Source organism: Pygocentrus nattereri, chromosome 30 (assembly GCF_015220715.1).
Source record: "Pygocentrus nattereri isolate fPygNat1 chromosome 30, fPygNat1.pri, whole genome shotgun sequence".
NCBI classification, from domain to species: domain Eukaryota; kingdom Metazoa; phylum Chordata; class Actinopteri; order Characiformes; family Serrasalmidae; genus Pygocentrus; species Pygocentrus nattereri.
In genome coordinates, this window is record NC_051240.1 from 15838580 (window position 1) to 15978632 (window position 140053).

General features: G+C 43.6%; 6 protein-coding genes across 8 annotated transcripts; 5 read left to right on the plus strand and 1 right to left on the minus strand.

Moving 5' to 3' along the window:
• Window positions 1-20732: 20732 nt before the first annotated feature.
• rtn4a (reticulon 4a) lies at window positions 20733-44481 on the minus strand. Of its 3 annotated transcripts, none has more exons than XM_017725633.2 (7): window positions 44026-44481; window positions 33600-33807; window positions 31355-31493; window positions 23202-23271; window positions 22394-22440; window positions 22179-22237; window positions 20733-21909 (listed from the first exon to the last, which is right to left on the minus strand). In XM_017725633.2, the coding sequence occupies exons 1-7, from the start codon at window positions 44357-44359 to the stop codon at window positions 21867-21869; spliced, it is 900 nt and encodes a 299-aa protein (XP_017581122.1). In that variant the 5' UTR covers window positions 44360-44481; the 3' UTR covers window positions 20733-21866. The 3 variants fall into 3 exon arrangements, with proteins under 3 accessions (XP_017581122.1, XP_017581123.1, XP_017581124.1); XM_017725634.2 differs by lacking the exon at window positions 44026-44481 and adding an exon at window positions 37864-38008; XM_017725635.2 differs by lacking the exon at window positions 44026-44481 and adding an exon at window positions 35108-35263.
• A 4625-nt stretch (window positions 44482-49106) lies between these two features.
• LOC108416093 (glutamine synthetase-like) lies at window positions 49107-73562 on the plus strand. Its single transcript, XM_037536345.1, has 8 exons — window positions 49107-49148; window positions 53568-53752; window positions 58855-58992; window positions 60969-61115; window positions 61254-61381; window positions 63044-63243; window positions 63326-63645; window positions 73549-73562. The coding sequence occupies exons 2-8, from the start codon at window positions 53584-53586 to the stop codon at window positions 73560-73562; spliced, it is 1116 nt and encodes a 371-aa protein (XP_037392242.1). The 5' UTR covers window positions 49107-49148; window positions 53568-53583.
• Window positions 69189-93655, plus strand: LOC119262920 (glutamine synthetase-like). Its single transcript, XM_037536346.1, has 8 exons — window positions 69189-69230; window positions 73634-73818; window positions 78920-79057; window positions 81034-81180; window positions 81319-81446; window positions 83110-83309; window positions 83392-83699; window positions 93642-93655. Exons 2-8 carry the CDS (start codon window positions 73650-73652, stop codon window positions 93653-93655), a joined length of 1104 nt encoding a protein of 367 aa, XP_037392243.1. The 5' UTR covers window positions 69189-69230; window positions 73634-73649.
• On the plus strand, window positions 89266-106370 carry LOC119262921 (glutamine synthetase-like). The gene is made up of 8 exons (XM_037536347.1): window positions 89266-89307; window positions 93727-93911; window positions 99010-99147; window positions 101124-101270; window positions 101409-101536; window positions 103201-103400; window positions 103483-103802; window positions 106363-106370. The coding sequence occupies exons 2-8, from the start codon at window positions 93743-93745 to the stop codon at window positions 106368-106370; spliced, it is 1110 nt and encodes a 369-aa protein (XP_037392244.1). The 5' UTR covers window positions 89266-89307; window positions 93727-93742.
• Window positions 106371-109364: 2994 nt separating this feature from the next.
• On the plus strand, window positions 109365-121061 carry LOC108437670 (glutamine synthetase-like). Its single transcript, XM_037536393.1, has 7 exons — window positions 109365-109406; window positions 113711-113895; window positions 116120-116257; window positions 118224-118370; window positions 118509-118636; window positions 120301-120500; window positions 120583-121061. The coding sequence occupies exons 2-7, from the start codon at window positions 113727-113729 to the stop codon at window positions 120899-120901; spliced, it is 1101 nt and encodes a 366-aa protein (XP_037392290.1). The 5' UTR covers window positions 109365-109406; window positions 113711-113726; the 3' UTR covers window positions 120902-121061.
• An 11345-nt stretch (window positions 121062-132406) lies between these two features.
• si:ch73-389b16.1 (coiled-coil domain-containing protein 18) lies at window positions 132407-134391 on the plus strand. Its single transcript, XM_017714966.1, has 2 exons — window positions 132407-132739; window positions 133627-134391. Exons 1-2 carry the CDS (start codon window positions 132559-132561, stop codon window positions 133842-133844), a joined length of 399 nt encoding a protein of 132 aa, XP_017570455.1. The 5' UTR covers window positions 132407-132558; the 3' UTR covers window positions 133845-134391.
• Window positions 134392-140053: the final 5662 nt, after the last annotated feature.

The following is a 140053-nucleotide window of genomic DNA, read 5'->3' on the forward strand; positions in this document are numbered from 1 at the left end:
GTGAGTCCAGTCAGAGTGAGATGAGCAGCAGTGAGCAGTGCTTGTGTTTTAAGTGCTTTAAAATGACGTCAGACTCAGGAAAACGTCTTTCACACGTCCTTATTAAAGAAGGCCGAGAGGAAGACGTCGTGTTCTGAGACACATAAGATGGACGTCCGTCCCACCGCCGTCTTTTAAAGATCAGAGCTTGAACTTCGTCTCCTCTGCAGACCAGTTTCCGCTCCGCCGTGTTGAACGGTATAAACTCTAACTATAACGTGACGCACATGCAGAACGGACTGAAAATTTCCGATAGGGAATGTAATCGGATACAGGAGTTTACACGGATAGTATTCTTCTGTTTAATGGATTATTTACAGGATTACTCACCTCGATCAATTGGATAGAAATTGTATTCTGAATGGCCTCAATAGGACTAGACTATTCCGATTGAGGTGTTTACATGGACATATTGTTTCCCGATTGAGCTATTAGTCAGATTATTAGGCTACATGTAAACATGGCTACTGACTCTCTGACCACTCTGTACTGACTGCTCCGCACTGACTCTCTGACCACTCTATACTGACCACTCTGTCTGTTCTACACGGTCTGCTATTTTGTCCACTTTGACTGCTCTGAACTGACCGATTTGCTCTGATCTCTCTACACTGGGCATTCTGATTGCTCTGCATTGACTGCTCTGCTTTTCACTGTCCACTACTGTTTTGTCCACTTTGACTGCTTTGAACTGACCATTCTGCTCTGACCACCCTACTCTAACTGTTCTGCACTGTTTGCTCTACACTGTCCATTCCGATCACTCTGCGTTGACTGCTCTGTTTTTTTACTGTCTGCTTTGACCACTCTGTATTGTCCACTCTTACTGCTCTGCACTGGCCAATCTACTCTGCCCATTCCACGCTGCTCTGCCCTAGCCGTTTTGACCTTCTTACTCTGACCGCTTTACAACACACTTTTGACACTCCAACAAGTGCTCTGCTCTGACCATTCTGCACTGACTGCTCCGCACTGACCGCTCTGCTCTCTACACTGTCCACACTGACTGCTCTGCTCTGTCTGCACTGACTGCTTTACTTTGACCACTACACTCTGACCACCCTGCTGACCTTTTCACTCTGAATGCTCTGCCCTTACCACTCTACACTGACCGCAACCCTACAACCCCCCGACCTCTTTATCTCTCCATTTCCCTTTGCAGCTCAGATCTTGCTGTTTTCATCTCTCTCTCTGCCTCTGTTAGTGGTAGCCCTCCAACAGCAGCTTTACCTTTCTCTTTCTCCTTATCGTTACTTTGCTCTCTATCTTTATCTTTCTTTCTCACTTTTTGGCTCAGCACAATACAGAGCATGTGCAAAATAACAGAAACACCACTTGAACTATTCACACTCCTTGGCTAAACATATAGGGGCATCTTGTAGTTTGGCACTTATAAGCTGGAGCCCATCCTACACTGCACAGATGATCAGACCCCCTCTACCCTGTTAATCACTGGAAAGGGACCACCAAAGAACTATCTCTGACAAATCATTATTCGAGCGGTGGAGCGTTCTCAGCTCAGCAGTGACACCGGCCTGGTAGTGTGTGTCATGCTCGTGTGAGTGGCGCCGTGGAGTTGCCAGGGTTTTGTACACACATCAGTGTCACTGCTGGGTTGAGAATATTCTACCAGTAACTGTGCTCCTGTGGCCAGAGAGGATGACTGACACAAATTGTGTGTGAAAAAAAGATGAGCTACACTTTCTATACCTGCAAGGTGAACCAACAAAGTAGGTGTGTCAAATAAGGCAGCCAATAAGAGCACAGAGTGTAACACACAATGACAGGCCACTACCATGTCAGTGCCACTGCTGTGCTGAGAATAAACCACTACTCAAATACTGTCTGTTCAGTCTTGGTGGTCCCTTTTCACAGACAGACAGGGTACAATCACAGAAAGTTAAAGTAGTAAACTTTCATTGGGGTCAATCAGCCATAATATTAAAACTCCTCGTTTCTGCGCTCACTGTCCACTTTATCAGCTCCACTTACTGTATAGCTGCACTCTGTAGTTCTACAGTTACAGACTGTAGTCCAGCTGTTTCTCTGATACACTGTTACCCTGTTCTTCAGTGGTCAGGACCCCCATGGACCCTCACAGAGCAGGTACTGTTTGAGTGGTGGGTCATTCTCAGCACTGCAGTAACACTGACGTGGTGGTGGTGTGTTAGTGTGTGTTGTGCTGGTCTGAGTGGATCAGACACCGCAGTGCTGCTAGTGTTTAAACACTGTGTCCACTCACTGTCCACTCTATTAGACACTCCTACCTTGTCGGTCCACCTTGTAGATGTAAAGTCAGAGACGACAGCTCATCTGTTGCTGCACAGTTTGTGTTGGTCATCCTCTAGTCTTTCATCAGTGGTCACAGGGCGCTGCCCACAGGACGCTGTTGGCTGGATATTTTTGGTTATTGGACTATTCATAGCCCAGCTGTGATTCCAGCAGCACTGCTGTGTCTGATCCACTCAGACCAGCGCAACAAACAGTAACACACCACCTTGTCAGTGTCACTGCAGTGGTGAGAATGACTGAAGAACAGGGTAACAGAGTATCAGAGAAATTGATGGACTACAGTCTGTAACTGTAGAACTACAGAGTGCAGCTATACAGTAAGTGGAGCTGATAAAGTGGACAGTGAGCATATTTCTATATATATATATATCTTTCCCTTGGGAAGATGAATGTAATGCACCTTTACGGAACAGAATTGGGCCTTAAAGACCATGTTATACCTCACAGGGTACATTTAATATGGTTTGTCCATCGAGGCACAAGAATGAACCTGTACAGTACTTTTTTCTGACATCTTTTCTCTGACAATAGGCTTAATTAATCTGACAATAAGCGTACAACTATAAAACTACAAGTGCACCTATAGGGTAGATGTACTTGATGGCCAAGGAGTAGGAGTATTCCATAATGTATAGGTAGGTGTGGAGTAGATCATAGTGGTCTCAACAGGACATTCAGCACTAACCATTTTTAGTGCAACAGCACCACCGAGTGGTTTTTAGCTAAAAAAACCCAGAAAATTCATGAAACATGTCGCATGAACTCAACGTTTAGGTGCTATAGGTGAAGCTAGAACCCTAATGGTTAAATAGGTAAAGAACAATAACACTTTTTTAATCATCAAAAGACCAATGGTAGTGTTATTTTATTTTGCAATGCTGCAGGTTTACAATATATTTTGCAGACGTTTTATGTTTTCATGTTGAAATTGGTCCAAACATTTTAACACCTACAAACCACAGCAAAGATCAGAGCCCTTGAGAGAAGGTTCCTGTCTACCTTATGCAAATTCAGTGGGCCCATAGAATAATTAGTGCTTAAAGCTGCGCCTCGTGCTGACACGGCTGTTCACTTGCACATACATAACCTGTATAATATATCGCTGCTGTCAGAAGAAAACCTTCATCTCCAAAACGGTGACTTTACAGGAGAAGGAAAAAACTTACTTTACTTTTAATGTGAGTCAATGGAACCAGACGACTTTCCAAGTTATTTTGGGTCATTTCTTTTAATCCATTCATCATGAAATTCACAGACAATGTAAAGAACAACACGCATTTTCAAATTCTGTCGAAAGCTAAAAACGCCAAAAACAGAGTTATGAGGTTTTCACCCGACAGCAGCGATATACAGAAAAGGCTCTGCTAATATAATGGGACAGCAGCCGGACATGAGCCTGAGGTCCCCATGCCCGATGTCAAGTGTCAGTGAGGGAGCCATAAAGCCTCCCAGCGCTCTGGACAGATGGAGCCCATCCAGTACTTTTGGTGCTGGAGTTGGACTGTCATTTGTGATCCAACATCAGAACGAATCATCTCTAATCAACTAATCAAACTCTCACAGCAATGTTCCAACATCAAAGCCTTCTCAGAAGAGTAAAGGCTGTTACTGCAGCAGAGGGGGGCAATCTGCTTATTAATAACTGTGATATTAAAAGAAATGCTGGATGGTGTATAGTGTGCATGGATAAACAGTTATGGGAACGCTTCCTTTTACAGTTCGAGGTATTTACCAGATCGGAAACACCTCCAAGTACCGGGTGTGTGGCACAGTATGATATGGTGACCCCATGTATAGAAGATACAAACCCCTGAAAAAAATGGAATAGTAGGTCAAATGCAGGTAAAAACAACAAAAAAACCTGATTGGCAACTTCCCTTTGATCTATATTTAAATTAAAACAAGGTAAAGAGAAGATAATGCATGCCTTTACCTTTTGAGTTCACTCATTCTGAAACTGAGGCCTGGAACACTTTCCAAAAAAAACAGGAGCAGTTTAACACTAGAAACATTGTGAAATGTTCAAAAAAACGATTTAAACAGGTGATGCACTTGTGCTCATATACAAAAGGAGCAGCCAGGAGAGGCCAAGTCCTTTACGACTGAGGATGGCTTGAGAGTCACTGCTTTGCGAAAACATATGCCACCAATGTAAGAATAACATCACTCAATGAGCAACTGCAATGATTTCAGGTATTTCAGGTATTTCCCCCTCTACATTGCACAGATGGCACGGCATTAAAAACCATACTTTTGTAATGAATGTAATCGCATGGGCTCAGGAACACTTTGGAAAACCCTTGTCAACTCTTGCCACCACTCCGAGCGTACTCACTGCCCCCTAGTGTGTGTGTGTGTGTGCTCACTGGTATGTATGTGGTGTTTCACTTCACTGATGGGTTAAATACGAAGGTGAAATTTCCCCGCTGTGGGACTAATAAGGGTCACTTAACTTACAACATTCAGAAACACTGCTGACTTCTCTGGGCTGAAGCTCATCTGAGATGGACTGATGGAGCGGAAACGTGCTGTGGTCTTGTTTTTAGAAAGAACAGATGTTGTGTTCATAAAAAATTAAGCACATTCTGAAGCACAAAATATGACAATGGAGATCCCATAGACCCCACGATTTTTGGAATGGGGTTTGTAGTTTTCTGAAGAAGTGGTAAGAACTCAGTAAAGCCATGGTAAGAGTTTTTGGTAAGAAGTCTCCAACTAAAACTTAATCAATACCTGTTTTAGTCTTCAACTTCAACTTAATCAATACCTGTTTTAGTCTTCAACTTCAACTTAATCAATACCTGTTGTAGTTCAACTTTATTAGGTATACCTTGCTAGTTAAAGGTTGGACCCCCTTTTGCCTTCAGAACTGTCTTAATTCTTCGTGGCAGACTTTCAACAAGGTGTTGGAAACGTTCCTCAGAGATTCTGGTTGGTTATTTGAGCTCCTGCTGCCTTTCTATCATCTGGAACCAGTCTGCCCATTCTCCTCTGACCTCTCACATCAACAAGGCATTTTCGTCCACACAACTGACCGCTCACTGGATGTTTCCTCTTTTTCGGACCGTTCTCTGTAAACCCTAGAGATGGTTGTGTGTGAAAATCCCAGTAGATCAGCAGTTTCTGAAATACTCAGACCAGCCCGTCTGGCACCAACAACCACGCCACGTTCAAAGTCCCTTAAATCCCCTTTCTTCCCCGTTCTGATGCTCGGTCTGCACTTCAGCAAGTTGTCTTGACCACCTCTAAATGCATTGAGTGGCAGCCGTGTGATTGGCTGATTAGCTATTTGTGTTACCAAGCAACTGAACAGGTGTACCTAATAAAGTGGCCGGTGTGTGTAATATTGTATGTCAGTATTATAGGATTATAGTAAAAGGTGGTATTTCTAAGAAATTAAATGACTAATTTTACAGGACTGTGATTAATTTGCATTGGCAGCCCTGGCCAAATGGCATATATTGGTTATTTTTGAAGCTAAGAGAAGTAAACATTCAGTTGATACTCAGTCACTTTATATTTACTGATTATTGATATCATAACATAATGGTATTAAATTCTTCAACTCCTCGTGACCACCGGTGGGTCCAAACCGCACTTGATCATGTTCTTCATAACTTTCATATTTCATAAGCTCCATTCAGAAGCTGGGCGTCGTGTGAGGCTGTAGCTCTTCTCTCCAGTCTAATAGACGGTGATGTCATTTTAAACCCTTATAATAAAAGAAGCTGAACTCAGTTTGTTTTTCTATTGAAAGTCGACCCGTTTTTCCCCAAATCTGGGCTCTAAACTATAAACAGACGGCGTCTCTTCAGTGATCTGCTCTGGAAACATCACTTTTAGAAAATAACACAAAGAGCGTCGGATATTTCTGGCTTTCAGCAGTGAATTGTAAGCGTGTAGTGAAATGTGGAGATCATAAAACACGTGTTCTGTTCATTTGAGGAGCTTTTACCCCTCAAAAACAATAAATAATACAAATGTGCATTTATTTCTTGCATTTACTGAATAATTGGCCTTCTGATTTGGTCACGTAGATTCAGTTGGACCGACCAAAATATACCCTGGTGAATAAGAAGTTAAAGTGGCATTAAATTTAAATAAAGTTATGGCATCATGTGCAAAAGTTTGGACATCCAACTAAGTCAGTACTTAGTAACACCTCCTTACCCTCTCGACACACATCTTGCAAAAGCCAAGACTTTTCACCCCCTTGTCTTTGCACAACGCTTCCAGTCATGCTGCATTCCTAGGCTGCCTTGCTTGCACAGCGTGTTGAAGATCTACCCACAGATTATCAGTGATGTTCACTGGACCATGAGGGCCATTCTTGAAGTAGGTCATTGTGGACTTTGAGATGTTTTGTATCGTTGTTCAGAATTTGCTGATATTTAATGGATTCCATTTTTCCATCTATCTGAACAAAGTTTCTGGTAACACTGGCTGCCAAATAAAGCACAACAGATCCACTTCCATGCTTAACAGATGGCAAGGTGTGAAATTGCCTAAGTACAGACAACACATCATTTGTGACACAAGAGAAGGGAACATTTGGAACCATTGCTGCACCACTGTTAAAAATGCTTATCTTGCCATCATATGTGTGACAAACCGGTCACCACCACCGTGATGAGATGGACCGGTAAAGACACTGAATAGTTACAGAACTGCTCAGCATCCACAAACTGGTTTTTGGAAGAGGCGTCAGAGAGACAAGATTAACACATCTCAGTTTCTGCGAGGATAGCTGCATTTCAACCACAGCATGGGTGAAATTCAGCTATGGTAAACCATGGTTTTCAGCTGAAAGGGCTTAAAGTCGCAAAGAAAAAATCTCTGCAAAGCTGAAAAGCCTCATCACTGCTCATGACCCAACTTCAGTCTGGAAAGGCCTCTAAGACGTCGTCAACCACTCTTATCCTGAACTACTGATGGCTCACCAACAACCTGAATTAGTTCTGCTGAAGATCTGAATGTGCAAAGGACAGGCCCATCCCTTTCTGTCCCAGTCCCCTGCCCACCTCCGTCACCTCTGCTCCCACTTATCTCACCATCAATGAGTAGGATGCCAACACATTCTGCAGTAGACAAACGTTGAGAAGAGCTCCAGGGCCAGGCTTAGTGTCTCAATCCACTGTAAAGCACTGTTCTGATCAACTATCAATGTTTTCAAACATCCTCGACAAATCACTAAAATTTTGATCTGTTCCCACATGCTTCAAAACCACCATTCCAATCTACCCACCTACCCCCAAAAAACATTACTGGACTAAAAGACTACAGACCAGTAGCTCTGACCTCTGTAGGCCTTTGACGGGTTAGTCTAGTCCACCTGAAGGCCATTACAAACCCTCTGCTGGATCCCCTGCAGGTGGCATACAGAGCTAACAGGTCAATGTGGCCCTGCACTTCATGCTACATTCTCCAAACATTCAGATTGCAGTGTTTGTTTCCAAGATGCCTCCAGCTTATCCAGATGTTGTTTTGTATGCTTCATTTTGACTGTTGTGTTGAGATGCACTACCATTCCTGTTGTCAACTAAACCTTTCTAGACAGTATATGAACTATTCTATTTGGGCATTTTCTTGGTCTTTCAGATCTTGTCTTCTGTTCCACAATTCCCCTTAACTGCCATTTCAACAGCTGAATAGTGCGCAGAGGTCACCGACTTTCTGCAGAGTCAATCGCTACAGACCTCCAAACTTCATGTGGCCTTCAGATCAGCTCAAGAACAACGTAGAGAGCTTCATGGAATGGGTTTCCATGGCCGAGCAGCTGCATCCAAGCCTTTCATCACCAAGCGCAATGCAAAGCATGGAACGCAGTGGAGTAAAGCGCCGCCACTGGACTCTAGAGCAGTGGAGACGTGTTTTCTGGAGTGACCAGTCACGCTTCTCCGTCTGGAAATCCGATGGATGTGTCTGGATTTGGCGGTTGCCAGGAGAACGGTACTTGTCTGACTGCATTGTGCCGAGTGTAAAGTTTGGTGGAGGGGGGATCATGGTGTGGGGTTGTGTTTCAGGAGTTGGGCTCGGCCCCTTAGTTCCAGTGAAAGGAACTCTTAACGCTTCAGCACCAAGTTTGTTTTGGACAATTTCACACTCCCAACTTTGTGGGAACAGTTTGGGGATGGCCCCTTCCTGTTCCAACATGACTGCACACCAGTGCACAAAGCAGGTCCATAAAGACGTGGATGAGCCAGTTTGGTGTGGAAGAACTTGACTGGCCTGCACAGAGTCCTGACCTCAACCCCATAGAACACCTTTGGGATGAATTAGAGCGGAGACTGTGAGCCAGGCCTTCTCGTCCAACATCAGTGTCTGACCTCACAAATGCGCTTCTGGAAGAACGGTCAAAAATTCCCATAAACACTCCTAACCCTTGTGGAAAGCCTTCCCAGAAGAGTTGAAGCTGTTATAGCTGCAAAGGGTGGGCCGACATTATATTAAACCCTATTGATTAAGAACGGGATGTCACTCTAGTTCATATGTGTGTGAAGCCAGACGACCGAATACTTTTGGCAAAATAGTGTACGTTGTTTCTGTTTTACTTTTATCTATCTATTCTTTTTCCTCTTACAATACAAGTGGAGAGGTTAGGCTGTCTTGTCTTGGAGTGCATGAAGGCACTTTCATGTTTCATGTTTTCTGAACAGTAATGTAGGTTTTTGGCCTACAGCAGAAGTAGCTTGTGGTTCTGGGCACTTATCACTGAGCTCTGCTGTGTTTGTGTAGCTTTGTGAGGACTATGAAGGGGCCTTGGGGTCGTGTCTGCAGCCAACTGAAATGAGGTCTGTATAATCACAGACAAGGACTTTCTCAGGCGTACGGCACGCTTGCGTTGACACTTCATCAACAGATTTTTCATCATGTTCTGCATATACAGCACTGTACACAGATCAGAGAGACTCTTATTTCATTTTCAGACAAAAAGGCCAGTAACTATAAGTTATCTGTTTTGTGAGGAGATCAGATGCCAGATTATCCACTTGTATAAAGAAGGTGACCAAGTCAACAAATTTCCAAATGAAAAGAAAAAATGATGAGAAAGAGAAAATGGGAGACCTTACAACCATGCCAGACATGGTAGACACCAAAACTGTCCCCATCAAGCTCCACTCTTGCTTCAGATCTGAAAACATTCACAGGTGTTTCAGTCCATCCCTCCACTGTGAGAAGACGGCTCAATGCCATGGGTCTGAAAGGACGTGTAGCTGGTCAAGAAGAACCTCACTGAGAAAATGAAATACATGCAAACGAAGACACTCTCAGAACAATGGTCCAGAGTCCAGACCTCAACATGACTGACTGTGTTTGGGACTCTTTGGATTCGAGCAGTTGAATGGTGGTAGAGCACGCTCTACACACTTACATACAAATATGTCCAGATTGTAATAATGAGACAGCAAAAATATGAACTACTTACTGCCAAATGCCCAACGTCTGATTTTCTGTCTCTCACTGAACTCATTCAGACTGACAGATCAAGTGATACAGAAGCCTAAAGCCTGAACGCAGGTGTGTGTTAGTGTGTGATCACTCCACAGCTGTTCAGGTGAAAAGGATTATGATGTTTAATGCAGCCTGTTATTCCAGACTGAAACATCACACACACACACACACACACACACACACACACACACACACAGTAGACTGGAGGTCAGCAGAAAAGACTGCAGTTCATATTTTAAAATGAAACACACTGCTAGCATGCCGACCATGCAGAGTTTTTAATGTAGCACACACACACACGCGCATGCACACCACACACCACACACACCCACACAGTCCACAGTAATCTGATCAAAAGTGACCTTCAGGAAACTGTCATAAAGGACACACAAAGCAAATAATAGCACTCACTAAAACTCAACCAGGCCACATATCAAAAACATTAACATGCTGAAGAGAAGAGAAGAGAAGAGAAGAGAAGAGAAGAGAAGAGAAGAGAAGAGAGGAGGAGAGAAGAGAAGAGAAGAGAAGAGGAGAGAGAAGAGAAAAGAAGAGAAGAGAAGAGAGGAGGAGAGAAGAGAAGAGAAGAGAAGAGAAGAGAAGAGAAGAGGAGAGAAAAGAGGAGAAAGGAGAAGAGAAGAGAAGAGAGAACAGGAGAGAAGAGAAGAGAGGAGAAAGGAGAAGAGAGGAGAGGAGAACGGAGAAGAGAAGAGAAGAGAAGAGAGAAGAGGAGAGGAGAGAGAACAGAAGAGAAGAGAGGAGAGAAGAAGAGAAGAGAGGAGAAAGGAGAAGAGAGGAGAGGAGAAAGGTGCAGAGAAGAGAAGAGAGGAGAGGAGAAAGGTGAAGAGAAGAGAAGAGAGGAGAAAGGTGAAGAGAAGAGAAGAGAAGAGAAGAGGAGAAGAGAGGAGAGGAGAAAGGTGCAGAGAAGAGAAGAGAGGAGAGGAGAAAGGTGAAGAGAAGAGAAGCAAGAAGAGGAGAGGAGAAGAGAAGAGAGGAGGAAGGTGAAGAGAAGAGAAGAGAAGAGAGGAGGAGAGAAGAGAAGAGAAGAGAGGAGGAGAGAAGAGAAGAGAAGAGAAAAGAAGAGAAGAGAAGAGAAGAGAAGAGGAGAGAAAAGAGGAGAAAGGAGAAGAGAAGAGAAGAGAAGAGAGAACAGGAGAGAAGAGAAGAGAGGAGAAAGGAGAAGAGAGGAGAGGAGAACGGAGAAGAGAAGAGAAGAGAAGAGAAGAGGAGAGAAGAGAAGAGAGGAGAAAGGTGAAGAGAACAGAGGAGAGGAGGAGAGAAGAGAAGAGAAGAGAGGAGGAGAGAAGAGAAGAGAAGAGAAGAGAAAAGAAGAGAAGAGAAGAGAAGAGAGGAGGAGAGAAGAGAAGAGAAGAGAAGAGGAGAGAAAAGAGGAGAAAGGAGAAGAGAAGAGAAGAGAGAACAGGAGAGAAGAGAAGAGAGGAGAAAGGAGAAGAGAGGAGAGGAGAACGGAGAAGAGAAGAGAAGAGAAGAGAAGAGAAGAGAAGAGAAGAGAGGAGAAAGGTGAAGAGAAGAGAGGAGAGGAGAAAGGTGAAGAGAAGAGAAGAGAAGAGAAGAGAAGAGAAGAGAGAAGAGGAGAGGAGAGAGAACAGAAGAGAAGAGAGGAGAGAAGAAGAGAAGAGAGGAGAAAGGTGCAGAGAAGAGAAGAGAGGAGAGGAGAAAGGTGAAGAGAAGAGAAGCAAGGAGAGGAGAGGAGAAGAGAAGAGAGGAGGAAGGTGAAGAGAAGAGAAGAGGAGAGGAGAGGAGAGGAGAGGAGAAAGGTGAAGAGAAGAGGAGAGGAGAAGAGAGGAGAGGAGAAAGGTGAAGAGAAGAGGAGAGGAGAGGAGAGGAGAGGAGAGGAGAAAGGTGAAGAGAAGAGAAGCAAGGAGAGGAGAGGAGAAGAGAAGAGAGGAGGAAGGTGAAGAGAAGAGAAGAGGAGAGGAGAGGAGAGGAGAGGAGAGGAGAAAGGTGAAGAGAAGAGGAGAGGAGAAGAGAGGAGAGGAGAAAGGTGAAGAGAAGAGGAGAGGAGAGGAGAAAGTTGAAGAGAAGAGAAGAGAAGAGGAGAAGAGAGGAGAGGAGAAAGGTGCAGAGAAGAGAGGAGGGGAGAAAGGTGAAGAGAAGAGGAGAAGAGAGGAGAGGAGAAAGGTGAAGAGAAGAGGAGAGGAGAGGAGAGGAAAAAGGTGAAGAGAAGAGAGGAGAAAGGTGAAGAGAAGAGGAGAAGAGAGGAGAGGAGAAAGGTGAAGAGAAGAGAAGAGGAGAAGAGAGGAGAGGAGAAAGGTGCAGAGAAGAGAAGAGAGGAGAGGAGAAAGGTGAAGAGAAGAGAAGAGGAGAAGAGAGGAGAGGAGAAAGGTGAAGAGAAGAGGAGAGGAGAAGAGAGGAGAGGAAAAAGGTGAAGAGAAGAGAGGAGAAAGGTGAAGAGAAGAGGACAAGAGAGGAGAGGAGAAAGGTGAAGAGAAGAGAAGAGGAGAAGAGAGGAGAGGAGAAGAGAGGAGAGAAGAGAGGAGAAGAGAGGAGAAGAGAAGAGAAGAGAAGAGAAGAGGAGAAGAGAGGAGAGGAGAAAGGTGAAGAGAAGAGAAGAGGAGACGTCTAGAGGGAAGGGAAGCAAAAAGAAAAGAACGTTTGTCCGTAATTTTACATGCCCACTAATCGATAGATGACACGTGACCCACACTCGGAATCAAAGCCTCCCTCACTGACCTGCTGCTGCTGCGTCTCAGCCGAACCGCTTGATTCGTCCCCTTTTCCGACTCCTGCCTGAGAGAGTATGAAAGGAATGACCTTCCTTCTGGCGGTTCCTGAGACGAAGGGAAGGGACCGGATTTTGAGAGGAGTCATGGTGCTTTAATTTCAGGCTTCCAGGGGAAAGGATTTTGTTTTATGCGTTTTTCATAGAGGCCTGGACGTCTATTTTAGGGCTTTAAAGGTTTTAGTCCAGCTGACCTTTACCCCTCCGCTTCCACTGTGCTGTAATTCCAGCTGCAGTCTGTGAAGCAGTAAATGTAATTAGTATCGTATTTCAGAGAGAGGATAGAAGTTGGGGGGGGGGGAGAAAGAGGAAAAAGCAGCATCATTTGCTGCCATTCCTGTTGTCTGTCCACTCCTCTGAGGCTCCTTCTTCCAGATTTTATCTCTACTTTATCTAACGTCCATTTTTGTGTCCATTTACTAGCATTTACAGATATATACTACTTGAAAAAACGTGTCCAGGTTACAATTCATTTATATTTTAAAATAAAACAATAAGTTATTTTAACATTTCCACCTTCTTGAGCCTCAAATTAGCAATATTGGTTTTTAAATCAATCATATAGAATTCCAAGCACTACAGAAGAGCTCGTCCCCACAGTCGTGTGTGAAGGCTGAGGCCAAATTTTGAAGTATAAACACGTTTTTCTGCAATTTTAACTACAATAATCTCTACATGACTGTGGAACATATAAACTAAATGACATAAAGAAACAAAAGCCAAATAAATATTATAAAATCTATAATAAAAGTTCCCCAGGAGTCGTGTCACTGGTGTTACTGCGCCTCTTATTTTGAAATAAAAGTCACACCGATGACGTCACTCGACCTCCTCTGACCTGCTTTCTGAGGATCTATGGAGAAAAGCTCATGGTGAGTCCACTGTGTCTCTCAGTTCTCAGAGATCTTCTCATTCAGCTCATGATCTCATATGAAGCTTCTAGCTGACGTCACTGGTGTGACCGAGATTATTCTGAGGTCACTGTGAAAAAATAGAAACACAAATGGATTAAATTCCATATTTTAGTGGACGTACCCTGATGGACAGCGTGTGGTGTGATGTTCTGTAAAATTCATTGATCATTAAAAACGTCTCTGGTGTTTCCTTCATTCTGTGGAACACCAGTGAGGATCAGTGACACCAGTGACTCCTATGGAGAGACAGAGAAGTGGACGTTTCTGTAGAACGACCCGTTTCTATTTTTCCCTCTGTATTCATGCTGCTCTCACTGCAGTGTAACGTCCGATAGGAAAGGTGACCGGAGCTGTGAATTAATCAGTGATTAATCTGATTTTTCACTGATGAACAGGTGAACAAACACACAGACATACAAGCGCAGACTCACCTGATAGATGAGGAATCTCCTTTAGAAAGAGTTGCGACTGACCGCAGCTCTGAATCTCTCTGTCTGTCTCTCTCTCTGCACTCTCTCTCTCTCTCTGTCCATCTCTCTCTGCACTCTCTCTCTCTCTCTGTCTGTCTCTCTCTCTGCACTCTCTCTCTCTGTCTGTCTCTCTCTCTGCACTCTCTCTCTCTCTCTGTCCATCTCTCTCTGCACTCTCTCTCTCTGTCTGTCTCTCTCTCTGCACTCTATCTCTCTGTCTGTCTCTCTCTGCACTCTCTCTCTCTGTCTGTCTCTGCACTCTCTCTCTCTGTCTGTCTCTCTCTCTGCACTCTCTCTCTCTCTCTCTGTCTGTCTCTCTCTCTGCACTCTCTCTCTCTCTGTCTGTCTCTCTCTCTGCACTCTCTCTCTCTGTCTGTCTCTCTCTCTGCACTCTCTCTCTCTCTCTGTCCATCTCTCTCTGCACTCTCTCTCTCTGTCTGTCTCTCTCTCTGCACTCTATCTCTCTGTCTGTCTGTCTCTGCACTCTCTCTCTCTGTCTGTCTCTGCACTCTCTCTCTCTGTCTGTCTCTCTCTCTGCACTCTCTCTCTCTCTCTGTCTGTCTCTCTCTCTGCACTCTCTCTCTCTCTCTGTCTGTCTCTCTCTCTGCACTCTCTCTCTCTCTCTGTCTGTCTCTCTCTCTGCACGCTCTCTCTGTGTCTGTCTCTCTCTGCACTCTCTCTCTCTGTCTGTCTCTCTCTCTGCACTCTCTCTCTCTCTCTGTCTGTCTCTCTCTCTGCACTCTCTCTCTCTCTCTGTCCGTCTCTCTCTGCACTCTCTCTCTCTGTCTGTCTCTCTCTCTGCACTCTCTCTCTCTCTGTCCGTCTCTCTCTGCACTCTCTCTCTGTCTGTCTCTCTCTGCACTCTCTCTCTCTGTCCGTCTCTCTCTGCACTCTCTCTCTCTGTCCGTCTCTCTCTGCACTCTCTCTCTCTGTCTGTCTCTCTCTCTGCACTCTCTCTCTCTCTCTGTCTGTCTCTCTCTGCACTCTCTCTCTCTGTCTGTCTCTCTCTGCACTCTCTCTCTCTGTCTGTCTCTCTCTCTGCACTCTCTCTCTCTCTCTGTCCGTCTCTCTCTGCACTCTCTCTCTCTGTCTGTCTCTCACTCTGCACTCTCTCTCTCTCTGTCCGTCTCTCTCTGCACTCTCTCTCTCTGTCTGTCTCTCTCTCTGCACTCTCTCTCTCTGTCCGTCTCTCTCTGCACTCTCTCTCTCTGTCTGTCTCTCTCTCTGCACTCTCTCTCTCTGTCCGTCTCTCTCTGCACTCTCTCTCTCTCTGTCCGTCTCTCTCTGCACTCTCTCTCTCTGTCCATCTCTCTCTGCACTCTCTCTCTCTGTCTGTCTCTCTCTCTGCACTCTCTCTCTCTGTCCGTCTCTCTCTGCACTCTCTCTCTCTCTGTCCGTCTCTCTCTGCACTTTCTCTCTCTGTCTGTCTCTCTCTCTGCACTCTCTCTCTCTGTCCGTCTCTCTCTCTGCACTCTCTCTCTCTGTCCATCTCTCTCTGCACTCTCTCTCTCTGTCCATCTCTCTCTGCACTCTCTCTCTCTCTGTCCGTCTCTCTCTGCACTCTCTCTCTCTGTCTGTCTCTCTCTCTGCACTCTCTCTCTCTGTCTGTCTCTCTCTCTGCACTCTCTCTCTCTGTCCGTCTCTCTCTGCACTCTCTCTCTCTCTGTCTGTCTCTCTCTGCACTCTCTCTCTCTGTCCGTCTCTCTCTGCACTTTCTCTCTCTCTCTCTCAGCCCAAGTCACCACATGGGAGGCACCAGAGCTCTGGCTTTGTTGACTGAAAATGAAGTATTACTTTCACTAATTGAAATTTAGGGGTCAGTGTTTGAGGCCAGACGGAAAGGTGGAGCAGTGGCTAGCGCTGTCGCCTCACAGCAAGAAGGGCCTGGGTTTGATTCCTGGCTGGGCAGCCAGGGTCCTCCCCGTGTCTGTGTGAGTTTCCTCACACAGTCCAAAGACATGTGGTCAGGCCAATTAGACAAGCTAAATTGCCCCTAGGTGTCAATGTGAATGTCCGTCTGCCCCGGTGACCCTGAATACAGGGGACCACGGTAGAATTGTCCATTTATAGTGTTATCTTCATTAATGAGTCAAGAAACAGGTTTCAAACTATTTATCACAGCACAGCACTTGCCAACTCTGAAATTGAAATCGTGCAGACGGAAACCCACTCAGCTCATCTACCCTGCTTCTGCTGAGGAACTACTGCTTGCTCAGTCTCGAGGGTTCTGACCATTCATAGGGCTCCGTATAAATAGTGATACAAAGAAGACTGTCACCACTTATACGAGCAGGCTATTCCTTCACTTCTCAGAACCCCAGAGAACTTTTCCAGACCTGCTGTCCTCTTATTATTCTCCCATAACCCCAGGACTTCTGGTCAAGGTTGAGGGACAGCTTTGTCCGTTAACTCCGCTCTGACATTCCCCCCGTTTTTCCCGCTACATCAACTTCACGTCTCACATTGAAATATCTTGCTGAGACTTAATCCAAATCCAGTAAGCCCTACATCGCTGTGATCCATCGTCCCCCAGGCCCTCTCAGCAGTCTCATCAAAGACCTTCCTGAAGGTGGCCATCCTTTGATCCTGCTTGGCTACCTCAGTCTCCAGAATCCAGACCCCACCGTGACCTCAGTCACTCACAGTCACCACCAGCCACACAGGATGTCATCTTCAAAAGGAACTACATTCATCCTCACTGTAGCACCATTTCATTTTTCAGGTCATCTCTTTGTCGTTCTTTTTCACACTTGTCCTCAGCTCTTTTTCTACCTCTCCATCTCTTGACAGGTCTCTTTGGGAGGAACCTCAAAACAATTTCATCCAGCTTCTCTGTATCAGTGCTCTCATCTCATCTCTATCACTAATGTCTTTTTCAGAACCACAACTGGGCGCTGGTTCTGCCACCTTCTGCCCAGCACTGCTCACTTCTCTGGACGCACTCTGGCCTACATTTTCAGCCTGTTAAGATCTTTGTCTTCCAGTTCCCGACTCTCATGTTTAGACCCAGTAGGACAACGATATACAGAGCTCACAGAAACTGTAGGAAATTCAGCCCTCAGAGGGATCTGACCAGCATGAAAACTACATTTGTATTCTGAAATGTCCTATAAACAAAATGTCCTTAGCTTGGTAATGTTAGCTCCTTGTCTCTCTTTTCATTTCATTTTTATAATTTAATCTAATTCTTTGGGGGCAGTCGTGGGCTGGAGGTCAGGGAACCAGCCCTGTGATTGAAAGGTCACCGGTTCGATCCCCAGAGCCGACAGCACATGCCTGAGGTGTCCTTGAGCTGTCCTTGAGGTGTCACCTGACCCCCAACTGCTCCCCGGGCACTGCCGATTGGGCTGCCCACCACTCTGGGCAAGTGTGCTCACTGTCCCCTAGTATGTGTGTGTGTGTGTGTGTGCGCTGTTTCACTTCACTGATGGGTTAAACCCGTTATGGGTCTAATAAGGGTCTCTTAATCTTACAGATAATTGGATTCATTCAATTTAGAGATTAAATCTTCATTGATGTCTTCAGCTGCTGTAGGTTATTTGACATGCTTGGCGTACATGATTCATATTAATTACATAATAAAGACGTTACTTTATTAACAGCTCAGTTTGCTAGTTTGTTTGGTAAAATCATTGAAACAGTGCTGTGAAAAAAGTGTTTGCCCCACCGAATTTGTTACATTTAACTGTTTCAGATCACCCAATTAATTTTAATAAAAGACAACATGAGTAAACCCAAAATGCTTTAAATCCTTTAAAATGATCATTTTATTTATTGAAAAATGAAGATTTATCTATCTCAAATTGGAGATAGAAAATAAGGACACACCCAGTCAATTTCCTTTCCCTAAATGGACACCTGCCTCAGATTAGATCTGCTCGTTAGTCTGCAGTTAAAAACACCTGCAGTCATGACACCTTGGAGGGCTGCTGGACGAAGTGGAGTGGCAAGAACCATGGCTCCAACAAGAGAAATGTCTCTTGAAACAAAAGAGAGGATTGTGAAACTTCTTGAAGAAGGCAACTCTTCACGCATGGTTGCTAAAGATGTGGGCTGTTCACAGTCAGCTGTATCCAAGATATGGACCAAATACAAACATCATGGAATGGTTGTTAAAGCCAAGCATACTGGTAGACCAAGAAAGACCTCAAAGCGTCAAGACAAAGAACTTAAGGCCATTTGTCTTGAAAACCGAAAAAGTACAACTAAACAGATGAAGCATAAATGGGAGGAAGCTGGAGCCAATGTATGTGACCGAACCGTAAGAAATCGCCTAAAGGAAATGGGATTTCAATACAGGAAAGCTTAAAGAAAACCACCATTGACACCTAAACAGAAAAGAACAAGACTGCAATGGGCTAAGGAGAGGCAATCATGGACTGTGGATGACTGGATGAAAGTTATCTTCAGTGATGAGTCAAGAATCTGCATTGGACAAGGTGATGATGCTGGAACTTTTGTTTGGTGCCGTTCCAGTGAGATTTATGAAGAGGACTGCCTGAAGAAAACAACCAAATTTCCACAGTCCTTGATGATATGGGGCTGTATGTCAGGCAAAGGCACTGGGGAGATGACTGTGGTTAATTCTTCTATCAATGCACAAGTTTACATTGACATTTTGGACAGTTTTCTCATCCCTTCAATTGAACAGATGTTTGGAGATGATGAAATAATTTTCCAAGATGACAATGCATTGAAAAACAGTGAAGGCATTCCTTGGAGAACGACACATTCAGTCGATGTCATGGCCTGCAAATAGTCCAGATCTCAACCCAATTGGAAAAAAATGGTCCACAAGAAGGCTCCGACCTGCAAAGCTGATCTGGCAACTGCTATCAAAGAGAGTTGGCACCAAATTGATGAAGAATACTGTTTGTCACTCATCAAGTCCAGGCCTCAGAGACTGCAAGCCGTTCTAAAAGCCAAAGGTGGTGCAACTAAATACTAGTGATGTATTTTAAATGTTCTTTTGTTTATCTGTTTTTCATGATTCCATATTTTTTTCCTCAGAATTGAGTGATTCCATATTTTTTTCCCCATGCTTGCTCAATAAAAGTAACATTTACTTTGTTTCCACAATGTTTTTTTTTATTTCTTTTAGTGTTTCTGAAAGCCAACAAGTTGCACTTTGGAATGACCTTATTATTGCATCATGTTTTTGATCTGAGTTTGTGCTACAGAATAAAATGTCTGAATGAGTGCTCATCCCAGACTGGTGATTCCATACTTTTTGCCAGGGGTTGTACCACCCCAATGTTTCACTGCTGGTATGATGTTCTCATGGTGGAATGCGGTGTTAGCTTCATGCCAGATGTAACGGGACCCATGTCTTCCAAAAAGTTCCATCTTTGACTCCTCAGTCCAAAGAATATTATCCCAAAAGTCTTGGGGGTCACCTAGACGTTTTATGGCAAATGCAAGACGAAACATTGCGCTCTTATTGGTCAGCAGTGCCTTGCAACTCGTCCACGGATGCCATTTTTGCCCAGTGTCTTTATTATTGTGGATTCCTGTACATTGACCTTAACTGAGGCCTGCAGCAGTTTAGATGTTCACCTGGGTTCTTTTGTGATCTCCTAGTCGTCAAAGTTCTCTTGGTGGAATTCTGGTAGGCCGTCCACTCCTGGGAAGTTTCGCTTCCGTTTCAGGTTTTTTCCCCTTTGTGGATAGTGGCTCTGACTATGGTTCGCTGGAGTTCCAGAGCCTCAGCAATGGCTTTATAGCCCTTTATAACCTGGCATAACCTTTATAACGTGGCATCATGTGCTGCTTTTTGAGACCTTCAAGCTGCTTCACCTAATTAGACTGCATGTAAACGTTTCATCTGTGTACAGAGCCCCAAAGACTTTGTGTAAATAGAGCTCAATATAGAAATATGTCCACATATGCAGTCGAGACTGACGCGGCTTTTTTCTGAATTTCTACAAACACCATTTCATTTTATAGTAAATGAGTTTGGGCTGGTTTATGTTTATGAACAGACGCCTACAGATCAACATAGTAAAGGAGCTCATCTGTGATCCTGAGTTTAAAGCCAGTTTTTATTCAACTTAAACTTGGAACTAAGTTGTAAATAAATCTGAAACTGAAACTTTGCTTGTGTGTAAAAAGTGATTTCAGAGCCACTCGGTTCTCCCTGATGGAAACTGTTTACCTTCAGTGTTTTGTGCTTCTGATCATTTTAATAGACGTCAGCGTCACTAATTAATGACGTTCTATTAAAAAACTGGTTTACCAAGAGAGACGCTGGAGGACTTTCACCTGAAATGAGTTCATGAAGCCAGTCTGGTTATAAAAATGATAACAGGACATCAGAGCCAGAATTACTCTTTTAGTACTTTTACTTTATACTTAAGTACATTTGAAGGTAAATACTTTAGTACTTCTACTCAAGTGGAGGTCTAAAGGGAGGAACTTCTACTTTTACTGGAGGAATATTTTACTTTGGGGGTCTCGACTTTAACTCGAGGACATGGTTTGTGTACTTCGTCCACTGCTGATTAATACCAGATTTGATTGTGGGAATTCTATTTTACAAACCCCTCTGATTTTTTGAGGGGGGCTTTCAGTAAAATCTCTCATGTAATTGTTACGTTTATTATTGTTCAGTCTGTCACCAAAACTCCTCCCAGTGTAATCTCTGACTTCATGATCACTAATCTGGAAGAGGTGCAGTTACAGAATTTCACCAGGTGATGGCAGCACATTCAAAACAGTATTTATGTCCTCAAAGGTAGAATTTATGATTTATTTTTTATCGTCAACTATCAGCCCTGAAAAATACCTTTTTAACCAGCAGTACAAAAACCATAAGAGTTCAGCTTCTTAGTTTGTCTACAGCTTTATTCGTAATGGTTTAAGTTTCACAATGCATTCAGCATTTCAGCAAAGAATTTTTCATGAAGTATCATTTTGAATGACCTGCATAACAAACAGTGCTTGAATTTGGTTGAAATTTACGCTAAGAGCTTTGTACCGTTTCAGATATTCGGTCCACAATGGAGACAGCATGGTGCGTAAATGATTGCATTGATACTAAAGGCAGCTCTAAAGTAATGAAGTGACAAAATAACAGCAATTTCTTTATTTTTTTATCTCCAGATTTTCGCTTTTTTCTGTTCCCTACTCATTCCACTTGACTAAAATGGTAAAATGGTTGGCGTCATGATGTAACAGAGCCCTTTCCATAAAGCACAGAGAAATAAAATAAAAAATTAAGCACATGACCTACAGTGGAAAACAGACGCTGGTCACTCAATTTCTCACTCAAAATTCACACCTCTATATCAGCACCAGCAGTTCTATGAATACGAAAAAAACAAAAAAAAACAAAAAAAAAACGGCTAAAACTGAGGCTGATTAAACTCCGAACGCCCTTTTTACTCCTTCGGAAAGGAGGAAAACTGGAAAACAATCAGCTGACCTCATTTAAAGGCTTCAGCGGACAGGAAAATCCCATGAGCTTCATCTCTACTGACCTTCTGGCCTTAAATTATCTTCACTAAAGCTGTTAATTTCAAAATAACTAAAGTACTGGAACTATTGTGAAAGAGCAGTTTAGCCAGTGACAATGGTGAGTAAAAGTGTGTGTGTGTGTGTGTGTGTGTGTGTGTGTGTGTGTGTGTGTGTGTGTGTGTGTGTGTGTGTGTTTTTACATTGCAATGTCTAAGGCCTTGTTCTGAAATCGCACTGCTTAAACTGCCCCTCTAAACCAGTGGTTCTCCTCCAGGTTCTGGAGCTCTACCCCCTGCATGTTGTAGAATTCTCCCTGTTCTCCTCAGGCTTGTTAATTAGATCATTAGTAGTATCAGGTACGTCGGGAACAGTGGAAACTCTCAAATGAAGGAGGCAGCGGTGCTCCAGGACCAGGACCGAGAACCACCGCTCTAAACCATCGCTCAAATTCCTCCTCAGCACACTCCTCTCACTCCCTCACAGTCGCCCTCCTCCGGCTCTTCATTCACTTTTGGGTTTCGCTCCGGGGATCTTAGCCTTGATCCTAAAACACAAAGTGAGAACTTTTTTTTTTTTTTTTTTTTTTTTAAGTTTCACACTAAAGCACAAAACACAAAAGGACAGAGAGAACAAATAAGGTGCAAAGGGGACCTTCGAACCTGAGCTGCTTTACCGAACAATGCAGACATTCAACTGGGGAAATGGGGTGGATATAACTAATGAAAACAAACACAGCTCTCTCACACACACACACACACACACACACACACACACACACACACACACACACACACACACATTCGGACAGCTTACTTTGCTATCACATCTTTGACTTGGTTGTTCACCAGTCCGTAGTAATGGTCAATCTGCACCTGTGAAAAAGAGATCAGAGGACATTCACAATCATCTCAGACATGGATGATTACTTGTACTTTGAGATGTTTGCAAACAACGAATAAAATCACCACAATTCATTCAGCATATGCACTTTCAGTTATCTGTACATTTCCTGATGTAAAAAGACTCACCTGGTGTTTCTCATAGACTACTGGCCAGGTAAAAACTGCAACATGAGCTAAAATGGAAAAAAGTCATTGAATTAGAAATGTGACGAGTTTAATTAAAATGCACTACTAAAGCAAAGACGAGCTGTATAATAAACAGGGTGACTCAAAGAGAGTCATCCGATTCAAAGTGCCATATTTTTTACCAAACTGACAGGCGTCGGAATGTTTCTGAAGCCAATTCATAAACAGCACAACTTCTCAAGCTAAATCTGGGGTTTATTAAGAAATATTTAAATTAGGACAATTAAATCGTGTAATAAAAGGTAGGCCAATGTACTGTTAGGAGTCTTGCCCAAGGACTCTTATCCTGGTGAGGAACCAAAGCTCAGACTGTCACACACTAGAGACCATGACATGAAGGCTACGTTACAAGCCTCGTTGCTCAGATCCGATCTCTGACTCGATGGTTCACACTCGTTTAGGTCAGTGACTCAAATCTGTCGTTAATGTGATGAACCGGCCTGAAATGACCCTCATGAGCTCCTCCTGCTCAGTGACGTCACGTGACTGAATCACTGCGTCATCAGCACAAACTAACGAGCAGAACGAGCTTCGCTGAGAAGCTTCATTATTAGAGCCAGACGGAGGAGAAAAAGGTAATAATCATCAGCTTTAATTTTGCTTGGCTTGGTTTTCTTCAAACCACAGTAGAGACTTATTATTCTTTTAGACCTTAAATATGGATGAGTATAAAAATGCACAGTAAAGCTTTTTACCAGCTCATTTTCTGGGGGAAACTATGTAAGCTATATGAATTTTCACTACTTACCAATAATGATGAGTGTCAGGCCGTTGAATAAAGCACCAATGTACGTAAGGATCCACATCAGTACCGCAAACTGCAGATAAGAAAAAGAAAAAAACATCAAAATGTTTATTTTGTATGTATTATTTTCACCGTAGTGCGTATATATTTTATGAAACATCCAATTTGCTGATTATCACAGATTAAAAAATGTTAACTATATAAATGATCTCTATTTATTCCTTTATGTATGACAGTGAGATTTTGATTGTGCAAAACAGTAAAAGCTGAACAGAATAATATCCAGATACACTTCTGATGCTAAATGTTGTTTCACGTCAGAATGTTTGTAGTTATGCGTCTCATGTGCTTCCCATACATTTGTGCTTACATCTGCTGTTACAGATACTGTTGAAATTTACAATGTAAATATTACTCAGTCATGCTGATCAGCAGCAGAGAGCAAGCCACTTCTTACAAGCAGGCCCTGAGACCATGGCGCTGTCTGATGAGTGAGGAGGGTGGAGCTGCAGGTGGTACTAAAGGACAGCGCAGCAAGCGGGCTGATGGCTAAATGGCAACCCCAAGAGACTGGCTTTTACCTATCCATGCATCTATATGCACCCTAGTGGCGCAGCGGTAATGTCACGGACTGCTGACCATTACAGCGGCGGTTCAAACCTGGGTCTTTCACCTCACTAGCAACGTTAAACACACACTCCGTTGCCCCCATGTATCTCCTCGGGGCAGTCGTGGGCTGGAGGTTAGGGATCCAGCCTCGTGACCGGAAGGTTCCCGGCTCGATCCCCAGAACCGACGGCACATGACTGAGGTGTCCTTGAGCAAGACACCTAACCCCCGACTGCTCCCCGGGCGCTGCGGATTGGGCTGCCCACCGCTCCGGGCAAGTGTGCTCACTGCCCCCTGGAGCGTATGTGGTGTTTCACTTCCCGGATGGGTGAAATTTCCCCATTGTGGGACTAATAAGGGTCACTTAATCTTAATAATATCCACTCCCTCGATAACAAACTGGATTAATGTTACTTCAGACTGGGAGAAGGAGTTGCTGAAACATCCCTGATTCAGCCAGTCAACTAAACATTATAACAGCGTGCTCCTGTGCTGATCTGTGCCATATAAAAGCCATACTTTAAGACAGGGCTGGGTGATATGGCCAAAAATGTTATCACAACAAAAAAAATTCATATCGGTTGATCTCGATAATTATCACAATAAATGTCAAAGCGTTATTTCTTCCCAGTTTGAAGGCTGATTTTTGCTCCTGGGAGGTTAATTGTGGTTTTAAACTATCCTTTTTGGTCAGAACACGACAAACACTCACCAAACAGTGGAACATTTCACAAACCTGTCATGGGACCGGGGGAGAAAGTCAGCTGTGTTTAAAAGCTGGTACAGCATCATTTTTATATTCATAAAATATTCAGTTTTAAAAGAAAACCGACTGTTCTTAGCTCTGTTGACAAGTCCTAGACTAGCTGGTTAAAAGTGCTGAACTGTTTAGTTTCTCAACATCAGCTTAGTAGGAGCAGCAAACGTTAGCTGGTTCGGTTCGTCAATGACGGCTCACAGTATTCAAACACAACCTAGCAGATTTCTCTATTCTATCACAGTAGTTCGCAATATCTCCGACATTCACGGAGTAAAAGCATTAACTTCAGTAAGAATCTCACACCAGACAAACTGAGTCCTCCTTTTAAGTAAGTTTGAACTGAAATCAGTGCTGTAATTCAGATGAACTCACTTCTTTGTTTCACCTTTGTTGCTTGTGAATGCACTAATGTTAAAATATGACCGAGCGCTGCAGCTGTGAGGAGCAGACGGGATTTAACGCTGCTAAAGCGTGTTAGGACGTTAGGAAAGAGGTGAGGTCACTGGAGGTCAGAACAGCTACGCCACTGATCTCGTCACTCACACTCGGAGAACAGATCGCTGATCGCTCCACTCCAACAGGGAATATATGACTCCACGTTTTGGAAGTTGCTGAAGTGTATTTGGCAACCCGTCGCCCTCTCTCTAATCATGTTAGAACTGTTGCTGCAGTTTGTGTTGGTCATCATCTAGTCCTTTATCAGTGGTCACAGGACGCTGCCCACAGGACGCTGCCCACAGGACGCTGCTGGCTGGATATTTTTGGTTGGTGGACTGTTCTCAGTCCAGCAGCGAACTGAGGTGTTCATAAACTCCAGCAGCACTGCTGTGTCTGATCCGCACGTACCAGCACAACACACACTAACACACCACCTAGTCAGTGTCACTGCAGTGCTGAGAATGACCCACCACCCAAACAGTACCTGCTCTGTGAGGGTCCATGGGGGTCCTGACCACTGAAGAACAGGGTAACAGAGTATCAGAGAAACAGATGGACTACAGTCTGTAACTGTAGAACTACAAAGTGCAGCTATACAGTAAGTGGAGCTGATCAGATGGACAGTGAGTGCAGAAACAAGGAGGTGGTCAGAATGTTATGCCTGATCGGTGTGTGTATATATAACGTTTTGAAGTCTTACAAAACACAAGCTGCCCTGCTGAAGAAAGCCAGCAAGAGGTTGAGCATTCTGATCACACAACCTCCGGCATTTACCAAATGGACCCGTCACTCAGCTCGCCGAGGAATTTTTGGCTGTGAGAAAGGCCAGCGTGTGTAACTCTACGCCGTCTCTCACAGCTCCTTACACGGGCAGCTCTCTCTCACTGTTTGGAGCCGGGCCGAGAAAAGCTCGTGCACACGCACAGCGCAGGAGCTTCCATTACACTCAGCGAGACAGAACAGAGCGTCAGACTGCCTCACACACTCAGGTTCACGCTCATTTTTACAGTGACCACAAATGAAGCGGTGACCCCTCAACTTTTTTTTTTGCACCCCAAGTAAACGGACAGCTGCGCAAGAATATTTTGTCCCATTTCAACAAATCTCAGGTTCCGTTTTGACTTGCATTTCCAGCCTTTAACATTTTCAGCGAGAAAATATTATACTCTGTTTTAATAAACAAGCCCGCACAGTGTCACTGATGCAAAGCATCGCTCTCTACCCCCTGTGGTCATTTCCATTATCTGAACCTTCACTTTAGCCAAGTGCACGAGGTGCTTCACGTCTAAAAAGCAAATCGTGAGAGGTTTAACATTCACTTAATCAGTGCCTCAACTACATGACTGATAACCCCCACAACCCCCTCACAGTGCTTCCCAGCGTGATCTCCACTGCAAGTGTGCGAGGTTCCCTTTAAAACTAAGCTTATGGATTCCATAATACTACTCGACTACAACTGCCCCCACTCTCCATCAGTGGTGTTTGTTTTGCAGTTTAAAAAAAAAGTCACAAAAAAAATCTGAAGCACTAAATAAATAAATAAATCTTTATTTGCACGGACTAAAATAAACGACGGAAAATGATGTGTAAAAATTTTAATTAAGTAAAGCAGGTTTTTTCCTTCTCCTGTAAAGGTTACCATTTTGGAGATACGAGGTTTTCCTCCAACAACGGTGAAATATTTCCTCTTTCTGTTAAAAATGAAACAAAAGCACCAGGCTTCACTGGAGATGACAGTTTGGGGCTTCCAGGGTTTGTGGTTCGAGTTTACGGTTTACGTTGAGGTCACTGTGCTGCCTAAACTTGCTAAGGGAGCAGCACCGTGTAATCAGCAGAGCAGAGATACCTGGGGTGGTGGGAGTTGAGTGATTTTCCCAAGAGAATACAGAACCACATATCAATCCTGAGAAATGGGCCCACAACCTCCTTATTACTGGCTCCCTTCACTAGGCCACTAGGCTACCTGCCACCCAACAGGGCTTGAGGTTTACAGAGCCATAAAACAGCCTGAGAAACAATGAGAACCCAGCTAACGTGACGGGAAAGTTACCAAACTGACAGGAGTCGGAATGTTTCTGAAGCCAATTCATAAACAGCACAACTTCTCAAGCTAAATCTGGGGTTTATTAAGAAATATTTAAATTAGGACAATTAAATCGTGTAATAAAAGGTAGGCCAATGTACTGTTAGGAGTCTTGCCCAAGGACTCTTACCCAGGTGAGGAACCAAACCTCAGACTGTCACACACTAGAGACCATGACATGAAGGCTACGTTACACGTTACAAGCCTCATCGCTCGAGTCCAATCCTTCTGAAGGTTCACACTCGTTTAGGTCAGTGACTCAAATCTGTCATTAATGTGATGAACCGGCCTGAAATGACCTCATGAGCTCCTCCTACTCAGTAATGTCACGTGACTGAATCACTGCATCATCAGCACAAACTAACCAGCAGAACGAGCTTCTCTGAGAAGATCATTAACTCTGATCAGCTCTCAGCTTCATTATTAGAGCCAGACGAAGGAGAAAAAGGTGAGATGAGCTGCTTTTCCGCCGTTTACAGGCTTTAACGTCTGTTCGGCGCTGTCGCCATGGTAACGCTGAATGATGGAGAAAAGGCACATGAATTCTGATCTGAGCGTCATATTAAGGCCCCATGGCCACGAATTGGATCCGCATCTGATCTAGGACCACATATGAAAGCGGCTCAGGTCGGATTTGAAAAGATCAGATTTGTGTCCACACGGCCCTGAAAACACCAGATCTGAGTCACATCAGGGCAAAAAAATCAGATTTGTGCCACTTCAGCCTGGTAAAGTGAACGCAGCCCAAATCGCTTTTTGGAGATCGCACAGGCTACTTTCTCATGAAAGACATTCAAGCCTAAACGGTGTTTAATTAATTTATTCATTCATTTATTTGTGTAGCATATTTACACAAAATCCAGCTGTGAAGTCCATCAAGAAGTGGCTATTTATTCCATTTCCTAACCCTCAGATCACAGAACAGGGACACGACAACAGGGGTGTCCAATCTTATCCTCAAAGGTTTTCACTCCAAACAAGCTGAAGCTCACCTGATTTTCTTGTTTAATCAGCTGATCTTCGTCTACAAATATTTCATCAGGTGACCTCCTGCTTTGCTGGAGCGAAAACCTGCAGCCACGCCGGCCCCAAGCTTGGACACCCCTGTACTACAATAACATGCCCACTGTGGCACACTCATTTATGGAGAACACCATTCAGCATACAGTTAGTATTAGCCTGAAAGTCTTGGTCTGAGTCAGGCTTGGACAAAGCACCTTTGCATCTGTTATGTAACTCAGAACAAAGAGGCAAGTCACAGGTAAACAACTCATTTTACAGCAGAATCTCAACCACAGAGCATTTACGAATCCAGCGGTGAGCCTCCTTACTCTGTCCAGTTCCAGGGGAACAGATTAAAATGTACTACATACCTACATAAGCATGTCTGTAGCTTTTTAATAGCCTGTTTGGTATTACGGTAGCACCTGGTTATGGTACCTGCGACCAGGAGGTCGCAGAGGGGAGTGGACGCCTCGGATCGGAAATCATTTTCACTGCTCTGCTAAGACTTCAATATCATCTGAACTAGTCATGTGGATGTCTTACATCTTATGTAAAACATCTTGCATATGACCTGACTGAAAATCCAGCCTCTGCTGAGCCTTTCTATTAATAAATTCTCTACATTCAGTACATATAGTCCCATTTCAGCTCATTATCCAGGACAGGGGTCGCAACCCAAATGTTAAGAAGAGCCGTTTTGTCCTTTCAACAAAAATCTGTCCGCCTCAGGAGCCGCAACATTTTATGTCCATTTTATTGAAGTAACATTTTACCATCTTGGCTGAAAATATCGTGCTAATGCCGTAATATAGACATAAAAAAATCAGACTTGGTTTGTTCTGCTTTAAGCTTTAGCTTGGCTATGGCTGCTTTTCTCGCATCTCTGGCAGGAATCTTCTCCGTGAAAGTGGAACAGTCTCTTGTAAAATGTCTTGACGGTTTTTACGAGGTTGAAGTCGTTTCTCATTCGTCTTCTTGTACCAATTTTCTCGTTCCACCTTAAACGGTGCCTGAGGAGGCAGAATGTAACTGCGGCACCACTTAAGGTGGAATGGGAAATCTTGAACTTTGTCGCTGGTGAAGGAGAAGCGACTTCAGCTTCATGACTTTTTAAGCGTTTTGACAGTTTCTTGTTGCAGATTAAACGTAGCAGGAAACCAGACGGAGTGATTTATAAAAGTCAGCTGGTCTATGAATTATCAACGTTCATCTTAAGTCTTACCTGCTACCAGGTAGGCGAGTCTGCGCTGATCTTCAGGGTTAAAGGTGGGTCAGCAGTTCTACATTAACTCCAGCATTTAACCATTTACTGTTAAACTGTGTTGAAGGATCAGCAGAGCTTTATTTTACTGTAGAGGAGGATTATTTTATTATTACCTACTGATCTGATTCAGCTGTGGAGCCGCAAGAGGGCAGGACTACCCCAAATAATAGAAAAGTCACTTTCAGATCCTCCATGTTTGGTGTGGACCTACTGAACCTTTTCTTTGGACACTCCACCTGTTTTTTTGTTTTTGGGTCTGCACCAAACTGAACCATGGTCGGGCAAAAACTGCAGAAAAAAACTACACAACCGGTTCTAAAAGTCTGGGCGTCTCACACTTTCAGACCAAGCTTTGCAGATTTTTTGGGATGACTGAAGTTTTGGGGATCCACGATAAATGATTAGGGATCACAAACTACTGAACTTTTCAGCTGCTGCTGAACCCTCGCGTTCTCCCGGTTGTAGGAGACGCAAGTAAACAAACATGAGCCGCTGCTGCTAATTTTTCTGCCGGTTGCGCTGAAACAGTAAAGAAGCAGCAGGTGTTTAAATGAGAATCACTGATTTAAAAATGTGATCAGTTGGTATTTTTAAACTCGATTGGGCCTCAAACTCAGCTCACTAAAAGCCTCGCTCCACAGGTGAGAGACTTTACGCCACTTTTCTGTTTACTGGCTGGTCCGAAACGCGATCAGGAGGCCAAAAAAACTTGAGTGTGAGCCCCTCAAACACGACTGGACGATCTCTCCAACTGTCAAATGACCCAAAAATCTGTAGACTAGAGCGGACCAGCCAGACTGAGAACCTTGGAGAAGCTGAAAACTTTTCACTCTTTACCAACACTTGTATTTTCAGCACAAGCTGCTGTTAATAATGTCACCGCAATAAAAAAAACAGCAAATGTGTTTAATTTCCGCACACGGATCACGGTGTGTATGTGTGGTCAAGCACCAGTGACCTGATTAGTTTAACCATTTGAATTTAACCAATAATTATGAAGCAGATATCACATTTTTAATTATTATTATCTGCTAAATGCTGTATATGTAGAAAATGAACTGCGTATGAAAACAGCCTGATTAAGCAGGACCGAAAGAAACTATACACTGTTCATGAATAGGAACAATTACAGAGACGAGTTATTAGCATGGCATAACAGGTTTGTTCCACCAGTTCTGGAGGTGTGGAACCACCCCTGGAACAGTATGTAAGTAAACATACCCGATGTATTATTCTCGCGTTTTCTCGGGTCGTCACACTGTATAGTTGCCGGCATTTGGAGTCATTCACTGATTCGGGAGCAGAAGCCGAGACACACACAGACCTTTAAATTCAGTGTTTTCACTCCAGGTTTGGAGCCGCTGCACTGTACAGTTCAGTGTTTCTCTCTGCTGTTCACACCTCGTTCAGCTCCAGAAGGGATTAATTAGATAATAATATCAGGTATTTTAATCAGGGAAGCCACAGTTACGCAGTTCAGGGGTTTAACATCAGCTAAAGTTCTCTAAAGGTCAGCATTGATCACATCTGTGTTAATGAGCTGACGTCGTTTCCCTCCTATGGTCAGAGATTTTTCTCCTCTTTATGCACCACCACGGGATCCTTTACCCACCCTGACGTGAAGAGCCGGTGGGCTGCTGTGCTTTTAAATGCTGTGAGAGAGTCTCCAGAACAGGGGGAGGGGCTGAGTATGAGAGAAATATATCAGGAAAACACAAATTTGGCAGCTTTTCTTCCAGTTTAAGTGGGACCAGGAGTTCAGGGGGGAAATGTATAAGGATCACAGCCTATTTTATCGACTCTGCCGAGGTGACTTTTCTCTTCCAAAGTTAGGAGAGTAATTTTAGCCATTTTTCACCTCTAGTTACATTTGCATGGTGCAGCGAAGCCAGAAATCCGGTCCCAAACATGACAACAGAAACATCACATGACTGAAACCCTGGGTTATATTACTTTGTGTGTTTGCACAGTTCAAGACCCTCAGTCACTGTACTGACCTTCAGAGAGTCCACCAGGTCCTCCACCAGAAAGAGGCGGCGCAGCTCTTTCACGGCGGTGTTAAAGCGCCCCAGGGCCAGCTCGCTGTATTTATGCACAACGTCCGAGGAAATCGCGATGTCCTGCTCCAAATACATTCTGTTGGACAAAAAAAAAAAAAAAACATTTCACACTCAAAACAAAGTGGCATAAAAATGACTTGGAATACAACACTGATGTTTTTTAAATAAGCGATCAGAATAAACGTGAGATGAATAAATTAAACTGGTGTTTTAAGCATTAGACTGAATTAACATTAAGGTTAATGGACACAGCTACTCGCCTGACTGCTTCTGCTTTACTTCACTCACATAACCTTTACGGTTCGCAAACACCAGATCTGAACTCACGCCAGCTGTAGCACACATCAGGCATGGGCTCCACTACAGACTTATTATTGAGAACATGTACACACACACACACACACACCGATCAGGCATCACATTCTGACCACCTCCTTGTTTCTACGCTCCACTTACTGTATAGCTGCACTCTGTAGTTCTACAGTTACAGACTGTAGTCCATCTGTTTCTCTGATACTCTGTTACCCTGTTCTTCAGTGGTCAGGACCCCCATGGACTCTCACAGAGCAGGTACTATTTGGGTGGTGGATCATTCTCAGCACTGCAGTAACACTGATGTGGTGGTGGTGTGTTAGTGTGTGTTGTGCTGGTCTGAGTGGATCAGACACAGCAGTGCTGCTGGACTGAGAATAGTCCACCAACCCAAAACATCCAGCCAACAGCGTCCTGTGGGCAGCGTCCTGTGACCACTGATGAAGGACTAGAGGATGACCAACACAAACTGTGCAGCAGCAGATGAGCTGTCGTCTCTGACTTTACATCTACAAGGTGGACCGACGAGGTAGGAGTGTCTAATAGAGTGGACAGTGAGTGGACACAGTGTTTAAAACTCCAGCAGCTCTGCTCTGCAACAACATCTAGATCAGCTGGTTTATATCCACCCACCCAAGCCACCGTCTGTCCTCACAGCTGCCGAGCAGGAGGAGGTACAGAAGCATAAAGTTCAGAACCGCCCGGTTCCGAGACGGTTTCTTCCGTCAGGCTGCTGAACAGCCAGTAGTGCTGGTGTATCGGTCTACAGGCCTGTCACTGGACCTCCAGGTCATCATCATGATGATCTCCATGGACAATCCCACCACATCTACACTTCATCAGACTCACTCTGATCTTGCTGCACCTTCAATCCAGCAAATCTGTACTCACACATACAGACTGAGATCTTCATCTTCTGCCCATAACCTGTACAATCTGGTAGATTCCATATCAGTGTTCTCTCCCTGAGAACCTGCATCTCATTCATTTCATAACTTACTGTACAGCTGTACATTGGAATAGTGCAATACTAGTGTATAGTGTGTGTGTGTGTGTGTGTGTGTGTGTGTGTGTATGTATTCTATATAAATCTATAAGATTTTCACTCACAACATTCCCTGGCCACACCACCACCCCCTTTTCCAGGGGACATATTATTATTTCTTATTATTTATTATCTATTATTTTATTTATTAAAGTCACAGGTCATCTTTTATTAATAATAATACAGATATAAGGTGATGTGGCACCACAACCACCCAACACCCCTCCAAACATCACCCCCCCCACCCTCACCCACCCCTAGATTTGAGCAAAACAAAAAAAACAAAACAGACAAAAAAGAAGAAGTAAAGAGAGAGGATGAAATAACATTAATAGTAATAAGCATAAGAAGAATGATAACAATAACACTTAACAATGGACAAACTGGACATACTGGACAGACAAACTGGACATACTGGACAGACAAACGCAAAAACTTAAAACACAAAGCAGTATATATATATATATATATATATATATATATATATATATATATATATATATATATAGTGTGTGTGTGTGTGTGTGTGTCTTTAAATTCTATAAGTGGGCTACACACTATAGATTCTATATCAGTGTTCTAACCCTGAGAACCTACATATCATTTATTTCATAACTTACTGTACAGCTGTACATTGGAATAGTGCAATATTAGTGTATATTGTGTCAGTGTGTGTGTGTGTGTGTGTGTGTGCATATATATATATATATATATATATTCTATAAGGGGGCTACGCACCTAAGATTTACACTGTCCGCCTGAGTAAATCTGATGAGACAGTAAACGTGATCTGATTATTTCTGTAGAACTGCGCGAGTGGCTTACTTGAACGGGTGTCCATCCTCAGACTTCTGCACAGCCTGGACGATGCCCTTGTATATCCGGAAGGAGATGGTGACGGACAGCAGCGCCAGCGAGATGTACGCCAACACACTAACAATGCTACACGCGCTCAGAGAGAGCAGCAGGAACAGACTCGCGCCGAAACAGATTCCGGTCCGCTGCAGGTCGCGCCAGTACACCAGCTCTACCACTGAACACACACAGGAGAGAAGGGCAGGTAAAACGCTGCAGATCAAACACACCAATCACGTTTTACTACATATTAATATCAGATAATGAACCAAGTCACTCTCACAAAAATCAGCGAAGGCTGGAGCGCCCAAACGGCAATATTTAATATGAGAATATGCAAATAAAGAAATACATATTAATAATAATAATTTTAAACCCTTATAATAAAAGAAGCTGAACTTTGTTTTTCTACTGAAAGTCGACCCGTTTTTCTCCAAATCTGGGCTCTAAACTATAAACAGACGGCGTCTCTTCAGTGATCTGCTCTGGAAACATCACTTTTATAAAACAACTCAAAGAGCGTCGGAGATTTTTGGCTTTCAGCAGTGAATTGTAAGCGTGCAGTGATATGTGGAGATCATAAAACACACGTTCTGTTAATTTGAGGGGGACTTTTATTTTATTTATTTATGTTTATAAAATAAAATTTAAAAAAATGTAACTTTATTCCATGCAGTTACTGAATAATCTGCCTTACAATTTGGTCATAATTCAGATGAAACAACCACAATATTCCCTGGAGAATAAGAGGCTAAATACTTTTTTAAAAAACACTGAATTAAAAAATTATGTGAATTAAAATGTTATTATTATTAATAACCGTATTGTACATATGTAGCACTACAGTTTCTATTTTGCCTGCTCCAATTTATTAAATTAAATATAAAAAAATATTGCTATGTATCGTGAACATGCCCAAGTATCGCGATATCATATTTCAGCCGTATCGCCCACGGCGCCGTGGAAACACCTGCTCTTCCACTCACTGTCCCCAAAAACCTCACAAGGTCGGGTCTCTCGGCCCGTGAAACACCCCTTTGGCCCTGAATCCCGCGGTTCTGCGTCCTGAGAGCAAATTAAGAGCGAAATCTGATCTTAAACGAATCGGAACCGGAACCGTTTTACGTGAACCGCGTTTACTCCTGCCGTCCTGCCCGTTATTCCGGGTGCTGAATCCCCGCGCGTCGCTCCTTATTTATTTATATTCTTCTGTTCTGATAATGTTTCAGTCGTTCCTGAACCCGAACCCGATCCCCCGGCCCTCCGGACCCCCGGCCAGCTCTAACCGAGTCCCTCTCCCAGCGCGCCGCCGGGCGGCTAAAGGCCCCACAGTCCCCGCGCAACGCAGCGTTTTTAAAGCTTCTACAGCGGCGGTTTCTCTCACAACCGGCGCATAAACGCAGCACTGCCGCCCCGCACGCCTAACCCGGTCCAGATTAAGCGGGTCTGGCTCAGAAACCGCCGTTTAATCCGCTCACCGTGCTTGGCGTCCATTTCGCCCTGCAGGCCGAGACAGTAGAAAGCCACTGGCCCTCCGCTCACACGCAGGAGTGATGTCAAAATAAAAGCCCTCACGGTAGCGGAAAAGCGGTTAGTGTCCAGGAAAGGGCGACAGAATTAACCAGACAGACAGACAGACAGACAGACAGAGAGAAAGAAAGGCTCTAACGGAGTTCTCGCGCGAGTTTCTGTGATCTAGAGAAATTTAATCATTGACGGGAACCAAACATCTGAGGAGTCTCCGAAACCTGGACGTGGAATGATTATTAATGCTCTGATCGGTCTGTCTGTCTGTCTGTCTGTCTATCTATCTATCTATCTATCTATCTATCTATTGGTCTGTCTGTCTATCTCTCTGTCTGTCTGTCTGTCTATCTATCTATCTATCTATCTATCTATCTATCTATCTATCTATCTATCTATCTATCTATCTATTGGTCTGTCTGTCTGTCTGTCTGTCTATCTCTCTGTCTGTCTATCTATCTATCTATCTATCTATCTATCTATTGGTCTGTCTGTCTGTCTGTCTATCTCTCTGTCTGTCTGTCTGTCTGTCTGTCTCTCTATAAGTTACACTTATGCCATTTTGAGGCAAATTAGTCCTGAAAGATCATATTAACCATTATTTTATCTACTCTGCATATAAAAATTTAAAAAAATTAAAAAACAGAAATTGACCTAATGCCTATCTCACACACCAGTGAGCGAGCGGCCGGTCAGCGCTACAAACTGGAGCACTATAACAGAAATGTGAACGCTCAACTACCAGGGCTGTTCGATTCCAGACGCTTTGGAGTCGACTCAGATTCCAGAAGTGACAGGAACTGATTCCACAGTCTCCATTCCAAAAACCAAAACAAGCAAACACGCCCGGCAAGACGGACACTACAGCATAAACAATACTCAGCAGAGAAATCAGGAGAGCTAAACTCATGGTGGGGCTGAACGGTACCCGGTTCTCCGCCGGTTTTCCATCTCTTACACTATTTTTCAGACAGGCTGTCTCAAGTGACCGCAAAGTATCAGAGCCAGTTTATGAGGAGCCTGGCCACTACCACTACGCCCCCCCCCCCCCCACCCCCCATGATTTGATAATCCTTTATTAGTCCCACAGCGGGGAAATTCACAGTATTACAGCAGCAGCAGAGTCACAGAAACGGGAAACAGTATAAACATTATCAACATTATAAATAATAAAAATTTAAGTTAAATCTCTAGACTATTTACAGCAAAATAAGAATAATAATAATAAAAAAACTGGAGTTTAAAAACTTCTATAACTTTAACAGCAGTGTTACAATGTTTTATGCTGTTCTGTGATCAGAAAATATGTGGATTACTTTACATTAAAAACATTTAAGCATTTAAGCATAAATGCTCCATATCAACCCATTCATTTTGGACTCGCTCAGGAGCGCCCTCTAGCGTTTGAGAAACCCGGAAGACATTGCAGAGCGGGAATTCTCCTCCCTACAAGTTCTCTGAGAACACCTCACACTCTGTGTGAAGGGTGTAGGATTCAATCCCAAAAAAATTATTCCTGGAATCCTTGAGCTTGATTTTAACACAGAGGCGTTACTAGCAGAGCCGGTTTATGATGAGCTTGGCTTCTTCCTATTTCCCCTATTATATCAAAAATTATGACTGCAAAACAGCAGAGAAAAATGAGAAGTTAAAATAGTTTCTAATTACTTTTCCATAATTTTTCTTTCGATTTATAAAGCAGACGCTTATTTAAAAAAAAAATAAGTACAACTTTAGTTAATTAGTCAGCCAAATTAATTTAGCTAGTCTTAGCTTTCCGAATTTCCTCTAAGGTCTAACATAATTCACGCTTTACTCTTTATTTTCGCCAAATGGCCTTCTCCATGTGTTGGTCTTTGGAATTAAGTGCACTGGGTGGAACCAGCTACACCAATTCCTGTCCAGAAGTTTCTGGAACTGAACAGCCCTGGAGCACACGAGTGCGAGAAAACTTGAACATCAAGTCCTACATTGTGGAGTCGACTCTCGATTCCCAAATGCCTGAAATTATGCACCAAAGGATGTCGTCAAGCAGTGGCGAGGCCCTTCAATAGCGCCAAAGTCCCGCACTTTTATGGGTTTTCCTGCTCACAACACCCCTGAGTCAACTGGCCAGTCAATGTGCCAGGTTTAGCTGGTGTGTTAAAGCAGGAAAACAAGCAAACTGATTTGAAAACAACAAGCAAAGTTATAGGACTGTGATATTTGCCTTCCTAGCAGTAACATAAGCTCCCTGGCTTCTTTCTGCAGTGACATTAGCAACTGAGCCAGCTAGTGAAAATAGCCTGGACACAGCCTGTCCCCAAGTATCCTCCCCAAAGTGGACCTAGTCCTTCAAAATTCACTCCCACCTTAAACGTACGTCATCAGAAGGGGGTTTTCCAGAACGTGGAATATTTTGCTGTAGAGGCTTCTGGGCATGACAGTAAGAAGAGATCCGGCATGTTTACAACGGATCTGAACAGGACTGGAGGGTCCTTTTAATACTTTCACACAGCATGAAGACAAAAAACATGCAAACAGAATCCAGACAGTCACAGTGTCACAGTTAGTGAAGCTTTCAGAGCTGAAGACCCTGCAGAGCTGAAGACCCTACAGACCTGAAGACTTTACGGCCGTAAGGCGAGTCACAGGCTGGGCAGTTAAACGCTGTCTAAAAACTACAAATACCTAAATATTTAAGCATAGAAACGCAGAACCACACATGTACCGTGCTCTTTCCAGTGTTCCGAGTCCATCTCTTTAACGTTCCACGGTAAATCAGAGTCGATCAGTCATGCAGAGCGGCCGAGGGGGGTGGGAGGAGCGGACAGAAGGACGGGCGGATGGACGGACAGACTGGAGGGAGTGAAGGGAAAAACTCTCCGGCAGACAGCAAGGCTGCTGAGGTCAGCTGAGTACCACCACCACCACCCCCAACCCCCTTACCCCTCCTACCCCCCCCCCCCCCCCGCCCCCCCAGCTGCTGTGACAGTGTGTTCTGCTCTCAGTCGGCATTAATCTCCACAGACACATCATACAATCAATAAAATCAATATTAAGGTTGAACAAATGTATTGGTATCAGAGCATGTGGGTGCAGTGGACCGGCACATTTCCATCCTCACTCGCAGCCTTTTCTAATCACTCCGCTCCAACTCCGCTCCGGGTTTTCTATATTCCCCACTTTATTTTATCTGGCGAGCGTAATGAAGACACTACGCACTTTATATCATGAATTATATCATTTATGGCCGCTACTAAACAAAAATTAGTTAAAAATTTGCTGCTACACAGGCTTTTTTCAGTAGTTACGGGCTTGAAACGACGAACCAATCACACAATTAGTGCCTATACCAGGCTACGTTCACACTGCAGGTAAATGTGGCCCATATTCAATTTTTTCCTGTACATGTGACACGGATGTGGGTCTGTGTAAACACACCGAATCACATATGTGGCACTGAAATCCGATACGTATCAATAAAAATCCACAAAATATATAATGATAGCTGTGGTCCCCAGGAGTCGAGTCACTGGTGTCACTGCGTAACAAAAAAACTCTTATTTTGTAATAAAAGTCACGCCGATGACGTCACTCGACCTCCTTTGACCTGTTTTCTGAGGATCTATGAAGAAAAGCTCATGGTGGGTCCACTGTGTCTCTAAGCTCTCAGAGATCTTCTCATTCAGCTCATGATCTCATATGAAGCTTCTAGCTGACGTCACTGGTGTGACCGACTTTATTCTGAGGTCACTGTGAAAAAATAGAAACACAAATGGATTAAATTCCATATTTTAGTGGACGTTCCCTGATGGACGGCGTGTGGTTTGATGTTCTGTAAAACGCACTGATCATTAAAAACGTCTCTGGTGTTTCCTTCATTATGAGGAACACCGATGACGATCGGTGACACCAGTGACTCCTATGGAGAGACAGGAAAGTGGACGTTTCTGTAGACCGACCCGATTCTATTTTCGATTTATTTTATACACCAACAGCTTCAGTTAAACACTGCTCACATAGTGTGAGTTCTCACACGTCATCGATTATGATGTTAGATGATATTACAGCACTCCTGGATATTACCTCTTATTTTTTTCAGTAGCTGGCTAACTTGCACAGCACAGCGAACTGATGATACTGTAGATCAAAGACGACACAAAAGCACTGGTTTCAGTGTTAATGTATCTGAAAGAAGGACTCTGTGTGTCTGGTGTGAGATTCACACTGGAGTTAATGCGTTTACACGCCGAGGGTCAGATACACTGCGGTTCACCCTGCAAACCACTACAGACAAATCCAGACGTCTGATAGACCAGCTGGTGTCTGAATACTGTGATATGCTCTGATGTGGATGTGGTTGGAGTGACCGCAGTAAGGTGGCGTGATCCATCGCTGACGTGCCGAGCCAGCTAATGTTGGCCGGTCGACTGCGTTGACGCTGCTGAGAAACTAAACGGCTCATCGCTTGTTTGGCGTTTGTAACGGGACAGCCGAGCCTCGTCACCAGACAGCTAGAAATGATCTTTTCTTTCTCAAATTGTGACTATTACAAAAACTGCAGCTGTGCTTTTCCAGCTAATCTCCCACTCTCCCAAGACCAATGCTCCACTGTTTGGCGAGTGTTTGTCGTGTTCTGACCACAAAGGATCGTTTAAAAGGACAACTGACCACCAGGAGCAAAAATCTGCCTACAATAGTTTTGACATTTATCATTTATATGTATCGATATCGAACGATATGGATTTTGTTTATCATGATACCATTTTTGGACATATCACCCAACTTTAACTTGCAGCAGTTAGTTCACATATACAGTGCATCAAGTACACAACTCACACACACACACACACACACACACACACACACTCACACACATATACACAAAACCCTTTCTTACATTATTTCTTTCAAATCAGTCAATATACATATGTCTGTCTATCTGTTGGACTGTGTCTGTCTACACTTTCATCTGTGTTACACTAACACACACACACACACACACACACACACACACACACACACACACACACATTGCACCGGCCACCTAACCCCACTCCTCAGTCGTTGATCATTTTTTGATTACTATCTTGGTTATAATTGTTAATTTTGTTTTTATTCTAACTGTATAATAAAAATCTCATTTTTATGCTTTTTTTTTTTTTTTTACCTTTCCCAGGCCAATATTCCTTGGCCACCCCCCCACCCAACCACCACCATCACCCCCTTTTTCAGGGGGACATAAGTTTTCCTTTTCATTTCACTATAAATGTCCCAACTCATCGTTTATTAATGATCATATAAATATAAAAGTGATGTGGTACCACCTAAACCCCCCCTCCAAATAGCACCGCTGGTCTAGTATTCCTGATCCTCATGTCTGGATTTTACTGAATCTGCAAGCTGTGACGCAAACGTTCCAGCGCAGGACGCTGCACTTCTCCGATAACAAAACCTGTCATGTCTGCAAGGCTTTCAGTGATCGGGGTAACAGATCACGAAGGACAAAGGTCAGGGCACATGCTGCATTTAGGCCCGGTCAGCCACACGAAAAAGAATTTCCAACGGGGAATCGTCGTTAGCGCTGCAGGTTAGTCCAAGGCTAGGCTTAATCCATCCCTGTCTGGGATCCCAGCTCCTACAATCCAGTAAGAGCTGGTATCCCAGACAATGGAAGCTGTAATCCAGTGGTCATCGACCCTCCTCCCGGAGATCGATCCATCCTGCGGGGTTCACCTCCAACCTACATCCAGCACCTCATTCGGTTAATCAGTGACTTCTGAAGGCAATAATTAGCCACATCAGGTGGGTTTGAATGGGTTTGCAGCTGAAGTACACGGGAAGGCAGATGTCCAGGAGCAGCACTGGTGACCACTGCTATAATGGCTGAGTGCAGATTTATACTTCGGCCACAAGGTGGCAGTAAACTCTCCCAAAGAGCAGAGCAGGTACTGTTTGGGTTTTGGGGTCATTCTCAGCACTGCAGTAAGACTGACGTGGTGGTGGTGTGTTGTGTTGGTCTGAGCGGATCAGACACAGCAGTGCTGCTGGAGTTTTTAAACACGGTGTCCACTCACTGTCCGCTCTATTAGACACTCCTACCTTGTCGGTCCACCTTGTAGATGTAAAGTCAGACGACAGCTCATCTGCTGCTGCAGTTTGTGTTGGTCGTCCTCTAGTCCTTCATCAGTGGACACAGGACGCTGTCGGCTGGATGTTTTTGGTTGGTGGACTATTCTCAGTCCAGCAGTGACACTGAGGTGTTTAAAAACTCCAGCAGCACTGCTGTGTCTGATCCGCTCAGACCAACACAACACACCACCACCACGTCAGTCTTACTGCAGTGCTGAGAATGACCCACCACCCAAACAGCACCTGCTCTGTGAGGGTCCAATATGACAATATTTGTCGTTATTGTGATAAATTATGGTGATTAATGATCACCTGCCAGCTACTGTACGTTTAATTACAAAGAGTGTGTAAATTGCTGAATTCAACTAACTGGATTCCCAGGTTTTGACAGGTTTTTAAACGTGGGGCAACTTTTACTGTCCAATCTAATCTGACGTAAGAAAAAAATATTATGACACTGTGTATTGTGTAAAAAAGGAAATAATAACCTCCTGAGATATTATGAAATCACATTTTGCCGCCTCACCCACCTCCGTGTTTGCTCATATCACCTTCCAGAAATATATCGCTGCTGTCGGGAGAAAACCTCGCATCTCCATTTTTAGCGTTTTTCAGTTTTTGACATTCGGTGAAAACGCCTGCTGCCCTTTACATCGTGCGTGAATTTCATGACCAACAGACCTAAAGAACCGACCCAAAATGACCTGGAAAAACTTCTGGTTCCATTGACTTACATTACGATTAAAGTAGGTTTTCCCTTCTCCTGTAAAATGACCATTTTGGAGATACGAGGTTTTCCTCCGACAGCAGTGATAAATCCAGTATTTCATTTAGGGGAGTTTTTATCCTTATAAACATGTTATAAATAACTTTATATAACAATAACACAGAGTGACTTAAGTCACTTTAAAATGTATGTTCTATATTTTGTGTATATTTAATAAATTCCAACTTGGGTTTTTTTAATATACATTTCACTTTGCTTTCTCACCACAAGCAACGTCCTGTTATATTCTCACATAAGGTGTCAGTTACCAGTTGGACAGTAACTGAGTAACTGAGTAAATGTAATTAGTTTCTGTACTTTAGTATTTTTGGTGTATCTGTACTGAAGTTTCTCCGTTCTGGGCGTCTTTTTCCTTTCACTCCACTACATTTCAGAGTCTAATATCCGACTTTTTCCTCCTACATTTTGAGAAATCTGTCGTTCCTTTTGGTTTCTGTGTGTATAAAAACGTAACATGTCAAAACGAAAGAAGCGCAAAGCCAGAGCACCAATCAGGGCCCAGCGGTCACTTTGTTTAGAGCTGGTTTTGACCTGTTGGTCATACCGACCCAGTGCAGCACGCGGTTCAACGTCAGCGCAGCAGCGTAAAACTTTGGGAGAGTCTGTTCAACATAAATGATGAACTAACCTAACTTTGTGTAAATAGAGCTCAATATAGAAATATGTCCACATATGCAGTCGAGACTGACGCGGCTTTTTTCTGAATTTCTACAAACACCATTTCATTTTATAGTAAATGAGTTTGGGCTGGTTTATGTTTATGAACAGACGCCTACAGATCAACATAGTAAAGGAGCTCATCTGTGATCCTGAGTTTAAAGCCAGTTTTTATTCAACTTAAACTTGGAACTAAGTTGTAAATAAATCTGAAACTGAAACTTTGCTTGTGTGTAAAAAGTGATTTCAGAGCCACTCGGTTCTCCCTGATGGAAACTGTTTACCTTCAGTGTTTTGTGCTTCTGATCATTTTAATAGACGTCAGCGTCACTAATTAATGACGTTCTATTAAAAGACTGGTTTACCAAGAGAGACGCTGGAGGACTTTCACCTGAAATGAGTTCATGAAGCCAGTCTGGTTATAAAAATGATAACAGGACATCAGAGCCAGAATTACTCTTTTAGTACTTTTACTTTATACTTAAGTACATTTGAAGGGAAATACTTTAGTACTTTTACTCAAGTGGAGGTCTAAAGGGAGGAACTTCTACTTTTACTGGAGGAATATTTTACCTTGGGGGTCTCGACTTTAACTCAGGTAAAGGGTTTGTGAACTTTGTCCACTGCTGTCAGTTACTGGCACCAAAATCTGATGTGTACACACACAAAATCAGGTCTACTGCCACTGACTTTGATAGGATTCCTATATCGAGCTATTATGTTCCTATCTAGCTTCAGTTGATGATATTCAGCAGGCAAGATTTTCTCCAAATGTCAAAGATATACGGTTCCAGGAGTTTGGCAAGAGTCTCCAAACTACTCGGACCACCTCCACACCAACCAACAGGCTACTCCGAAGCTTAATTAGACATAAAGTCTCTGCTAAAACTCACTGGAAGTTTTTTTGGGGACTGATTTCTGCGGTCAGGTGACACAAAAACAGCTTGGTAGATTTTATCGTCCTGTGAAACAGGAAGACGGGAAGTCATGAGTCACTGCGAAGGAGCTCCAACTCTTAAACATGCATAAACATGTAATAACGGAATGGGAATAATCAATATATTGCCAATATGCTGTTCTCTGTCTTTGGAGAATATTAAAATATTAAAATAAAATGACAGTGGCGTTTTTAGGCTGTTCCATCAGACCCAAAGCAAATTCTTGAATATGTCTTCAGTGTCAGATCAGGCTGATGAACAGTAACAGACATGTGCGCTCCTTTTGTAGCCGCTATAGTGATCATAGTTATAAATGCGTTATAACGTTACAATGGACGCGTCACATCCCACGTGGAGTGAGGTTCTGAGGACTTACGTGCAGACGGTGCTCTGCATTTGGATGCGGTCTGGACCGGTTCGACATCAGGTCCTGCCTTCTTGGCTGGATCTTCTAATTTGGTCCGGCTCTCCAGCCCCGCGGGGCTCAGCCGCTCGGTGTCCGGCTCCGGATGGCTCGTGGCTCGGTGTCTGGCGAGAGCATCCCGCGCTCCTCCGGCCAGGTCCAGGATATCATCGTCGTCCAGATCGAACGTCTTGGTGGTGTCGGCGTCCTGTATGAAGTTCTGCGAGTCCATAAAGTCCAGCTGGTTCTCTGCTGGGCCCTGCTGGAGTTTCACCTCTTCAGTTGTGGAGCTTATGTCGTCATCCATCGCGGGAAAAGGTCTGAAAAACGCGATCAATCAAAGGTAGATCAAAACGATCAAAGGGTTTTTTGGGGGGCTCAAAATGTTTGAAGTCCAGAATGAGGAACAACGCCACAGAGCGGAAGTGTTGGAGGTTAGAGACTTCTGATTGGCTGAGGGGTAAGAGGGGGCGGAGACAGGAAGGATTGCGCGTTCCAGTCGTGCTGACAGCAGAGCTATCAGTGTTATACCAACAACCAAACGCTAGAGGGCGCCCCAAATGAATAGGGCTGAAGGGAACTAAACCAGAGCTGGTCTATGAGGAGACTGGCCTCTCCCTATTTCGCCCATTATATCAACAACAGGGCTGCTGAACAGCAGAGGGCGCCCACGAGCGAGTCCCCAATGAATGGGAATGGGAATGGGAGTGCATGGAGCCCAACGGCTAAAAACGAAGGTAAAACAGTTTCTAATCACTGAACGAGAACTTTCCCTTCATTTTAGACAGCAGGAGGATATAACTAAATATCCTAACTGTATAACTTGAGTTTAAAAGCTCTTAAAAATAAAATTAAAATGTGTTAAAATGTTTTATGCTGTTGTGTGTCAGGAAATTATTGAAGTCTTTTACATTAAAAATCTTTAAGCATTTATAAGCTATGATTTTGCTCAGATGCTCAATAGCAACCCATTCATTTTGCTCAGGTATGTCCTCATCTGACCTTATTCCACAACCTCGCGTCCAGAAATGAGTGCCGTGCCGGCGCTGCACTGTCCTGTCTGTTTACTGAGTCTCATGTCTGCTTTAATTGTCGTATTTATTGTATTGTGTCTAGTTTAGTGTGTCTGCATGTTGGCACTTTGTACTCTCTATTTTGTTCCATGTTGGTCCTGGAGGAGTGTAATTTGAGCACAGATGGAATGGCAAAAAAAAAAAAGCCTCTTGACTTGACTTGAGGAGTTTGCATGTTCTCCCCGTGTCTGCGTGGGTTTCCTCCGGGTTCTCCGGATTCCGGCCAATTGGACATGCTAAATTACCTAGGTGTGAGTGTGTGAGTGACTGTCTGTGTCTGTCTGTCTGCCCTGCAATGGACTGGCGACCTGTCCAGGGTGTATCCTGCCTTCCGCCCGAAGACTGCTGGGATAGGCTCCAGCACCCCCCCGCGACCCTGACGGGGAAGCGGCTTAGATAATGGATGGATGGATGGACTTGACTTGAAAAAACAGCTTCATGGATTTTGAAGCTCTGAAACAAGAAGGCAGAAAGTCAGGAGTGACCGCTAAGGAGCTCCAACTCATACAGGCAGTTCAGTGTTGTTCATATTAGTGTATAGCAGCACCAATAACTTGGGACACACTTTCATCACTGCTGTCGGACCAAAACCTTGTATCTCCAAAATGGTAATTTTACATCATCATCATCATCATCATCATCATCATCATCATCATCATCTTCATCTTTAACCACTTAGTCCAGATAGGGTTGCGGTAGCAGAGAATCCCAAGCGACCCTGTTTTAAACTTCATTCTAGGATTGAATGTAAATTTAGGTGGATTTAATTAATTTAGTTTCTCTGCAATTCATAAAATCTACTTCAAAACCTTTTTTTACTTACACCGACTGATGGTTGGCACACTAACGATACTTCCACCAGGGGGTGCTATTAACACACAAGTAGCTTCATTGTGCACCACAAAAAAAAGGCATTTATTTGAGAAACACAGATTTAGTTACTGCAAAACATGTTTGCACAACTGCACCTTTCATATAGAGTGTTTGGGTTTTATCGAACAAAACATTAAGACCATCCTTGAATCTGCTATATAGTCCACCAATCAATAATATCCAGCCAACAGCGTCCTGTGGGCAGCGTCCTGTGACCACTGATGAAGGACTAGAGGATGACCAACACAAACTGTGCAGCAGCAGATGAGCTGTCGTCTGAATTTACATCTACAAGGTGGACCAACAAGGTAGGAGTGTCTAATAGAGTGGACAGTGAGTGGACATAGTGTTTAAAAACTCCAGCAGCACTGCTGTGTCTGATCCACTTGCACCAGCACAACACACTAACACACCATCACCAGGTCAGTGTTACTGCAGTGCTGTGAATGAAAATAGTACCTCACTAAAAAATACTTCCTGTGGATATTTAAAGAACTCATTACTTACTGCTGCAATAATATCTGTATTTTGTATTGCAGTATGTTTCATTCTACATTTATACAACAGCCACGTAAGCTGATTGGTTAAGAAGCATTCAAACTGTGCTGTTATTTCACCATCACACACTTCTACACCTGTTAATATGTTTCAAGATAAATGAACTAACTTTAAAAGTGAAAATACAGCTTGTCGTCAGCTGCAGTGGATCAGTCAGGCTCATGCTGATGCGCGGTTTGCTTAGAATTTTTATTCAAAATGCAGGTGCAGTAGCTCCATTATAAGAAGGTCGTTGAAAAGCTAATTGTTAGAAATAACTGACTTGTTCTAGCACATGAACTTGCTTCAGCAATCATTAAATCATTATAATCTCTGCAGAGGTAATCCATTTAAACAATAGCATCATATGGTAGGCTGACCTAGTAGCCTAGCCACCTAGAATTAATGCTTCCACAGCCATCACAGAGCAGAGATGATATTGTCCACTATGGACAACAACTGGCATTTCAAAAAGTCCCCCAAATCAAGTCAAGTCGAGTCAAAGTTTATTGATATAGAGCTTCTTACAGCGGGTGGTCTCTCAAAGCAGCTTTACAGAAAAATCTGGGTCCAAGCCCCCATGAGCGTCGCCAGTGGTGACAGTGGCAAGCAAGAACTGCTTAAGAGCAAGAGAAGGAACCTTGAGAGGAACCAAGACTCAAAAGGGGACCGCGTTAGAATAAAATATTAGAATACAAAACGGGGAAAAACAGGTGGAGCAATGGTTAAGCAGTCAAAGTTATTGCAGCAGCAGCATTAGGAGGGTCAGTTCACGCAGGTGAGATTTGCTCAAAAGTGTACAGCATGAAGCTCCATGGTGGTCAAAATGGTGCAGATCAGCTAGCAGAGTTGGAGCTCTAGTGACTTTACAGCTCTAATGGCTCCCAAGTAGCCACTCAGGCAAAGATCACTCAGGGATGCAAATAAAGAGAGAGAGAGAGAGAGTGAGAGAGAGAGAGAGAGAGAGAGAGAGAAAGAGAGTGAGAGATGGAAAGGATGGTATCACAAAATAACTTCATGGCTGTGGTTTGGTCGCAGGCACGAGCCTAAGGCGGTCACAGCCATGAACGTGGCTTTTCATGTTCGCAGTTACTTCCGCCAAGTTATAGTCCAAGCCGCCTGTTGCTACATCAGAGTAACGAACTCTGCCCACTCGCTGCACAGCAGCTTTTCAGTCACAGCTGGGACAGAAGAACAGCTGAACAACCTGGAATCTGCCAGAAATGAACCCAACACCATTCTCCAAACTAAACGTGCAGTCTGATCTTCAGAGTCTGACCAAATCAGACTGAGCCATATGAGAGAAGATAAGATAAGACAGACTTTTATTATCCCACTGGGGGAAATTTGCATTGTTACAGCAGAACACACAGTAAGCAGATAAAGAGCAGTAAGTAAACAAAGATGTGCATCATACAAAATACTAAATATAAGATATACTATAGAAATAAATAAACAAGCAAGGCGTCTGTTAGCAGAAAAATATAAAAAATAAAAATAGAATTAATATAACAAATTTACAGTTTACACACGCAGTTGTATGGATATTGCACGTTTCTGAGCAGGTACTGACTGGATATCACACAGAAATTGTAGATATTGCACAGTAATAATTATAGATATTGCACAGAACTTGTGCATGTATTGCACTTGTACCATCTATCAGCAGCAGATATTGCACATTAATTAGAGGTAGGATAAGATACAGGTCTATGTGTTCGTGATACTGTGCACTATGATAGAGTGAAAACTGCCTCAATATCAGGTTCAGCTCAGTTTTGTCCGTTTTTGTTGTTCGTTTAGTTTGGCGAATCGTATTGGGTTCATTTCTGGCTGATTCCAGTCACATTCCTGTTCTTCTGTCACAGCTGCCGACTGAAAAGCTGCTCAGTGGTGACGACAGTTTGGGAATTTAGTGTCGTCTTATCTTCGGACTAGGACCAAATCGGCTGCCAGACAAAGTAAGAAGTAAAGTCGTTCAAATAGAGCTACAGCTGTCTCAGATGTTGGTAGATGTTATGGTGAAATAACAGCATGGTTAGAACGATTGGCCCCTCCCAGTCCTGTCCATGTGTTCGTGTTTTGGTTTAGTCCATGTGCGTTTGTTTTGGCATCTGTAGTCCTGCCCCTCGCTCCCAGTTACACAGTCAGCTTACGTGGCCGGAACTAACTGTTATGTAATACAGAGTAATAGTGCAAACAACTGATATTAATAAAATACTTTTTTAAGTATTTAAGTTTTGAGTCTAGATTTAAATGTAGAGCGTGTATCCAAACTGAGTCCCAAACTGGGGTCGGGAGATGTTTACACAATTTTGGGGCTACGTAGAAAAATGCTCAATATATGCAGCAAATGACAAATATATGAGTTATGATACATAAATGACTTAATCAATGGTATCATTGGAATTAATGTCAAATTAAGCAGTTACATTCACAGCCAAGTATTTAACCCCCCTAAGCAGTTGATGGTGCCTGAGCATGGCCCATGTGTGTCTCTGTCCAATCAGGGACGAGCAGGTCTCACAGTACAGTTTAAAAGTCTGAGCAGAGAAAGCGCTTTTGGTAAGAGGAGCGAAAAACAGCTGGATACATGATTTGTTCTTGCTAAAGGTATGTATTATAAATATTTAATCACACGTATTTCTTTGACTTGTCACAAGGGATCATCTTGAGCTAATCTTACCCGGGATTTTCACTTCTAGTAATTAAATAAATATTTATATAAATGTTAACAGGGGAATGTTTGTATTCTATTTCGAAGTTTTTTTAAATTGTGGTACACATCAAATTCTGCACGTTCTTATTCCGCCTGAAGATTTTTCCTCATATTTTAGCAAAGCTGTGCCAGGTGTGTGGCTGATTACACTTTTTGTTCATGCTTCCTTCGCTGCTTTTATTTTTCAATATAATACTTTGCCAAAAGTTGTCCAATCCAGGAATTGCATGGCTTATCATTATGATCCATATGTATTATTACAAGTAATACCAAGGCTAGTACACCAATACCAATAAGGATTCTAATGTTTTTCTGGAAGTTGTAGTGCCATCATAAAAACTGCTCATCAGATCAACCTAAAATTGCTTCATGTAGCAACTTAACTTAAAAGGATGATACTGATTGAAGGAATTTTTAGTATATATCATGGTATATATTGTATTTAATTATATATATTTTTCAAATACAAACATTTTGGATGCTGTTTTGGGTTAACAGTGCCTTATTATTCTGCATACCCTTTCACTGGATTTAACTCAGTAAGATCGGTGCGAGATCGGTGAGACTGTTGGAGCGACGCTGAATCCAAACACGAAATAAAAGAGTTAAATAATTTTCATATTCTAGACGATGGACGTTCATATTTTCAGCTAAAGTCTTTAAAAAAAGCCACGGTATGAAGTTTGAGTTTAAAGTTATGTTTACGTCACGTCTTCTTCCGTGAGTTTATTGGCGTGTTGTAAGGCAGAAATCTGATTGCTGTCTGACTCATTGCTGTCTGACTCATGTCTGACCCAGAGTTTCCAGATTATCTGATTACTCAAGAGCATGTAAACGTGTTGATCTGATTATCTGCAGTTATCAGATTATTAAGAGCATATAAACACACTCATTAACTTACTGCAGTCTGGTTTCTCTTTTGACAATAAACTGGACTAACTTACCTCAGACTTCAACTCACTACATGAGCCTCAGTGTGTTTTACATGGTTTGAGTCACATCCATGTCTGATCTACTCAGACCAGCGCAACACACACTAACACACCACCACCACGTCAGTATTACTGCAGGACTGAGAAAGATCCACCACCCAAATAGTACCTGCTCTGTGAGGGTCCATGGAGGTCCTGACCACTGAAGAACAGGGTAACAGCGTATCAGAGAAACAGATGGACTACAGTCTGTAACTGTAGAACTGCAGAGTGCAGCTATACAGTCAGTGGAGCTGATAAAGTGGACAGTGAGCGTAGAAACGAGGAGCTGGTCACAGTGTTATTCCTGATCGGTGTATTAACTTCAACACTGATCAGGATACTTGGGTTGAAATGTAAGGCTTATTCACTTTTGGAATATGAAGATGGGGAATCAGTTATGTCAGTAGATGGTTAAGTTTATTATAGTGAGGCATGTCAGGTTTTCCTCCATGCCTAGATTAACATGATTAATACCATTCAATTTTCTTTGTTTTTTTTCTATTCCAGCTCCTGAAACATCTCTTAAATAAGGCTGTAGAGTCAAATATTCTCCGGTTATTTTGCTTGCAGCAGTGCCTGTGCAAATGCCTAAGCCTTGATCTTGATATGTAAATAATATCTTCTGCCAATGTGTTATGCAAGGAGTGCCTATGCAAAAAAAGTGCTTAACAAACATTTGGTAATTTTCATGAACACTGCATCTTGAGCGACAGACTTTTAGGCACATCATTCTGGATCTTGTCTGAATGCAGGGCTTCTCAGGCAGTGCTCGAGGCTATCAGGAGTGCTTTTGCATATGAAACTTTTCTCAGTGTTTATTAAATTGCAAGCTTTTACAAAATCACTTTTTGTCCCACAAGGAAGCTCAGGTTCTGGCAAAGCTCTCAAAGAGATGGGATCTCAAAACAAACAGCCAATACCAACACTGTAATGTGTGTGACTGACATTGTCTGGGATTACATGCAAAGATTTTTGCCAATCCGATTGAATACAATTTGATTACAGATTGAGACTGAGGAGTTTATTCTCAGTCTATTCAACAATCTGAAGAACATGTCCCATTTTCATGCTCACTACAAGTAATCTGATCCAAAATGACATGCATGTGTGATTAAAACTTAGAGTAAACATTACCATGACAGCGAACATCCCATGAGTCCAGTGAGTGAGATGAGCAGCAGTGAGCAGTGCTTGTGTTTCTAACTGACGTCAGACTCAGGAAAACGTCCTTCACATGTCCTTATTAAAGAAGCCCGAGAGGAAGACGTCGTGCTCTGAGACACACAAGCTGGACGTCCGTCCCGCCGCCGTCTTTTAAAGATCAGAGCATGAACATCGCCTCCTCTGCAGACCAGTTTCTGCTCCGCCGTGTTGAACGGTATAAACTCTCACTGTGACGCGACGCACATGCAGAACTGACTGAAACTTTCTGATGTCTCAAACTTAGTCTGCTGTTTAAAATGTGCTGGTCAGGGTTTCATGAGAGTCCATCATAAAGTAACACTGGCATTAATGCCTCGATAAAATTGGGGGCAGTCGTGGGCTGGAGGGTAGGGAACCAGCCTTGTCACTGGATGGTCACTGGTTTGTTCCCCTTAGTACCTCACTGAAGTGCCCTTGAGCAAGACACCTAACCCCCAACTGCTCCCTGGGTGCTGTGGATAGGGCTGCCCACCACTCTGGGCAAGTGTGCTCATTGTCACCTAGTGATCTTCAAACCCTCAGGCGGCACTGCATTAAAACCAGACATGATTCTGAAATGGAAATCATTGCATGGGTTCAGGAACACTTCCACAAATCACTGTCTGAGCACAGTTCGCTGTGCAATCCACAAATATAAGTTAAAGCTGTATCATGCAAAGAAGTCTTATGTCAGCACGATCCAGAAACGCTGCCACCTTCTCTGGGCCAGGGCTCATTTAAAATGGACTGAGACAAAATAGAAAACTGCTCTGTGGTCAGATGAATCGAAATTGAAATTCTTTTTGGAAACCATGGATGCCTTGTGCTGCAGACTCAAGAGGAGATGGACCGGCTTGTTATCAGTGCACAGTTCAAAAGCCATCCAGACAGCGTCTGGATTTCAGTGAGGACTTTATATTTCAGCAAGACAGCGATAAACTACATGCATGGCTTCCCAAAAGAAGAGTCCAGGTGCTGGACTGACCTGCCTGCAGTCCAGACCTTTCACCAAAAAAGAACATTTGGTGCATCATGGAATGAATGGAATGAAAACAAAGAAGACCCAGAACTGAGCAGCTGGAATCCCACATCAGACGAGAATGGGACAACATTCCTCTCCCAAAACTAAAGCAACTGCTCTCCTCACTTCCCAGATGATTACAGACTGGTGTTAAAGAAGAGGCGATGCTACACAACAGTGGACATGACCCTGTCCCGACTTTTTTGAGATGCTTTGCTGCCATCAAGTTCTGAATGAGTTCGTGTTTTTCATGAAATGGTAAAATGTCTCACTTTCAACATTGGAAATATGTTCTATGTTCCACTGTGAATGAAATTGGGTTTATGAGATTTACAAACCATTGCCTTCTGTTTCTATTTACATTTATTTACATATATTTAAATTTTACACAGCATCTCACCTTTTTTGGAATTGGGGCTGAATTAGAAAAGTTGACTCTAATGCACCAAAATGCCCTAATTTGAGGGAAAAAGAAAAGATAAATGAAATGAATGATTATGATGTAATTAAGACCCCATCAATTATATTATTTCATTACCTCTAAGGCTTCATGTTTATATAACTTAAGACAATGAGACTGCAAAATGTTTCAGCAACATGTTTTCATGTTTCACAGAGGTTTCTAAACTTTTTCCCCAAGTCACTAAGCAGGGCGGTGACCTGACAAAGAAGCAGAACCTGATTGGTCCTCTTGTGTGTTTTCAAAGTGCTGACTGGCTCACAAACAGAATCCTATAGAACTAAGTTAGAGTTGGACTTTGGAGACAGAACCCTTTTTTCTAGATGAAGAGTCCGAAAAAGCATATAATTAAAAAGGACTCCTCACATAATGTTAAGAATTCATAACATAATGTTATAATACCAAAGGGACGGCTTGCCCGACAGAAATGGCATGCAGCTAACGGCAGTTCAATAATGTTGTTTTACATTAGACTATATTAGTATTAGACAACCTATTGGACAAACAGTAAGATTATTCAAACAACACCCCGTTGATGTAATCAGATACCAGTGCTGATGGAAGATGATCTCTATGCATGTTTAAACACAGGAGTTGATGCTTAAGGCTAAATCCTGTCTATTGTGGTATTGCAGCTGAACAAATTCAACAAAAATTCTGGCTCCCTCTTTCTCAGCTGTCTCATAGCAAACATGATGGCCACTTCATCAAGTGCTAAGCTTAGTAAAGCTGTGAAGCAGCAGTACATGGAGCTCCCACAGAGGGACACAGTGCAGGCCATGTACATCTGGATAGACAGCACTGGAGAGGATCTCCGATGCAAGACCAAGACTCTGAACGCGGAACCTCAAACCATTGAAGGTACCTTACATTAAAATGCAATCATTTTCCACAGTCGTTAGATTTCTGTGCTGCTCTGTACTGTGTTCAGTGTTGTGTTATATGTCATTATATTCAGTATTGTGTGTGCCTGGGACTGTGACTGTATTTATATTTTATGGCATTTGCCTGACCTCTCCATGGATCACCACCTTATCGTGGTGGAGAGGTTTGTGTGCTTGAAGGACCCTAGGAGCTATGTTGTCTGGAGCAAAATCTCCTGGTAGGGTCTCCCATGGCAAACTGGTCCTAGGTGACAGGCCAGACAAAGTGTGATCCATATCCACCCCTATGAGGACAACAAAGCCGGACTTGTGTACCCTGCCCGGATCAGGGTTACCGGGGCCCCACCCTGGAGCCAGGCCTGGGGGAGGGGCTCGCCAGCGAGCGTCTGGTGGCCGGGCATTCACTCATGGTGCCCGGCCGGGCCCAGCCCGAAGGAGCTACATGAGTCCCCCCTCCCATCGACCCACCAGCGATGGGAGGGGCAGTAGTAGGGGTGCGGTGCATTGTGGATCGGGCAGTGTCCGAAGGCGTGGGCCTTGGCGTTCTGATCCTCGGTTGATGAAACTGGCTTTTGGAACTTGGAACGTTACCTCACTGGCGGGGAAGGAGCCTGAGTTGGTGCGCGAGGTTGAGAGATACCGGCTAGATATAGTCTGGCTCACCTCAACACACAGCTTGGGCTGTGGGTCCAATCTCCTTGAGAGGGGCTGGACTTTTTTCTTTTCTGGAGTTGCCCATGGTGAGAGGCGGCGGGCAGGTGTGGGCTTTCTCATAGCCCCTCGACTCGGCGCCTGTATGTTGGGGTTTTCCCTGGTGGACGAGAGGGTAGCTTCCCTACGCCTTCGGGTTGGGGAACGGGTCCTGACTGTTGTCTGTACTTATGCACCGAACAGCAGTTCAGAATACCCAGCCTTCATAGAGTCCTTGGAAGGGGTGCTTGAAAGTTCTCCTCCTGGAGACTTGATTGTCCTACTGGGGGACTTCAACGCTCACGTGGGCAACGACAGTAAGACCTGGAGGGGTGTGATTGGGAGGAATGGCCTCTCTGATCTGAACCCGAGTGGTGTTCAGTTTTTGGACTTCAGTGCAAACCACAGTTTGTCCATAACGAACACCATGTTTGAACACAAGGATGTCCATAAGTGCACATGGCACCAGGACACTCTAGGCCGCAGTTCAATGATTGACTTTGTAGTCGTGTCAGCGGACTTGCGGCCATGTGTACTGGACACTCGGGTAAAGAGAGGAGCTGAGCTGTCAACTGATCACCACCTGGTGGTGAGTTGGATCAGGTGGTGGGGGAAGATGCCAGTCAGACCAGGCAAACCCAAACGTATAGTGAGGGTTTGCTGGGAACGTCTGGCAGAAGAACCTGTCAGATTGATCTTCAACTCACACCTCCGTCAGAACTTTGACCAGATATCGGGGGAGGTGGGGGACATTGACTCAGAATGGGCCATGTTCCGCTCCTCCATTGTTGAAGCGGCTGACTGTAGCTGTGGTCGCAAGGTAGTTGGTGCCTGTCGGGGCGGTAATCCTCGAACCCGGTGGTGGACACCCCAGGTGAGAGATGCCGTCAAGCTGAAGAAGGAGTCCTACCGGACATGGTTGGCCTGTAGGACACCAGAGGCAGCTGGCAGGTATCGACAGGCCAAGCGATCTGCGGCTTCAGTCGTTGCCAAGGCAAAAACCCGGGTGTGGGAAGAGTTCGGTGAGGCCTTGGAAAGTGACTTTAAGTCGGCTCCGAAAAGATTCTGGCAAACCGTCAGGCGACTCAGAAGGGGAAAGCAGTGTGCCACTAGCACTGTATATAGTGGAGGTGGTGTGCTGCTGTCTTCGACTGAAGACGTCATTGGGCGGTGGAAGGAATACTTTGAGGACCTTCTCAATCCCACCAACACGTTCTCCAGTGAGGAGGCAGAGTCTGGGGACACGGGAATAGGCTTGTCCATTACTGAGGCCGAAGTCGCTAAGGTAGTTAAAAAGCTCCTTGGCGGCAGGGCTGCAGGGGTGGATGAGATCCGTCCTGAGTTCCTCAAGGCTCTGGATGTTGTGGGGCTGTCTTGGCTGACACGCCTTTTCAACATTGCGTGGACATCGGGGGTAGTGCCACTTGATTGGCAGACTGGGGTGGTGGTGCCTCTTTTTAAAAAGGGGGACCAGAGGGTGTGTTCCAACTACAGGGGAATCACACTCCTCAGCCTCCCTGGTAAGGTCTATGCAAGGGTACTGGAGAAGAGAGTCCGGCTTATAGTCAAACCTCGGATTCAGGAGGACCAGTGCGGGTTCCACCCTGGTCGTGGAACACTGGACCAACTCTTTACCCTCTCCAGGATTCTGGAGGGTTCATGGGAGTTTGCCCAACCAGTCTACATGTGCTTTGTGGATTTGGAGAAGGCATTCGACTGTGTTCCCCGGGGTATTCTGTGGGAGGTGCTTCGGGAGTACGGGGTACATGGCTCTTTGCTACGAGCCATTCAGGCCCTGTACCAACAAAGCAGGAGCTTGGTTCGCATGGCCGGCAGTAAGTCAGACTTTTTCCCAGTGAGAGTTGGACTCCGTCAGGGCTGCCCTTTGTCACCGATTCTATTCATAATTTTTATGGATAGAATTTCTAGGCGCAGTCAGGGGATGGAGGGTGTCTGGTTTGGTGACCTCAGGGTCACATCGCTGCTGTTTGCAGATGATGTGGTCCTATTGGGGACATCAGGCCGTGAACTTCAGCTTTCACTGGATCGGTTTGCAGCCGAGTGTGAAGCGGCCGGGATGAGGATCAGTACCTCCAAATCCGAGGCCACGGTTCTCACGCGGGAAAGGGTGGAGAGCCCTTTCTGGGTCGGGGATGAGCTCTTGCCTCAAGTGGAGGAGTTTAAGTATCTCGGGGTCTTGTTCACGAGTGATGGTACAAGGGAGCGGGAGATTGACAGGCGGATTGGTGCTGGGTCAGCAGTGATGCGGGCTCTTTACCGGTCTGTTGTGGTAAAGAAAGAGCTGAGCCATAAGGCAAGGCTCTCGATTTACTGGTCGATCTACGGTCCCACCCTCTCCTATGGTCATGAGCTTTGGGTAATGACCGAAAGAACGAGATCGCGAATACAAGTGGCTGAAATGAGTTTCCTCCGCAGGGTGGCTGGACTCTCCCTTAGAGATAGGGTGAGAAGTTCGGTCATCCGGGAGGGACTCGGAGTAGAGCCGCTGCTTCTTCACGTCGAGAGGAGCCACTTGAGGTGGTTCGGGCATCTTGTTAGGATGCCTCCTGGACGCCCCCCTTGGGAGGTGTCACAGGCAAGTCCACCGGGGAGGAGACCCCGGGGAAGACCCAGGACACGCTGGCGTGACTATATCACCCAGCTGGCCTGGGAGCGCCTCGGAATCCCTCCCAGGGAGCTAGTGGAAGTGGCTGGGGAAAGGGAGGTCTGGGCTTCATTGCTCAGGATGCTGCCCCCACGACCCGAACCCCGGAGAAGCGGAAGATGATGGATGGATGGATGGATGGATGGATGGATGGATGGCATTTGCCTGACGCTCTTATCCAGAGCGACTTACAATTTGATCATTTCACACAAGAAGGCGAAGGCAGTGTTAGGAGTCTTGCCCAAGGACGCTTATTGGTGTAGTGGGGTGCTTGAACCCTAGTGTACAGCGTAGAAGGCAGAGGTGTTACCCACTACACTATACTAACCACTAGAATCAGATTAAGATTAAGATTAAGTGACCCTCATTAGTCCCACAACGGGGAAATTTCACCTCCGCATTTAACCCATTCGTGAAGTGAAACACCACATACACACCTGTGAGCACACACACACTAGGGGGCAGGTAGCACACTTGCCCGGAGTGGTGGGCAGCCCAATCCGCAGCGCCCGGGGAGCAGTTGGGGGTTAGGTGTCTTGCTCAAGTGCTGTCGGCTCTGGGGATCGAACCGGCGACCTTCCGGTCACAAGGCTGGTTCCCTAATCTGTACCAATCATCAATTTAGAACATTATTCTGCCTATTCTTGTTTATCCCTACATGGTCATGTCTGTCACACCTGTCACTTGTCATGTACAGGCTGCGCCTAATCTTGGCATCAGTCCTGCTATAAAACTACATCAGCCCAGTGTCTTACTGGCTGGTTAGGCATCTGGTACCTGCGCGCAAACATCTCCAGACATACGGCTGGTCCCCTGGATAAGTGAGGGTTTGGATTCTTGCATCATTCATATGAGGACGCAACAAACATTGGGTTGAGGCAAATATATGCAAATAAAAGAAAGCAGTAAACACATTCATTAAGACAACACTCATGAAACTTTTAGCTTTGTGCTCTAAAAGTCTGTGCAGTGTAAGTAATGCTTATTTGTTAGCTTTGTAATTCTAACATATTTGAATGTGGCATTTATCATTTAATGAAACTGTCTATAACCACCAGCAAGAAAAGTGCTAAGTAAGTAAAAAATATTATTATTATTATTATTTATTATATTTAGCATGTATGCCAGCAGAATGAGGTTTTTTTGCTTATATTTTCACAAGAAAAAAATGGAGCTTTACTCAAACTCAATATATGGCCGTGGGTAGTGCTTTCGCCTTACAGCAAGAAGGGCCTGGTATTGATTCCTGGCTCTGCAGTCAGGGTCGTCTCTGTGTGGGGTTTGCATGTCCTCCCCTTGTCTGCGTGGGTTTCCTCCCACAGTCCAAAGACATGGAGTCAGGCCTGTTGGACACCCTTAACTGCCCCAGGTATGAGTGTATTAAATAGGAATTAGTTTATTTAGCCACTGGTGACCTGTCCAAGGTGTATCCTGCCTTCCACACAATGACTCCAGCTCCCCCTGGTGACCCGCCTTTTTCCCTGTGCCTTTGTGGACTGCTCGCCTGTTGTTACGTTTGTCTTCTTATACTGGCCGTGTTTCCTGGATTTGACCCACGCTACTTTTGTGACCCTTTGATCCTTTTAGCTGCGAGTGTCTGATCTTTCTGGCATATTACACTTAGATGAGGTGTTAGCAAGACATATGAAATGCTTTCTCTACACTCTCTTGTGGGCCTCCTTATGCTGTTACTGCTGTTTGCTAATGGCTGCACTTCTTTGCAGATGTCCCAGAGTGGAATTTTGTTGGATCAGACAACGACATGTACCTCATCCCCAGGGCCATGTTTAGAGACCCATTCAGGAAGGACCCCAACAAGCTCATTCTGTGTGAAGCGCTCAGACGTGACTGTAAACCTGCAGGTAAGAGAAATTATTTTAATGAATTTGCTAGTAAAATATCACGTCTCTCTTTATTAAATGGAGGGTAAACAGTGGAAAACCTCTTAAAGTCAATGTAAGTGGGAAATAACAAATATTCATGATGTTTGTGTAAAACACATTATAAACGAGGTCTTCTGCACAGCATCTCACAAAAGTGAGTGCACCCCTCACATTTCTACAAATATTTTATTCTATCTTTTAATGGGATGACACTATAGAAATTAAACTTGGGTATAATTTAAAGTGGTCAGTGTGCAGCTTGTATAGCAGTGCAGATTTACTGTCCTCTGAAAAGAACAACACACAGACATTAATGTCTAAATAGCTGGCAGCACAAGTGAGTCCACCTCACAGTGAACATGTCCAGATTGTGCCCAGTTGTGTCGTCGTCCCTCCCTGGTGTCATGTGACTTGTTAGAGTTACAGGGTTCCAGGTGTGAATGGGGAGCAGGGCTGTTAAATTTGGTGTTTTGGGTACAATTCACTCACACTGGCCACTGGATATTCAACACGGCACCTCATGGTAAAGAATCTCTGAGGATGTGAGAAATAGAATTAATGCTCTCCATAAAGACACCTGGGCTATAAGAAGACTTAACACCCTGAAACTGAGCCACGGTGGCCGAGGTCATACAGCTGTTTTCCAGGACAGGGTTCACTCAGAACAGGCCAGGTTCAACCAAAGAGTCCACATGTTCAGCGTCATATCCAGAGGTTGGCTTCAAAAAATAGATGAATGAGTGCTGCCAGCATTGCTGCAGAGGTTGAAGAAGTGGGAGGTCAGCCTGTCAGTGCTCAGACCATACGCCACACAATGCATCAACTCAGTCTGCATGGCCATCGTCCCAGAAGGTAGCCTCTTCTGAAGCTGATGCACAAGAAACCCTGCAAGCAGTCCAAGAAGATGGATTACTGGAACCATGTCCTGTGGTCTGACGAGACCAAGATAAACTTGTTTGGCTCAGATGGTGTCCAGCATGTGTGGTGGCACCCTGGTGAGGAGCACCAAGACAACTGTCTCTGGCCTACAATCAAGCATGGTGGTGGTAGCATCATGGTCTGGGGCTGCATGAGTGCTGCCGGCACTGGGGAGCTGCGTTTCATTGAGGGAAACATGAATTCCACTGCATGGCAGTTTTCCAACTCGACAGTGATGCCAAACACACCTCCAAGATGACCACTGCCTTGCTGAAGGTAAAGGTGATGGACTGGCCAAGTGTGACTCCAGACCTAAACCCAGTTGAGCACCTGTGGGGCTTCCTCAAGCAGAAGGAGGAGGAGCGCAAGGTGTCTAACATCCACCAGCTCCGTGACGTCATCATGGAGGAGTGGAAGAGGATTCCAGTAGCAGCCTGTGCAGCTCTGGTGAATTCCATGCCCAAGAGGGTTCAGGCAGTGCTAGATAATAATGATGGTCACACTAAATATTGACCCTTTGAGCCCAATGTTCACTGTGAGGTGGACTCACTTGTGCTGCCAGCTATTTAGACGTTAATGTCTGTGTGTTGTTCTTTTCAGAGGACAGTAAATCTGCACTGCTATACAAACTGCACACTGACCACTTTAAGTTCTGTCCAAGTTTCATTTCTATAGTGTGAAAAGATATAATAAAATATTTGTAGAAACGTGAGGGTTGCACTCACTTTTGTGAGATACTGCATGTGTTTTGGTCGACAGTAAGTGAGAGTGGATGGAGGGATACATGATATGACTGGATAATTTTTTTCTCAGCCTTCTGGTGCATGGTGGCGCAAGCAAAACATTTTAGAGGAGGGCAACAGTCATTACATTTTGATGGAAAATTGTAGGAAAAATGTGAATTTAATCTTGCAAATGGCATTTGTATGACAAATAGTGCTTAATATGACCAGAGACATGAACTAAAAAAGTTTATAAAAAGTCATTTTTGATTTCAACCCGACTTGAATGCTTTAATCAAACCCTGTCCGTTTCAGAAACCAACCTTCGTCACACATGCAAAAAGATTATGGACATGGTGGAGAACCTGCATCCATGGTTCGGTATGGAACAGGAGTACACACTTTTTGGCATTGATGGTCGTCCTTTTGGCTGGCCCACAAATGGCTTCCCTGGACCACAAGGTAAATACTGAGCAGACCTAGGACATGTTTATCCAGCATTTAGGCCAGCATCTCAAATCTAGATGATCCAAAACAATTGCCTGAAAGGCCAATGTAGCAGTCTGAGTGAATGGCTCTATATACTGTATGTTTGAACAGGCCCTTATTACTGTGGAGTGGGTGCAGATAAAGCCTACGGGAGAGACATTGCTGAAGCACATTACAGAGCCTGTCTGTACGCAGGGGTTGAGATTTGTGGAAGCAATGCTGAAGTTATGCCTGCACAGGTAAATGTCTTAAAAACCCAACTAGAACAAACAGAACATCTATTCATTTTAAAATGCCGTAGTTCACCACTTTGGTTACATTTCAGACCGTAATGTCAAATAATTGCACTGAAATTGACCCTTCATTTACCTTACCTGAACACATCTGCTGTTCAGCCATTTCGGACTGAGCCACAGGTAGCTTACATGTCACTGTCCACACTCTTTTCTCCTTATTGATAGGAAAGCTGTTACATCAATCCATTTACATTTAGCATCTAAAACAGGGGTCTTTAATTAAATTCAGTAAGGTCCAGTCAAAGAAAATTTCCTCAAGCAAAGATCCGGAACATCTAACTTGCAATATGATGTTGTGCCATATACTGTTTACTGAAGTTGCCGAGTGGAAATATCAGCATCTTATACAGTCAACAACTGGTGGTTGGTTAATGTAGTGGTTAACACCTCTGCCTTGTAGACTGGGGTTCAATCCCCACCTGGGCAAACACCTTACACTACACCAATAAGAGTCCTTGGGCAAGACTCCTAACACCACCTTGGCCTGCCTATGTAAAATTATCAAATTGTAAGTCGCTCTGGATAAGAGCGTCAGCCAAATTCCATAAAGGTAAATATCAGACCAAATAAAGTCCAGTTCAGTCAGATTTCAGCAACATTTAATTGTCAGGTTTCCCTTTTTAGGTCACGACATGTAAAATAATCCGGAAGTGGCCAGGCTCCTCATAATCTGGCTCTACCACTCACTCGAGTCTCAGTGCTCACTGCAAGTCTTCGAATCATCTTTCCTCTTTTTACCTCTACCCCTTGTTTTCTGGGTGTCACCTTGCCCCTTGTTCCCGAGCTACAGGGCAGTGGTTGAGATCTTCCCTCTGAAATGAGACCCTCTAATAAAAGAGCATCACTTCATTAACAGCTACTAGCGCCGCTCTGTAGGCGACCCTGCCCGTCTGCAGGGACAGCAGAGGAGGGGAAAGTTCAGCTCCTCACTGCTGGGCTTTAGTTACATTTAGGGATCATACGCCTTCAAAGAGGGGGGCAGTTATTTATTATCACCCACCACTAATTCTTCAGTGATATGAAGCTGAAGTCGGAGATTCTCCAGATTCTTGTTCGAATTTTCCTGTTCCACATTAAATGGTGAATACATTCTGACGCTTCAGGCATCAGAACTGCTGGATTATTTAAGGTGGAACAGGAAAGTTAGCTAGATAGCTATAGAGTGATGAACAAGCTATTAGTGATTTTTTTATGGTTGTTATAAAGAAAAGGACCAAAATAAACTGTAACGACATTAAACTAAGATAATATGATGGTTATCAAAATTTTTAAACAGATAAAATTCTCACATTTGTGGGTTTCTCTGGTCTCTTGTTCTCTGTCTTGCTGGTTTTCTTTTTTTCTCATCTTTCTCTGTTTGGAGTCTCTGAAAAACCTCAGTTTGGAGGATCATGTAGCCCCAACACTTCGCCCCACCCCTCTATCTCAACAAGAATCAGGACAACTTAACCCTAGACGTGTACACGCAAATCAGAGGGCTGAGGGTTGAGTGGCGGGGGCGAAGGGTGAAATGGGACTGGGCCTTAGTAGCCAGGGTTCCTTTTAAAATTACAGCATGACATCTGCAGTAATGTTTACAATCAACACTCCTGTCTTTTTCTTCAGTGGGAGTTCCAAGTGGGTCCTTGTGAGGGCATCAGCATTGGAGACCATCTTTGGATGGCTCGCTTTATCCTGCACAGGGTATGTGAAGACTTTGGTGTTGTGGCCTCCTTGGACCCCAAGCCAGTCCCAGGCAACTGGAGCTCAGCCGGATGCCACACTAACTTCAGTACAAAGGAGATGCGAGAGGAGGGAGGTTTAAGGTACACTGATGCAAACAGGCAAAGGTCATTTTCAACTGTATTAATGAAGCAACCATCTCTCATCATCTTTCTGTGACTGTAGGTATATTGAGGAGGCAATTGAGAAGTTGAGCAGGAGACAGAGTTACCACAATCGAGCATATGATCCCAAAGGGGGGTTGGACAACGCCAGACGGCTGACTGGTTTTTCGGCCCCCGACATCAACAAGTTTTCTGCAGGAGTGACTAATCATAGTGCTGACGTTCGTATCCTGCGCTCCGTAGCCCAAGATCAGCGAGGGTACCTCGAAGACCACCGTCCATCGGCCAACTGCGACCCATACTCCGTGACTGAGGCGTTAATTCGTACATGCCTGCTCAATGAGGAGGGAGAGGAGCCTGTGGACTACAGGGGGGGGGGGGGTTATCTGAAGAACATGCAAACAAACTGAATTGCCCCTAGGTGTGAGTGTGTGAGTGACTGTCTGTGTCTGTCTGTCTGCCCTGCGATGGACTGGCGACCTGTCCAGGGTGTATCCTGCCTTCCGCCCGAAGACTGCTGGGATAGGCTCCAGCATCCCCCCGCGACCCTGACGGGGAAGCGGCTTAGATAATTGATGGATGGATGGACTTGACTTGAAGGACTGGACTGGATTTTGAAGCTCTGAAACAAGAAGGCAGAAAGTCAGGAGTGACCGCTAAGGAGCTCCAACTCATACAGGCAGTTCAGTGTTGTTCATATTAGTGTATAGCAGCACCAATAACTTGGGACACACTTTCATCACTGCTGTCGGACCAAAACCTTGTATCTCCAAAATGGTAATTTTACATCATCATCATCATCATCATCATCATCCTCATCTTCATCTTTAACCACTTAGTCCAGATAGGGTTGCGGTAGCAGAGAATCCCAAGCGACCCTGTTTTAAACTTCATTCTAGGATTGAATGTAAATTTAGGTGGATTTAATTAATTTAGTTTCTCTGCAATTCATAAAATCTACTTCAAAACCTTTTTTTACTTACACCGACTGATGGTTGGCACACTAACGATACTTCCACCAGGGGTGCTATTAACACACAAGTAGCTTCATTGTGCACCACAAAATAAAAGGCATTTATTTGAGAAACACAGATTTAGTTACTGCAAAACATGTTTGCACAACTGCACCTTTCATATAGAGTGTTTGGGTTTTATCGAACAAAACATTAAGACCATCCTTGAATCTGCTATATAGTCCACCAATCAATAATATCCAGCCAACAGCGTCCTGTGGGCAGCGTCCTGTGACCACTGATGAAGGACTAGAGGATGACCAACACAAACTGTGCAGCAGCAGATGAGCTGTCGTCTCTGACTTTACATCTACAAGGTGGACCAACAAGGTAGGAGTGTCTAATAGAGTGGACAGTGAGTGGACAGTGTTTAAAAACTCCAGCACTACTGCTGTGTCTGATCCACTTGCACCAGCACAACACACTAACACACCATCACCAGGTCAGTGTTACTGCAGTGCTGTGAATGAAAATAGTACCTCACTAAAAAATACTTCCTGTGGATATTTAAAGAACTCATTACTTACTGCTGCAATAATATCTGTATTTTGTATTGCAGTATGTTTCATTCTACATTTATACAACAGCCAAGTAAGCTGATTGGTTAAGAAGCATTCAAACTGTGCTGTTATTTCACCATAACACACTCCCTCTCATGCTCTATTGCTTAAGTAGCCTGCTGTGGTGTTCATCCCACTCCACCAAGACTTGTACAGGGACTTGTGGATGATGGTCAATTTACTTTCCCTGCTATGAGTAAGGCAACCACAAAATGTAGTTTCGTTCAGAATTTGGTCATCTCATCAGTCCAGAGCAATGGACATTAGAATAACCAAAAAAAACAATAATAAGTACTGCGAGCACAAAAAATGACAACTTATCCAACCACATGGCAATCCAACTGCCTAACCTGCTAACTTGTAGCTATAGCTCACAACAATGAAATGGGAGTTATACAGCATATGACAGTTTAAAGAAAATAATCACAATTAACACAATAAACTGCCATCTAGCTTACCTGCAGTGAGTACAGCCAACATGAAATGTAGTTTCACAGTGGTAGGGTTCAACCCTCCATGGCAACCACTGACCTTCTTTGTTTACTTAGTTTCCTTTCAAATTCTTCTTTCTCTCGAGACAGTTTGGTTGTTTTTCCTAAGTACTTAGCCTTGTGTTTTCTCAAGTTCAATTTTAAATGAAATAGCACAAATGTTTATTTTAGCAGCACAAAGCAGCATAAAGGAATGAGACCATTTTGGCATGATTTGGACGTTGATAGAGGACTGATTCGTTGATACCAGCTGAGTCAGAGGAACGTGCACGTGGCTCCGTGAACTCAAGACTGAACAGAGAGCAGCATGCAGGCACCCCTTGAGTAAGGCACCCACAAGTGTCACCACTGAGCCCTAATGTTTGGAGATGGTCAGCAGGCCGCCTGGACATTACACATTCTAATCTCAGTTTCAGCATGTGGGTCTTAAAGTGGTATTGTTTATGAACGTAGGAGCACAGATGGGATATTACTGCACTTTATACCATTATTTCAATTTTCCTTGGGTCACAGAGAGGAGCAGTGCTTACCCAAGTCGGTGGAGTTCACCATGAAGACTGCATTTTATGACCAATCTGTAGGTGGTGCCAGACCTATTTAGCTGAAATTTCACTATATAACTATTTTACACTATTACATAAATATATTTGCATTACAAAGAAGCATTTATACCACTGCTGGCTCACCTTAGAGACAAGGCTACTCTTAGATGTTGTTCATTCTGAGTTACTGTCTCTCCTACATTGCAAATTGTTTTGTAAAGTGAACATACTTTTCCTTGGTCATACCTTCATTCCTTTCTGAAGTGTGTAAATAAAATTAATGGAAAAAGGAGTGCAATTTGAATGTGTTTGATGTGTTATGTATGAAAACTAGGGTGCTGAAATACTTTTGCAGAGCTGTAAATAAATCCTAACTCACAACATCAACTACTTTTATCATCTCACGAAAGCCCATTAAAATTCATGGCTCAATTTAAAATGGATATATCTTTGAAAATGCATTAAGGATGAACAGCTCAACAGTTCATTACATCACAGAAGTTTATCTGGTGTCTCTACTTGTGCCTGACTATGCGTTTCAGACCTCCCATTCTTGGGAAGAGCCTCTCAATTCCCAGTCCACAGTTTAAAAATTACAATGAAATGTTCTACACCTGTTAATATGTTTCAAGATAAATGAACTAACTTTAAAAGTGAAATACAGCTTGTCGTCAGCTGTAGTGGATCAGTCAGGCTCATGCTGATGCGCAAGGTTTGCTTAGAATTTTATTCAAAATGCAGGTGCAGTAGCTCCATTATAAGAAGGTCGTTGAAAAGCTAATTGTTAGAAATAACTGACTTGTTCTAGCACATGAACTTGCTTCAGCAATCATTAAATCATTATAATCTCTGCAGAGGTAATCCATTTAAACAATAGCATCATATGGTAGGCTGACCTAGTAGCCTAGCCACCTAGAATTAATGCTTCCACAGCCATCACAGAGCAGAGATGTTATTGTCCACTATGGACAACAACTGGCATTTCAAAAAGTCCCCTAAATCAAGTCAAGTCGAGTCAAAGTTTATTGATATAGAGCTTCTTACAGCGGGTGGTCTCTCAAAGCAGCTTTACAGAAAAATCTGGGTCCAAGCCCCCATGAGCGTCGCCAGTGGTGACAGTGGCAAGCAAGAACTGCTTAAGAGCAAGAGAAGGAACCTTGAGAGGAACCAAGACTCAAAAGGGGACCGCGTTAGAATAAAATATTAGAATACAAAACGGGGAAAAACAGGTGGAGCAATGGTTAAGCAGTCAAAGTTATTGCAGCAGCAGCATTAGGAGGGTCAGTTCACGCAGGTGAGATTTGCTCAAAAGTGTACAGCATGAAGCTCCATGGTGGTCAAAATGGTGCAGATCAGCTAGCAGAGTTGGAGCTCTAGTGACTTTACAGCTCTAATGGCTCCCAAGTAGCCACTCAGGCAAAGATCACTCAGGGATGCAAATAAAGAGAGAGAGAGAGAGAGAGAGAGAGAGATTGAGAGATGGAAAGGATGGTATCACAAAATAACTTCATGGCTGTGGTTTGGTCGCAGGCACGAGCCTAATGCGGTCACAGCCATGAACGTGGCTTTTAATACGTTTCATGTTCGCAGTTACTTCCGCCAAGTTATAGTCCAAGCCGCCTGTTGCTACATCAGAGTAACGAACTCTGCCACTCGCTGCACAGCAGCTTTTCAGTCACAGCTGTGACAGAAGAACAGCTGAACAACCTGGAATCTGCCAGAAATGAACCCAACACCATTCGCCAGACTAAACGTGTAGTCTGATCTTCAGAGTCTGACCAAATCAGACTGAGCCATATGAGAGAAGATAAGATAAGACAGACTTTTATTATCCACTGGGGGAAATTTGCATTGTTACAGCAGAACACACAGTAAGCAGATAAGAGCAGTAAGTAAACAAAGATGTGCATCATACAAAATACTAAATATAAGATATACTATAGAAATAAATAAACAAGCAAGGCGTCTGTTAGCAGAAAATATAAAAAATAAAAATAGAATTAATATAACAATTTACAGTTTACACACGCAGTTGTATGGATATTGCACATTTCTGAGCAGGTAATTACTGGATGTTGCACAGAAACTGTAGATATTGCACAGTAATAATTACAGATATTGCCCAGAACTTGTATGTATTGCACTTGTACCATCTATCAGCAGCAGATATTGCACATTAATTAGAGGTAGGATAAGATACAGGTCTATGTGTTCGTGATACTGTGCACTATGATAGAGTGAAAACTGCCTCAATATCAGGTTCAGCTCAGTTTTGTCCGCTTTTGTTGTTCGTTTAGTTTGGCGAATCGTATTGGGTTCATTTCTGGCTGATTCCAGTCACATTCCTGTTCTTCTGTCACAGCTGCCGACTGAAAAGCTGCTCAGTGGTGAAGACAGTTTGGGAATTTAGTGTCGTCTTATCTTCGGACTAGGACCAAATCGGCTGCCAGACAAAGTAAGAAGTAAAGTCGTTCAAATAGAGCTACAGCTGTCTCAGATGTTGGTAGATGTTATGGTGAAATAACAGCATGGTTAGAACGATTGGCCCCTCCCAGTCCTGTCCATGTGTTTCGTGTTTTGGTTTAGTCCATGTGCGTTTGTTTTGGCATCTGTAGTCCTGCCCCTCCTTTGTAACTCCGCCCCTGATTGTTTTCACCTGTCCCTCGTTTTCCCTGTATACTTTAGCCCTGTGTTTGCCCCTTGTGTTGGCCGGTCTTTGTTTGATGTCTCAGTCTCCGTTTGTTATGTTGATTCTGGTTTTTGTCATGTCTGTCCCCCGATCTGTCCGTGTTGGCTATATGAACCTGGACTGTTTTGACCACGACCCTGGATTTGCCCCTAATAAAGCTCGCTTATCTCAGCACATGCGTCCGCCTCCTCGCTCCCAGTTACACAGTCAGCTTACGTGGCCGGAACTAACTGTTATGTAATACAGAGTAATAGTGCAAACAACTGATATTAATAAAATACTTTTTAAGTATTTAAGTTTTGAGTCTAGATTTAAATGTAGAGCGTGTATCCAAACTGAGTCCCAAACTGGGGTCGGGAGATGTTTACACAATTTTGGGGCTACGTAGAAAAATGCTCAATATATGCAGCAAATGACAAATATATGAGTTATGATACATAAATGACTTAATCAATGGTATCATTGGAATTAATGTCAAATTAAGCAGTTACATTCACAGCCAAGTATTTAACCCCCCTAAGCAGTTGATGGTGCCTGAGCATGGCCCATGTGTGTCTCTGTCCAATCAGGGACGAGCAGGTCTCACAGTACAGTTTAAAAGTCTGAGCAGAGAAGCGCTTTTGGTAAGAGGAGCGAAAAACAGCTGGATACATGATTTGTTCTTGCTAAAGGTATGTATTATAAATATTTAATCACACGTATTTCTTTGACTTGTCACAAGGGATCATCTTGAGCTAATCTTACCCGGGATTTTCACTTCTAGTAATTAAATAAATATTTATATAAATGTTAACAGGGGAATGTTTGTATTCTATTTTGAAGTTTTTTTAAATTGTGTTACACATCAAATTCTGCACGTTCTTATTCTGCTGAAGATTTTTCCTCATATTTTAGCAAAGCTGTGCAGGTGTATGGCTGATTACACTTTTTGTTCATGCTTCCTTCGCTGCTTTATTTTTCAATATAATACTTTGCCAAAAGTTGTCCAATCCAGGAATTGCATGGCTTATCATTATGATCCATATGTATTATTACAAGTAATACCAAGGCTAGTACACCAATACCAATAAGGATTCTAATGTTTTTCTGGAAGTTGTAGTGCCATCATAAAAACTGCTCATCAGATCAACCTAAAATTGCTTCATGTAGCAACTTAACTTAAAAGGATGATACTGATTGAAGAATTTTTAGTATATATCATGTATATATTGTATTTAATTATATATATTTTTCAAATACAAACATTTTGGATGCTGTTTTGGGTTAACAGTGCCTTATTATTCTGCATACCCTTTCACTGGATTTAACTCAGTAAGATCGGTGCGAGATCGGTGAGACTGTTGGAGCGACGCTGAATCCAAACACGAAATAAAAGAGTTAAATAATTTTCATATTCTAGACGATGGACGTTCATATTTTCAGCTAAGTCTTTAAAAAAAGCCACGGTATGAAGTTTGAGTTTAAAGTTATGTTTACGTCACGTCTTCTTCCGTGAGTTTATTGGCGTGTTGTAAGGCAGAAATCTGATGCTGTCTGACTCATTGCTGTCTGACTCATGTCTGACCCAGAGTTTCCAGATTATCTGATTACTCAAGAGCATGTAAACGTGTTGATCTGATTATCTGCAGTTATCAGATTATTAAGAGCATATAAACACACTCATTAACTTACTGCAGTCTGGTTTCTCTTTTGACAATAAACTGGACTAACTTACCTCAGACTTCAACTCACTACATGAGCCTCAGTGTGTTTTACATGGTTTGAGTCACATCCATGTCTGATCTACTCAGACCAGCGCAACACACACTAACACACCACCACCACGTCAGTATTACTGCAGGACTGAGAAAGATCCACCACCCAAATAGTACCTGCTCTGTGAGGGTCCATGGAGGTCCTGACCACTGAAGAACAGGGTAACAGCGTATCAGAGAAACAGATGGACTACAGTCTGTAACTGTAGAACTGCAGAGTGCAGCTATACAGTCAGTGGAGCTGATAAAGTGGACAGTGAGCGTAGAAACGAGGAGCTGGTCACAGTGTTATTCCTGATCGGTGTATTAACTTCAACACTGATCAGGATACTTGGGTTGAAATGTAAGGCTTATTCACTTTTGGAATATGAAGATGGGGAATCAGTTATGTCAGTAGATGGTTAAGTTTATTATAGTGAGGCAGGTCAGGTTTTCCTCCATGCCTAGATTAACATGATTAATACCATTCAATTTTCTTGTTTTTTTTCTATTCCAGCTCCTGAAACATCTCTTAAATAAGGCTGTAGAGTCAAATATTCTCCGGTTATTTTGCTTGCAGCAGTGGCCTGTGCAAATGCCTAAGCCTGATCTTGATATGTAAATAATATCTTCTGCCAATGTGTTATGCAAGGAGTGCCTATGCAAAAAAAGTGCTTAACAAACATTTGGTAATTTTCATGAACACTGCATCTTGAGCGACAGACTTTTAGGCACATCATTCTGGATCTTGTCTGAATGCAGGGCTTCTCAGGCAGTGCTCGAGGCTATCAGGAGTGCTTTTGCATATGAAACTTTTCTCAGTGTTTATTAAAATTGCAAGCTTTTACAAAATCACTTTTTGTCCCACAAGGAAGCTCAGGTTCTGGCAAAGCTCTCAAGAGATGGGATCTCAAAACAAACAGCCAATACCAACACTGTAATGTGTGTGACTGACATTGTCTGGGATTACATGCAAAGATTTTGCCAATCCGATTGAATACAATTTGATTACAGATTGAGACTGAGGAGTTTATTCTCAGTCTATTCAACAATCTGAAGAACATGTCCCATTTTCATGCTCACTACAAGTAATCTGATCAAAATGACATGCATGTGTGATTAAAACTTAGAGTAAACATTACCATGACAGCGAACATCCCATGAGTCCAGTGAGTGAGATGAGCAGCAGTGAGCAGTGCTTGTGTTTCTAACTGACGTCAGACTCAGGAAAACGTCCTTCACATGTCCTTATTAAAGAAGCCCGAGAGGAAGACGTCGTGCTCTGAGACACACAAGCTGGACGTCCGTCCGCCGCCGTCTTTTAAAGATCAGAGCATGAACATCGCATCCTCTGCAGACCAGTTTCTGCTCCGCCGTGTTGAACGGTATAAACTCTCACTGTGACGCGACGCACATGCAGAACTGACTGAAACTTTCTGATGTCTCAAACTTAGTCTGCTGTTTAAAATGTGCTGGTCAGGGTTTCATGAGAGTCCATCATAAAGTAACACTGGCATTAATGCCTCGATAAAATTGGGGGCAGTCGTGGGCTGGAGGGTAGGGAACCAGCTTGTCACTGGATGGTCACTGGTTTATTCTCCTTAGTACCTGACTGAAGTGCCCTTGAGCAAGACACCTAACCCCCAACTGCTCCTGGGTGCTGTGGATAGGGCTGCCCACCACTCTGGGCAAGTGTGCTCATTGTCACCTAGTGATCTTCAAACCCTCAGGCGGCACTGCATTAAAAACCAGACATGATTCTGAAATGGAAAATCATTGCATGGGTTCAGGAACACTTCCACAAATCACTGTCTGAGCACAGTTCGCTGTGCAATCCACAAATATAAGTTAAAGCTGTATCATGCAAAGAAGTCTTATGTCAGCACGATCCAGAAACGATGCCACCTTCTCTGGGCCAGGGCTCATTTAAAATGGACTGAGACAAAATAGAAAACTGCTCTGTGGTCAGATGAATCGAAATTGAAATTCTTTTTGGAAACCATGGATGCCTTGTGCTGCAGACTCAAGAGGAGATGGACCGGCTTGTTATCAGTGCACAGTTCAAAAGCCATCCAGACAGCGTCTGGATTTCAGTGAGGACTTTATATTTCAGCAGACAGCGATAAACTACATGCATGGCTTCCCAAAAGAAGAGTCCAGGTGCTGGACTGACCTGCCTGCAGTCCAGACCTTTCACCAAAAAAGAACATTTGGTGCATCATGGAATGAATGGAATGAAAACAAAGAAGACCCAGAACTGAGCAGCTGGAATCCCACATCAGACGAGAATGGGACAACATTCCTCTCCCAAAACTAAAGCAACTGCTCTCCTCACTTCCCAGATGATTACAGACTGGTGTTAAAGAAGAGGCGATGCTACACAACAGTGGACATGACCCTGTCCCGACTTTTTTGAGATGCTTTGCTGCCATCAAGTTCTGAATGAGTTCGTGTTTTTCATGAAATGGTAAAATGTCTCACTTTCAACATTGGAAATATGTTCTATGTTCCACTGTGAATGAAATTGGGTTTATGAGATTTACAAACCATTGCCTTCTGTTTCTATTTACATTATTTACATATATTTAAATTTTACACAGCATCTCACCTTTTTTGGAATTGGGGCTGAATTAGAAAAGTTGACTCTAATGCACCAAAATGCCCTAATTTGAGGGAAAAAGAAAAGATAAATGAAATGAATGATTATGATGTAATTAAGACCCCATCAATTATATTATTTCATTACCTCTAAGGCTTCATGTTTATATACTTAAGACAATGAGACTGCAAAATGTTTCAGCAACATGTTTCATGTTCACAGAGGTTTCTAAACTTTTTCCCCAAGTCACTAAGCAGGGCGGTGACCTGACAAAGAAGCAGAACCTGATTGGTCCTCTTGTGTGTTTTCAAAGTGCTGACTGGCTCACAAACAGAATCCTATAGAACTAAGTTAGAGTTGGACTTTGGAGACAGAACCCTTTTTTCTAGATGAAGAGTCCGAAAAAGCATATAATTAAAAAGGACTCCTCACATAATGTTAAGAATTCATAACATAATGTTATAATACCAAAGGGACGGCTTGCCCGACAGAAATGGCATGCAGCTAACGGCAGTTCAATAATGTTGTTTTACATTAGACTATATTAGTATTAGACAACCTATTGGACAAACAGTAAGATTATTCAAACAACACCCCGTTGATGTAATCAGATACCAGTGCTGATGGAAGATGATCTCTATGCATGTTTAAACACAGGAGTTGATGCTTAAGGCTAAATCCTGTCTATTGTGGTATTGCAGCTGAACAAATTCAACAAAAATTCTGGCTCCCTCTTTCTCAGCTGTCTCATAGCAAACATGATGGCCACTTCATCAAGTGCTAAGCTTAGTAAAGCTGTGAAGCAGCAGTACATGGAGCTCCCACAGAGGGACACAGTGCAGGCCATGTACATCTGGATCGACAGCACTGGAGAGGATCTCCGATGCAAGACCAAGACTCTGAACGCGGAACCTCAAACCATTGAAGGTACCTTACATTAAAATGCAATCATTTTCCACAGTCGTTAGATTTCTGTGCTGCTCTGTACTGTGTTTAGTGTTGTGTTATATGTCATTATATTCAGTATTGTGTGTGCCTGGGACTGTGACTGTATTTATATTTTATGGCATTTGCCTGACCTCTCCATGGATCACCACCTTATCGTGGTGGAGAGGTTTGTGTGCTTGAAGGACCCTAGGAGCTATGTTGTCTGGAGCAAAATCTCCTGGTAGGGTCTCCCATGGCAAACTGGTCCTAGGTGACAGGCCAGACAAAGTGTGATCCATATCCACCCCTATGAGGACAACAAAGCCGGACTTGTGTACCCTGCCCGGATCAGGGTTACCGGGGCCCCACCCTGGAGCCAGGCCTGGGGGAGGGGCTCGCCAGCGAGCGTCTGGTGGCCGGGCATTCACTCATGGTGCCCGGCCGGGCCCAGCCCGAAGGAGCTACATGAGTCCCCCCTCCCATCGACCCACCAGCGATGGGAGGGGCAGTAGTAGGGGTGCGGTGCATTGTGGATCGGGCAGTGTCCGAAGGCGTGGGCCTTGGCGTTCTGATCCTCGGTTGATGAAACTGGCTTTTGGAACTTGGAACGTTACCTCACTGGCGGGGAAGGAGCCTGAGTTGGTGCGCGAGGTTGAGAGATACCGGCTAGATATAGTCTGGCTCACCTCAACACACAGCTTGGGCTGTGGGTCCAATCTCCTTGAGAGGGGCTGGACTTTTTTCTTTTCTGGAGTTGCCCATGGTGAGAGGCGGCGGGCAGGTGTGGGCTTTCTCATAGCCCCTCGACTCGGCGCCTGTATGTTGGGGTTTTCCCTGGTGGACGAGAGGGTAGCTTCCCTACGCCTTCGGGTTGGGGAACGGGTCCTGACTGTTGTCTGTACTTATGCACCGAACAGCAGTTCAGAATACCCAGCCTTCATAGAGTCCTTGGAAGGGGTGCTTGAAAGTTCTCCTCCTGGAGACTTGATTGTCCTACTGGGGGACTTCAACGCTCACGTGGGCAACGACAGTAAGACCTGGAGGGGTGTGATTGGGAGGAATGGCCTCTCTGATCTGAACCCGAGTGGTGTTCAGTTTTTGGACTTCAGTGCAAACCACAGTTTGTCCATAACGAACACCATGTTTGAACACAAGGATGTCCATAAGTGCACATGGCACCAGGACACTCTAGGCCGCAGTTCAATGATTGACTTTGTAGTCGTGTCAGCGGACTTGCGGCCATGTGTACTGGACACTCGGGTAAAGAGAGGAGCTGAGCTGTCAACTGATCACCACCTGGTGGTGAGTTGGATCAGGTGGTGGGGGAAGATGCCAGTCAGACCAGGCAAACCCAAACGTATAGTGAGGGTTTGCTGGGAACGTCTGGCAGAAGAACCTGTCAGATTGATCTTCAACTCACACCTCCGTCAGAACTTTGACCAGATATCGGGGGAGGTGGGGGACATTGACTCAGAATGGGCCATGTTCCGCTCCTCCATTGTTGAAGCGGCTGACTGTAGCTGTGGTCGCAAGGTAGTTGGTGCCTGTCGGGGCGGTAATCCTCGAACCCGGTGGTGGACACCCCAGGTGAGAGATGCCGTCAAGCTGAAGAAGGAGTCCTACCGGACATGGTTGGCCTGTAGGACACCAGAGGCAGCTGGCAGGTATCGACAGGCCAAGCGATCTGCGGCTTCAGTCGTTGCCAAGGCAAAAACCCGGGTGTGGGAAGAGTTCGGTGAGGCCTTGGAAAGTGACTTTAAGTCGGCTCCGAAAAGATTCTGGCAAACCGTCAGGCGACTCAGAAGGGGAAAGCAGTGTGCCACTAGCACTGTATATAGTGGAGGTGGTGTGCTGCTGTCTTCGACTGAAGACGTCATTGGGCGGTGGAAGGAATACTTTGAGGACCTTCTCAATCCCACCAACACGTTCTCCAGTGAGGAGGCAGAGTCTGGGGACACGGGAATAGGCTTGTCCATTACTGAGGCCGAAGTCGCTAAGGTAGTTAAAAAGCTCCTTGGCGGCAGGGCTGCAGGGGTGGATGAGATCCGTCCTGAGTTCCTCAAGGCTCTGGATGTTGTGGGGCTGTCTTGGCTGACACGCCTTTTCAACATTGCGTGGACATCGGGGGTAGTGCCACTTGATTGGCAGACTGGGGTGGTGGTGCCTCTTTTAAAAAGGGGGACCAGAGGGTGTGTTCCAACTACAGGGGAATCACACTCCTCAGCCTCCCTGGTAAGGTCTATGCAAGGGTACTGGAGAAGAGAGTCCGGCTTATAGTCAAACCTCGGATTCAGGAGGACCAGTGCGGGTTCCACCCTGGTCGTGGAACACTGGACCAACTCTTTACCCTCTCCAGGATTCTGGAGGGTTCATGGGAGTTTGCCCAACCAGTCTACATGTGCTTTGTGGATTTGGAGAAGGCATTCGACTGTGTTCCCCGGGGTATTCTGTGGGAGGTGCTTCGGGAGTACGGGGTACATGGCTCTTTGCTACGAGCCATTCAGGCCCTGTACCAACAAAGCAGGAGCTTGGTTCGCATGGCCGGCAGTAAGTCAGACTTTTTCCCAGTGAGAGTTGGACTCCGTCAGGGCTGCCCTTTGTCACCGATTCTATTCATAATTTTTATGGATAGAATTTCTAGGCGCAGTCAGGGGATGGAGGGTGTCTGGTTTGGTGACCTCAGGGTCACATCGCTGCTGTTTGCAGATGATGTGGTCCTATTGGGGACATCAGGCCGTGAACTTCAGCTTTCACTGGATCGGTTTGCAGCCGAGTGTGAAGCGGCCGGGATGAGGATCAGTACCTCCAAATCCGAGGCCACGGTTCTCACGCGGGAAAGGGTGGAGAGCCCTTTCTGGGTCGGGGATGAGCTCTTGCCTCAAGTGGAGGAGTTTAAGTATCTCGGGGTCTTGTTCACGAGTGATGGTACAAGGGAGCGGGAGATTGACAGGCGGATTGGTGCTGGGTCAGCAGTGATGCGGGCTCTTTACCGGTCTGTTGTGGTAAAGAAAGAGCTGAGCCATAAGGCAAGGCTCTCGATTTACTGGTCGATCTACGGTCCCACCCTCTCCTATGGTCATGAGCTTTGGGTAATGACCGAAAGAACGAGATCGCGAATACAAGTGGCTGAAATGAGTTTCCTCCGCAGGGTGGCTGGACTCTCCCTTAGAGATAGGGTGAGAAGTTCGGTCATCCGGGAGGGACTCGGAGTAGAGCCGCTGCTTCTTCACGTCGAGAGGAGCCACTTGAGGTGGTTCGGGCATCTTGTTAGGATGCCTCCTGGACGCCCCCCTTGGGAGGTGTCACAGGCAAGTCCACCGGGGAGGAGACCCCGGGGAAGACCCAGGACACGCTGGCGTGACTATATCACCCAGCTGGCCTGGGAGCGCCTCGGAATCCCTCCCAGGGAGCTAGTGGAAGTGGCTGGGGAAAGGGAGGTCTGGGCTTCATTGCTCAGGATGCTGCCCCCACGACCCGAACCCCGGAGAAGCGGAAGATGATGGATGGATGGATGGATGGATGGATGGATGGATGGCATTTGCCTGACGCTCTTATCCAGAGCGACTTACAATTTGATCATTTCACACAAGAAGGCGAAGGCAGTGTTAGGAGTCTTGCCCAAGGACGCTTATTGGTGTAGTGGGGTGCTTGAACCCTAGTGTACAGCGTAGAAGGCAGAGGTGTTACCCACTACACTATACTAACCACTAGAATCAGATTAAGATTAAGATTAAGTGACCCTCATTAGTCCCACAACGGGGAAATTTCACCTCCGCATTTAACCCATTCGTGAAGTGAAACACCACATACACACCTGTGAGCACACACACACTAGGGGGCAGGTAGCACACTTGCCCGGAGTGGTGGGCAGCCCAATCCGCAGCGCCCGGGGAGCAGTTGGGGGTTAGGTGTCTTGCTCAAGTGCTGTCGGCTCTGGGGATCGAACCGGCGACCTTCCGGTCACAAGGCTGGTTCCCTAATCTGTACCAATCATCAATTTAGAACATTATTCTGCCTATTCTTGTTTATCCCTACATGGTCATGTCTGTCACACCTGTCACTTGTCATGTACAGGCTGCGCCTAATCTTGGCATCAGTCCTGCTATAAAACTACATCAGCCCAGTGTCTTACTGGCTGGTTAGGCATCTGGTACCTGCGCGCAAACATCTCCAGACATACGGCTGGTCCCCTGGATAAGTGAGGGTTTGGATTCTTGCATCATTCATATGAGGACGCAACAAACATTGGGTTGAGGCAAATATATGCAAATAAAAGAAAGCAGTAAACACATTCATTAAGACAACACTCATGAAACTTTTAGCTTTGTGCTCTAAAAGTCTGTGCAGTGTAAGTAATGCTTATTTGTTAGCTTTGTAATTCTAACATATTTGAATGTGGCATTTATCATTTAATGAAACTGTCTATAACCACCAGCAAGAAAAGTGCTAAGTAAGTAAAAAATATTATTATTATTATTATTTATTATATTTAGCATGTATGCCAGCAGAATGAGGTTTTTTTGCTTATATTTTCACAAGAAAAAAATGGAGCTTTACTCAAACTCAATATATGGCCGTGGGTAGTGCTTTCGCCTTACAGCAAGAAGGGCCTGGTATTGATTCCTGGCTCTGCAGTCAGGGTCGTCTCTGTGTGGGGTTTGCATGTCCTCCCCTTGTCTGCGTGGGTTTCCTCCCACAGTCCAAAGACATGGAGTCAGGCCTGTTGGACACCCTTAACTGCCCCAGGTATGAGTGTATTAAATAGGAATTAGTTTATTTAGCCACTGGTGACCTGTCCAAGGTGTATCCTGCCTTCCACACAATGACTCCAGCTCCCCCTGGTGACCCGCCTTTTTCCCTGTGCCTTTGTGGACTGCTCGCCTGTTGTTACGTTTGTCTTCTTATACTGGCCGTGTTTCCTGGATTTGACCCACGCTACTTTTGTGACCCTTTGATCCTTTTAGCTGCGAGTGTCTGATCTTTCTGGCATATTACACTTAGATGAGGTGTTAGCAAGACATATGAAATGCTTTCTCTACACTCTCTTGTGGGCCTCCTTATGCTGTTACTGCTGTTTGCTAATGGCTGCACTTCTTTGCAGATGTCCCAGAGTGGAATTTTGTTGGATCAGACAACGACATGTACCTCATCCCCAGGGCCATGTTTAGAGACCCATTCAGGAAGGACCCCAACAAGCTCATTCTGTGTGAAGCGCTCAGACGTGACTGTAAACCTGCAGGTAAGAGAAATTATTTTAATGAATTTGCTAGTAAAATATCACGTCTCTCTTTATTAAATGGAGGGTAAACAGTGGAAAACCTCTTAAAGTCAATGTAAGTGGGAAATAACAAATATTCATGATGTTTGTGTAAAACACATTATAAACGAGGTCTTCTGCACAGCATCTCACAAAAGTGAGTGCACCCCTCACATTTCTACAAATATTTTATTCTATCTTTTAATGGGATGACACTATAGAAATTAAACTTGGGTATAATTTAAAGTGGTCAGTGTGCAGCTTGTATAGCAGTGCAGATTTACTGTCCTCTGAAAAGAACAACACACAGACATTAATGTCTAAATAGCTGGCAGCACAAGTGAGTCCACCTCACAGTGAACATGTCCAGATTGTGCCCAGTTGTGTCGTCGTCCCTCCCTGGTGTCATGTGACTTGTTAGAGTTACAGGGTTCCAGGTGTGAATGGGGAGCAGGGCTGTTAAATTTGGTGTTTTGGGTACAATTCACTCACACTGGCCACTGGATATTCAACACGGCACCTCATGGTAAAGAATCTCTGAGGATGTGAGAAATAGAATTAATGCTCTCCATAAAGACACCTGGGCTATAAGAAGACTTAACACCCTGAAACTGAGCCACGGTGGCCGAGGTCATACAGCTGTTTTCCAGGACAGGGTTCACTCAGAACAGGCCAGGTTCAACCAAAGAGTCCACATGTTCAGCGTCATATCCAGAGGTTGGCTTCAAAAAATAGATGAATGAGTGCTGCCAGCATTGCTGCAGAGGTTGAAGAAGTGGGAGGTCAGCCTGTCAGTGCTCAGACCATACGCCACACAATGCATCAACTCAGTCTGCATGGCCATCGTCCCAGAAGGTAGCCTCTTCTGAAGCTGATGCACAAGAAACCCTGCAAGCAGTCCAAGAAGATGGATTACTGGAACCATGTCCTGTGGTCTGACGAGACCAAGATAAACTTGTTTGGCTCAGATGGTGTCCAGCATGTGTGGTGGCACCCTGGTGAGGAGCACCAAGACAACTGTCTCTGGCCTACAATCAAGCATGGTGGTGGTAGCATCATGGTCTGGGGCTGCATGAGTGCTGCCGGCACTGGGGAGCTGCGTTTCATTGAGGGAAACATGAATTCCACTGCATGGCAGTTTTCCAACTCGACAGTGATGCCAAACACACCTCCAAGATGACCACTGCCTTGCTGAAGGTAAAGGTGATGGACTGGCCAAGTGTGACTCCAGACCTAAACCCAGTTGAGCACCTGTGGGGCTTCCTCAAGCAGAAGGAGGAGGAGCGCAAGGTGTCTAACATCCACCAGCTCCGTGACGTCATCATGGAGGAGTGGAAGAGGATTCCAGTAGCAGCCTGTGCAGCTCTGGTGAATTCCATGCCCAAGAGGGTTCAGGCAGTGCTAGATAATAATGATGGTCACACTAAATATTGACCCTTTGAGCCCAATGTTCACTGTGAGGTGGACTCACTTGTGCTGCCAGCTATTTAGACGTTAATGTCTGTGTGTTGTTCTTTTCAGAGGACAGTAAATCTGCACTGCTATACAAACTGCACACTGACCACTTTAAGTTCTGTCCAAGTTTCATTTCTATAGTGTGAAAAGATATAATAAAATATTTGTAGAAACGTGAGGGTTGCACTCACTTTTGTGAGATACTGCATGTGTTTTGGTCGACAGTAAGTGAGAGTGGATGGAGGGATACATGATATGACTGGATAATTTTTTTCTCAGCCTTCTGGTGCATGGTGGCGCAAGCAAAACATTTTAGAGGAGGGCAACAGTCATTACATTTTGATGGAAAATTGTAGGAAAAATGTGAATTTAATCTTGCAAATGGCATTTGTATGACAAATAGTGCTTAATATGACCAGAGACATGAACTAAAAAAGTTTATAAAAAGTCATTTTTGATTTCAACCCGACTTGAATGCTTTAATCAAACCCTGTCCGTTTCAGAAACCAACCTTCGTCACACATGCAAAAAGATTATGGACATGGTGGAGAACCTGCATCCATGGTTCGGTATGGAACAGGAGTACACACTTTTTGGCATTGATGGTCGTCCTTTTGGCTGGCCCACAAATGGCTTCCCTGGACCACAAGGTAAATACTGAGCAGACCTAGGACATGTTTATCCAGCATTTAGGCCAGCATCTCAAATCTAGATGATCCAAAACAATTGCCTGAAAGGCCAATGTAGCAGTCTGAGTGAATGGCTCTATATACTGTATGTTTGAACAGGCCCTTATTACTGTGGAGTGGGTGCAGATAAAGCCTACGGGAGAGACATTGCTGAAGCACATTACAGAGCCTGTCTGTACGCAGGGGTTGAGATTTGTGGAAGCAATGCTGAAGTTATGCCTGCACAGGTAAATGTCTTAAAAACCCAACTAGAACAAACAGAACATCTATTCATTTTAAAATGCCGTAGTTCACCACTTTGGTTACATTTCAGACCGTAATGTCAAATAATTGCACTGAAATTGACCCTTCATTTACCTTACCTGAACACATCTGCTGTTCAGCCATTTCGGACTGAGCCACAGGTAGCTTACATGTCACTGTCCACACTCTTTTCTCCTTATTGATAGGAAAGCTGTTACATCAATCCATTTACATTTAGCATCTAAAACAGGGGTCTTTAATTAAAATTCAGTAAGGTCCAGTCAAAGAAAATTTCCTCAAGCAAAGATCCGGAACATCTAACTTGCAATATGATGTTGTGCCATATACTGTTTACTGAAGTTGCCGAGTGGAAATATCAGCATCTTATACAGTCAACAACTGGTGGTTGGTTAATGTAGTGGTTAACACCTCTGCCTTGTAGACTGGGGTTCAATCCCCACCTGGGCAAACACCTTACACTACACCAATAAGAGTCCTTGGGCAAGACTCCTAACACCACCTTGGCCTGCCTATGTAAAATTATCAAATTGTAAGTCGCTCTGGATAAGAGCGTCAGCCAAATTCCATAAAGGTAAATATCAGACCAAATAAAGTCCAGTTCAGTCAGATTTCAGCAACATTTAATTGTCAGGTTTCCCTTTTTAGGTCACGACATGTAAAATAATCCGGAAGTGGCCAGGCTCCTCATAATCTGGCTCTACCACTCACTCGAGTCTCAGTGCTCACTGCAAGTCTTCGAATCATCTTTCCTCTTTTTACCTCTACCCCTTGTTTTCTGGGTGTCACCTTGCCCCTTGTTCCCGAGCTACAGGGCAGTGGTTGAGATCTTCCCTCTGAAATGAGACCCTCTAATAAAAGAGCATCACTTCATTAACAGCTACTAGCGCCGCTCTGTAGGCGACCCTGCCCGTCTGCAGGGACAGCAGAGGAGGGGAAAGTTCAGCTCCTCACTGCTGGGCTTTAGTTACATTTAGGGATCATACGCCTTCAAAGAGGGGGGCAGTTATTTATTATCACCCACCACTAATTCTTCAGTGATATGAAGCTGAAGTCGGAGATTCTCCAGATTCTTGTTCGAATTTTCCTGTTCCACATTAAATGGTGAATACATTCTGACGCTTCAGGCATCAGAACTGCTGGATTATTTAAGGTGGAACAGGAAAGTTAGCTAGATAGCTATAGAGTGATGAACAAGCTATTAGTGATTTTTTTATGGTTGTTATAAAGAAAAGGACCAAAATAAACTGTAACGACATTAAACTAAGATAATATGATGGTTATCAAAATTTTTAAACAGATAAAATTCTCACATTTGTGGGTTTCTCTGGTCTCTTGTTCTCTGTCTTGCTGGTTTTCTTTTTTTCTCATCTTTCTCTGTTTGGAGTCTCTGAAAAACCTCAGTTTGGAGGATCATGTAGCCCCAACACTTCGCCCCACCCCTCTATCTCAACAAGAATCAGGACAACTTAACCCTAGACGTGTACACGCAAATCAGAGGGCTGAGGGTTGAGTGGCGGGGGCGAAGGGTGAAATGGGACTGGGCCTTAGTAGCCAGGGTTCCTTTTAAAATTACAGCATGACATCTGCAGTAATGTTTACAATCAACACTCCTGTCTTTTTCTTCAGTGGGAGTTCCAAGTGGGTCCTTGTGAGGGCATCAGCATTGGAGACCATCTTTGGATGGCTCGCTTTATCCTGCACAGGGTATGTGAAGACTTTGGTGTTGTGGCCTCCTTGGACCCCAAGCCAGTCCCAGGCAACTGGAGCTCAGCCGGATGCCACACTAACTTCAGTACAAAGGAGATGCGAGAGGAGGGAGGTTTAAGGTACACTGATGCAAACAGGCAAAGGTCATTTTCAACTGTATTAATGAAGCAACCATCTCTCATCATCTTTCTGTGACTGTAGGTATATTGAGGAGGCAATTGAGAAGTTGAGCAGGAGACAGAGTTACCACAATCGAGCATATGATCCCAAAGGGGGGTTGGACAACGCCAGACGGCTGACTGGTTTTTCGGCCCCCGACATCAACAAGTTTTCTGCAGGAGTGACTAATCATAGTGCTGACGTTCGTATCCTGCGCTCCGTAGCCCAAGATCAGCGAGGGTACCTCGAAGACCACCGTCCATCGGCCAACTGCGACCCATACTCCGTGACTGAGGCGTTAATTCGTACATGCCTGCTCAATGAGGAGGGAGAGGAGCCTGTGGACTACAGTGGGGGGGGGGGTTATCTGAAGAACATGCAAACAAACTGAATTGCCCCTAGGTGTGAGTGTGTGAGTGACTGTCTGTGTCTGTCTGTCTGCCCTGCGATGGACTGGCGACCTGTCCAGGGTGTATCCTGCCTTCCGCCCGAAGACTGCTGGGATAGGCTCCAGCATCCCCCCGCGACCCTGACGGGGAAGCGGCTTAGATAATTGATGGATGGATGGACTTGACTTGAAGGACTGGACTGGATTTTGAAGCTCTGAAACAAGAAGGCAGAAAGTCAGGAGTGACCGCTAAGGAGCTCCAACTCATACAGGCAGTTCAGTGTTGTTCATATTAGTGTATAGCAGCACCAATAACTTGGGACACACTTTCATCACTGCTGTCGGACCAAAACCTTGTATCTCCAAAATGGTAATTTTACATCATCATCATCATCATCATCATCATCCTCATCTTCATCTTTAACCACTTAGTCCAGATAGGGTTGCGGTAGCAGAGAATCCCAAGCGACCCTGTTTTAAACTTCATTCTAGGATTGAATGTAAATTTAGGTGGATTTAATTAATTTAGTTTCTCTGCAATTCATAAAATCTACTTCAAAACCTTTTTTTACTTACACCGACTGATGGTTGGCACACTAACGATACTTCCACCAGGGGGTGCTATTAACACACAAGTAGCTTCATTGTGCACCACAAAATAAAAGGCATTTATTTGAGAAACACAGATTTAGTTACTGCAAAACATGTTTGCACAACTGCACCTTTCATATAGAGTGTTTGGGTTTTATCGAACAAAACATTAAGACCATCCTTGAATCTGCTATATAGTCCACCAATCAATAATATCCAGCCAACAGCGTCCTGTGGGCAGCGTCCTGTGACCACTGATGAAGGACTAGAGGATGACCAACACAAACTGTGCAGCAGCAGATGAGCTGTCGTCTCTGACTTTACATCTACAAGGTGGACCAACAAGGTAGGAGTGTCTAATAGAGTGGACAGTGAGTGGACAGTGTTTAAAAACTCCAGCACTACTGCTGTGTCTGATCCACTTGCACCAGCACAACACACTAACACACCATCACCAGGTCAGTGTTACTGCAGTGCTGTGAATGAAAATAGTACCTCACTAAAAAATACTTCCTGTGGATATTTAAAGAACTCATTACTTACTGCTGCAATAATATCTGTATTTTGTATTGCAGTATGTTTCATTCTACATTTATACAACAGCCAAGTAAGCTGATTGGTTAAGAAGCATTCAAACTGTGCTGTTATTTCACCATAACACACTCCCTCTCATGCTCTATTGCTTAAGTAGCCTGCTGTGGTGTTCATCCCACTCCACCAAGACTTGTACAGGGACTTGTGGATGATGGTCAATTTACTTTCCCTGCTATGAGTAAGGCAACCACAAAATGTAGTTTCGTTCAGAATTTGGTCATCTCATCAGTCCAGAGCAATGGACATTAGAATAACCAAAAAAAACAATAATAAGTACTGCGAGCACAAAAAATGACAACTTATCCAACCACATGGCAATCCAACTGCCTAACCTGCTAACTTGTAGCTATAGCTCACAACAATGAAATGGGAGTTATACAGCATATGACAGTTTAAAGAAAATAATCACAATTAACACAATAAACTGCCATCTAGCTTACCTGCAGTGAGTACAGCCAACATGAAATGTAGTTTCACAGTGGTAGGGTTCAACCCTCCATGGCAACCACTGACCTTCTTTGTTTACTTAGTTTCCTTTCAAATTCTTCTTTCTCTCGAGACAGTTTGGTTGTTTTTCCTAAGTACTTAGCCTTGTGTTTTCTCAAGTTCAATTTTAAATGAAATAGCACAAATGTTTATTTTAGCAGCACAAAGCAGCATAAAGGAATGAGACCATTTTGGCATGATTTGGACGTTGATAGAGGACTGATTCGTTGATACCAGCTGAGTCAGAGGAACGTGCACGTGGCTCCGTGAACTCAAGACTGAACAGAGAGCAGCATGCAGGCACCCCTTGAGTAAGGCACCCACAAGTGTCACCACTGAGCCCTAATGTTTGGAGATGGTCAGCAGGCCGCCTGGACATTACACATTCTAATCTCAGTTTCAGCATGTGGGTCTTAAAGTGGTATTGTTTATGAACGTAGGAGCACAGATGGGATATTACTGCACTTTATACCATTATTTCAATTTTCCTTGGGTCACAGAGAGGAGCAGTGCTTACCCAAGTCGGTGGAGTTCACCATGAAGACTGCATTTTATGACCAATCTGTAGGTGGTGCCAGACCTATTTAGCTGAAATTTCACTATATAACTATTTTACACTATTACATAAATATATTTGCATTACAAAGAAGCATTTATACCACTGCTGGCTCACCTTAGAGACAAGGCTACTCTTAGATGTTGTTCATTCTGAGTTACTGTCTCTCCTACATTGCAAATTGTTTTGTAAAGTGAACATACTTTTCCTTGGTCATACCTTCATTCCTTTCTGAAGTGTGTAAATAAAATTAATGGAAAAAGGAGTGCAATTTGAATGTGTTTGATGTGTTATGTATGAAAACTAGGGTGCTGAAATACTTTTGCAGAGCTGTAAATAAATCCTAACTCACAACATCAACTACTTTTATCATCTCACGAAAGCCCATTAAAATTCATGGCTCAATTTAAAATGGATATATCTTTGAAAATGCATTAAGGATGAACAGCTCAACAGTTCATTACATCACAGAAGTTTATCTGGTGTCTCTACTTGTGCCTGACTATGCGTTTCAGACCTCCCATTCTTGGGAAGAGCCTCTCAATTCCCAGTCCACAGTTTAAAAATTACAATGAAATGTTCTACACCTGTTAATATGTTTCAAGATAAATGAACTAACTTTAAAAGTGAAAATACAGCTTGTCGTCAGCTGTAGTGGATCAGTCAGGCTCATGCTGATGCGCAAGGTTTGCTTAGAATTTTTATTCAAAATGCAGGTGCAGTAGCTCCATTATAAGAAGGTCGTTGAAAAGCTAATTGTTAGAAATAACTGACTTGTTCTAGCACATGAACTTGCTTCAGCAATCATTAAATCATTATAATCTCTGCAGAGGTAATCCATTTAAACAATAGCATCATATGGTAGGCTGACCTAGTAGCCTAGCCACCTAGAATTAATGCTTCCACAGCCATCACAGAGCAGAGATGTTATTGTCCACTATGGACAACAACTGGCATTTCAAAAAGTCCCCTAAATCAAGTCAAGTCGAGTCAAAGTTTATTGATATAGAGCTTCTTACAGCGGGTGGTCTCTCAAAGCAGCTTTACAGAAAAATCTGGGTCCAAGCCCCCATGAGCGTCGCCAGTGGTGACAGTGGCAAGCAAGAACTGCTTAAGAGCAAGAGAAGGAACCTTGAGAGGAACCAAGACTCAAAAGGGGACCGCGTTAGAATAAAATATTAGAATACAAAACGGGGAAAAACAGGTGGAGCAATGGTTAAGCAGTCAAAGTTATTGCAGCAGCAGCATTAGGAGGGTCAGTTCACGCAGGTGAGATTTGCTCAAAAGTGTACAGCATGAAGCTCCATGGTGGTCAAAATGGTGCAGATCAGCTAGCAGAGTTGGAGCTCTAGTGACTTTACAGCTCTAATGGCTCCCAAGTAGCCACTCAGGCAAAGATCACTCAGGGATGCAAATAAAGAGAGAGAGAGAGAGAGAGAGAGAGAGATTGAGAGATGGAAAGGATGGTATCACAAAATAACTTCATGGCTGTGGTTTGGTCGCAGGCACGAGCCTAATGCGGTCACAGCCATGAACGTGGCTTTTAATACGTTTTCATGTTCGCAGTTACTTCCGCCAAGTTATAGTCCAAGCCGCCTGTTGCTACATCAGAGTAACGAACTCTGCCCACTCGCTGCACAGCAGCTTTTCAGTCACAGCTGTGACAGAAGAACAGCTGAACAACCTGGAATCTGCCAGAAATGAACCCAACACCATTCGCCAGACTAAACGTGTAGTCTGATCTTCAGAGTCTGACCAAATCAGACTGAGCCATATGAGAGAAGATAAGATAAGACAGACTTTTATTATCCCACTGGGGGAAATTTGCATTGTTACAGCAGAACACACAGTAAGCAGATAAAGAGCAGTAAGTAAACAAAGATGTGCATCATACAAAATACTAAATATAAGATATACTATAGAAATAAATAAACAAGCAAGGCGTCTGTTAGCAGAAAAATATAAAAAATAAAAATAGAATTAATATAACAAATTTACAGTTTACACACGCAGTTGTATGGATATTGCACATTTCTGAGCAGGTAATTACTGGATGTTGCACAGAAACTGTAGATATTGCACAGTAATAATTACAGATATTGCCCAGAACTTGTATGTATTGCACTTGTACCATCTATCAGCAGCAGATATTGCACATTAATTAGAGGTAGGATAAGATACAGGTCTATGTGTTCGTGATACTGTGCACTATGATAGAGTGAAAACTGCCTCAATATCAGGTTCAGCTCAGTTTTGTCCGCTTTTGTTGTTCGTTTAGTTTGGCGAATCGTATTGGGTTCATTTCTGGCTGATTCCAGTCACATTCCTGTTCTTCTGTCACAGCTGCCGACTGAAAAGCTGCTCAGTGGTGAAGACAGTTTGGGAATTTAGTGTCGTCTTATCTTCGGACTAGGACCAAATCGGCTGCCAGACAAAGTAAGAAGTAAAGTCGTTCAAATAGAGCTACAGCTGTCTCAGATGTTGGTAGATGTTATGGTGAAATAACAGCATGGTTAGAACGATTGGCCCCTCCCAGTCCTGTCCATGTGTTCGTGTTTTGGTTTAGTCCATGTGCGTTTGTTTTGGCATCTGTAGTCCTGCCCCTCCTTTTGTAACTCCGCCCCTGATTGTTTTCACCTGTCCCTCGTTTTCCCTGTATACTTTAGCCCTGTGTTTGCCCCTTGTGTTGGCCGGTCTTTGTTTGATGTCTCAGTCTCCGTTTGTTATGTTGATTCTGGTTTTTGTCATGTCTGTCCCCCGATCTGTCCGTGTTGGCTATATGAACCTGGACTGTTTTGACCACGACCCTGGATTTGCCCCTAATAAAGCTCGCTTATCTCAGCACATGCGTCCGCCTCCTCGCTCCCAGTTACACAGTCAGCTTACGTGGCCGGAACTAACTGTTATGTAATACAGAGTAATAGTGCAAACAACTGATATTAATAAAATACTTTTTTAAGTATTTAAGTTTTGAGTCTAGATTTAAATGTAGAGCGTGTATCCAAACTGAGTCCCAAACTGGGGTCGGGAGATGTTTACACAATTTTGGGGCTACGTAGAAAAATGCTCAATATATGCAGCAAATGACAAATATATGAGTTATGATACATAAATGACTTAATCAATGGTATCATTGGAATTAATGTCAAATTAAGCAGTTACATTCACAGCCAAGTATTTAACCCCCCTAAGCAGTTGATGGTGCCTGAGCATGGCCCATGTGTGTCTCTGTCCAATCAGGGACGAGCAGGTCTCACAGTACAGTTTAAAAGTCTGAGCAGAGAAAGCGCTTTTGGTAAGAGGAGCGAAAAACAGCTGGATACATGATTTGTTCTTGCTAAAGGTATGTATTATAAATATTTAATCACACGTATTTCTTTGACTTGTCACAAGGGATCATCTTGAGCTAATCTTACCCGGGATTTTCACTTCTAGTAATTAAATAAATATTTATATAAATGTTAACAGGGGAATGTTTGTATTCTATTTTGAAGTTTTTTTAAATTGTGTTACACATCAAATTCTGCACGTTCTTATTCTGCCTGAAGATTTTTCCTCATATTTTAGCAAAGCTGTGCCAGGTGTATGGCTGATTACACTTTTTGTTCATGCTTCCTTCGCTGCTTTTATTTTTCAATATAATACTTTGCCAAAAGTTGTCCAATCCAGGAATTGCATGGCTTATCATTATGATCCATATGTATTATTACAAGTAATACCAAGGCTAGTACACCAATACCAATAAGGATTCTAATGTTTTTCTGGAAGTTGTAGTGCCATCATAAAAACTGCTCATCAGATCAACCTAAAATTGCTTCATGTAGCAACTTAACTTAAAAGGATGATACTGATTGAAGGAATTTTTAGTATATATCATGGTATATATTGTATTTAATTATATATATTTTTCAAATACAAACATTTTGGATGCTGTTTTGGGTTAACAGTGCCTTATTATTCTGCATACCCTTTCACTGGATTTAACTCAGTAAGATCGGTGCGAGATCGGTGAGACTGTTGGAGCGACGCTGAATCCAAACACGAAATAAAAGAGTTAAATAATTTTCATATTCTAGACGATGGACGTTCATATTTTCAGCTAAAGTCTTTAAAAAAAGCCACGGTATGAAGTTTGAGTTTAAAGTTATGTTTACGTCACGTCTTCTTCCGTGAGTTTATTGGCGTGTTGTAAGGCAGAAATCTGATTGCTGTCTGACTCATTGCTGTCTGACTCATGTCTGACCCAGAGTTTCCAGATTATCTGATTACTCAAGAGCATGTAAACGTGTTGATCTGATTATCTGCAGTTATCAGATTATTAAGAGCATATAAACACACTCATTAACTTACTGCAGTCTGGTTTCTCTTTTGACAATAAACTGGACTAACTTACCTCAGACTTCAACTCACTACATGAGCCTCAGTGTGTTTTACATGGTTTGAGTCACATCCATGTCTGATCTACTCAGACCAGCGCAACACACACTAACACACCACCACCACGTCAGTATTACTGCAGGACTGAGAAAGATCCACCACCCAAATAGTACCTGCTCTGTGAGGGTCCATGGAGGTCCTGACCACTGAAGAACAGGGTAACAGCGTATCAGAGAAACAGATGGACTACAGTCTGTAACTGTAGAACTGCAGAGTGCAGCTATACAGTCAGTGGAGCTGATAAAGTGGACAGTGAGCGTAGAAACGAGGAGCTGGTCACAGTGTTATTCCTGATCGGTGTATTAACTTCAACACTGATCAGGATACTTGGGTTGAAATGTAAGGCTTATTCACTTTTGGAATATGAAGATGGGGAATCAGTTATGTCAGTAGATGGTTAAGTTTATTATAGTGAGGCATGTCAGGTTTTCCTCCATGCCTAGATTAACATGATTAATACCATTCAATTTTCTTTGTTTTTTTTCTATTCCAGCTCCTGAAACATCTCTTAAATAAGGCTGTAGAGTCAAATATTCTCCGGTTATTTTGCTTGCAGCAGTGCCTGTGCAAATGCCTAAGCCTTGATCTTGATATGTAAATAATATCTTCTGCCAATGTGTTATGCAAGGAGTGCCTATGCAAAAAAAGTGCTTAACAAACATTTGGTAATTTTCATGAACACTGCATCTTGAGCGACAGACTTTTAGGCACATCATTCTGGATCTTGTCTGAATGCAGGGCTTCTCAGGCAGTGCTCGAGGCTATCAGGAGTGCTTTTGCATATGAAACTTTTCTCAGTGTTTATTAAATTGCAAGCTTTTACAAAATCACTTTTTGTCCCACAAGGAAGCTCAGGTTCTGGCAAAGCTCTCAAAGAGATGGGATCTCAAAACAAACAGCCAATACCAACACTGTAATGTGTGTGACTGACATTGTCTGGGATTACATGCAAAGATTTTTGCCAATCCGATTGAATACAATTTGATTACAGATTGAGACTGAGGAGTTTATTCTCAGTCTATTCAACAATCTGAAGAACATGTCCCATTTTCATGCTCACTACAAGTAATCTGATCCAAAATGACATGCATGTGTGATTAAAACTTAGAGTAAACATTACCATGACAGCGAACATCCCATGAGTCCAGTGAGTGAGATGAGCAGCAGTGAGCAGTGCTTGTGTTTCTAACTGACGTCAGACTCAGGAAAACGTCCTTCACATGTCCTTATTAAAGAAGCCCGAGAGGAAGACGTCGTGCTCTGAGACACACAAGCTGGACGTCCGTCCCGCCGCCGTCTTTTAAAGATCAGAGCATGAACATCGCCTCCTCTGCAGACCAGTTTCTGCTCCGCCGTGTTGAACGGTATAAACTCTCACTGTGACGCGACGCACATGCAGAACTGACTGAAACTTTCTGATGTCTCAAACTTAGTCTGCTGTTTAAAATGTGCTGGTCAGGGTTTCATGAGAGTCCATCATAAAGTAACACTGGCATTAATGCCTCGATAAAATTGGGGGCAGTCGTGGGCTGGAGGGTAGGGAACCAGCCTTGTCACTGGATGGTCACTGGTTTATTCTCCTTAGTACCTGACTGAAGTGCCCTTGAGCAAGACACCTAACCCCCAACTGCTCCCTGGGTGCTGTGGATAGGGCTGCCCACCACTCTGGGCAAGTGTGCTCATTGTCACCTAGTGATCTTCAAACCCTCAGGCGGCACTGCATTAAAACCAGACATGATTCTGAAATGGAAATCATTGCATGGGTTCAGGAACACTTCCACAAATCACTGTCTGAGCACAGTTCGCTGTGCAATCCACAAATATAAGTTAAAGCTGTATCATGCAAAGAAGTCTTATGTCAGCACGATCCAGAAACGCTGCCACCTTCTCTGGGCCAGGGCTCATTTAAAATGGACTGAGACAAAATAGAAAACTGCTCTGTGGTCAGATGAATCGAAATTGAAATTCTTTTTGGAAACCATGGATGCCTTGTGCTGCAGACTCAAGAGGAGATGGACCGGCTTGTTATCAGTGCACAGTTCAAAAGCCATCCAGACAGCGTCTGGATTTCAGTGAGGACTTTATATTTCAGCAAGACAGCGATAAACTACATGCATGGCTTCCCAAAAGAAGAGTCCAGGTGCTGGACTGACCTGCCTGCAGTCCAGACCTTTCACCAAAAAAGAACATTTGGTGCATCATGGAATGAATGGAATGAAAACAAAGAAGACCCAGAACTGAGCAGCTGGAATCCCACATCAGACGAGAATGGGACAACATTCCTCTCCCAAAACTAAAGCAACTGCTCTCCTCACTTCCCAGATGATTACAGACTGGTGTTAAAGAAGAGGCGATGCTACACAACAGTGGACATGACCCTGTCCCGACTTTTTTGAGATGCTTTGCTGCCATCAAGTTCTGAATGAGTTCGTGTTTTTCATGAAATGGTAAAATGTCTCACTTTCAACATTGGAAATATGTTCTATGTTCCACTGTGAATGAAATTGGGTTTATGAGATTTACAAACCATTGCCTTCTGTTTCTATTTACATTTATTTACATATATTTAAATTTTACACAGCATCTCACCTTTTTTGGAATTGGGGCTGAATTAGAAAAGTTGACTCTAATGCACCAAAATGCCCTAATTTGAGGGAAAAAGAAAAGATAAATGAAATGAATGATTATGATGTAATTAAGACCCCATCAATTATATTATTTCATTACCTCTAAGGCTTCATGTTTATATAACTTAAGACAATGAGACTGCAAAATGTTTCAGCAACATGTTTTCATGTTTCACAGAGGTTTCTAAACTTTTTCCCCAAGTCACTAAGCAGGGCGGTGACCTGACAAAGAAGCAGAACCTGATTGGTCCTCTTGTGTGTTTTCAAAGTGCTGACTGGCTCACAAACAGAATCCTATAGAACTAAGTTAGAGTTGGACTTTGGAGACAGAACCCTTTTTTCTAGATGAAGAGTCCGAAAAAGCATATAATTAAAAAGGACTCCTCACATAATGTTAAGAATTCATAACATAATGTTATAATACCAAAGGGACGGCTTGCCCGACAGAAATGGCATGCAGCTAACGGCAGTTCAATAATGTTGTTTTACATTAGACTATATTAGTATTAGACAACCTATTGGACAAACAGTAAGATTATTCAAACAACACCCCGTTGATGTAATCAGATACCAGTGCTGATGGAAGATGATCTCTATGCATGTTTAAACACAGGAGTTGATGCTTAAGGCTAAATCCTGTCTATTGTGGTATTGCAGCTGAACAAATTCAACAAAAATTCTGGCTCCCTCTTTCTCAGCTGTCTCATAGCAAACATGATGGCCACTTCATCAAGTGCTAAGCTTAGTAAAGCTGTGAAGCAGCAGTACATGGAGCTCCCACAGAGGGACACAGTGCAGGCCATGTACATCTGGATCGACAGCACTGGAGAGGATCTCCGATGCAAGACCAAGACTCTGAACGCGGAACCTCAAACCATTGAAGGTACCTTACATTAAAATGCAATCATTTTCCACAGTCGTTAGATTTCTGTGCTGCTCTGTACTGTGTTTAGTGTTGTGTTATATGTCATTATATTCAGTATTGTGTGTGCCTGGGACTGTGACTGTATTTATATTTTATGGCATTTGCCTGACCTCTCCATGGATCACCACCTTATCGTGGTGGAGAGGTTTGTGTGCTTGAAGGACCCTAGGAGCTATGTTGTCTGGAGCAAAATCTCCTGGTAGGGTCTCCCATGGCAAACTGGTCCTAGGTGACAGGCCAGACAAAGTGTGATCCATATCCACCCCTATGAGGACAACAAAGCCGGACTTGTGTACCCTGCCCGGATCAGGGTTACCGGGGCCCCACCCTGGAGCCAGGCCTGGGGGAGGGGCTCGCCAGCGAGCGTCTGGTGGCCGGGCATTCACTCATGGTGCCCGGCCGGGCCCAGCCCGAAGGAGCTACATGAGTCCCCCCTCCCATCGACCCACCAGCGATGGGAGGGGCAGTAGTAGGGGTGCGGTGCATTGTGGATCGGGCAGTGTCCGAAGGCGTGGGCCTTGGCGTTCTGATCCTCGGTTGATGAAACTGGCTTTTGGAACTTGGAACGTTACCTCACTGGCGGGGAAGGAGCCTGAGTTGGTGCGCGAGGTTGAGAGATACCGGCTAGATATAGTCTGGCTCACCTCAACACACAGCTTGGGCTGTGGGTCCAATCTCCTTGAGAGGGGCTGGACTTTTTTCTTTTCTGGAGTTGCCCATGGTGAGAGGCGGCGGGCAGGTGTGGGCTTTCTCATAGCCCCTCGACTCGGCGCCTGTATGTTGGGGTTTTCCCTGGTGGACGAGAGGGTAGCTTCCCTACGCCTTCGGGTTGGGGAACGGGTCCTGACTGTTGTCTGTACTTATGCACCGAACAGCAGTTCAGAATACCCAGCCTTCATAGAGTCCTTGGAAGGGGTGCTTGAAAGTTCTCCTCCTGGAGACTTGATTGTCCTACTGGGGGACTTCAACGCTCACGTGGGCAACGACAGTAAGACCTGGAGGGGTGTGATTGGGAGGAATGGCCTCTCTGATCTGAACCCGAGTGGTGTTCAGTTTTTGGACTTCAGTGCAAACCACAGTTTGTCCATAACGAACACCATGTTTGAACACAAGGATGTCCATAAGTGCACATGGCACCAGGACACTCTAGGCCGCAGTTCAATGATTGACTTTGTAGTCGTGTCAGCGGACTTGCGGCCATGTGTACTGGACACTCGGGTAAAGAGAGGAGCTGAGCTGTCAACTGATCACCACCTGGTGGTGAGTTGGATCAGGTGGTGGGGGAAGATGCCAGTCAGACCAGGCAAACCCAAACGTATAGTGAGGGTTTGCTGGGAACGTCTGGCAGAAGAACCTGTCAGATTGATCTTCAACTCACACCTCCGTCAGAACTTTGACCAGATATCGGGGGAGGTGGGGGACATTGACTCAGAATGGGCCATGTTCCGCTCCTCCATTGTTGAAGCGGCTGACTGTAGCTGTGGTCGCAAGGTAGTTGGTGCCTGTCGGGGCGGTAATCCTCGAACCCGGTGGTGGACACCCCAGGTGAGAGATGCCGTCAAGCTGAAGAAGGAGTCCTACCGGACATGGTTGGCCTGTAGGACACCAGAGGCAGCTGGCAGGTATCGACAGGCCAAGCGATCTGCGGCTTCAGTCGTTGCCAAGGCAAAAACCCGGGTGTGGGAAGAGTTCGGTGAGGCCTTGGAAAGTGACTTTAAGTCGGCTCCGAAAAGATTCTGGCAAACCGTCAGGCGACTCAGAAGGGGAAAGCAGTGTGCCACTAGCACTGTATATAGTGGAGGTGGTGTGCTGCTGTCTTCGACTGAAGACGTCATTGGGCGGTGGAAGGAATACTTTGAGGACCTTCTCAATCCCACCAACACGTTCTCCAGTGAGGAGGCAGAGTCTGGGGACACGGGAATAGGCTTGTCCATTACTGAGGCCGAAGTCGCTAAGGTAGTTAAAAAGCTCCTTGGCGGCAGGGCTGCAGGGGTGGATGAGATCCGTCCTGAGTTCCTCAAGGCTCTGGATGTTGTGGGGCTGTCTTGGCTGACACGCCTTTTCAACATTGCGTGGACATCGGGGGTAGTGCCACTTGATTGGCAGACTGGGGTGGTGGTGCCTCTTTTTAAAAAGGGGGACCAGAGGGTGTGTTCCAACTACAGGGGAATCACACTCCTCAGCCTCCCTGGTAAGGTCTATGCAAGGGTACTGGAGAAGAGAGTCCGGCTTATAGTCAAACCTCGGATTCAGGAGGACCAGTGCGGGTTCCACCCTGGTCGTGGAACACTGGACCAACTCTTTACCCTCTCCAGGATTCTGGAGGGTTCATGGGAGTTTGCCCAACCAGTCTACATGTGCTTTGTGGATTTGGAGAAGGCATTCGACTGTGTTCCCCGGGGTATTCTGTGGGAGGTGCTTCGGGAGTACGGGGTACATGGCTCTTTGCTACGAGCCATTCAGGCCCTGTACCAACAAAGCAGGAGCTTGGTTCGCATGGCCGGCAGTAAGTCAGACTTTTTCCCAGTGAGAGTTGGACTCCGTCAGGGCTGCCCTTTGTCACCGATTCTATTCATAATTTTTATGGATAGAATTTCTAGGCGCAGTCAGGGGATGGAGGGTGTCTGGTTTGGTGACCTCAGGGTCACATCGCTGCTGTTTGCAGATGATGTGGTCCTATTGGGGACATCAGGCCGTGAACTTCAGCTTTCACTGGATCGGTTTGCAGCCGAGTGTGAAGCGGCCGGGATGAGGATCAGTACCTCCAAATCCGAGGCCACGGTTCTCACGCGGGAAAGGGTGGAGAGCCCTTTCTGGGTCGGGGATGAGCTCTTGCCTCAAGTGGAGGAGTTTAAGTATCTCGGGGTCTTGTTCACGAGTGATGGTACAAGGGAGCGGGAGATTGACAGGCGGATTGGTGCTGGGTCAGCAGGGATGCGGGCTCTTTACCGGTCTGTTGTGGTAAAGAAAGAGCTGAGCCATAAGGCAAGGCTCTCGATTTACTGGTCGATCTACGGTCCCACCCTCTCCTATGGTCATGAGCTTTGGGTAATGACCGAAAGAACGAGATCGCGAATACAAGTGGCTGAAATGAGTTTCCTCCGCAGGGTGGCTGGACTCTCCCTTAGAGATAGGGTGAGAAGTTCGGTCATCCGGGAGGGACTCGGAGTAGAGCCGCTGCTTCTTCACGTCGAGAGGAGCCACTTGAGGTGGTTCGGGCATCTTGTTAGGATGCCTCCTGGACGCCCCCCTTGGGAGGTGTCACAGGCAAGTCCACCGGGGAGGAGACCCCGGGGAAGACCCAGGACACGCTGGCGTGACTATATCACCCAGCTGGCCTGGGAGCGCCTCGGAATCCCTCCCAGGGAGCTAGTGGAAGTGGCTGGGGAAAGGGAGGTCTGGGCTTCATTGCTCAGGATGCTGCCCCCACGACCCGAACCCCGGAGAAGCGGAAGATGATGGATGGATGGATGGATGGATGGATGGATGGCATTTGCCTGACGCTCTTATCCAGAGCGACTTAAAATTTGATCATTTCACACAAGAAGGCGAAGGCAGTGTTAGGAGTCTTGCCCAAGGACTCTTATTGGTGTAGTGGGGTGCTTGAACCCTAGTGTACAGCGTAGAAGGCAGAGGTGTTACCCACTACACTATACTAACCACTAGAATCAGATTAAGATTAAGATTAAGTGACCCTCATTAGTCCCACAACGGGGAAATTTCACCTCCGCATTTAACCCATTCGTGAAGTGAAACACCACATACACACCTGTGAGCACACACACACTAGGGGGCAGGTAGCACACTTGCCCGGAGTGGTGGGCAGCCCAATCCGCAGCGCCCGGGGAGCAGTTGGGGGTTAGGTGTCTTGCTCAAGTGCTGTCGGCTCTGGGGATCGAACCGGCGACCTTCCGGTCACAAGGCTGGTTCCCTAATCTGTACCAATCATCAATTTAGAACATTATTCTGCCTATTCTTGTTTATCCCTACATGGTCATGTCTGTCACACCTGTCACTTGTCATGTACAGGCTGCGCCTAATCTTGGCATCAGTCCTGCTATAAAACTACATCAGCCCAGTGTCTTACTGGCTGGTTAGGCATCTGGTACCTGCGCGCAAACATCTCCAGACATACGGCTGGTCCCCTGGATAAGTGAGGGTTTGGATTCTTGCATCATTCATATGAGGACGCAACAAACATTGGGTTGAGGCAAATATATGCAAATAAAAGAAAGCAGTAAACACATTCATTAAGACAACACTCATGAAACTTTTAGCTTTGTGCTCTAAAAGTCTGTGCAGTGTAAGTAATGCTTATTTGTTAGCTTTGTAATTCTAACATATTTGAATGTGGCATTTATCATTTAATGAAACTGTCTATAACCACCAGCAAGAAAAGTGCTAAGTAAGTAAAAAATATTATTATTATTATTATTTATTATATTTAGCATGTATGCCAGCAGAATGAGGTTTTTTTGCTTATATTTTCACAAGAAAAAAATGGAGCTTTACTCAAACTCAATATATGGCCGTGGGTAGTGCTTTCGCCTTACAGCAAGAAGGGCCTGGGTTTGATTCCTGGCTCTGCAGTCAGGGTCGTCTCTGTGTGGGGTTTGCATGTCCTCCCCTTGTCTGCGTGGGTTTCCTCCCACAGTCCAAAGACATGGAGTCAGGCCTGTTGGACACCCTTAACTGCCCCAGGTATGAGTGTATTAAATAGGAATTAGTTTATTTAGCCACTGGTGACCTGTCCAAGGTGTATCCTGCCTTCCACACAATGACTCCAGCTCCCCCTGGTGACCCGCCTTTTTCCCTGTGCCTTTGTGGACTGCTCGCCTGTTGTTACGTTTGTCTTCTTATACTGGCCGTGTTTCCTGGATTTGACCCACGCTACTTTTGTGACCCTTTGATCCTTTTAGCTGCGAGTGTCTGATCTTTCTGGCATATTACACTTAGATGAGGTGTTAGCAAGACATATGAAATGCTTTCTCTACACTCTCTTGTGGGCCTCCTTATGCTGTTACTGCTGTTTGCTAATGGCTGCACTTCTTTGCAGATGTCCCAGAGTGGAATTTTGTTGGATCAGACAACGACATGTACCTCATCCCCAGGGCCATGTTTAGAGACCCATTCAGGAAGGACCCCAACAAGCTCATTCTGTGTGAAGCGCTCAGACGTGACTGTAAACCTGCAGGTAAGAGAAATTATTTTAATGAATTTGCTAGTAAAATATCACGTCTCTCTTTATTAAATGGAGGGTAAACAGTGGAAAACCTCTTAAAGTCAATGTAAGTGGGAAATAACAAATATTCATGATGTTTGTGTAAAACACATTATAAACGAGGTCTTCTGCACAGCATCTCACAAAAGTGAGTGCACCCCTCACATTTCTACAAATATTTTATTCTATCTTTTAATGGGATGACACTATAGAAATTAAACTTGGGTATAATTTAAAGTGGTCAGTGTGCAGCTTGTATAGCAGTGCAGATTTACTGTCCTCTGAAAAGAACAACACACAGACATTAATGTCTAAATAGCTGGCAGCACAAGTGAGTCCACCTCACAGTGAACATGTCCAGATTGTGCCCAGTTGTGTCGTCGTCCCTCCCTGGTGTCATGTGACTTGTTAGAGTTACAGGGTTCCAGGTGTGAATGGGGAGCAGGGCTGTTAAATTTGGTGTTTTGGGTACAATTCACTCACACTGGCCACTGGATATTCAACACGGCACCTCATGGTAAAGAATCTCTGAGGATGTGAGAAATAGAATTAATGCTCTCCATAAAGACACCTGGGCTATAAGAAGACTTAACACCCTGAAACTGAGCCACGGTGGCCGAGGTCATACAGCTGTTTTCCAGGACAGGGTTCACTCAGAACAGGCCAGGTTCAACCAAAGAGTCCACATGTTCAGCGTCATATCCAGAGGTTGGCTTCAAAAAATAGATGAATGAGTGCTGCCAGCATTGCTGCAGAGGTTGAAGAAGTGGGAGGTCAGCCTGTCAGTGCTCAGACCATACGCCACACAATGCATCAACTCAGTCTGCATGGCCATCGTCCCAGAAGGTAGCCTCTTCTGAAGCTGATGCACAAGAAACCCTGCAAGCAGTCCAAGAAGATGGATTACTGGAACCATGTCCTGTGGTCTGACGAGACCAAGATAAACTTGTTTGGCTCAGATGGTGTCCAGCATGTGTGGTGGCACCCTGGTGAGGAGCACCAAGACAACTGTCTCTGGCCTACAATCAAGCATGGTGGTGGTAGCATCATGGTCTGGGGCTGCATGAGTGCTGCCGGCACTGGGGAGCTGCGTTTCATTGAGGGAAACATGAATTCCACTGCATGGCAGTTTTCCAACTCGACAGTGATGCCAAACACACCTCCAAGATGACCACTGCCTTGCTGAAGGTAAAGGTGATGGACTGGCCAAGTGTGACTCCAGACCTAAACCCAGTTGAGCACCTGTGGGGCTTCCTCAAGCAGAAGGAGGAGGAGCGCAAGGTGTCTAACATCCACCAGCTCCGTGACGTCATCATGGAGGAGTGGAAGAGGATTCCAGTAGCAGCCTGTGCAGCTCTGGTGAATTCCATGCCCAAGAGGGTTCAGGCAGTGCTAGATAATAATGATGGTCACACTAAATATTGACCCTTTGAGCCCAATGTTCACTGTGAGGTGGACTCACTTGTGCTGCCAGCTATTTAGACGTTAATGTCTGTGTGTTGTTCTTTTCAGAGGACAGTAAATCTGCACTGCTATACAAACTGCACACTGACCACTTTAAGTTCTGTCCAAGTTTCATTTCTATAGTGTGAAAAGATATAATAAAATATTTGTAGAAACGTGAGGGTTGCACTCACTTTTGTGAGATACTGCATGTGTTTTGGTCGACAGTAAGTGAGAGTGGATGGAGGGATACATGATATGACTGGATAATTTTTTTCTCAGCCTTCTGGTGCATGGTGGCGCAAGCAAAACATTTTAGAGGAGGGCAACAGTCATTACATTTTGATGGAAAATTGTAGGAAAAATGTGAATTTAATCTTGCAAATGGCATTTGTATGACAAATAGTGCTTAATATGACCAGAGACATGAACTAAAAAAGTTTATAAAAAGTCATTTTTGATTTCAACCCGACTTGAATGCTTTAATCAAACCCTGTCCGTTTCAGAAACCAACCTTCGTCACACATGCAAAAAGATTATGGACATGGTGGAGAACCTGCATCCATGGTTCGGTATGGAACAGGAGTACACACTTTTTGGCATTGATGGTCGTCCTTTTGGCTGGCCCACAAATGGCTTCCCTGGACCACAAGGTAAATACTGAGCAGACCTAGGACATGTTTATCCAGCATTTAGGCCAGCATCTCAAATCTAGATGATCCAAAACAATTGCCTGAAAGGCCAATGTAGCAGTCTGAGTGAATGGCTCTATATACTGTATGTTTGAACAGGCCCTTATTACTGTGGAGTGGGTGCAGATAAAGCCTACGGGAGAGACATTGCTGAAGCACATTACAGAGCCTGTCTGTACGCAGGGGTTGAGATTTGTGGAAGCAATGCTGAAGTTATGCCTGCACAGGTAAATGTCTTAAAAACCCAACTAGAACAAACAGAACATCTATTCATTTTAAAATGCCGTAGTTCACCACTTTGGTTACATTTCAGACCGTAATGTCAAATAATTGCACTGAAATTGACCCTTCATTTACCTTACCTGAACACATCTGCTGTTCAGCCATTTCGGACTGAGCCACAGGTAGCTTACATGTCACTGTCCACACTCTTTTCTCCTTATTGATAGGAAAGCTGTTACATCAATCCATTTACATTTAGCATCTAAAACAGGGGTCTTTAATTAAAATTCAGTAAGGTCCAGTCAAAGAAAATTTCCTCAAGCAAAGATCCGGAACATCTAAATTGCAATATGATGTTGTGCCATATACTGTTTACTGAAGTTGCCGAGTGGAAATATCAGCATCTTATACAGTCAACAACTGGTGGTTGGTTAATGTAGTGGTTAACACCTCTGCCTTGTAGACTGGGGTTCAATCCCCACCTGGGCAAACACCTTACACTACACCAATAAGAGTCCTTGGGCAAGACTCCTAACACCACCTTGGCCTGCCTATGTAAAATTATCAAATTGTAAGTCGCTCTGGATAAGAGCGTCAGCCAAATTCCATAAAGGTAAATATCAGACCAAATAAAGTCCAGTTCAGTCAGATTTCAGCAACATTTAATTGTCAGGTTTCCCTTTTTAGGTCACGACATGTAAAATAATCCGGAAGTGGCCAGGCTCCTCATAATCTGGCTCTACCACTCACTCGAGTCTCAGTGCTCACTGCAAGTCTTCGAATCATCTTTCCTCTTTTTACCTCTACCCCTTGTTTTCTGGGTGTCACCTTGCCCCTTGTTCCCGAGCTACAGGGCAGTGGTTGAGATCTTCCCTCTGAAATGAGACCCTCTAATAAAAGAGCATCACTTCATTAACAGCTACTAGCGCCGCTCTGTAGGCGACCCTGCCCGTCTGCAGGGACAGCAGAGGAGGGGAAAGTTCAGCTCCTCACTGCTGGGCTTTAGTTACATTTAGGGATCATACGCCTTCAAAGAGGGGGGCAGTTATTTATTATCACCCACCACTAATTCTTCAGTGATATGAAGCTGAAGTCGGAGATTCTCCAGATTCTTGTTCGAATTTTCCTGTTCCACATTAAATGGTGAATACATTCTGACGCTTCAGGCATCAGAACTGCTGGATTATTTAAGGTGGAACAGGAAAGTTAGCTAGATAGCTATAGAGTGATGAACAAGCTATTAGTGATTTTTTTATGGTTGTTATAAAGAAAAGGACCAAAATAAACTGTAACGACATTAAACTAAGATAATATGATGGTTATCAAAATTTTTAAACAGATAAAATTCTCACATTTGTGGGTTTCTCTGGTCTCTTGTTCTCTGTCTTGCTGGTTTTTCTTTTTTTCTCATCTTTCTCTGTTTGGAGTCTCTGAAAAACCTCAGTTTGGAGGATCATGTAGCCCCAACACTTCGCCCCACCCCTCTATCTCAACAAGAATCAGGACAACTTAACCCTAGACGTGTACACGCAAATCAGAGGGCTGAGGGTTGAGTGGCGGGGGCGAAGGGTGAAATGGGACTGGGCCTTAGTAGCCAGGGTTCCTTTTAAAATTACAGCATGACATCTGCAGTAATGTTTACAATCAACACTCCTGTCTTTTTCTTCAGTGGGAGTTCCAAGTGGGTCCTTGTGAGGGCATCAGCATTGGAGACCATCTTTGGATGGCTCGCTTTATCCTGCACAGGGTATGTGAAGACTTTGGTGTTGTGGCCTCCTTGGACCCCAAGCCAGTCCCAGGCAACTGGAGCTCAGCCGGATGCCACACTAACTTCAGTACAAAGGAGATGCGAGAGGAGGGAGGTTTAAGGTACACTGATGCAAACAGGCAAAGGTCATTTTCAACTGTATTAATGAAGCAACCATCTCTCATCATCTTTCTGTGACTGTAGGTATATTGAGGAGGCAATTGAGAAGTTGAGCAGGAGACAGAGTTACCACAATCGAGCATATGATCCCAAAGGGGGGTTGGACAACGCCAGACGGCTGACTGGTTTTTCGGCCCCCGACATCAACAAGTTTTCTGCAGGAGTGACTAATCATAGTGCTGACGTTCGTATCCTGCGCTCCGTAGCCCAAGATCAGCGAGGGTACCTCGAAGACCACCGTCCATCGGCCAACTGCGACCCATACTCCGTGACTGAGGCGTTAATTCGTACATGCCTGCTCAATGAGGAGGGAGAGGAGCCTGTGGACTACAGGGGGGGGGGGGGTTATCTGAAGAACATGCAAACAAACTGAATTGCCCCTAGGTGTGAGTGTGTGAGTGACTGTCTGTGTCTGTCTGTCTGCCCTGCGATGGACTGGCGACCTGTCCAGGGTGTATCCTGCCTTCCGCCCGAAGACTGCTGGGATAGGCTCCAGCATCCCCCCGCGACCCTGACGGGGAAGCGGCTTAGATAATTGATGGATGGATGGACTTGACTTGAAGGACTGGACTGGATTTTGAAGCTCTGAAACAAGAAGGCAGAAAGTCAGGAGTGACCGCTAAGGAGCTCCAACTCATACAGGCAGTTCAGTGTTGTTCATATTAGTGTATAGCAGCACCAATAACTTGGGACACACTTTCATCACTGCTGTCGGACCAAAACCTTGTATCTCCAAAATGGTAATTTTACATCATCATCATCATCATCATCATCATCCTCATCTTCATCTTTAACCACTTAGTCCAGATAGGGTTGCGGTAGCAGAGAATCCCAAGCGACCCTGTTTTAAACTTCATTCTAGGATTGAATGTAAATTTAGGTGGATTTAATTAATTTAGTTTCTCTGCAATTCATAAAATCTACTTCAAAACCTTTTTTTACTTACACCGACTGATGGTTGGCACACTAACGATACTTCCACCAGGGGGTGCTATTAACACACAAGTAGCTTCATTGTGCACCACAAAATAAAAGGCATTTATTTGAGAAACACAGATTTAGTTACTGCAAAACATGTTTGCACAACTGCACCTTTCATATAGAGTGTTTGGGTTTTATCGAACAAAACATTAAGACCATCCTTGAATCTGCTATATAGTCCACCAATCAATAATATCCAGCCAACAGCGTCCTGTGGGCAGCGTCCTGTGACCACTGATGAAGGACTAGAGGATGACCAACACAAACTGTGCAGCAGCAGATGAGCTGTCGTCTCTGACTTTACATCTACAAGGTGGACCAACAAGGTAGGAGTGTCTAATAGAGTGGACAGTGAGTGGACAGTGTTTAAAAACTCCAGCACTACTGCTGTGTCTGATCCACTTGCACCAGCACAACACACTAACACACCATCACCAGGTCAGTGTTACTGCAGTGCTGTGAATGAAAATAGTACCTCACTAAAAAATACTTCCTGTGGATATTTAAAGAACTCATTACTTACTGCTGCAATAATATCTGTATTTTGTATTGCAGTATGTTTCATTCTACATTTATACAACAGCCAAGTAAGCTGATTGGTTAAGAAGCATTCAAACTGTGCTGTTATTTCACCATAACACACTCCCTCTCATGCTCTATTGCTTAAGTAGCCTGCTGTGGTGTTCATCCCACTCCACCAAGACTTGTACAGGGACTTGTGGATGATGGTCAATTTACTTTCCCTGCTATGAGTAAGGCAACCACAAAATGTAGTTTCGTTCAGAATTTGGTCATCTCATCAGTCCAGAGCAATGGACATTAGAATAACCAAAAAAAACAATAATAAGTACTGCGAGCACAAAAAATGACAACTTATCCAACCACATGGCAATCCAACTGCCTAACCTGCTAACTTGTAGCTATAGCTCACAACAATGAAATGGGAGTTATACAGCATATGACAGTTTAAAGAAAATAATCACAATTAACACAATAAACTGCCATCTAGCTTACCTGCAGTGAGTACAGCCAACATGAAATGTAGTTTCACAGTGGTAGGGTTCAACCCTCCATGGCAACCACTGACCTTCTTTGTTTACTTAGTTTCCTTTCAAATTCTTCTTTCTCTCGAGACAGTTTGGTTGTTTTTCCTAAGTACTTAGCCTTGTGTTTTCTCAAGTTCAATTTTAAATGAAATAGCACAAATGTTTATTTTAGCAGCACAAAGCAGCATAAAGGAATGAGACCATTTTGGCATGATTTGGACGTTGATAGAGGACTGATTCGTTGATACCAGCTGAGTCAGAGGAACGTGCACGTGGCTCCGTGAACTCAAGACTGAACAGAGAGCAGCATGCAGGCACCCCTTGAGTAAGGCACCCACAAGTGTCACCACTGAGCCCTAATGTTTGGAGATGGTCAGCAGGCCGCCTGGACATTACACATTCTAATCTCAGTTTCAGCATGTGGGTCTTAAAGTGGTATTGTTTATGAACGTAGGAGCACAGATGGGATATTACTGCACTTTATACCATTATTTCAATTTTCCTTGGGTCACAGAGAGGAGCAGTGCTTACCCAAGTCGGTGGAGTTCACCATGAAGACTGCATTTTATGACCAATCTGTAGGTGGTGCCAGACCTATTTAGCTGAAATTTCACTATATAACTATTTTACACTATTACATAAATATATTTGCATTACAAAGAAGCATTTATACCACTGCTGGCTCACCTTAGAGACAAGGCTACTCTTAGATGTTGTTCATTCTGAGTTACTGTCTCTCCTACATTGCAAATTGTTTTGTAAAGTGAACATACTTTTCCTTGGTCATACCTTCATTCCTTTCTGAAGTGTGTAAATAAAATTAATGGAAAAAGGAGTGCAATTTGAATGTGTTTGATGTGTTATGTATGAAAACTAGGGTGCTGAAATACTTTTGCAGAGCTGTAAATAAATCCTAACTCACAACATCAACTACTTTTATCATCTCACGAAAGCCCATTAAAATTCATGGCTCAATTTAAAATGGATATATCTTTGAAAATGCATTAAGGATGAACAGCTCAACAGTTCATTACATCACAGAAGTTTATCTGGTGTCTCTACTTGTGCCTGACTATGCGTTTCAGACCTCCCATTCTTGGGAAGAGCCTCTCAATTCCCAGTCCACAGTTTAAAAATTACAATGAAATGTTCTACACCTGTTAATATGTTTCAAGATAAATGAACTAACTTTAAAAGTGAAAATACAGCTTGTCGTCAGCTGTAGTGGATCAGTCAGGCTCATGCTGATGCGCAAGGTTTGCTTAGAATTTTTATTCAAAATGCAGGTGCAGTAGCTCCATTATAAGAAGGTCGTTGAAAAGCTAATTGTTAGAAATAACTGACTTGTTCTAGCACATGAACTTGCTTCAGCAATCATTAAATCATTATAATCTCTGCAGAGGTAATCCATTTAAACAATAGCATCATATGGTAGGCTGACCTAGTAGCCTAGCCACCTAGAATTAATGCTTCCACAGCCATCACAGAGCAGAGATGTTATTGTCCACTATGGACAACAACTGGCATTTCAAAAAGTCCCCTAAATCAAGTCAAGTCGAGTCAAAGTTTATTGATATAGAGCTTCTTACAGCGGGTGGTCTCTCAAAGCAGCTTTACAGAAAAATCTGGGTCCAAGCCCCCATGAGCGTCGCCAGTGGTGACAGTGGCAAGCAAGAACTGCTTAAGAGCAAGAGAAGGAACCTTGAGAGGAACCAAGACTCAAAAGGGGACCGCGTTAGAATAAAATATTAGAATACAAAACGGGGAAAAACAGGTGGAGCAATGGTTAAGCAGTCAAAGTTATTGCAGCAGCAGCATTAGGAGGGTCAGTTCACGCAGGTGAGATTTGCTCAAAAGTGTACAGCATGAAGCTCCATGGTGGTCAAAATGGTGCAGATCAGCTAGCAGAGTTGGAGCTCTAGTGACTTTACAGCTCTAATGGCTCCCAAGTAGCCACTCAGGCAAAGATCACTCAGGGATGCAAATAAAGAGAGAGAGAGAGAGAGAGAGAGAGAGAGAGAGAGATTGAGAGATGGAAAGGATGGTATCACAAAATAACTTCATGGCTGTGGTTTGGTCGCAGGCACGAGCCTAATGCGGTCACAGCCATGAACGTGGCTTTTAATACGTTTTCATGTTCGCAGTTACTTCCGCCAAGTTATAGTCCAAGCCGCCTGTTGCTACATCAGAGTAACGAACTCTGCCCACTCGCTGCACAGCAGCTTTTCAGTCACAGCTGTGACAGAAGAACAGCTGAACAACCTGGAATCTGCCAGAAATGAACCCAACACCATTCTCCAAACTAAACGTGCAGTCTGATCTTCAGAGTCTGACCAAATCAGACTGAGCCATATGAGAGAAGATAAGATAAGACAGACTTTTATTATCCCACTGGGGGAAATTTGCATTGTTACAGCAGAACACACAGTAAGCAGATAAAGAGCAGTAAGTAAACAAAGATGTGCATCATACAAAATACTAAATATAAGATATACTATAGAAATAAATAAACAAGCAAGGCGTCTGTTAGCAGAAAAATATAAAAAATAAAAATAGAATTAATATAACAAATTTACAGTTTACACACGCAGTTGTATGGATATTGCACATTTCTGAGCAGGTAATTACTGGATGTTGCACAGAAACTGTAGATATTGCACAGTAATAATTACAGATATTGCCCAGAACTTGTATGTATTGCACTTGTACCATCTATCAGCAGCAGATATTGCACATTAATTAGAGGTAGGATAAGATACAGGTCTATGTGTTCGTGATACTGTGCACTATGATAGAGTGAAAACTGCCTCAATATCAGGTTCAGCTCAGTTTTGTCCGCTTTTGTTGTTCGTTTAGTTTGGCGAATCGTATTGGGTTCATTTCTGGCTGATTCCAGTCACATTCCTGTTCTTCTGTCACAGCTGCCGACTGAAAAGCTGCTCAGTGGTGAAGACAGTTTGGGAATTTAGTGTCGTCTTATCTTCGGACTAGGACCAAATCGGCTGCCAGACAAAGTAAGAAGTAAAGTCGTTCAAATAGAGCTACAGCTGTCTCAGATGTTGGTAGATGTTATGGTGAAATAACAGCATGGTTAGAACGATTGGCCCCTCCCAGTCCTGTCCATGTGTTCGTGTTTTGGTTTAGTCCATGTGCGTTTGTTTTGGCATCTGTAGTCCTGCCCCTCCTTTTGTAACTCCGCCCCTGATTGTTTTCACCTGTCCCTCGTTTTCCCTGTATACTTTAGCCCTGTGTTTGCCCCTTGTGTTGGCCGGTCTTTGTTTGATGTCTCAGTCTCCGTTTGTTATGTTGATTCTGGTTTTTGTCATGTCTGTCCCCCGATCTGTCCGTGTTGGCTATATGAACCTGGACTGTTTTGACCACGACCCTGGATTTGCCCCTAATAAAGCTCGCTTATCTCAGCACATGCGTCCGCCTCCTCGCTCCCAGTTACACAGTCAGCTTACGTGGCCGGAACTAACTGTTATGTAATACAGAGTAATAGTGCAAACAACTGATATTAATAAAATACTTTTTTAAGTATTTAAGTTTTGAGTCTAGATTTAAATGTAGAGCGTGTATCCAAACTGAGTCCCAAACTGGGGTCGGGAGATGTTTACACAATTTTGGGGCTACGTAGAAAAATGCTCAATATATGCAGCAAATGACAAATATATGAGTTATGATACATAAATGACTTAATCAATGGTATCATTGGAATTAATGTCAAATTAAGCAGTTACATTCACAGCCAAGTATTTAACCCCCCTAAGCAGTTGATGGTGCCTGAGCATGGCCCATGTGTGTCTCTGTCCAATCAGGGACGAGCAGGTCTCACAGTACAGTTTAAAAGTCTGAGCAGAGAAAGCGCTTTTGGTAAGAGGAGCGAAAAACAGCTGGATACATGATTTGTTCTTGCTAAAGGTATGTATTATAAATATTTAATCACACGTATTTCTTTGACTTGTCACAAGGGATCATCTTGAGCTAATCTTACCCGGGATTTTCACTTCTAGTAATTAAATAAATATTTATATAAATGTTAACAGGGGAATGTTTGTATTCTATTTTGAAGTTTTTTTAAATTGTGTTACACATCAAATTCTGCACGTTCTTATTCTGCCTGAAGATTTTTCCTCATATTTTAGCAAAGCTGTGCCAGGTGTATGGCTGATTACACTTTTTGTTCATGCTTCCTTCGCTGCTTTTATTTTTCAATATAATACTTTGCCAAAAGTTGTCCAATCCAGGAATTGCATGGCTTATCATTATGATCCATATGTATTATTACAAGTAATACCAAGGCTAGTACACCAATACCAATAAGGATTCTAATGTTTTTCTGGAAGTTGTAGTGCCATCATAAAAACTGCTCATCAGATCAACCTAAAATTGCTTCATGTAGCAACTTAACTTAAAAGGATGATACTGATTGAAGGAATTTTTAGTATATATCATGGTATATATTGTATTTAATTATATATATTTTTCAAATACAAACATTTTGGATGCTGTTTTGGGTTAACAGTGCCTTATTATTCTGCATACCCTTTCACTTTTAATGAGGACCATATTTAACAACTTCAAAAGATCTAAAATAATTTTGTAGGGCAATAATAGTAAGATAACTATATAAAGACCGATTGCTTTCTGTTCCTAACAAGATGAATGGAAGAGTATGTAAAGCCCGCAGTGGCTTCTCTAAACCTGGCAAAAATTGTACTAAATGGTGTTTTATATCTGAAAGTCATTTGTCCCACATGCGCCTCATATTTGTCTCTTATACTCGAGCTTGAATCTACAACCATCAATCGCCGCTGAATTCAAAATGCATGTAAATTTAGTAAACATTACCAGCTGTACAGACTGTAACGTTTTGGATGAGAACCTGTGGAGCTAAACAGTTAAAGCTAAGAGCGAATTTTCCCTTCCACTCCCTTTGCCCCAGTTAACTCATTGAGTGCACTCAATAATCCAATTATAGTCAGATTTCTGCTGATTTCTGATTATTCCATCCAGCAGTCATGTAAACACCATACTCTGATCTAGAAATCTGATGAAGAGCCTGGATTTAACTCAGTAAGATCGGTGCGAGATCGGTGAGACTGTTGGAGCGACGCTGAATCCAAACACGAAATAAAAGAGTTAAATAATTTTCATATTCTAGACGATGGACGTTCGTATTTTCAGCTAAAGTCTTTAAAAAAAGCCACGGTATGAAGTTTGAATTTAAAGTTATGTTTACGTCACGTCTTCTTCCGTGAGTTTATTGGCGTGTTGTAAGGCAGAAATCTGATTGCTGTCTGACTCATTGCTGTCTGACTCATGTCTGACCCAGAGTTTCCAGATTATCTGATTACTCAAGAGCATGTAAACGAGTTGATCTGATTATCTGCAGTTATCAGATTATTAAGAGCATATAAACACACTCATTAACTTACTGCAGTCTGGTTTCTCTTTTGACAATAAACTGGACTAACTTACCTCAGACTTCAACTCACTACATGAGCCTCAGTGTGTTTTACATGGTTTGAGTCACATCCATATCTGATCCACTCAGACCAGCGCAACACACACTAACACACCACCACCACGTCAGTATTACTGCAGGACTGAGAATGATCCACCACCCAAATAGTACCTGCTCTGGGAGGGTCCATGGAGGTCCTGACCACTGAAGAACAGGTTAACAGAGTATCAGAGAAACAGATGGACTACAGTCTGTAACTGTAGAACTACAGAGTGCAGCTATACAGTAAGTGGAGCTGATAAAGTGGACAGTGAGCGTAGAAACGAGGAGCTGGTCACAGTGTTATTCCTGATCGGTGTATTAACTTCAACACTGATCAGGATACTTGGGTTGAAATGTAAGGCTTATTCACTTTTGGAATATGAAGATGGGGAATCAGTTATGTCAGTAGATGGTTAAGTTTATTATAGTGAGGCATGTCAGGTTTTCCTCCATGCCTAGATTAACATGATTAATACCATTCAATTTTCTTTGTTTTTTTTCTATTCCAGCTCCTGAAACATCTGGGCTCTTAAATAAGGCTGTAGAGTTCTGCCCAGGCACATTCAAATATTCTCCGGTTATTTTGCTTGCAGCAGTGCCTGTGCAAATGCCTAAGCCTTGATCTTGATACGTAAATAATATGTTCTGCCAATGTGTTATGCAAGGAGTGCCTATGCAAAAAAAAGTGCTTAACAAACATTTGGTAATTTTCATGAACACTGCATCTTGAGCGACAGACTTTTAGGCACATCATTCTGGATCCTGTCTGAATGCAGGGCTTCTCAGGCAGTGCTCGAGGCTATCAGGAGTGCTTTTGCATATGAAACTTTTCTCAGTGTTTATTAAATTGCAAGCTTTTACAAAATCACTTTTTGTCCCACAAGGAAGCTCAGGTTCTGGCAAAGCTCTCAAAGAGATGGGATCTCAAAACAAACAGCCAATACCAACACTGTAATGTGTGTGACTGACATTGTCTGGGATTACATGCAAAGATTTTTGCCAATCCGATTGAATACAATCTGATTACAGATTGAGACTGAGGAGTTTATTCTCAGTCTATTCAACAATCTGAAGAACATCTCCATTTTCATGCTCACTACAAGTAATCTGATCCAAAATGACATGCATGTGTGATTAAAACTTAGAGTAAATATTACCATGACAGCGAACATCCCATGAGTCCAGTGAGTGAGATGAGCAGCAGTGAGCAGTGCTTGTGTTTCTAACTGACGTCAGACTCAGGAAAACGTCCTTCACATGTCCTTATTAAAGAAGCCCGAGAGGAAGACGTCATGCTCTGAGACACACAAGCTGGACGTCCGTCCCGCCGCCATCTTTTAAAGATCAGAGCATGAACTTCGTCTCCTCTGCAGACCAGTTTCTGCTCCGCCGTGTTGAACGGTATAAACTCTCACTGTGACGCGACGCACATGCAGAACTGACTGAAACTTTCTGATGTCTCAAACTTAGTCTGCTGTTTAAAATGTGCTGGTCAGGGTTTCATGAGAGTCCATCATAAAGTAACACTGGCATTAATGCCTCGATAAAATTGGGGGCAGTCGTGGGCTGGAGGGTAGGGAACCAGCCTTGTCACTGGATGGTCACTGGTTTGTTCCCCTTAGTACCTGACTGAAGTGCCCTTGAGCAAGACACCTAACCCCCAACTGCTCCCTGGGTGCTGTGGATAGGGCTGCCCACCACTCTGGGCAAGTGTGCTCATTGTCGCCTAGTGATCTTCAAACCCTCAGGCGGCACTGCATTAAAAACAGACATGATTCTGTCCCGACTTTTTTGAGATGCGTTGCTGCCATCAAGTTCTGAATGAGTTCGTGTTTGTCATAAAATGATAAAATGTCTCACTTTCAACATTGGAAATATGTTCTATGTTCCACTGTGAATGAAATATGGGTCTTTGAGATTTACAAACCATTGCCTTCTGTTTTTATTTACATTTATTTAAATTTTACACAGCATCTCACCTTTTTTGGAATTGGGGCTGAATTGGAAAAGTTGACTCTAATGCACCAAAATGCCCTAATTTGAGGGAAAAAGAAAAGATAAATGAAATTAATGATTATGATGTAATTAAGACCCCATCAATTATATTATTTCATTACCTCTAAGGCTTAATGTTTATATAACTTAAGACAATGAGACTGCAAAATGTTTCAGCAACATGTTTTCATGTTTCGCAGAGGTTTCTAAACTTTTTCCCCAAGTCACTAAGCAGGGCGGTGACCTGACAAAGAAGCAGAACCTGATTGGTCCTCTTGTGTGTTTTCAAAGTGCTGACTGGCTCACAAACAGAATCCTATAGAACTAAGTTAGAGTTGGACTTTGGAGACAGAACCCTTTTTTCTAGATGAAGAGTCCGAAAAAGCATATAACTTAAAAAGGACTCCTCACATAATGTTAAGAATTCATAACATAATGTTATAATACCAAAGGGACGGCTTGCCCGACAGAAATGGCATGCAGCTAACGGCAGTTCAATAATGTTGTTTTACATTAGACTATATTAGTATTAGACAACCTATTGGACAAACAGTAAGATTATTCAAACAACACCCCGTTGATGTAATCAGATACCAGTGCGGATGGAAGATGATCTCTATGCATGTTTGAACACAGGAGTTGATGCTTAAGGCAAAATCCTGTCTATTGTGGTATTGCAGCTGAACAAATTCAACAAAAATTCTGGCTCCCTCTTTCTCAGCTGTCTCATAGCAAACATGATGGCCACTTCATCAAGTGCTAAGCTTAGTAAAGCTGTGAAGCAGCAGTACATGGAGCTCCCACAGAGGGACACAGTGCAGGCCATGTACATCTGGATCGACGGCACAGGAGAGGATCTCCGACGCAAGACCAAGACTCTGAACGCGGAACCTAAAACCATTGAAGGTACCTTACATTAAAATGCAATCATTTTCCACAGTCGTTAGATTTCTGTGCTGCTCTGTACTGTGTTTAGTGTTGTGTTATATGTCATTATATTCAGTATTGTGTGTGCCTGGGACTGTATTTATATTTTATAGCATTTGGCGGACACTCTTATCCAGAGCGACTTACAATTTGATCATTTCACACAGGAAGGCGAAGGCAGTGTTAGGAGTCTTGCCCAAGGACTCTTATTGGTGTAGTGGGGTGCTTGAACCCCAGTGTACAGCGTAGAAGGCAGAGGTGTTACACTATACTAACCACTAGAATCAGATTAAGAGACCCTTGTTAGTCCCACAACGGGGAAATTTCACCTCCACATTTAACCCATTCGTGAAGTGAAACATCACATACACACTAGTGAGCACACACACACTAGGGGGCAGTGAGCACACTTGCCCGGAGCGGTGGGCAGCCCAATCCGTAGCACCCGGGGAGCAGTTGGGGGTTAGGTGTCTTGCTCAAGGACACCTCAGTCATGTGCTGTCGGGGATCGAACCGGCGACCTTCTGGTCACGAGGCTGGTTCCCTAACCTCCAGCCCACGACTGCCCCATATCTGTACCAATCATAAATTTAGAACATTATTCTGCCTATTCTTGTTTATCCCTACATGGTCATGTCTGTCACACCTGTCACTTGTCATGTACAGGCTGCGCCTAATCTTGGCATCAGTCCTGCTATAAAACTGCATCAGCCCAGTGTCTTACTGGCTGGTTAGGCGTCTGGTACCTGCGCGCAAACTTCTCCAGACATACGGCTGGTCCCCTGGATAAGTGAAGGTTTGGATTCCTGGATCATTCATATGAGGACGCAACAAACATTGGGTTGAGGCACATATGTGCAAATAAAAGAAAGCAGTAAACACATTCATTAAGACAACACTCATGAAACTTTTAGCTTTGTGCTCTAAAAGTCTGTGCAGTGTAAGTAATGCTTACTTGTTAGCTTTGTAATTCTAACATATTTGAATGTGGCATTTATCATTTAATGAATCTGTCTATAACTCTAAATTAATACTTAACAATTTCTTGTATTACGGGTTCAACTTCATCAGCTGTCTTTAAAGCACTATAAGCTGCCACCAGCAAGAAAAGTGCTAAGTAAGTAAAAAATATTACTATTATTATTATTATTATTATTATTATTTATTATATTTAGCATGTATGCCAGCTGAATGAGGGTTTTTTGCTTATATTTTCACAAGAAAAAAATTGAGCTTTACTCAACTCAATATATGGCAGTGGGTAGTGCTTTCGCCTCACAGCAAGAAGGGCCTGGTATTGATTCCTGGCTCAGCAGTCAGGGTCGTCTCTGTGTGGGGTTTGCATGTCCTCCCCTTGTCTGCGTGGGTTTCCTCCCACAGTCCAAAGACATGGAGTCAGGCCTATTGGACACCCTTAACTGCACCAGGTATGAGTGTATTAAATTAGAATTAATTTATTTAGCCACTGGTGACCTGTCCAAGGTGTATCCTGCCTTCCACACAACGGCTCCAGCTCCCCCTGGTGACCCAGGAGGATAAGCGGCTTAGAATGTGTGTGTGTGTGTGTGTGTGTGTGTGTGTGTGTGTGTGTGTGTGTGTGTGTGTGTGTGTGTGTGTGTTTAAGACAATAATTCCTCCTCTAAAATTTTATTGTGACAGACCTAGTGTCACGCATCCATCAGGCTCTATAACACACTTGGAATCCTCTGGGAGATCACCTGACTCCTGACCTTCCCTCATGCACCAATCAGCGCTCTCCCTCACCAGAGTACTGACTGTGTTTACCTGTGTTTTATGTCATGTGATCCTCTTAGTTTAGTTTATAAGCCTGGACTTCAGTACGAATTGCGAGGTATTGTATCACTATTGATCTGATCAGTATTAATACTGAGTGTTCTATTGTTTGTTTAATCCCTGTTTATGACCATTGTTTCCCATTTTCCCGACTCCGCCTTTTTCCCTGTCCCTTTGTGGACTGTTCGCCTGTTGTTACGTTTGTCTTTTTATACTGGCCGTGTTTCCTGGATTTGACCCACGCTCCTTTTGTGACCCTTTGATCTTTTTAGCTGCGAGTGTCTGATCTTTCTGGCATATTACACTTAGATGAGGTGTTAGCAAGACATATGAAATGCTTTCTCTACACTCTCTTGTGGGCCTCCTTATGCTGTTACTGCTGTTTGCTAATGGCTGCACTTCTTTGCAGATGTCCCAGAGTGGAATTTTGTTGGATCAGACTACGACATGTACCTCATCCCCAGGGCCATGTTTAGAGACCCATTCAGGAAGGACCCCAACAAGCTCATTCTGTGTGAAGCGCTCAGACGTGACTGTAAACCTGCAGGTAAGAGAAATTATTTTAATGAATTTGCTAGTAAAATATCACTTTATTTAATGGAGTGTAAACAGTGGAAAACCTCTTAAAGTCAATGTAAGTGGGAAATAACAAATATTCATGATGTTTGTGTAAAACACATTATAAACGAGGTCTTCTGCACAACATCTCACAAAAGTGAGTGCACCCCTCACATTTCTACAAATATTTTATTCTATCTTTTGATGGGACGACACTATAGAAATTAAACTCTGATATAACTTAAAGTGGTCAGTGTGCAGCTTGTACAGCAGTGCAGATTTACTGTCCTCTGAAAAGAACAACACACAGACATTAATGTCTAAATAGCTGGCAGCACAAGTGAGTCCACCTCACAGTGAACGTGCCCAGTTGTGTCGTCATCCCTCCCTGGTGTCATGTGACTTGTTAGAGTTACAGGGTTCCAGGTGTGAATGGGGAGCAGGGCTGTTAAATTTGGTGTTTTGGGTACAATTCACTCACACTGACCACTGGATATTCAACACGACACCTCATGGTAAAGAATCTCTGAGGATGTGAGAAATAGAATTAATGCTCTCCATAAAGACACCTGGGCTATAAGAAGACTTAACACCCTGAAACTGAGCCACGGTGGCCAAGGTCATACAGCGGTTTTCCAGGACAGGGTCCACACAGAACAGGCCAGGTTCAACCAAAGAGTCCACATGTTCAGCGTCATATCCAGAGGTTGGCTTCAAAAAATAGATGAATGAGTGCTGCCAGCATTGCTGCAGAGGTTGAAGAAGTGGGAGGTCAGCCTGTCAGTGCTCAGACCATACGCCACACAATGCATCAACTCAGTCTGCATGGCCATCGTCCCAGAAGGTAGCCTCTTCTGAAGCTGATGCACAAGAAACCCTGCAAGCAGTCCAAGAAGATGGATTACTGGAACCATGTCCTGTGGTCTGACGAGACCAAGATAAACTTGTTTGGCTCAGATGGTGTCCAGCATGTGTGGTGGCACCCTGGTGAGGAGCACCAAGACAACTGTCTCTGGCCTACAATCAAGCATGGTGGTGGTAGCATCATGGTCTGGGGCTGCATGAGTGCTGCCGGCACTGGGGAGCTGCGTTTCATTGAGGGAAACATGAATTCCACTGCATGGCAGTTTTCCAACTCGACAGTGATGCCAAACACACCTCCAAGATGACCACTGCCTTGCTGAAGGTAAAGGTGATGGACTGGCCAAGTGTGACTCCAGACCTAAACCCAGTTGAGCACCTGTGGGGCTTCCTCAAGCAGAAGGAGGAGGAGCGCAAGGTGTCTAACATCCACCAGCTCCGTGACGTCATCATGGAGGAGTGGAAGAGGATTCCAGTAGCAGCCTGTGCAGCTCTGGTGAATTCCATGCCCAAGAGGGTTCAGGCAGTGCTAGATAATAATGATGGTCACACTAAATATTGACCCTTTGAGCCCAATCTGGATACGTTCACTGTGAGGTGGACTCACTTGTGCTGCCAGCTATTTAGACGTTAATGTCTGTGTGTTGTTCTTTTCAGAGGACAGTAAATCTGCACTGCTATACAAGCTGCACACTGACCACTTTAAGTTCTGTCCAAGTTTCATTTCTATAGTGTGAAAAGATATAATAAAATATTTGTAGAAACGTGAGGGTTGCACTCACTTTTGTGAGATACTGCATGTGTTTTGGTCGACAGTAAGTGAGAGTGGATGGAGGGATACATGATATGACTGGATAATTTTTTTCTCAGCCTTCTGGTGCATGGTGGCGCAAGCAAAACATTTTAGAGGAGGGCAACAGTCATTACATTTTGATGGAAAATTGTAGGAAAAATGTTAATTCAATCTTGCAAATGGCATTTGTATGACAAATAGTGCTTAATATGACCAGAGACATGAACTAAAAAAGTTTATAAAAAGTCATTTTTGATTTCAACCCGACTTGAATGCTTTAATCAAACCCTGTCCGTTTCAGAAACCAACCTTCGTCACACATGCAAAAAGATTATGGACATGGTGGAGAACCTGCATCCATGGTTCGGTATGGAACAGGAGTACACACTTTTTGGGATTGATGGTCGGCCTTTTGGCTGGCCCACAAATGGCTTCCCTGGACCACAAGGTAAATACTGAGCAGACCTAGGACATGTTTATCCAGCATTTAGGCCAGCATCTCAAATCTAGATGGTCCAAAACAATTGCCTTAAAGGCCAATGTAGCAGTCTGAGTGAATGGCTCTATATACTGTATGTTTGAACAGGCCCTTATTACTGTGGAGTGGGTGCAGATAAAGCCTACGGGAGAGACATTGCTGAAGCACATTACAGAGCCTGTCTGTACGCAGGGGTTGAGATTTGTGGAAGCAATGCTGAAGTTATGCCTGCACAGGTAAATGTCTTAAAAACCCAACTAGAACAAACAGGACATCTATTCATTTTAAAATGCCGTAGTTCACCACTTTGGTTACACTTCGGACAGTAAAGTCAAATAATTGCACTGGAATTGACCCTTCATTTACCTTACCTGAACACATCTGCTGTTCAGCCATTTCGGACTGAGCCACAGGTACCTTACATGTCACTGTCCACACTCTTTTCTCCTTATTGATAGGAAAGCTGTTACATCAGTCCATTTACATTTAGCATCTAAAACAGGGGTCTTTAATTAAAATTCAGTAAGGTCCAGTCAAAGAAAATTTCCTCAAGCAAAGATCCGGAACATCTAACTTGCAATATGATGTTGTGCCATATACTGTTTACTGAAGTTGCCGAGTGGGAATATCAGCATCTTATACAGTCAACAACTGGTGGTTGGTTAGTGTAGTGGTTAACACCTCTGCCTTGTAGACTGGGGTTCAATCCCCACCTGGGCAAACACCTTACACTACACCAATAAGAGTCCTTGGGCAAGACTCCTAACACCACCTTGGCCTGCCTATGTAAAATGATCAAATTGTAAGTCGCTCTGGATAAGAGCGTCAGCCAAATGCCATAAAGGTAAATATCAGACCAAATAAAGTCCAGTTGAGTCAGATTTCAACAACATTTAATTGTCAGGTTTCCCTTTTTAGGTCACGACATGTAAAATAATCCGGAAGTGGCCAGGCTCCTCATAATCTGGCTCTACCACTCACTCGAGTCTCAGTGCTCACTGCAAGTCTTCGAATCATCTTTCCTCTTTTTACCTCTACCCCTTGTTTTCTGGGTGTCACCTTGCCCCTTGTTCCCGAGCTACAGGGCAGTGGTTGAGATCTTCCCTCTGAAATGAGACCCTCTAATAAAAGAGCATCACTTCATTATCAGCTACTAGCGCCGCTCTGTAGGCGACCCTGCCCGTCTGCAGGGACAGCAGAGGAGGGGAAAGTTCAGCTCCTCACTGCTGGGCTTTAGTTACATTTAGGGATCATACGCCTTCAAAGAGGGGGGCAGTTATTTATTATCACCCACCACTAATTCTTCAGTGATATGAAGCTGAAGTCGGAGATTCTCCAGATTCTTGTTCGAATTTTCCTGTTCCACCTTAAATGGTGAATACATTCTGACGCTTCAGGCATCAGAACTGCTGGATTATTTAAGGTGGAACAGGAAAGTTAGCTAGATAGCTATAGAGTGATGAACAAGCTATTAGTGATTTTTTTATGGTTGTTATAAAGAAAAGGACCAAAATAAACTGTAACGACATTAAACTAAGATAATATGATGGTTATCAAAATTTTTAAACAGATTAAATTCTCACATTTGTGGGTTTCTCTGGTCTCTTGTTCTCTGTCTTGCTGGTTTTTCTTTTTTTCTCATCTCTCTCTGTTTGGAGTCTCTGAAAAACCTCAGTTTGGAGGATCATGTAGCCCCAACACTTCGCCCCACCCCTCTATCTCAACAAGAATCAGGACAACTTAACCCTAGACGTGTACACGCAAATCAGAGGGCTGAGGGTTGAGTGGCGGGGGCGAAGGGTGAAATGGGACTGGGCCTTAGTAGCCAGGGTTCCTTTTAAAATTACAGCATGACTTCTGCAGTAATGTTTACAATCAACACTCCTGTCTTTTTCTTCAGTGGGAGTTCCAAGTGGGTCCTTGTGAGGGCATCAGCATTGGAGACCATCTTTGGATGGCTCGCTTTATCCTGCACAGGGTATGTGAAGACTTTGGTGTTGTGGCCTCCTTGGACCCCAAGCCAGTCCCAGGCAACTGGAGCTCAGCCGGATGCCACACTAACTTCAGTACAAAGGAGATGCGAGAGGAGGGAGGTTTAAGGTACACTGATGCAAACAGGCAAAGGTCATTTTCAACTGTATTAATGAAGCAACCATCTCTCATCATCTTTCTGTGACTGTAGGTATATTGAGGAGGCAATTGAGAAGTTGAGCAGGAGACAGAGTTACCACAATCGAGCATATGATCCCAAAGGGGGGTTGGACAACGCCAGACGGCTGACTGGTTTTTCGGCCCCCGACATCAACAAGTTTTCTGCAGGAGTAGCTAATCATAGTGCTGCTGTTCGTATCCCGCGCTCCGTAGCCCAAGATCAGCGAGGGTACCTCGAAGACCGCCGTCCATCGGCCAACTGCGACCCATACTCCGTGACTGAGGCGTTAATTCGTACATGCCTGCTCAATGAGGAGGGAGAGGAGCCTGTGGAGTACAGTGAACGTTAATTTCTGTTTAAATACACAACAGCGCTCCTCTTTTAATAGCTCTGTTTTTTGAGAGAACAGGCTGTTACAACTATTAAGATACACTTGTATATTTACATGAGGCAAAACTGAAGTTGTATACGTGTGTAATTAAAGGTGTACATCTGTAATCCATCTATAACAGTGACAATCATTAGTTGCTACATTGTTGTTGTATATGTTGTTCACATGTAACTACACAGTTACTAGAGACCCTTAATATACAGCGAGACCTTTTTGTAAGGAAAGTTGGTTCAACCTGGGGTTTTCAGTATGCTCACTCCTAAAGTTCATAGTTTTAAAAAGTGTTGCAATATAATATGCTGGCTGCAATTTAGGGCCCTGTTTTTTTTTTTTTATTTTAGCTCAAGCACAAAATGTGTGGGTGTGATAGATAAACAGTCCTCAAGCACTTTATTAGGAATGCTATTCAAATTCAGGTTAGGACACGTCTTCGCTCTTAGAATAGCATGATTGTGTGGCATGGATGCAGCATGGAATTGCTGCAGATTTATAAACTGCACATTGATGCTGTGAATGTCCTGTGATACCACAAAGTACACTAGAAATAGTGGCCATATAAGGTTTCACCTGGTAGGCAAAAGTACTCAGACAGGCTGTGGCATTTAAACAATGCTCACTTTGTATTAGGGGGCACAATGTGTGCCAAGGCAACACTCCCCACAGCATCACACCACCAGCAGCAGCTCTAACTGTTAAACCAAGGCAGGTTGGTCCTCCTGCATGTTGCAGTAGAAACTGAGATTCATCGGGCCAGGTTCATCTCATTTCAGAGAGCCTGTGTCTGATGTAGCCTCAAATTCCTCTATAGACAGCGGGGAACCTTCTGATGTTAGAACATTGGATTAATAAGTGTTGTATGGTCAGAGATGCTTTTCTGATCACAGTTTGTTCTCCTGCTTCTTACACTAAATTCCCAAACTGTCGTCACCACTGAGCAGCTTTTCAGTCGGCAGCTGTGACAGAAGATCAGCTGAACAACCTGGAATCAGCCAGAAATGAACCCAACACCATTCGCCAGACGTGTCTGATCTTCAGAGTCGGACCAAATCAGACTGAGCCGTAAAACTGACCCAATATCAGGTTCAGCTCAGTTTGGTCAGTTTTTCCAGATCAGTTTTAATGTTGTTTTGTTCCAGCCGGTCTGTAAAGCTTCTTACAGCCCGTTTAGTTTGGCGAATGGTGTTGGGTTCATTTCTGGCTGATTCCAGGTTGTTCAGCTGTTCTTCTGTCACAGCTGCTGACTGAAAAGCCGCTCAGTGGTGACGACAGTTTGGGAATTTAGTGCCGTCTCGTCTTCAGAGTCGGACCAGATCGGCTGTCGGTCAGATGTGATCGTGTAAGACTTAATTAATCATCAGTTCATTTTTCAGAGGAATTGATGTGAAATCGAACGCTTTATTGGGCTAATGAATCATTTTCTTGTCTTAAGTGACCTTTTCCACGTATGAAATGTACTGATCTGTCTGAGAAACCCTTTCAGCGTTTCCATGGAGCCAGGAGTCATTCAGTCTGTTGTGGTCTTGTGAGGCATCAACCTAGTGTAGTCGAGCAAGCCTCAAGGGCAGAGGGTCTTTGGGGATAAATTTCAGCACTGGAGATTCAGAAATTGTCAGAAGGTTTTGAGAGCGAGGGTGGGAGGGTATAAAATTAAGGATCATGTTACAGCACATTTTGGTCCTCCAGTGGTCAGGCTCAATCAGCAACCTTATTCATCCAAACAAAGTCATTGAGGACTTCAGGGTCTCATAGTTATCCTAGTCCGGACACTTGAATCCACGTCTGATGCCACTGAAAAAAACCAAAAAAAAAAAAACTTTTTTTTTTACACCGTTGTGGGATTCTCGTGCAAGTGGTGTGGTAAGTGCATGCATACTCAGATTTCAGTCCTGCCTAGACTCTGTTTAGACACCAGGGGGCAGCATTACGCAGTGCTAGAGCAGGGAGGAGATCTTCTTGAGTAGGGGTTCCCAGCTCTGGGCTCTGATTACTTGTGCCCATATTGCTTAAAGACTATTTTTAATGATACTTGCAGAGTTCTGTATGTACTGTTTATACCTATGATATAATCTATCACAATAATGGCAACATATCATCACATTGCCCAGCCTTACGCACTCATAGATCCTATATTGCAAACATATATAACATCAGCAGTGAATAAAATAATATTTTTATCATTTTTATCAGATCATTCTCAGCACTGCAGTGACACTGACGTGGTGGTGGTGTGTTAGTGTGTGTTGTGCTGGTCTGAGTGGATCAGACACAGCAGTGCTGCTGGAGTTTTTAAACACCTCAGTGTCGCTGCTGGATTGAGAATAGTCCACCAACCAAAACTATCCAGCCAACAGCTTCCTGTGACCTTTAGTATTAGTTTTGAAGGATTTATAGTGAAAACAAACTGAACAACTGAAATAGCCTCCTTTGGATTTTGATCCTTTTAAATTTTCCATTATCTGCCTCCAACAATCCTCCTCCATGTTAATCACTGTTATTCACCTCTACCATACACTGTATTGCCAAAAGTTTTCACTCGCCCATCCAAATCATTGAATTCAGGTGTTCCAGTCACTTCCATGGCCACAGGTGTATAAAGCCGAGCCCCTAGGCCTGCAGACTGCTTCTACAGACATTAGTGAAAGAATGGGTCGCTCTCAGGAGCTCAGTGAATTCCAGCGTGGTAGCGTGATCGGACGCCACCTGTGCAGCAAGTCCAGTTGTGAAAATTGAATGGGTTTCCATAGCCAAGCAGCTGCATCCAAGCCTTACATCACCAAGCGCAATGCAAAGCGTGGAATGCAGTGGTGTAAAGCGCCGCCACTGGACTCTAGAGCAGTGGAGACGTGTTCTCTGGAGTGACCAATCACGCTTCTCCGTCTGGAAATCCCATGGACGAGTCTGGGTTTGGCGGTTGCCAGGAGACGGTACTTGTCTGACTCCATTGTGCCGAGTGTAAAGTTTGGTGGAGGGGGGATCATGGTGTGGGGTTTTTTTCAGGAGTTGGGCTCGGCCCCTTAGTTCCAGTGAAAGGAACTCTTAAAGCTTCAGCACCAAGAGATTTGGACAATTTCATACTCCCAACTTTGTGGGAACAGTTTGGGGACGGCCCCTTCCTGTTCCAGCATGACTGCGCACCAGTGCACAAAGCAGGTCCATAAAGACGTGGATGAGCGAGTTTGGTGTGGAAGAACTTGACTGGCCTGCACAGAGTCCTGACCTCAACCCCATAGAACACCTTTGGGATGAATTACAGCAGAGACTGTGAGACAGTCGTGATTGGTCGAGATCCTCACAGCACACAACAAAAACACTGATTTTGTTTAGAGGGCTCATTTGCATGTGGCAACCTTTTACAGAACTTGCATGAAAACATTTTCTGAATATCTCCATCTTGCCCACCCAGTGAGAGACAGTCCACCATTGTTTTCTCTCATGGACTCCAATTTTGGACAGTTTAGCTGTATTTATCGTGCTTATGTAAGAAAGCCTAAAACAGTTTGGCTGAGTCATGTGATGATCAAAGAATCATCTCATTGTGTTCTTCTCCACAAGCGGTTTGGTTTGGGCACTACAAAGTCTTAGATAACTTGTTTAGGATCTGATTAAAGATCTGTGTGTGTGTGTGTGTATGTGTGTGTGTGTGTGTGTGTGTGTGTGTGTGTGTGTACTTTAAAACTGAAGTAAAAAGGCATTTATTTTTGTTTCCTGAGGTCGAGGTGGGTGTTAGATTTATACTTTATAATATATAAAATTGAACATGCAAAGATCAGGAACTTGAGCAAACTATATATTTTTTTAAAAAGCTGATTTATTTGCTTAGAAAAACATTTCATTCACACTCATTTCCAAACTTAGTGTCCAGTGTTAAATGCAGGTTGATCTTGTTTGGCTAAGCAATACTTCATTAAATCAGTCAGGAGTGATGGAATTTAACGAATCCATGCAAAGGCTAGAAGCACCAAGGAGAAATAAACCAAAGGTGCCAAACCTGTTCTTCTAGCTACTTTTTATGATGTGTTTGTTTCAATTAAAATGCTAAGATTTTATGCACTGGTGCATTGTGTAAGATTCCGTGGTGGACAGTAACTGAGTATCTGAGTAAATGTAATTAGTTTCTGTACTTTAGTATTTTTGGTGTATCTGTACTGAAGTTTCTCTGTTCTGGGCGACTTTTTCCTTTCACTCCACTACATTTCAGAGTCTAATATCCGACTTTTTCCTCCTACATTTTGAGAAATCTGTCGTTCTTTTTGGTTTCTGTGTGTATAAAAACGTAACATGTCAAAACGAAAGAAGCGCAAAGCCAGAGCACCAATCAGGGCCCAGCGGTCACTTTGTTTAGAGCTGGTTTTGACCTGTTGGTCATACCGACCCAGTGCAGCACGCGGTTCAACGTCAGCGCAGCAGCGTAAAACTTTGGGAGAGTCTGTTCAACATAAATGATGAACTAACCTAACTTTGTGTAAATAGAGCTCAATATAGAAATATGTCCACATATGCAGTCGAGACTGACGCGGCTTTTTTCTGAATTTCTACAAACACCATTTCATTTTATAGTAAATGAGTTTGGGCTGGTTTATGTTTATGAACAGACGCCTACAGATCAACATAGTAAAGGAGCTCATCTGTGATCCTGAGTTTAAAGCCAGTTTTTATTCAACTTAAACTTGGAACTAAGTTGTAAATAAATCTGAAACTGAAACTTTGCTTGTGTGTAAAAAGTGATTTCAGAGCCACTCGGTTCTCCCTGATGGAAACTGTTTACCTTCAGTGTTTTGTGCTTCTGATCATTTTAATAGACGTCAGCGTCACTAATTAATGACGTTCTATTAAAAGACTGGTTTACCAAGAGAGACGCTGGAGGACTTTCACCTGAAATGAGTTCATGAAGCCAGTCTGGTTATAAAAATGATAACAGGACATCAGAGCCAGAATTACTCTTTTAGTACTTTTACTTTATACTTAAGTACATTTGAAGGGAAATACTTTAGTACTTTTACTCAAGTGGAGGTCTAAAGGGAGGAACTTCTACTTTTACTGGAGGAATATTTTACCTTGGGGGTCTCTACTTTAACTCCAGTACATGGTTTGTGTAGTTTGACCACCACTGATTTTATGTGTTTATGTGTGTTTTTTGTCTTGTACTGACCAGTATTTTTGAATTGTGCTGAAAAATTGTTAGTTTTATTAGTGACAACATTGAATTTGAAATCATTTATTTGAATAAAGGCCACTCAAAGCAAAATGATTTTAGTCTGAAGTCAGGTAGAAGACCACAATGTGTTTTTAGTTGTGACTTTGAACCAGTTTGGTGTACATCGCTGCTGTCGAAACAAAACCTTGTATCTCCATTTTTGTCATTTTTCAGTTTTTGACATAATTTGAAAACGCCTGTTGTCCTTTACATTGTGTGTAAATTTCATGATGAATGGACCAAAAGAAACGACCCAAAATTACTTGGAAAAAACTCTGGTTCCACTGACTTACATTAAAAGTACAGTAGGTTTTTTCCATCTCCTGTAAAGTCACCGTTTTGGAGATACGAGGCGGAGGTGAAACGCTGCATTCTGGCCTGTCAGAGCTCCAACGAGCAGAACATTCAGCTGCAGTACAGTCTGCAGGCTCAGCAGGCCCTGCTGTAGGAGAGACCCACCTGCATCAGTGACCTGGAGGTGAGCCACAAGCTGCTTTTCAAACAGGTTTGGACCTGCTTTCTCATGAGAAACAACCTTTATCACAACAGAAACATCATGAGGGCCCAACATGTTCACTTCATGACTAAACACATTCGTTAGTCAGAACACGGGAAAAAATCATGCATGTCTGAAATGTGTCATCTACAAATTGTCTTTAGATTTACAGGGAAATGTACAATGACCTGCAAAGCATTCCACTATAACCTCTAAAATAACCTAGTTATTGAGATACAAGGAATCCGTCTTCTGACTTTATAACTGGCTTCATTGTTGAACTGAAGCATCCATTTGTGAAATCAGAGGATTAAGCAAGTTAAGAGTCTCTCCTTTAGACCTACGTCTGATAGAGGAGGGTGCTTTTGTAAGAAGCAATAGTTTTACTCCTAAGCCCACCTGCTATTAGCTGTTTTTGAAGAAACATTTTGTAGTGCATGTGATTTTATGCTCAGTTATATATAGGTCAGGTTTCTGTCTGGTCAGGTTACCCAGTTGGAGAGACAGCTAGAGGAAGAAAGGGCTCGAGGCCAATGAAGAGTTGGAGGCTCTCCAGCTCTATCACATGAGACGTACAGTGAAAAACCAGTAATGTATTCATTTACATTATTTAAATGTGTTCAGAATTTCCAGATAATTTAATTGAACTGTAGCGCAGACTGTGTCATTAGTTTACTTACTTTTGCTAATGATTGTGTTGGTTTAATATATTATTTTATGAATGTGGACACACACACACACACACACACACACACACAATAGGTTACACATATACAGTGCCTTGCAAAAATATTCAACCCCCTTTGAAGTCAACACATTCATCTCAATTGGAAATGACACTTTGATGTAGTTTATTCTAAAAATCCCCAAAAGTAATGAATTTAAAGTGATATTGGTTTTATGCATGAAAATATTCTGTGACAAATATATACTGAAAAATGCTGTTTGCAGAAATATTCAACCCCTGTGCTCCTAAGTAAATACTCTACCAAGTACCAACTACCAAGGACTACTACTTAACTACTCGGTAGGTATTAGTGAACTAATGATCAGGGTAGTTCACTATTGACTAAACAATAACTACTGAGTCTCATAGAGAATTACTTAATAACTATGGTTACCATATGTATCACTTTATTATACTGTTCCAGATCATCATTAACTCCTGGTTCGTTGGTTTTGAGTTGTCCCATTTCTAGGCTGATGTGCAAACCGGTTCACACTGCCAATTATGAAGACGTGCACTAGTCTTTTAAGGATTTCTGATCAAAACAAACACATGAGGGATGCCAGGCAGCACAGTGTGGTGTGATGCCCCCAGCCTTCTCTGAGGATACCTGTCTCTGTGAATGGAACTAGAGGATATAATCCATTATATTGTAGAGACTGAACACTGTGTAGTGTATTTCACTACTGTTATACATGTTGTTAGTATACTACTATCAGTTAGTAGTTCAGCAGGAACCATGCCACACTCAGCTATTGAGCAATATGGTCCTACCTGCATTCTTAAAACAGGTGGCTCTGAAAGAAAATGGCTTGATAATGAACCTTGAACGCTCAAAAATCCTTTGCATGATTAAAGGTTGAATTTATGTATTTCCAAGCTAATGACAGGGCTGATAAGACATTGCAAGGCAACCAGATGGATGATTAGGGTAACTGAAATTCTAATTGGATTAAAAGCTGGGGCGTATTTCTTGCTTGAGATGACAAATTGCGCATGGATTTCTTTTAATATAACAGCCGTGGGATCAAAAAGCCCCTCCCATCGCTGGTATTTATATCCACGGTATATCTGCGGTAGGATAATGCAAGTCAAATTGCCTCATATAAAACAAGTCACACTTGAATAGTGCTTGAGGCAGAAAATGGCAAACTAGAAATCTAGTTTTCTCTCCACTGTCATGAAACAATTTGAAATGCTTGAAGTATTTCATTCACACATCTTCTAAGCAACTTCTCCTTCTGGGTCACGCTGGCGCCTATCCCAGCTGTCATCGGGAAGAAGGTAGAATACAGGTCGCCAGTCCATCACAGGGCAGACAGACTGACACATTCACTCACATCTAGGGGCAATTTACCGCATCCAGAACATGCAGTCTCCACACAGAAAGACCCTGGTTGCCCGGCCGGGGAATCGAACCCAGGCCCTACTTGCTGTAAGATGACGGTGCTACCCAGTGTTTATGTTCACTCTTGTAGTCACGCAGACCCACAGCATTATGTGTTAGTGCTATATACTTTATTAATCGTTGCCACCAAGGTTTGCAGTATGTTCATAAGCCATCAGACAAATCACCAAATGTTTTACTGTGTGATATGAGAACGGAGGCCAGTTCTCACACGTCCCAGATCCGGGTTTCTGTGGGTGTTTTGGTGAGTCAAGGCATTTGTGTCATTGATTTACAAGGAATGTAAATAATTTCAGTCAGAATGTCTGAGTCACATTAATGGTTCATTGGTACAGTTTTACTGTATTCCAAGGCACATGCAATATTTACAATATCAGAATATGATCTTTTACCCTGGCGTGTGTGCCAGCATGTGTGCCAGTGTGTGTGTGTGTACATCATAGATATCCGTACCTGGATGCCGCATTGTCTGAGGCGATACGACTGCACATCCGCCATGTGAGAGAGGTCAAGATCCACTTGTGAACAAACTCATTTGTATTGAAAGATGTTGGGTTTTCAGGATTAAATCGGCCACGACTTCCTTATTTCTCAACCCATTTTCACCAAATCTGTTTAGATACTCTCAGACACAGATTAGTCTGGGCTGCACGGATCTGCTCTCAGTAGCTTTTATATCTTTAACAACTGATCGTGATAATTAGCCGTCAGAACCAACAGAAAAGTGTTCAGTCTGCACCTGACATTAAAAACGTCACACATCAGCAAATCCATCAATGTGTGAATCACTTCTAATATTAATACACATAATTTGGGGGCAGTCGTGGGTTGGAGGTTAGAGAACTGGCCTTGTGACCGGAAGACACCTAACCCCCAACTGCTCCCCGGTCGCCGTGGATAAGGCTGCCCACCGCTCCGGGCAAGTGTGCTCACTGCCCCCTAGTGTGTGTGTTCACTAGTGTGTATGTGGTGTTTCACTTCACTGATGGGTTAAATGCAGAGGTGGAATTTCCCCGGTTGTGGGATTAAAAAAGTATCTCTTAACTTAATATAAACCCCCAACAGTAAAAAGAATGAAGCTACAGTCGGCCTCATGTAAACCAGCTTCTTGTGCGAGCAGTCACGTTCTGGTGCCTGAAGCTGCACCATTTAAGGCGGAACGGGAAAATTCGAGCAAGAAGCTGGCGAATAGGAACCTGGCTTCAGCTTTGTGTAAGAAGGTGCTAACATTAATTAATTGATTAACATTGATTAAGGAATGCTATAACTTACTGCTACAAAGCTTTAACCATCACTGTAAATAAATAACTACTACATGAAGTTAAGATCCCCTGAATAGACGATTAAATGATATAAGCTTAATATAAAACCAGAGGAAAACCAATCACATCAGCAGGTTCTCTGGGCCTCATTAACCACACGGCCACATCTACACAAACACCACACAGACATGAGCGTGGATCACTGCGTTCCCTCCGTTATATAATCCTATCCCACAGTCTGAGAGAAATATTCCTGAAATAGTGGAATTCTGGACAGTATCTTTCTTAAACTGCCGCTCTGAGATGGTACTGAATGCAGTCCAGCAGTAATGTTGACGGTGCCATTGGTGTGCCTGGCTGGACCCGACAGGGCATCTAGGCACATATATCTACGGTATACATGGCTTCTAATGACCGGAGGCAGGTTGGGGCAGTTTGCTGGTGAAGGGTGTGCCCAGTGATGGTTAATCAGTTAATCAGAAGTTAGAGTTACTGATCTTCGTGAGGTCAAGCTGCAGAATGAGAGCGAGCGTTTTAACAGAGCATCTGCACAGATTCTGTTCTGGATAATGAATAATTACATGGTGGTTCCCCCGCAGGCAGAGGTTCTGATTTTGGGTCATGTGTTCCTCGACAGGGAACACGCTTAAATATGCCATTTTTGCCAATTTTACTACACAATTTCCTTTTATTTGAGTTTAACATATTAAATGTGCTACTTTATTTTTATTTTCCAATTGTTTTATTGCATTTACAGTAACAAACAGTAGTTGTGTATTAAAATGTGCAACATATATTTGACCCTTTGCCACTTTATTACATTTGATTGTACAAACTGAAAGGCAGTTATGTGAATGTAATAAGTTATATAATATAAGTTATATATATATATATATATATATATTCAAGCAGGTAAATTCAGTGAATTGCTTTTAGTGCAGTTTAAGTGAAAGAAGAAAAAAAAATCATTTTTGCTCACATTTTTTTCTGTGTACATTTTTTCAAGTTTCTATTTTTAAAATTACAACCCCAATTCCAAAAATGTCAGGACACTGTGTAAAATGCAAATAAAAAGAACTCAATGGCAGCAACGCATCTCAAAAAAGTCGGGACAGGGTCGTGTCCACTGTTGTGTAGCATCGCCTCTTCTTTAACAACAGTCTGTGAACGTCTGGGAGATGAGGAGACCAGTTGCTGGAGTTTTGGGAGAGGAATGTTGTCCTGTTCTCGTCTGATGTGGGATTCTAGCTGCTCAGTTCCGGGTCTTCTTTACCAGATTTTTCATTTCATGATGCACCAAATGTTCTTTACTGGTGAAAGGTCTGGACTGCAGGCAGGTCAGTTCAGCACCTGGACTCTTCTTCTGTGAAGCCATGCTGTTGTGATGGACTCAGTATGTGGTTTATTGTCTTGCTGAAATATGAAGTCCTTCCCTGAAAGAGACGCTGTCTGGATGGGAGTATGTGTCATTCTAAATGATAGATAGATAGATAGATAGATAGATAGATAGATAGATAGATAGATAGATAGATAGATAGATAGATAGACTTACATATATTAGGCAGAAAAATAGAAATAAATCTAGACATAAGTTAAAGTACAAGAGGAATAAAATGAAGTATAAAAGTTGATCTATTTGCATATTTACATGGCATATGAGACTTATTGTATTTACATGACAGCAGTCACTGATATGAGGTAAACTAAAAGCGCATTATAGACACAACTCAATATTACAGTGTAAAGTGTCATTACAGTATATTACATTAAATGTATTGAATCTAAAATATTGATAATATTGATATTGATGACCACTCATACCCACTTCCATATACTGCAGGTGTACATACACAGTACTGGGTGTATATATATATATATATATATATATATATATATATATATATATAAAACCATCTCCAAGCCTCTCGTCGAGGAAGCCCAGTATTATATGTAGTTAAAAAGCAGCTCCTGGTTTGACCAATCAATGCTCAGTAAATTGAGCTCATGATGTAATTGATGATATTAATGAGTCTCTGTGGTCAACTGTTTAAAATCTGATGCCTTAAACCTCCGCACAGTGCTGTAGATCAGACCGGGCTTGGTGCATCTGCATGCTGATTTCACAGCCTGTTTAAACCCAGAATAGTGAGAGCTTTGATATGTATGGGATGAGCCCAGGGTGCAGGTCTTTGTGTTCTCTTCTCTTGATAAATGTAGCAGTTTAAAAGGCCAGTTAGCTGGAGGCTTTAGATGAGGCAGATCCCATGATCATTGGACTCTATTCACAGTTTGTTTATCCGTTTCCTGGTTCACGTTGTTTGGGCAGTGAGGTATATAAGCACATGCCTGCTCCTTTTAGTCGAAGAGGGCGCTTAGAGAGGATGGCGAGGGGTACATCGTGATGTTTGTAGGATAGATAATACAGCATTATAACTCCTGCCGTTCAGCTCAGAGTTATCCGGACACTGCTTGTAGTATTGTGGGGTTTTTTTTCCTATTCCTTTTTAAAATTTTAGCAGCTGGAGGTCATGAATAAGTACGGCGGAGAGCTAAGTGAGAGGGAGAGGGAGCTGCTGTTAATCCGCAGGGCCAGCGGAGCTAAAGCCTCTCAGCTAGCTCACATGGAGAAGATGCTGCAGGAGACCAAAGGCATGCTGGACAAGAAGAACGAGATGGGTATGGACAAAAAAGCTTGCGGCGACACTATGGGTGTGTATCATACATTTTGACACTGTTTTGACAGCTTTTAGCTGTTGTGCCTTGTAGCACAAGCTGGACATGGTAGACCACCACTAAAGTGCTGGACAATTAGGGAAGTACATACCATGCAGTTCTGGTCAGTGTAAGGCAGCACACGCAGCAGGGCAGCACTCAGGACCAGTAGTTCTCTCCGAATAGTAGTACAAACGGTATTAAATCAAATCTATATGTAAGATTGCTGTTGTCACGAAACCTTGCACCACAAAAATGGGAGTTCATAGGAGTTTTTAACATGAGTGTAAGTTAATGTAACAACATTGTCCTCAAAATTACCATTGAAATAATGGTAACATGACGGTAGGGTGCCGTTCATAAGGCTGTCGTAATAACTGACATAACCCTACACAACTGTTTATAAATGTTTATTCCAGTACACGTCATTTGCTATAAAGGTTAAGTTGATGAAAGTCAGCTAAAGTAGCCTTTATGAAAGATGACGCCTGTTGTAATAAACATTTAATGTAACAGCATTATGCCTGTTGTAATAAGCATTGCCTTATTGCCTTATTATGCCTGTTGTAATAAGCATTTAATGTAACATTATGCCTGTTTTTGAAATAATGGTAAGACTTTACTGCAGATTCATGTCCATTCGTCTTGAAATGATCCCACAGTGTAAAGGGCAGCTCGTATGTCCAGATGTTATATAAAGTGGTTTGGATGTGACGGCGCTCATGAATATTAAAAGTATACTCTGTAAAAGAAGACAGAGGCAGTAAAATAGCAGTAAAGACCATTTTCTGGCTCACGGCTCACGTTCCTTTCTTTTCCGTCATGCTGTCCGTCACATCAGTGAGCTTTTCCCTCTCAATGTTCTTCGGTGTTTATTTTCTTAGTGTCTGAACTGGAGGAGAAGGTCCAGCGCAGTAAACGTGACCGGCGTAACTCTCTGCACCGCACTCAGCTGCTGGAGAGCCAGATGAAGACGGTGCGGGGGGAGCTAGTGGACACGCTGGACCACCTGCAGGCGCTGCGGGACAAGCTCCGGCGCTCCCAGGAGAAAGCAGAGGAGCGCAAAGCCGCCATGGAGAGACTCACCGCGGAGCTCAGGTGATTCTTCAGGCTCCGTCCAGCCATCCTGACCTTCGTCCTGTCCGGTGTGATGCCCTACCCACCTGCCAACACTAGACACAGACAGACTGTGCTGCTCTTGTGCTATTTCACCTAAAACAAAGACTGTGTAGGCTCTTCCTCTGCTTTTCCACACCACACGCTCCAGAAGAGGTAAAGCTTTTTGTGCTCACTGTCTGGTCATTCCATACCCCCTGGATTTTAGTTGTGTCTGAGCAAAACATCACTGACCGGCTGATTGCTGCTCTATTTATTCCCATGTGCTCCACATCCTCAGAAAATCTTCTGAACTTGACCGTTTCTCTGCAAAAACAGCAGCTGCGTTTACAGTGTTCGAAATTCTCCGGCTGACTGATGTTGACAGTATGGCAGAGAAATCAGTGAAGTTTATTAATGTTTAATCTAATTTCTCACCGTCCAGCGTTCTAATCATGCCTTCAACTTGTTTGAGGTTACCCTCTTATTCTCCAGGGTATGTTTTGGTTTGTCTGAATTTTTGTGACCAAATCGTCAGGCAAATTATTCAGTAACAGCACGAAATAAATGACCATTTTTATTTTATTTTATTTGTATTATGTATTTATTTATTTGTAAAAGCCCCTCAAATGAACAGAACCTGTGTTCTATGATCTCCACATATCACTACATGCTTACAATTCACTGCTGAAAGCCATAAATCTCAGATGCTCTTTGTGTTATTTTCTAAAAGTGATGTTTCCAGAGCAGATCACTGAAGAGACGCCATCTGTTTATAGTTTAGAGCCCAGATTTGGGGAAAAACGGGTCGACTTTCAGTAGAAAAACAAAGTTCAGCTTCTTTTATTATAAGGGTTTAAAATGAAATCACCGTCTATTAGACTGGAGAGAACACAGTAGGTTAGGAACAATATGACGAGTGTGTTCGGGAACCACCGGTGGTCTCGAGGAGTTGAGGAACACTTTTATTTTCTTGCCTCAATTTTTCTCCAAATTTCAGGGAGGAACGTGACGAGATGTGAACTGCTAAAGATTAAAGGCCATGTGGTCTGAGGTGGGCCCGGGTGTTGTGGCACACGGTTTATTGCCTTAAATAAAGGCGAGAGTTGCAGTGATTTACTTGTAAACCCACAAACTACTCACAGCACCGTATAATTAATCCAGAGAAAAAGCACATCGGGTCCCTCCTGAGATGGTTAGACAAGCCACGCATGTTTTTCTCAGCTGCTGGTATTCCTGCTCAATCTGAAGTCTGCAGTCGTTCAGTTCTAACACACAGTACGTGGAGCATCAGGGCGCATTCGTCTGCTGTGCTGGTAAGTCCTTAAACAGGTTTCACTATTCTGGCATTACCTGGAATCTCCTTTCGTCATAAGTGGCGTGTAAACCACGCCGTACCTACGCATCGCATATCACTTTCCTCATTAAACCATTTGTGTACCCTCCAGTTTTACACATTATGAAAAGAAAATATGACCTCCACAGACATTTTACTGGTGGACTCTTTCCCACCATATCCTCAAGATCAGATCTTTCATATTGTTCTTGTGAACGTAACCTCTCCAAGGCTCCTCCAATCCTTAATGTACTCTACAAATCCTCGATACCAGTCGTGGCCCTTTCATACATCTTCATCCCGCTCTGACTGCCAGGACATAACACGGCTTCATTACATTCGCTATCATATCCCGAGGGCCCAGAGAGGAGTCAGGAGGTTATGAAGTCATCACAGGAGCACGACTTCAGCCGAAATCTGGATGTTAGAAAACCATGATGTGATATAACGTGATGTAAGTCTGATGTAAAAGCATGCACAAGGTCGGTGCGACATTGGTGACATATACAGGCGCTATAAAGAGATTACTCAGCTTACGACCAGGGGTGGAAAATATTAAATACCTGTACTTTATTCCTGTACTTCAATATTATTTTGTACTGTACTGAAATGTTATTTAAACTGAATATTGTGCTTTTGCTTTTCACTCCTTACATTTTCATTTAGACCTTGCTAGAAAGGACTTGTGATAAATCTGGGTATATATTTGCTATGAAGCCCTTAAACGGCCAGGGCCGCTCAGTGGGCCCGAAGTTTTATTTCACGCTTCTGTAGTCTAAGAGTAGCTTGGCCAGTTTGCATTCAAGTCCCTCTAGTCACTGGATAATGAGCTTTAGTATGTAACAAGCCTGAGTTTGACCAGGGTGTGTTTAGGTTTTTGTCCATCTGAACTTTCGTGATCAAATCGTAAGGCAAATTATTCAGTAACTGCATGAAATAAATGTAAATTTTTATTTTATGTATTTATTTATTGTAAAAGCCCCTCAAATGAACAGAACGTCTGTTTTATGATCTCCACATGTCACTACATGCTTATAATTTACAGCTGAAAGCCAAAAATCTCCGACGCTCTTTGTGTTATTTTCTAAAATTGATGTTTCCAGAGCAGATCACTGAAGAGACGCTGTCTGTTTATAGTTTAGAGCCCAGATTTGGGGGAAAACGGGTCGACTTTCAGTAGAAAAACAAACTGAGTTCAGCTTCTTTTATTATAAGGGTTTAAAATGACATCACCGTCTATTAGACTGGAGAGAAGAGCTACAGCCTCACACGACGCCCAGCTTCTGAATGGAGCTTATGGAATATGAACGTTATGAAGAACATGACCGAGTGCGTCCACGTCCACTCTGTTTCATATCAACAGGCAGACTGAGTGTTAATGCAGAGGTTACGACAGCATCACACTATGTATGCACACCAAGTTCATTCCAGTGTTTAAATGTATTTGAATTTGATGAGACAGTTTAAGCTGAGGCAGACTTGCTGGTGTAGGTTGTGTTGATGTAAATAAAAAAGAGCATGAACTGTTCTGACTTGTAAAAACATTTAATGTTTACTTTTCTATGCTTGAGCATAGCTTAAAAGTAGATATTCTACAGTGGTGGACAGTAACTGAGTAACTGAGTAAATGTAATTAGTTTCTGTACTTTAGTATTTTTGGTGTATCTGTACTGAAGTTTCTCCGTTCTGGACTTTTTCCTTTCACTCCACTACATTTCAGAGTCTAATATCCGACTTTTTCCTCCTACATTTTGAGAAATCTGTCGTTCCTTTTGGTTTCTGTGTATAAAAACATAACATGTCAAAACGAAAGAAACGCAAAGTCAGCGCACCAATCAGGGCCCAGCGGTCACTTTGTTTAGAGCTGTTTTTGACCTGTTGGTCATACCGACCCAGTGCAAGTGGCTCTGAAACAACTTTTTGTGAAAATGCAAAGTTTCAGGTTCAGATTTATTTACTACTTAGTTCCAAGTTTAAGTTGAATAAAAACTGGCTTTAAACTCAGGATCACAGATGAGCTCCTTTACTATGTTGATCTGTAGGCGTCTGTTCATAAACATAAACCAGCCCAAACTCATTTACTATAAAATGAACTGGTGTTTGTAGAAATTCAGAAAAAAGCCCCATCAGTCTCGACTGCATATGTGGACATATTTCTATATTGAGCTCTATTTACACAAAGTTAGGTTAGTTCATCATTTATGTTGAACAGACTCTCCCAAAGTTTTACGCTGCTGCGCTGACGTTGAACCGCGTGCTGCACTGGGTCGGTATGACCAACAGGTCAAAACCAGCTCTAAACAAAGTGACCGCTGGGCCCTGATTGGTGCTCTGGCTTTGCGCTTCTTTCGTTTTGACATGTTACGTTTTTATACACACAGAAACCAAAAGGAACCACAGATTTCTCAAAATGTAGGAGGAAAAAGTCGGATATTAGACTCTGAAATGTAGTGGAGTGAAAGGAAAAAGACGCCCAGAACGGAGAAACTTCAGTACAGATACACCAAAAATACTAAAGTACAGAAACTAATTACATTTACTCAGTTACTCAGTTACTGTCCACCACTGTTACTTCAGACTTGTATATCATCACTGTCATGTTAAAACCTACCCTTTGTAAATTTCAGCTGTTCTTTACATTGTGCAAACATTCCATGATGAATGGACCGATAGAAAAGGTCCTAAATTTCTTGGAATATTCTCTCGTCACATGAACATATAAAAAAATGCTTTTTTTTGTTTTATAAGCTTATCCTTTTTCATACACAGGGTTTCTTGATTAATTACTTGCTTCACTGGATTTGCGTGTTTTGGTTATTTACTCATCTCACTGCATTTTATGCATTTATATGAAATTATTTTCTGATGTCCTTAAATACATCAAAATAAAGGACTGAGTTCACTCCTCCCTGCTGTGTGACAATCATGTGTTGCCCTGTTTTGAGTTTTCTTTCATTCCCCTCGAGGGAAGCATGACAGGAGTTGGACCACATGAGGACAGGAGTTGAGGATAGAGAGAGCGCTGAAAGAAACTGATGACCAACTTCAGCAAAGCACACATGAGGTTCCTCTGAACACACACACTGATCGGGCATCACATCATGACCACCTCCTTGTTTCTACACTCACTGTCCACTTTATCAGCTCCACTTACTCTATAGCTGCACTCTGTAGTTCTACAGTTACAGACTGTAGTCCATCTGTTTCTCTGATACTCTGTTACCCTGTTCTTCAGTGGTCAGGACCCCCATGGACCCTCACAGAGCAGCTACTATTTGGGTGGTGGGTCATTCTCAGCACTGCAGAAACATTGACATGGTGATGGTGTGTTAGTGTTGTGCTGGTCTGAGTGGATCAGACACAGCAGTGCTGCTGGAGTTTTTAAGCACCTCAGTGTCACTGCTGGACTGAGAATAGTCCACCAACCAAAAACATCCAGCCAACAGCGTCCTGTGGGCAGCGTCCTGTGACCACTGATGAAGGACTAGAGGATGACCAACACAAACTGTGCAGCAGCAGATGAGCTGTCGTCTCTGACTTTACATCTACAAGGTGGACCGACAAGGTAGGAGTGTCTAATAGAGTGGACAGTGAGTGGACATAGTGTTTAAAAACTCCAGCAGCACTGCTGTGTCTGATCCACTCGCACCAGCACAACACACACTAACCCACCTCCACCACCACGTCAGGGTTACTGCAGTGCTGAGAATGATCATCCCAGATAGTAGTGAAAAATGAAATGAATTAATCATGAAGTTACATTGTCATGAAGAAGGTTTAACAGCTGAATTAATATCCTGCAGTTTAAGGGGTTTTAAACCTGGCGTGCTCATGTAGTCTTGCACCACCCTCTGTTTCACAGACATGCACACACTTGTCTAATTCTCTCTCACAGAGATGAACACGCCTCTTACTGTCCTTCCAGAAAACATAGTTACTGTTATTGGCCCACAGATATTTCCATGTGCCATCTGCCCTTTTATCTACTCCGTCTCTTCTCTTTGTGCTGTGAGCCGGAGAGACGGCGATGACGTTGGTCTGGATGAGGCGTATTTGGGCCTCTGTGGTTGGAGTGTTGGATCCATGTGATCTGTGGAATGTGTGGAGGAGTGACTCTGCAAGGTTTGCGCACCACTACAATTATCCCTTAGCAATTATTTTCACAGACCTCACAAGCGCAGCACAAAACAAATGCCTGAAAGAGATTTACATCCTTGTTGCCCTGAATTTGTGACACTGCTTATATAAATTGTGCATAACAATGTTCCGTTTTATCCGGACCTTTGCTTTGTGCAAAGAGAGTCCCTGAATTTAACGTATAAGAAAGCTGCTGGAACTTTCCAGCTGGCAACGTCTTATCTTGTCACAGGCACTCTGCTCAGTTCCCCTCACTTTTAAACATGGAGTGACCAATCACGCTTCTCCGTCTGGGAATCCGATGGATTCCACACAAGTGGTCGGCCATGTAAAACAACAGAGTGGGGTCAGCGGATACTGAGGGGCATAGTGCACAGAGGTCACCAACTTACTGCAGAGTCAATCACTACAGACCTCCAAACTTCATGTGGCCTTCAGATCAGCTCAAGAACAGCGTAGAGAGCTTCATGGAATGGGTTTCCATGGCCGAGCAGCTGCATCCAAGCATTACATCACCAAGTGCAATGCAAAGCGTGGAATGCAGTGGTGTAAAGCGCCTCCACTGGACTCTAGAGCAGTGGAGACATGTTCTCTGGAGTGACCAATCACACTTCTCCATCTGAAAATCCAATGGACGAGTCTGGGTTTGGCGGTGGCCAGGAGACGGTACTTGTCTGACTGCATTGTGCTGAGTGTAAAGTTTGGTGGATGGGGATCATGGTGTGGGGCTGTTTTTGAGGAGT

Coding starts and splice junctions, on each gene's coding strand:
- rtn4a (XM_017725633.2), bottom strand. CDS start 44,359: ATGGATGACGACATAAGCTCCACAACTGAAGAGGTGAAACTCCAGCAG. Junction 31,494..33,599: donor GAGGATGGACACCCGTTCAA/GTAAGCCACTCG, acceptor TTTGTCCAACAG/AATGTATTTGGAGCAGGACA. Junction 22,441..23,201: donor CCTGACACTCATCATTATTG/GTAAGTAGTGAA, acceptor TTTCCATTTTAG/CTCATGTTGCAGTTTTTACC.
- LOC108416093 (XM_037536345.1), top strand. CDS start 53,584: ATGATGGCCACTTCATCAAGTGCTAAGCTTAGTAAAGCTGTGAAGCAG. Junction 58,993..60,968: donor ACGTGACTGTAAACCTGCAG/GTAAGAGAAATT, acceptor TGTCCGTTTCAG/AAACCAACCTTCGTCACACA. Junction 61,116..61,253: donor TGGCTTCCCTGGACCACAAG/GTAAATACTGAG, acceptor ATGTTTGAACAG/GCCCTTATTACTGTGGAGTG.
- LOC119262920 (XM_037536346.1), top strand. CDS start 73,650: ATGATGGCCACTTCATCAAGTGCTAAGCTTAGTAAAGCTGTGAAGCAG. Junction 73,819..78,919: donor GGAACCTCAAACCATTGAAG/GTACCTTACATT, acceptor ACTTCTTTGCAG/ATGTCCCAGAGTGGAATTTT. Junction 81,447..83,109: donor CTGAAGTTATGCCTGCACAG/GTAAATGTCTTA, acceptor CTTTTTCTTCAG/TGGGAGTTCCAAGTGGGTCC.
- LOC119262921 (XM_037536347.1), top strand. CDS start 93,743: ATGATGGCCACTTCATCAAGTGCTAAGCTTAGTAAAGCTGTGAAGCAG. Junction 93,912..99,009: donor GGAACCTCAAACCATTGAAG/GTACCTTACATT, acceptor ACTTCTTTGCAG/ATGTCCCAGAGTGGAATTTT. Junction 103,401..103,482: donor CGAGAGGAGGGAGGTTTAAG/GTACACTGATGC, acceptor CTGTGACTGTAG/GTATATTGAGGAGGCAATTG.
- LOC108437670 (XM_037536393.1), top strand. CDS start 113,727: ATGATGGCCACTTCATCAAGTGCTAAGCTTAGTAAAGCTGTGAAGCAG. Junction 113,896..116,119: donor GGAACCTAAAACCATTGAAG/GTACCTTACATT, acceptor ACTTCTTTGCAG/ATGTCCCAGAGTGGAATTTT. Junction 118,637..120,300: donor CTGAAGTTATGCCTGCACAG/GTAAATGTCTTA, acceptor CTTTTTCTTCAG/TGGGAGTTCCAAGTGGGTCC.
- si:ch73-389b16.1 (XM_017714966.1), top strand. CDS start 132,559: ATGAATAAGTACGGCGGAGAGCTAAGTGAGAGGGAGAGGGAGCTGCTG. Junction 132,740..133,626: donor AGCTTGCGGCGACACTATGG/GTGTGTATCATA, acceptor TTATTTTCTTAG/TGTCTGAACTGGAGGAGAAG.